The 130703-nt window shown below is 37.4% G+C and overlaps 1 protein-coding gene across 4 annotated transcripts; it reads right to left on the bottom strand.

Moving 5' to 3' along the window:
- Positions 1-19646: 19646 nt before the first annotated feature.
- Positions 19647-127099, bottom strand: CEP350 (centrosomal protein 350). Of its 4 annotated transcripts, XM_088801605.1 has the most exons (41): positions 126724-127072; positions 120269-120404; positions 111704-111789; positions 110718-110764; positions 108844-108955; positions 107839-107998; positions 104117-104739; positions 99604-99717; positions 96482-96595; positions 92981-93127; positions 91048-91706; positions 90142-90263; positions 85998-87067; positions 84434-84584; positions 82711-82883; positions 79361-79547; positions 76815-77035; positions 76119-76282; positions 75732-75842; positions 75136-75276; positions 73890-74026; positions 72926-73048; positions 69615-69784; positions 67452-67648; positions 66622-66806; positions 66064-66151; positions 62341-62487; positions 59642-59799; positions 53812-53934; positions 52537-52736; positions 48970-49068; positions 47770-47981; positions 45175-45319; positions 41130-41290; positions 38044-38180; positions 35885-35967; positions 32842-34838; positions 31597-32004; positions 31351-31497; positions 29668-29790; positions 20284-23517 (listed from the first exon to the last, which is right to left on the bottom strand). In XM_088801605.1, exons 3-41 carry the CDS (start codon positions 111774-111776, stop codon positions 23353-23355), a joined length of 9594 nt encoding a protein of 3197 aa, XP_088657731.1. In that variant the 5' UTR covers positions 111777-111789; positions 120269-120404; positions 126724-127072; the 3' UTR covers positions 20284-23352. The 4 variants fall into 4 exon arrangements, with proteins under 4 accessions (XP_019588490.3, XP_019588397.3, XP_019588584.3 ...); XM_019732931.3 differs by lacking the exon at positions 48970-49068 and having other exon boundaries at positions 19647-23517; positions 110718-110761; positions 126724-127099; XM_019732838.3 differs by lacking the exon at positions 48970-49068 and having other exon boundaries at positions 19647-23517.
- Positions 127100-130703: the final 3604 nt, after the last annotated feature.

The raw sequence follows: 130703 nt of genomic DNA, 5'->3' as shown, positions 1-130703 counted from the left end.
CCCGCACTCCCCAAATGAAAGGAGAGGGGCGTCTGGGGGTAGAGCCCGGGACCCCCGTTCTGGTCTCTGCTTGAGACTTGGGGAGGTCATTTGGCTTCTCACGGGCCCCGTAGCCAAAGGAAAGGAAGGCCGTTGGAATACATTGGACCAATTTATGCTCTTCAGGAAAATTTGGGGGATCCCACCAAGCAATAAAACGTTGTGAATTAGAAGCAGGTGGGAGAGAACAGGGACGGGGGGTAGGACGGTCTCTGAGTCTTTGACCACAATGAGCCCACAGGGATCAGATGTGCCCACACCCCCTCAGACCGTGACCATCTAAGGGAAACATTATTGGATGTCTTCCTTATCATGGACAACAAGCCCCCTCCCCACCTTAGGCTGCGTTGGATTGGCGTGGCCTTTGCGGTGGAACCGGGATTCCCCAGCACACAGGTCTGGCCACACTCATAAGGTTGTTAGGGCGAGTCCTCCAATTGGGGCTCCCAGCAGCCCAGGTCCCCCACATCTAAACCTCCAGCCTCCTCGCAGCGCCACGTACTCACTTAAAAGCCCCTCTCACAAGTAACCTGATAATTAATCTTGCATTCATGTCTACTAAGTTGTTAATGGTTAATTTTTCCTGGTCACCTTTCCATAGCTCCAATGCTAAGTGAGTTATTTTTAAGGGGAGAAGGCGCTCCTCAGAGGGTTGTCACAAATGATCTTTATCCTTTGTGTTTGCTGGGTTAGCCCACCTCACCAATATGCCATCTGAGACTCGATTTGTTCTTCATTCAACATTTACTGCATGGTTTCTTTGTGCCAGGCACTGTACTAGATACTGCGAATGAGGCAGTTCAAAAACCAAGACTCTGTAGTCATGGAACTTACCTGCTAGCGGTAATAGAGATAGAGAGATGATACATAAGTAAGTGCAAATCTGACGGTGGCAAATACTGTTTAGAAATATACAATCCGGTAAGAATAGAGTGACAGAAGAAGTGCTATTTTTTTTTTAAGACAGGGTGGTCAGGGATAGGCCCAGCCCTAATATTTGCAGGGCCCCAGTCAATAGTACAAATGGAGGCCCACAGATCCTATGTCTACATATTTAAAAATTATAAACCAAGTTAAGCTGTTATGTAAAATTCCTATCCTTTCATCTTGACAAGGCTACCTTTGTAATAATCTGCAAGGCCAAATATAAGTTTAGAATTCTTAGACTTCCGCAAGATGTGCACTGGAATGGATGATATAGGCGGTAACTGGTCCCTAGCCTGCGACCTCCCTACTACTCTTTGTACTCTGGCTTGTATACCCGCACCTCTAACATCCATATCTGCACATCTGAGACCCGTCCACACCTCCTGCAAACAGCCACTCTTTGGCTCCTCAAGAGGATGGAACTTGGGGAAAAAGCTGATGCAGTCTCTGGAGGCTGGCCTGGTACTACTGGGGCAGTGAGTCCTAGGGTCTTCATAGTATGATCTACGAAGGAGTGAGGAGCAGGAGCTTTGGGTGGGCACTACCCCTTGGCCCATGGGCTTCTTGCTCTGTGGAAAGGGGCGTTGCTGGAAGAGGGCCAGAGAGCTCAGAACCTAGGGTAGGGGCTCCTCTCGCCCCAGTCTTAAGGCAGTTCTAATGAGGTAACCTTTGAGCCAAAGACCCAAGTAAAGTATGGGAGGAAGCATTGCAGCATAGTAATCTGGGATAAGCATATTGCAGGGAGAGATCCACAGGTTGAGGCTTTTGCTGTCTTCTTGTGTTCTTATTCTCTGTGCCCAAAGTCTTGAACTGCATGAAGAAATTATATGTTGACCAGTCAGAGAGTTAGGACCTCCCCAACTTCCCCAGCTCACTCCAGATACTGGGTACTCCTCCCTGGGAATCAGACCTGTACAACTTCTGCTACTTCACTCCTAGCAGCCCCTGGGACCAGGCCTGACCCAGGGTCATCAGGATAGATGGCTCCCTGATAGCCTTGGATTCCAGGGGTTGGAAGTACTCCAGGGCTGGATCAGGTGCCAATAAAAGTCAAGTGCCTTCAAAGGTCTTCTTTGTTGTAGTTATCTTCCTCTTCCCCTGGGCCCTGGGAATTAAGGAGACAACGTGTGCTGAACATGCAGACGTGGGAAAGACACCCCAGACGGTACACAAAGATTTGTTTGTTCCTTTATCTGTTTCAGAGCGTCAGAAATGGAAAAGAATACAAACTCTTTGAATAGAGTAGAGAAAGTTCCTTGGCAATGGGACCAAAGAAAATAAGACTGAGAGGTATAAACTCTGGGGCTTCAATATCTCAGAACAGAGATTTTTTTCAACTTTTTTAAAGACTTGGAAGCCTTTGTTCCAAGGAAGCCTAAACAGATAAAAGAAAGCTGAAGGGTGTGACCCACTTTCTGTGAACTTTGGGGCTTCCTGGGAACCCCAGGGATCCCCAGGGCACCACTTGAATACTATTGGTCTACTGAGAGCAGAAAACATAAGAATCACAACTTGCCCTTCCAGAAGCTCCCTGGGATGAAAGATGGCAGAGAAGGAAATCTACTCAGGAATGGGGTATGGAGGGGGAAGTGGTGCTGAGGAAAGCATTGAAAGGGGGGGACTTAGGCATTCCTGCTTCCCCTCCCTACATACGAGCTGTAGTAAAGTGAGCCAAGATGGGTCAAAAAATAATAATACTATTAGCTAATACTTTGCACCAGCTGTTCTAAGCATGTACAGATATTACTCATTTAATCCTCATACCAACTCTATGAGGATGATGATGGTATTACTATCCCATTTTACAGATGAGGAGACTGAGGTAGAAGGAGCCCTGTTGACTTTCCCACTTGAGTGACTCACTCCTGTGTTATGCATGAATAACAGAGGGAATTCAGGAGCCTGTCCACCAAAAAATGAGATAGATGGTGAGAGGAGTGCAGCTTATACACAAATGCAGACGACTATGGTGAGCAACAGAATAGTGTTTGGTAAAACGTCATCCGGTAGCAGAGCATTAGACGACTTGCCACCTAGTTCTTTGCACTGAGGATCAGAGAGGTGTGCAGCTGGAAGGCAAGTGCCCAGCAACAGAGAAGGGGCCTGCGCCTTGTCCCTTCAAAAGTCTCCTCTAGGTCTTGAGCAGATGCATCTTTTCACAGCTGAGGTCAGTGAGACTACAAGTTCTGAAATTTGGAGGAGAGGTAGTCAGAGTCTGTATGGGGGCGACAGGAAAGGGAAGGCACGTTCAAAGGGTTTGCTGAAGAGGGTTTACTGGAACGACTATTTACAGAGTTGTGTGCTGGGTAAGGGGAATTGACAAGGGGTGGGAGGTCCCTAGCACCTGACAACAGTAAAAAGTCCTTCCCGCACTCCTCCACTGGAGGAGCTAAGGGGAGGGAACTTGGATGAAAACCAGTGGGAGCTGCTGTCTAGGAAGAGGGGCCACCCAGCTGGCGTGGTAACCGCAAAATGTCACCACTGCCAGGAACACAGGGAAGCAGGGAGGCACCAGGAAGTTCTCACTTTCACCTCTTTGTCCTCTGTCCTCTGATGTCTTGCCAGTGTCTCCCACTGGCCAAACCCTATCAAAGCCAGAGTGTGGCCTGATTTTAGTCCATAGAAGTTGGCTTCCAAGGCAAAGGGTGGCTTAGAGGAGGCTGGCGAGTGGAGACTACAGTATCTAGCACAGGGTCCCTACACGTGGGCCCTCCAAGGTCTTAGAAATGAGAATGGACAATATGAAAATCTCTAAACGTCTTTCTGTGAGTCTCCTGGGTAGGAGTGGGAGCTAGAAATCGACCCCACCAGCAGAGAGGAAAAGCCCGCGGAAGAGGCCGCTAAGCAATTCCTTCCCAGCTCCTCCGCCTTTCCTGTTCACGCTTGGTCCAATTGCCTTATCCTTGATCTAGAGGGGAGGCTGAGGCCCAGAAAATAAAGGGTCTTGCACACAGAGGTAATGGTAGGGTCCATTTTTGTCAGGCTTTCCAACATGACTGTTGGACATCTGTGAAAGAGACATTTGGGGCAGAACCCTATGTTCAGGTAGAGGTTCCCTGGTTCAGGATTGAGAGGGGGAGATACATGTGTGGGCACAGTGGGCATATGAGAACTCTCTGTATGCAAAGAGAATAGGTACCCCCTCCTTTCACCCCCTCTCCCCTGCCACACACACAAAAGACAAGCTAATTATTTAAAGTGGAATGACTTTGGCCCTTGCTCTCTCCTTTGGTGGAAGTAGGCGGGGCAAGCAGGATTAAGAGGGTGGGGCTGAAGAAACTGAGGTTCAGGCAGACTAAATTACTCTGGGTTATATGACTAGTAAGTAACATCCTTCAGAGTCCAATCTGGACCCAACAGACCACTCACAGTCCCAGCACCAGGGGAAGAAGAAGGAACGCAGGTGGCAAAGGCCACTTCCTTGTGGGAGCCATGCTCCTCCACTTCTGGAATCAGCTGGCTTCCGGCGCTCTATGATAAACCATTTTCTATCTTTTTCTCTCTCCCTGAATCTGCAGCACCCTCATAGCCTCACATGAGACCTCACTCCAATCATTCTGATGACAAAATAGAAGCCATCAGCCGGGAGCTCCTTTTTCTCCCACCGTCAAGCTACAAACGCCCTTGAACCTGTGCTCATCTTGTCTCCCTTCCAGCTCTGTCCTCCCATCAACAACACCAAACCCTCCCCCCGCCCACCAACTTGTGCTCTGGGTCAGGCTCAAGGACTTTGCTTCTGATCCCCTCTACCTGCTCTTGCAACGCTAACTCTTCCTGTCTACTAGGTCGATTCCTTCAGCAAACAAATGTGTTATCTGGCTCCCACTAAAACTGACAAAACAAAACTAGATGAGTGTTCACCCTTCTCCAAATACAGTGCAATTTCCTTCCTTCTCTTCACAACCAAGCTCCACTGCTTCCACTTCTTCACCTGCCCTTGACTCCTCAACCCCATCCAGTCTGGCTTCGGACCTCACCCTTCTGCTGAAACTAATCGTCAAGGTTAACAACACGCTCCCACCTGTCTCCCTCTTCCTCACCCTCGCATGCATGGCCTTTGAAACAGCTGATGGCTCCCTCTTTCTTCAGACACCTTTTTCTTTTAGCTTTTAGTTTAAACAAACCACGCGAATTCATTTTCTATTGCTGTAGCAACAATTTATCACAAATTTAGTGTCTTAAAACACTGCAAATTTATCTTACAGTTCTGCAGGTCAGAAGTCCAACACGGGTCCCACTGGCTAAAAATCAAGGTGTGGGCAGCGCCATGTTCCCTTCTGGAGGTTCTAGGGGAGAACGTTTCCTCAATCATTCAAGTTGTTGGCAGAATTCAGTCTGTGCCGCTGTAGGGCTAAGGTCCTGTGTTGTCGCCAACTGTCCGCCAAGGGCCATTCCCAGCTTCTGGAGGCCACCATGTTCCTTGGTTCCTCCACCTACAAAGCCTGCAATGGTTGAGTCCCTCTCGTGTTTCAAATCTCTTCTACTTCTTCCACCATCACATCTCTCTGACCCCTTCTTCTACCTTCCTTTTCCATTTTTAAACCCTCCGGTGGTAAAATTGGGCCCCCCCAATCCAGGATAATCACTCCATCTCAATGTCTTTAACCTTAATTTCACCTGCAACGCCCCCTTTACCCCTTTGCAACACCAGGTAATGTCTTTACAGGCCCCTTGACTTAGGGTGTGGATATTTGGGGCCACTGGTAGGCCTGCCGCACCATTCTTAATCTCCTCCACCCCCGGCACCTCCTCCTCAGTGTGCTTCTTCATCCCGCGACCTCTCAGTGTTAGAAACTCAAGGCCTCAGCCCTCAGGCACCTCCCCACCCACATTTCCTTCATGAGCAATCCCATCTGCAAACCGATGCTTCTAAATCTTTATTCTCTGCCCTAAATTCACTCTTGAGTTCAAGATTCCTCCCTCAGACACAATAGTTCCACTTGAATATGTGACTGCCAATCCCTGAGCCCATCACTGGCTTGGTCTCTACCCATATCTCTCCACCCTCACCCTCACCGCCACCCGCCCGATGCAGCCCTCCACCACCGTTCACCTGGGCCACTGAAGTTGCCTCCCCATTTATGTCCAGCTTTCACTCTCACCCCTAAGCCATTCTCCACCCGACAGCCAGAGCAAGCTTTAAAAAGATAGCCAGACTAAGTCACGTTCCTCCTTAAGATCGTCCAAAGTCTTCTCAGGAAAGTTACAATACAATGTTGCTGAGAGCCTGGCTACTCAAAGTGTGGTCCATGCACCAGCAGCAGTGGTCTCACCTGGGAGCGTGTCAGGAATGCAGACTCTCAGGCCCCACCTCGGACCTTCCGAATCTGAGTCTGTACTTCCCAGATGGTGTGTAGGCATTTAGATTTTGACACATGCATGATCTGGTCCCTACCTTTCTGACTTCTGTCTCCTGTCACTCTTCCCCTTGCTAATTACCTTTAAGCCACATAGGTCTTCTGTTTCTCACATTACGTCAAGGACACCACCACCTCAGGGCCTTGGCACTTGCCAATTTATTTTCTAGGAAGAGCCTTTTCCTGTTTTCTTTACACAGCCAGTTCCTCCTCATTATGCAGCTCTCCGTTTAGTGTCACCTTCTCGGAGAGGCCGTTTGTGACCCTCCTATTGCAAGTAGTTCTCCACTTGCCCTACCTGCCTTTGCTCATCGGTCATTCACTCACTATTTACCCTATTTCATTTCTTTCACTTCCCCCCCTTTCTATCTGTAATGATCACATTTATTTCTCTGCTTTCTTGTTAAACATCTTTCTCCGCTCCCCCTCCCCTGCCCCAAGAAGGTAAGATCAATGAGGGCAGAGATACTTGTCTGTCCTACAGGTAATTCCTGTTACCTGGGGCCTAGAAAACTGTCTGCCCAAGAAATGCTTTTTGAATGAATTAGTAGCAAATGTTTCACCCGTCCTCCTCTCCCACCATTTCCACCATTTCTGTTCTATTACAACCATGACCCGAGGACAGCTCAGGCTGCCAGAGCACCCGGCTTGGAACTCTCCAGGTCTCCAGGAATAGCTCTTACCTATCACCAGTCAAGAAATGAGTTGTTGTTGTTGTTTTTCAGCACGCAATCTGGTAACAACTTGAGGATGCCTGACTAAGTCTAAATAATAATTGCTCTGCATTAACAGCACTTATATAACACTTACTATTTGCCAAGCACTGTTCTAAACCCTTTACCCATCTGAATACGCTCACTTATTCCTCAGTTATTCCTTATTGTAATTGTCTGCATTTTACAAATGTGGGAAACAAGGCACAGAGAGATTAATTAATGAGTTCAAAGTTGCACAACAAAAGAGTAGAGGCAATAACCTCCTTAGACCCAGATTGGAGGGGCCTCTTGCTTCAGAAGGCTCTGCTCTGAAGGTGGCCCTGATCCCCAGGCACAAATCCCTGGGGCCAAGGGAAAAGCCACCCTGCCCACACTTGGGCACCTGGGACTGTGGGCTTCCCAGCCATGAATCTGCCTGCATGGCCTGTTCCCTGGGGTCATCTCCCCGAGAGCGGACAGCACCCTGAGTGGCTCCAAATGTTGGCCAACGGCAGCTTTTTGTGAAAGGCATGGGCAGAGCTTGGATATGCAGGCCCAGTGTGTGCACCCCAACAGAGCAGGGCCTGAGAAGAGGAGGGGCGGGCCCTGAGCTGGGGCCCGCTTTCCCCGCACCTCCTCATCATCCAAACACAGGACTCCACAGAGTCTGAGAATTCTACTCCAAACCCGGTCTCCCAAGTGTATATGTCAAGGTAGGAGGAGAAAACATGTTTTACTTAACAGTTTGTTAGCTTGTTTGATAAGTTTAAAATATTTTCAATATTTAGACACAGGATCTGTGGCCTCCATTTGTCTTCCTGCCCTGGCCCCAGAAATGTTGGGGGTGCTCTGAGTCACGGACCTTCCGGAGGGGACCCTCTGCTTCCAGGGGCCCCTGCATGGTGGCTGTCTAGCCCTGCTCTCCTCTGCAAATAGTATTCATGTCCCCTGCACCCAGCAAACCCTGTGAGGCTCTCACTGGTGCCCCACGAGGCTGAGGGCTTAGGGAGGCCTGCTCTAGCTGGTGTCCTGGCGCTGCATGTGCCTTGGGTTCAAATCCCAGCTCTACCACTTATTTGCTGTGTGACCTTGGGCAAGTGATGTCACTTCTTGGAGTCATCTGCGTTCTGCCTTCAAGGATTAAGTGGGAAAGTCTACACACTCTGTAAGGTGGCTCAGAGGCCCAGGGACAATGCCTGTGTCTCAGGTGCCTCTGGGAAACTGCCCACGGCCCAGCCCAAAGCACAAAGTTGCCAAGAGCCAAAATCAAGAGCAACAGAGACGCCCCATGGTGAGTTGTGGGGCCTGGGCACGGCCGAGAAGGAAGGGATGTGGGCAGATTTTCCGTGCAGTGTGAGAAGTGTGGGGCTCTGTGGGCTTTCAGGAACCAGTGCAGTCCTGGCAGGTGGCAGGCTAAGCTTGGACTTTGGAATTCTCTGCCTCCCATTAAAATTCTGCTGCCTGTGAGCTGTGCCAGGCTGCGGCCTTCCCCTTTGGTAACAAGGACAGCACCAAACACGCAAATCCACAAACATGTAAATTGCTTTAGGTTAGGGAATTTTCAGTGACTACACATAGACTATAGTTTCACAAGAGTTTAATGTTCTTACTGAGAAATGGAGGCTGCCTTTCAACTCATTATGACACACCTCTCGAGGAAGATGTAACCAGGGGCCAGGCCGAGGAGGAAAGCACCAGGGAATTCTAAAGAACAGGAAGAGAAGTTGACATTCCTCCCTTTGCCCCATCTGGGCAGGTGTGGAGTCCGAACTCACAGACACGAATGGAACCCATATGGTCCTAATGGGGGCCCAGTGACTCTCTCAGTGTTGGCTGCAGACCCAAGGGGTTGTCTGTCTCTCTGCACCAGTCACAGGACGTCAGGCTTCAGTGGCCTGTTCTCCGAAGAAAATAAGCCCAAAATTCAGGATCTGAGACCTAAGGTTGGTGTGTGTCTGTGGACAGATGCGATCTAGAGCTCTTGATGGATTATCTAGATTCAAATCCAGCTTGACCTCTTCCTAACGGAATGATCCTGGGCACGCTAATTACCCTCCCTGTGCCTCAGTCATCTTATCTATTAAATGGGTCCCCTAATAGTTCCTGTTTCATAGGGTAATGAAAATTAAGTGAAGTACAGTACATTAACACAGGTAAACACTTAGAAGCAAAACACTTAGAATGGTGACTAACAAGAGTAAATATTCAGTCATGTTGCTTATCATTAGAATTAACATCCAAGGGGACCAGGCCAGAGAGTTGGGAAATGGTGCCACCACGTTACATTTTTAAATGGTTCAACTTCCTCATCAGAAACCAGCATGTTCTCCTGTCTTCTAATCTGAGTCTTCCAAAATGATAAAAACAGTACAGATGCTTCTTAAGACACTGTGTTACGCATATTTGTGGCACATTAACTTGATAACGATCTCAAACAGCACCGGCAGGAATTATCAATATCGCGGCTCCCAAGAATTTTTGAGTAAATACTTTTTCTATCTCTTTTTCCTAAGGGAGGAAAAGCAACCTTGAGACCTGCAGTAGGAATTTGGAGTTTTAATTCCATTTTGTTCATATAATCATTGGAACTAATTGTCTCACAATAGTAGCAATAACACTGAAAGACCAGTTAGGGAAGTTAATTAGACGATTATTATTTTTAAAAATATTTGGATGGTACTTAAAGTGGATCATCACAGATGCCTCTTTGTGTTGTGAAAACTCAGAATCCTGGAATGTGTTTGGAACTAAAAGAGTGGTTTTGAGTTTCCTGGACACGCATTCTTAAGATGGGAAGATAACTTGCATAAAATGTATTTTTAAATGATATTCTTGTTCCAAAGAAAAGCACAAGAAAATGTGATACCTGCTTGTAAAACAGGCCAGTATCACAACACCAAAATACATTTGTAACAGAGTTGTAGAGCCAAGAGAAACTTTGGTGTCCAGAGCACAGGTCTCTGGAAGTTGACCCACTAAGGCCGCTAGTTAGTAATACATGACGATTCTTTTCCCACACTGTCCACCTACCATCAAATGCACGTCTTTAATCTTTTTTTTTTAAACATGCAACAGTGCTAAAATATTTCTCATTATGTTAAGTGCTCCACTTAAATTAGGCATGACAGCAACACTTTTTACTTACTTTGGGTCTGATTCTTACTTAAAACAAAAAATATTTAGGTTGAAAATCTGTGACCCAAATTTAGCTTTTGCAGACAACAGTACTGGACTGGGTTGAAGTTAGGAGAGGAAGGGGAGTATAATTCTATCTAAAGTGCAGTATTTTTTTTTTATTATCAAGGTAATTGATATTATTATTATTATTATTATTAAGGTAATACTTGTACATAGTGAAATAAGGCTTTTACTTAAATACACACACACACATGCACACACGTCTTCAGCCCCATTCATTGTTAATCATTTCATTTCAGCATTTTATCTCTGTCTTCAGAAAAAATATGCTGTCTCTTAAGTCATTGGTTTTACACTTTAGCTATTGACTTCCTGCATTCCTCCGGGTTCTCCAGAGAAGCAGAACTAATGGCATGTGTGTGCAGAGAGAGAGACCTTTTTAAGGAACAGGCTCATACGATCGGAGGGGCTGGTGTGCACAAAACTGCAGGGCAGGCTGGAGACCCAGGGAAGAGCTGAGGTTGCAGCTCGAGCCCAAAGGCAGGCTGGAGGCAGAATTCCATCTTCCCTGTGGGATCTCAGTCTTTATTCCTCTTAAGACCTTCACCTGATTGGGTAAGGCCCATCACATAATGAAGGGTAATCGGCTTTACTGAAAACCTACTGACTTAAATGTTAATCTCATCTAAAACATACCGGATTTCCCTGAAAATAAGACTTAACCGGAAAACAAGCCCTAGCATGATTTTTCAGGATGACCTCCCCTGAACATAAGCCCTAATGTGTCTTTTGGAACAAAAATAAATATAAGACCCGGTCTTATTTTTGGGGAAACATGGTACCTTCATAGAGACTGGTGTTTGATCAACTACCTGGGCAATGGGGCCTAGCCAAGGTGACACCTAAAATTAACCATCACACTTCCTAATAGGGTAGGTGCAGACCTAGCTCTCTGATACCACCCTTCTCTTTCCCCATCCTCATCTGTGTATGATATCACAGTATTTGCATAATTGTAACTATAAATATCGTTCATAGCTGAGCCAAGAAGTATGCTATGATTGTTCTTTACTCATACAACACTTTGTTTTCCCTCATTTTTTCATTACTCACTCTTCTTTGAACCTCTTTCAAAATCTTTCCTCACCCTCCAACAGCTTCTCAATTAACAATTTCATTTTCACAGTTGACTCAATGTAACAGTCGTTAAAAACATCAGGTTCTTCAGTCCTCTCTTTTATTCCTTCCCTCTTACATGGAGACCTTGCTTCTGGAGCTCTCTGTCCCCTGGCTCTAATCGGGACTGATGTCTCTCTAGGTGTTCAAGACAGCTGTCATCCTGGGAATTTCCTTCCAAGTCATCCTGGGAATTTCCTTCACAGTCTTCCTGGGTTAGATCCCGTTTCTGGATTTCAAGTCTTTATGCTTCATGGTTATGCTCTGTGAGAAGGGATGTTTGAGAAATAAGGACTTTGTGTTTCCAAAAATGTCAACATTCTACCTTCACACTTCATTCATTGTGTTGGCAGAGTATAGGCTTTTGGATGAAAATAATTTTTCATTCAGTTTTCAAAAATTCTGCTGTATTGTATGAAGTTCTCCAGTGTCTCTATACAGAAGAGTGGGGATGTTTTTATCCCTAATCTTTTATATACAATATTTTCTTTTTCTCTCCAGAAACGTTTCTTTACTCGTTGAGTCCTGGTATTTCATAATGATATGCTTAACTGGGGTTTATTTATTGTTCTGGGCAGTCATGGACCATTTCAGATTGGAAACTCTCATATATAAGTTCTGGAATTTTTTCTTGTATAATTTCCTCCCGTTTTCTCTGCTCTTGTTAGATGTACAATTAATGAGAGGTTGGATTTCCTGGGTTGGTTCTCGAATTTTATCTGTTTCTCTCCTATTTTTAGCTACATTTTTGTTTTACTTTCTTGAAGATTTCCTCAACATTACCTTTCAACTTTCTGTTGACTTTTGAATTATGGCTGCTCTACTTTGAATTTTCAAGAGCTTCATCTTTCTCTCTGACTCGTTACTCCTTTAGAGCTCTCTGTTCCTATTTTATGCAGTATTGCTTCGGCCATCTGAGAATTTTAATTTTAATTACAGTTTTTGTTTCTTGTGATGTTTTCTTCTATGCCACCCATGATTGTTTCACCAGAATTCCTTTTGTTTTTTCTTCTTGGTTTGGTCGATTTTGTATTTGTGGCTTCCCCAAAATGTATAGAGATGGCTGGCTACTTGTTCACACCTGGGTGATGTCCTAAAAATGTGATGAGTAATTCAGTATGCATGGGTGTGGCTTTCTAGTGAACTTCACTGGAGGGAGATTAGGTAGCAAGCCACCTTTTTCTCTGGAGGAATCTTCGAATGTAAGTAATACAGGCCTTTCCTCCAAGGCCACTCTGTCCAGAAGAGGGTCCTTCAATCTTCTTCCTGGAGGAGGGGGTTCTGGATAAGCCTGCCATAAACCCTCCATTCAGTTAACAGCCTTTAACTTAATCCTTATTTTCAGTCGGTTGCCTCATTTTTGTGCTTTGTTTTGCCTTGAGTTCTCAAGTTCAGGGCCTCTCTGGTTCAGTTTCTCCAGAGTATAAATGATTTCCTAAAGGAATTGGAGAGGGATCGGCAGTGACCCGGATCCACTAGGTAGGGGTGGGTACCAGGGGCTCTAACTGATCCTTTCTGACGTCAATCACTTTCTCTGTTTTCATCCCTGATGGGAAAGGCAGTCGTGCAGCTTCTCGCCTCCTGCGCCCTCACATCGGAATGGGCCTTGGGCCTGGAACACTTCCTTCTTTACAGAGAAATAGTCCTCGCAGACTGTGCTGGCTTATCCCCTTGTGCAGGAATGCCTTTGCCTGCTTCGGACTCAGTGTGTACACCTTGTTCTGTTTAAGCACAGCCATCAGCGGCCCCCAGCTTTCCGTATTTCAGACTCACTGGAAGGGGTCTGGGTCCTTCCACTGCAGCAGGAAGTGGGGTGCTGGCAGTCACATCGCCCTCATCTGCATAGTGGACCAGCTGGCCATGGGATCAATGCTTTACCAGGGGCTGGATCTTGTGCACTTTCCTCTCCTGCAGTAAGGAAATGCGGTACCGTTTGAGTGCAGGCTGGTGGTGTCTGCTCTCAGTGACCTCTTCCCTGGAAGACACTTACCTGACTTTTAAACTTGGCCTCATAGCCTGGCCATCCAGTGAATGGTGAAATCGATTTGGCACTATGAGAAGACATCCTGCCATGGCAGAGAAGCATAAGAACTTGTCCCTAGAGAGCTCATCTCAGTGTAATGTCGGCTGCCTGGGGGTGGTGGTAAGGCTTCCGGGAAGAACTGAAGTGTACGTTGGCCTGTCAACAGGGTCAGATGGGGAATCAAGAATCTCCCTATGAACCTTGATGGAGGAGAGGAGAGGTTTAAGAGGTGGGCCCTAGAAAGAGTAAAAAAACTACATCTGTGCTCTCGGCTGCCTTCACACTCCCACGCCACTTGTGACAAATGTCCTGGGGAAATCTGAGGCCCCGTGCAGGCAGCCCCACCAGTCTGGGTCGCTTGCAGTCCTCCAGTAAGATCTATTTTCATTCACTACAAGACCACCAGGGGCATTGTTGAAAACAAAATTGTTAAAATAAGGTTCTTCTCTGAAAATAACATACTAAAACCGAAAACAGATATGAACAAAAGCCAGTGGGATCTCATGCAGCCGCTTGGTATGTCTGTTTGATAAAGGAACACTGAAACCCAAGTGTCTCAGGCTGAATGGCACAGTCAGGGATGGGGCTAAGCTGAGTCCTCACCGAAGGACAAGTGGCCCTATACCCCTGTCAGGATTAAAAAAGGAGGGGTGAATTCAGACACTTATAGGGCTGTTAGATACTGGTGCCCAAATGACAATAATCACAGGTCCCCACAGAGGTAGGGGCAAACTGACGGCACCGAGGGGCTTTGGGGACAAACCTGGTGACTCACAGCAGACAGTTTCCTACGTGCTTATGGGTGAGGCCCTTTGGCCATTTCAGGTGCCATGATTGTGGCTCCCATAACTGAGTGTTATAAACATTGACACTTTGGCCACTCGTGACACAAAGCATCACTGCCACCTGAGGGGAGATACCCCTCACAACAAAGAACTCAAGCCACGACAGTGGGACATCCATCCCCGCCTACCACCCGAGTTACCCAAACCCCAACAGAATATTCAATAAAGCAGCACCACATACCAGGTGGGGAAAACACATGAATTCAGGACTTGCTCTAGGCAAGACTTTTATACATCACTTTGTTGCCATTTAATAGCACAGTTTGGCCCATAAAGGAAAGCCGCAGGGACCTGGAGGCTAACAGTGAATTTCCACAAATCGAATGCCAAGGCACCACCCTTGGCCCCTCAGAACCTGATATCATTGCCATCACCAACGTGGTGACAGTGCACATGGAGTCTGGTGTGCTGTTATGCTGGCCAGTGCCTTTTTCTCAGTCCCCCTCAAGATAAGGAGCGAGATCAATTTGCATTGACAAAGACCGGCCTGCAGGATACTTTCACTGTCTGTCTGCAGGAAAACCTCAGGCCCCCTACAATATGCCAACAGTGGGTAGGTTTGGATCTGTCATAAACCCCACGACCCCCAGTACTTGTCACCCACTGTATTAATGGCAACCTCACTGCCAGCCTAACTAAGGAACAAGCGGACCACGCCTTGTATAACGTCATGGAGACTATGACACAGGCTGGGCCGTTGACCCTGACGACGTCTAGGACTTGCTCGATAGCTGCAGTTCCTGGGACTCATGCGGGCCAGTAATCAAAAAAATCTTCCTGGCAAGATCAAACAGAAATTACTATCCCTGACAGTTCCCACCAAAAGAAAAGCCTGTGTGCCTCCTAAAGACTCCATCACCACATCTGGGTATCTTTTGGCCCCTTTTGGCAAGGTTACCCACATTGTGGCTACCTTTGAATGGGGCCTCCAACAACGGCAGGCCCAGAGGCCATGCACACAATGACACAGGCCCTGCCATTGGACCAATGGAGCCCTCCAGCCCTATGAAACCACACGTTTCCATAACTCCTATCCATGCAGATCGCAGCCTGTGATAACAAGAGCCTGATACCGGAGTGTTCTGCCCCTTGGGTTTGGGCACATAAATGATCTGAGGAAGCCATCCAACACCTTCCCTTCAAACCGCAGCTTCTAGCCTGCTTGGGGCCTTGCTGAAAATAGAGTGCCTGACCACTGAAGTGCTCTGTGTGTCCTTACGACCGAAGCTGCCCATCTTCACATGGGTCCCCACTAATCCTGCTAATAGGACAGGCTCAACAAAGCTCTATCATTAAGTAAAAATAGAGCATCCAAGATGGAACCCACCTGGGCCCCATGGGGCCACATGACTCCATAAACAAGTAGCTGCTTTGCCAGTGGGGGCTAAACAGCTGTAGGGCCGCTCTCACCCCTCAACTAAGTGAGACCACGTTTACAGATGTCCCAGCTGCAAAACTCAAAGCTGATAGAGTCTTCTGGGCCACTGTGGCCATCTTCTCCAAGAATGGCCACCTTTTCACTGAGGCCAGAAAAGAACACTGCTGAAGGGCCAGACTCTATGTGGCAATGACCACTCCAGCAGCTGTACAGGCCACTCCAGCAGCAAGTCCCTGCTACTTAAGCACAGACTTATGGGCAGTTACAAACTGGGGAGTGATACGGACCTGGTAAGTGACAAGTTAATAAGGAAGGGCTCCCCTGTGTGAGGACAGGGATTGTGACAATATCTGTGGATGGAATAAAACCCTATCCATCCCTCATATTAATTGCCTAGAACAAAGAACCATTAAAAAAAACCTGGAAACAGGAATGGAATTCACAAGGTCACCTAACACGTGCTCAGCAAATTGCCACGATTGCCTGTTGGGTCCACCACAGAACAGAATATAAAAGTCCACCTCAGATGCAAAAGGGGACTAAATCACACGGACTCAGCCCCGCAACAATGAAAGCCAAAGATACAACACAGACGTGTGACTCCTGCCAGTGAGTGCAGGCCGTGCAACGTGGCACCTGGGCCACATCAAGTGGGCTTAGGCCCCATACAAATGTGGCAAATTGACCACATTGGACCGCTAGTCCGCAGTCACGATTCCAGGTGCTCACCGTGTGGACACATATCCCAGTGTGCCACAGACACAGAGACCACTGTTGTGGCTTAGAAAAACACATCTTGGCCCTATGTTCAGGTATCCACCGAAATTCCCATCTGAACAAAGACTCGCAGCCCAAACAACACAGCGATGGACTTGTTCCTGTGACGTAAGGTGGAGCTTTCACGCTCCCTCTCACCCCCAGACAGATGGGGAGAAAAGCACACTGACATGAGCAGCTCAAACTATACAAAAGCCATGAAAAAACAACTTACCAGATGGTACCCCGCCCAAGAAAAATCATTTACACACGAAACACTGCACTCCAATACATGGTGGGCACTACTGGACTTGGCGTGGATGGAGGACCAGACAGTCCCCTGACTAGGCTGTGCTGGCAGAATCCCAGCCTCGGTACACCTGACCGTTCTTTCTTTTCTCTGGCTGGAGCACACTTCCTGGGGTGACTTGTGGTCGGGGCCACAGTGGCATCACCAGCAGGGCCTCCCAATTCAAATGGGAGGCAGTGCTACCTTCGAGCACCTCCCCCTGGGGTACCCCACGGGGATGGGGGAAGGGATGACAGAACGTCAGGGCACCAGGGTTTCCCTGATCATGCTGGGACCTCTGACTCTAGTGGGTGATATCATAGGATATGTCAAATTTATTCAGGGTGTGACTTCCCTCGCCAGGTGGGATGATTGGGCCGAAAGGTTTGGATCAAACAACAGGGCAGTGGATCCCAAGGAAGTAGAAGAGGAGAGCATCTCGGGCCTCTGGATGTTCGTGGAGCAGGAGTGAGGTGGGAATTTAAACCTGTCTTCTTCTCACTCCTACAGAAGCCTCTGCTGGGCCCGGCCCCATAACACTGATAAGTCAGCACAGCCAGGAAGAGGAGGCGACTCAAACAATGCTGGCTTTGTCATCTCAGAGGAAAGTCCCTCTTATCCCACACTCCCATTTTAATGGCTTGGCCAGGACACAATGCCCCATGTGGACTCCTCTAGCCCATTGAAAATCACTGAACTCAGAGCCAAGGTAGAGACAGATACCTAAGCCAGTGATCTGCTGGCAGAACAGGGTGGTGTTTGTGTTACCGCCAACACCTCTTGCTGTGGGTCGGTCAACAACGTGGGGAAGAGGGTTCGGCTGAGCACCCGCAGGTTACCGGACTGGTTCTATGACCACTTCAGTGGGCTCAGTCCAGGCACTGGGGGTTCCTGGTGGAGGACCATCCTCCGGGAGGACAATCACTGTCCTGGTCTGGGTCTCCTAGTGACCCTGGCAGAGTGCTGCCTCAACATGACAAGGGGGCTCTGTGAGCAAACGTCATCCATCCGGGCTGTTCAGAGGCCGACTGACCCAGCTCCACCTACACATTTAGCGGACGAACAATGGTCCACCCCGAGGAGCTGTGCTTTATCTGCTACCTCAGTGGTCCAGCAGGGTGGGTGGGGTGGACTGTCCAGAAAGGCAGTCGTGCAGCTTCTCGCCTCCTGCGCCCTCACGTCGGAATGGGCCTTGGGCCTGGAACGCTTCCTTCTTTACCGAGAAATAGTCCTCACAGCCTGTGCCGGCTTATCCCCTTGTGCAGGAATGCCTTTGCCTGCTTTGGAGTCAGTGTGTACGCCTTGTTCTGTTTAAGCACAGCCATCAGCGGCCCCCAACTTTCCGATTTCAGACCCACTGGAAGGGGTCTGGGTCCTTCCACTGCAGCAGGAAGTGGGGTGCTGGTAGTCACATCGCCCCCTCCAGCATCGGAGTGGACCCAACAGCGATGGAGCATCGATGCTTTGCAAGGGGCTGGATCTCGTGCATTTTCCTCTCTTGCACTGGTGGCACTTTACCTGCCTTTTAACCTTGGCTCCATAGCCTGGCCACCAGTAAATGATGAAACCGTCCCATGCTTCACACCTTTTTCTGTGGCAGCCACGGCCTCCCATGTCCAAGCTTTACCGGGATTTTGTAGGCCATTGGCATGTCTTGCCAGCACTCACTTCCGTGGGAACTCCCCATTCTTGACTCTGCTCAGTTGCCACCCTCCCACCTACCATTTTCATATATTTTGGGTCAAGGACACAGGTATGTGGTCTTTTCCAAGATGAGCCATCATTAGTATTGTGTCCTTAGCACCAAACACAGGATCTGGCACATGGTGAGCACTCAAATATGTTTTATGGTATAATTCTTAGAAACTGCTGCAATTTGGGGTCATTTTCTGAGACTTTATTTAATGTTCATGTGTGCAGGGGTTAAAGTTGTGGCAAGGATGGCTGTCAGGAGGCTACTAGAGGAATTCAGGTGAGGTGAAAGTGGGTACTTCTAGTCTGTAGGAGCAGAGATGATTCGTCATCCTGAGTACCATATCCTTCAAGGTGCTCCATCTTTGAAATTCTTTTATTCTCGTACGAGTATATCTCCAGCTCCATTCTTCTTCATGCTCCTATTTCTAGAACTAAATTATGGCCTCTACACCTACTCATCAGATCTTGCCCTTCTTTGTGGCCCACATAATTGTGCGTGGTCTTTCCATACGTTATTTTGCAAGGGCGATCAGAACTCAAGTCACGTGGAAGAAAAGGTATTTGCCATGAGTTACAGGGAAGAAGCCCATCACTACAGAATAGAAAGGTGTAGTTTACCGGAAGCTCTTCTCTGACCTGTGCCCATTGTTGGGTCCTTCTAGCACATACTCTCAAACCCTGTGTACGCTTCCTTTGCAGCACTTATTGCAATTTGTCGTGCATTGTTTTTGAAATTATTATTAGTTTTTTGGTTGGGGAACATTTGGGACAAGTGTGTGTTTCTCCAGGGCCCATCAGCTCCAAGTCATTGTCCTTCAATCTAGTTGTGTAGGGTGCAGCTCAGCTCCAAGTCCAGTCACTGTTTTCAATCTTTAGTTGCAGGGGGCACAGCCCACCATCCCATGCGGGAATTGAACTGGCAACCTTGTTGTTGAGAGCTCGCACTCTAACCAACTGAGCCATCCGGCCGCCCCTGAAATTATTTTATTTTCATGACTTGAAAATTATTTTATTTTGGACTTGAAGCTTCATGAGGTCAGGGAGCACGTCTCTCATCTTTGCTGTCCCCCCAGCACTCAGCAGTACTCAGAACAGGAAGGTGTCTCAACGACGGCTGAACGCACAAGTGATGAATGCCAAAGCACAGGATGCGCCGACGTGTGGTGACGACGTTTATGTACAGAGTAAAAAGCTCCCACACACAGCCACCTCATTCTATGCCCGCAAGCACTCTGCTACCCAATCAGAATCAGAAATCGGTGAATTCTACGGGGACTAGCTTTCTCAACATGGCTCAAAAGATGAAAAAATGAACATTTGACATGAAATGAATTTATAAATCAGTTTATTTACAGATTTTTTATCTTTTCTTAAAGTACATTTCAGTTAACAAATCTATTTACACAGGTATACATGGGAATTCATCCCAGTTATTTTACAGATCATACTTACAAATCACACCCTAAGTCTTCTGTGCAAAGTTGCACTGGATGTGATTATTGGCTGAAAATGGCCTGAAGACCAGGCTATTTACACACACACAGTAAACGGGTTTGTTTTTCATGTCTGCACGATACAGTACACACACGGAGGCCGGGCCTCCCAGAGGACACTTTGCAATGTGTTTCCCAAGAAGGCTTTGCAAAGTCTGGGAGGAAAAGCTATCCAACATGGGTTAATTAAAATGACAGTACCTCCTTTACATCAGTTTACATTTTTTTCTTCACATTTTTATAATACAAAGATATTTTATTGAATTGCTGCACAACCAGTTTAAGATGATTTGTAAACATGTAAATTTCTACAATTTGCATGAAACACCATTGTAGTTTCTATCATTTGCTCTTTGAATTACTGTTTTATTCACTAGTATTCTTAAGGTAGTAAAAGAAGATGTAAGTTTGAACTTCTTGCAGAAAAGTTATGAGTCTCTAATGCTGTGCGAGTACACACTTTATTCAAGTATTGCAAAAAGCTAAGGCCACTTTTTTTCAAGACAAGAAAGTGAACAAAACTGTTTTTATCAATAGGCCACAACACTCTTATGAGCAATGAAATCTCATCTGAAAGATAATTTCTTAGAGACCTGTAGTCACAGAAGGAATTTTCTTTTCTTTTAGGTAAAAGAAAAACAAATTACCTTCCTTATTAACTACTTTTGAGCTCTTCCCACTTTTCCCTAGAGTAAAAATTCCTGTTTAGACCTGAAGAGGGAATCTATACCCTGTATTTATTTAACCCAGAGTTAAGTACCCTGGATAGCACAAATTATTTTGGACTCAGAAATAAATCTGAAGCCGATATGTTGGTTTACTACTAAATTCTGAGTGCTATTCTAAAAGATATTACTGCTGATGCAAAGATCTTTTTCTTAGAGGAATTATGAAGAAAGAGGATGGGAGTGTGGGGAGAAGGAACAAAGATTACAAAGAGGAAATATTTAGATTCTTGGTTACGAGGCAGAGCTGGATTAAAAAGATCCCAATAAGGAACAACTGGCTGGGTGTCCATATTTATCATCCCAAATCCTAACAATAAACCTCTTTCAAATTTATCCAAATAGTTAAAATAGTAAGAAATCTCTTAGCTATAGATTCCTTTGTTTTCTGCTACCAAACTATGAATAATCATTTCTAGCAAGGAGTAAGACTGACCACTTCCTGCCTCATGTGGAACCTGGAAGAATTCTTAGGACAGTAAAGACAGATGGAGCATGTGAGGGCTGCCGCCACATTCTTAACAGAAGACAAGTCCAGACTGCTGGTTCCATGGACTTACAGCATTTCTTTCCTTATATCATGCTTCTTTCCTTTTCTGGAATCATAATGTCATAAAGAATAAAGATAAACTTTTCTATTAAAAATCGATTTAGGTCCAAATAATGAGGATGTAGAAAAACAACCTATATTCCTATTATATTATTTTCATATTCATTTATAAAAAATTTACAGCAGCTGTAAAGTTTCAGTATCATAAGGACAATGTAATCCTACAAACAGCCAAAGGATGTGGACAAGATGTTTTTCTGTCTGCCAAGTAACACAAACTGAAAAGAAAAGCCTTGGCTTTTCCTTGGCCACGTGAAAATACTATCTCCACTCTTCTGGTTAATCACCCCAAGAAACCCTAGCTGCTCTTAGTCAATTTGCTCATTATGGCTACGAGACCAGAGCTCAACATCAAACGCCCAGAAGAAATGCTGGCAGTACATTAACCCGAGCATTTCCTGAGACCCAATCACATTTCAGTGCTTTCCTTATTTGTCAAGAGCTATCATACCAGTCATTGTGCAAAATGCAAATATTCCAATGATCATTTCAGTAAGTTTCTCGTAATGACAAGATGAAACCAAAGAGGGATGGCAGTGTGCATAGTGAAACATCTGAGACGCAAAGGCAAGTTGGAGGAAAGATGCAGAAATGAACGAACGTGCACACTTAAAAATTATACCATCTTTGGGGTTTTTCTAACATATTTTTTGAAGCTATAACATTCCAGAATATTTGTAAATATGAATCCAGTGGATGTCTTATATCATGCTTCTAATCAGGACCTCCAATATTAAGGCATTTACATTCACGCCTAAGATTATCCATTCTTCTAGATTACGTGAAGGATAGAACTGAGTAAGAGAAACCAGTCAAGAAGGCAGGGATGAGGTCCCAGGAGAGCTTCACCTGTGCTCTCACGTAGCAGCTGGAGTCTATGTGTTTTTGCAGATACAGGTAATAGTTGTGAGAAGCAGTGCTGCTGAGAGGAGGAGCTGAATGTTACAGTGTCTTTACATTGTTTTATCCCATTGCTGCTCCTGCAGATGACCTTGGAAAAGCCCATCTTCTTTTCACTGAATTAAACTGCCTTCTTCGATGTGTCTGGGTTTGTTAAAACCGTAGGTTTCCTGTGCAAACACCATGACGATAGAAGCTTCAAGACGGAAGTATAACTATTACAAGAATCTCTCACTTCTGAATAGGGACACACATTTTCAACTTAATAATTTATCTTAAAATAAATTAAAAAATGTTCCATAGCACAAAACAAGCACACAAATAATAGACAATATCTTCTTGTCTTTGGTGCACACACTCATTTCCGAAATCATTCAAGTAACAGCGTCTCTGACATCCTGGGGAGAGATGGGAGCTGACAGTGCGAAGGCCAAAATGAATGAGCTCCACTTTTGCCGTGCCTGGATGGCTGAGGTGGTCCTGAGGATCTGAGAATCTGGGAGCAGCTGGCAGAGGTTCAGAGGAGTCGCCAACGTGCAGGGGTAGACAAAGGGAGAAGAAGCAGCCCTGCACCAGTCCTTTGTGCCCAGTCTTTAGTGGGGGCATTTCTTTGCTTTCATGTCCATGTAGAGAAAACTGAAAATAATGCAGAGGTTTAAAATTCTTCAGCCGGTGCTCAGAAAGCAAGGCGACCACTGATTTCTGTGAACTTGACAGTCCACTGGTGCTGCTCAGCTACCATAATGGAAGAAAATGGTCTTCCAAAAGAAAAGAAATGAACTCCAGAATGAGACACAGGTACGCATCATTAAACCTGCCTATTTTGAAGTGGTTAAAGGTTTAATACTGTTGAGAGACTATAATGTCCATTTATGACTTTCATGGAACAGACCAGGATTACATTTCAAAAATGGCATAATGCATTTATCTACATACCGCTCCTGCCTGACTTCAGACTCAAGGAAGTGCTACCCTAGTCTCAGCTACGAGGTAAATCTGGTGTTTTCAGCCCTCATCAGAGACCCAGCAGGGGTGCTAACAAGAGGTGTAGAATTACACTGTGTGTCAACATCAGGGGTGCAACCCTGCCCACTGACGATAACCAATACGGCCAGTGGACAGTCCCGACAGGCAAAGGCTGTGATACCAGATATACCGCTTGTCCCATGGACTCCAAACCCGTAGTCTTTAAGAACACATACGAGGTCCAGAAGCACTCTTGTTAGGATGGAGATGGGTGAGCAGCAGGAGGCAGAAAGGCCCAGGACGCATATTAGCACTCAGTGTTCGATTTATTTGCAAGATGTCACACAAGTAGCACTCTCCCCTGTTTTTCACTGATCTGATTCAGAACATCAATAGTATCTCTGATCAAGGTCTCAAAGATCCCGTCAGCTAGCTGCATCTTCACACACAACTCATCCTCATCGTAATTCACCCACTGTGCCTCCTCTTCGTGGAGCTCTTGCACCTAGAATTTAGAAAACACAACGATTACAGAATCCCTGTCACATGAAAGCTAGGAAATTTATTCTATTTGCTGACTTTGCAGTCCCATCCATGGGACTATATGCCAAGGAAATAAGCCAGAGAAAAAAGGTAAATTATGTAATGACATCAACACTCCTTTTAAAGTCGCAAAAAGTTCAAAAAAACTCAATGGCAAAATAAAAGAAGGCGCAAAACAGTCAAGATACCTTCAAATCAGTCAAAATAGAATCTGACAATATTCTAGTATTTTATAGATAGATAGTAAGGATTACAAGTATATTGTCTATGTCAGCATCAAATAATGTGTATAGGAACTTAAGGGGGAGAGAAGAATGCAAATTACTAGATATACTAGATATATGCTCTCACAAGTATAAAATGCATGTATCCAAAAACAATGCTGGGTCTGATTCTAGAGCATTATAAATAAATGAATATAGTTTAATATTCATTAGAGTATTTTTTAAATGTCCTACTGCTTACGCTTATTTTAAAAATCATCGTTATACAATACTTGTTCCTTTTGCCTTTCAGATTTTTGGGATTCCTAAGGTAAACCAAAATTAATCAAATTAGAACTAACTGACCAAGATTTTTGCTTGTTTCCAGTAAATCTTTAAAAACTACTTACAAAGGAAACATATCAGACTTATACATAACGATGCCAGTGGATGGAGGCTAGGTGGAGAGAGCAAAATCCTGATCAAGACAAACTCAGCCAAGGTATTGCAGTGATGGGGTTCTTTAACCTGAAGTCCAACTTGGCAAAAAAGCCACATGCCACAAAAAAGCTCCTGACTTGCCCTGATCACAATTGCATCTTGAAAAAGACAAAGGAATTGAAGAGGAGAACTTGTACTGGTTTCCATTACGAGGAAAGAAGACTCTTGGGAGAAAGAGTCACCCCGGAGTTTGAGAGAGTGAGGGAGGGAAGAACAGGCCTGGCAGCATATACCCTGGACCAGGGTTATCAAAAGAGACTACAAGGTAGCTGCTATGCTCTTCTCTCTGAGGGAGGTTATTTGAAGGATATGTAAACATTCATTCCTTTGTTCCCTAATGCATGCTCCATAAACAGATATATCACCGAAAAGGATTCTGCGGTCATATAAGTTAGAAAACACACTCTAGAAGTTTCACAATGCACATTAGCCTATTAAAGAGAAGTCCACCAGCAAAGAAATTTGTTTAACTCAGAGTTTCCTGAGTTATTTGATCAAAGAACCATTTTGTGTGGATGTATAAGAAATATCATTAACCTCTCAAGGAACGGATCTTCAGCTTACGAGGGATGCCTAAGGCAACACTTCTCAAACCAGTGCTGGGGGAGAACCAGGGAGGTGTGTTCCCACAAAAGATTTCATAACACCCATGAATTTATTTGTTCAGACAAAGTTGCTCAGCTTTTCTAAGTTATCTCAGCCCTTAGTGTTAAATCTGTTCTTTGAGCAATTTCCTCGCCAATAACAAATCATTTTTGCCCTTACAATAGAAATACAGGCTCAGGACATTATCCTATACATCTCTGTATTCTGATGGACCCCACGGTGCTCTCGTCAGTAGCAGCAAAAGCTCTGCTTCTCCTTAAGGACAGGAACTATTATCCCTCTCAGGCAGGGAGAACGAACATCATGTTTTCCTTTTTGCTTTGGCCGTCAGAAAGCACAAAGCCCAACATAGAACTTCAACTACAGCAACTGAGGGACCTTACTGCCTGCAAATCTGCCTCCATTTTCTTCTGCTGGTTTTGAGAGTCTATGCTGTTCTATTACACATGTCCCTTGCTTCTGAAGATGTATATGTATGTAAATTAAGGTGTGGTATATATAAATGAAGTTACATTAAAAAGTCAGTCTAACAATAACTTTTTTTTTTTTTTTTGACAGGGTATTACAGCTGATAGAATAGAGAAATGTGGTAAATGGAATGTGGCCCAATTTCAGAAAGCATATGTCAGGTCTTTCACCACATCCTTTTGAACAGGATGGGGAAATACATATCAGTTAGGTGGACGTGTACTTTTTTGATTAAAAAAACAACTATCAACAGACAACTAGACAACTATCAACCTCAAAGGAAAGTCCTGCCTGAAAGACTCAGGAGCTTTGCCCACTGTACCCCAGTCTGCCTTGTTCATATTTCACTGTAGCAATCAGCCTGTGGGATTGTGTTCTGTGAGCTCAAGATTTTTTTTAAAAAAATTATTATTTATAATTCCCCAGTGACCCAGGCAGTACAAACGGATGGTGTTAAATATCTGGCATTTGGATTTTTTAGTGAGTGCTAAGAGCCGTCTGTCTTTCGCTCTCTCCAGTTCATCATTTTTAGCAATGACCTAGGTGAAGGCAGGTGTATCAATTTTAGAGGTAACATGAAGCTGGGAAACGTAACAACTATGTTAGAATAAAGAGCCCAAAAATGTGCTGGTAGCTTGGAATGATGGGCCAAATTTAACAAGATGAAGTAATAAAATAAGGTCCTGTATTTGGGCCCCCAAAAATAACTACAAAAGCACAGGTTGAAATTTTAGTCTTGAGGTTTTCCTAAGCTTTTGGGAGTCCCTTGAGAATAATACAGGTAAAAATAAACAAAACAAATGTGACTGTGAACTGTGCTAACCAAAGACGTGCACCACTGAACTATGACGGGGACATGTTCTGAGAACTGCGTCACAGGTGACTTATCACCGAGCGGACACCGCGGAGAGCATCACGTCACACGACCTGTGGCTGCTGTGCAGAGCGTCCCGTGCCCCTCGCTCTGTGGTCCTGCCTATTGCTCCTGGGCGACAAGCCCGGATATCAGGTCACCGCACAAAACATCCCGAGATTCAATCAAGCACAGGAGAAAATGATGCTATCAGGAGACGCGGTCAACTCGACACATCTGAGGCAGCTACTGGCATAGCACGGACTACTGTGTATACAAACAAACTCTTTGTATACACAGAAAAGTACACTTTAAAATAATAATAAAAAGTACAGTGTCATAAATACATAAACCAGTAACAGTAATTTATCACCATCAAGTATTATATACTGTACATAATTGTATGTGCTGTACTTTTATATGACTGACAATGCAGGTTTGTTTACACAGACGTCACCACAAATACAAGGAACGCGCTACAACTTATGATGTTACTAGGTGACAGGAAATTTTCAGCTCCATTATCTTACGGGACTACCATCACGTATGTGGTCCATCAGTGGATGAAACGTCGTTATGTGGCTCATGACTGTATACTATATAGAAAAAGGGAGGAGGTCATATGACTGTACTAATTAAACAATACATAAAACATCACATGGTCAATTCTGAGCTGTATTTAAAGAGGGACACTGACAAAGAGCTAAAGCTGATGACATAGAAGGGACTCAAAAACCCTATTAGACAACAGGCGCGAATACCAACGTTTAATAGGAAGAAAAAGACTCAGGTGAAATAAGACAGCTGCTTCAAAGGCATGTTGGAAAAATTAAAATTGTTATGTAAATCCCCAAAGCAGTAGAAGCAAATTATAATTAATCACATGAAAATCAACTTAGGCTTAATATGAGAAAACTTATCAACAGTGAACAGAGCTATCTAATACCTTATCAGATCACAAATTGTAAAGGAGAGTTAATCATTAGCTGGGGGTTTCACTGCAGGACTTGAATAAGTGCAATTCTACCTACAGTAGGACTGTTTGTCTGGGCTACTGCATATAAAGGATATATAAAAGTTGGTCTAATTACAAAAGTACCCCCTTATTCACAGTTTTGCTTTCCACAGTTTCAGTTACTTGCAGTCAATTGTGGTCTGAAAATATAAATGGAAACTTCCAGAAATAAACAACTCATAACTTTTACATTCTGTGCTGCTCTGAGTAGCATGATGAAATTTCTTGCTGTCCTGCTCCATCCCGCCTGGGACATGAATCACCTCTTTGTTCAGCGTGTCCACACTGTATATGCTGCCTGCCCATTAGTCACTTAGCAGCCCTCTTGGTTATCAAATCAGTTATCAGAGAGAGAGCACATTCACATAACTCTTATTACAGTACATTGTTATAATTGTTCTATTTTTAGTTATTGTTGTTAATCTCTTACTGTGCCTAATTTATAAATTAACTTTATCACAGGTGTGTATTATAGGGAAAACCAGTATATATAGGATTTGGTCTATCTGTGGTTTCAGGCATCCATTGGGGGTCTTAGAACATTCACCCCTCGGATAAGGGGGGACTACTGTACTGGTTACTCATTCCGTAACATACATACTTTGACTATGCATTGCTATAAAGAGCTCATATTCTTAGCTAACCTAAGATGTAAATTAATCGGTGTCTTTGTGAAGTGGTAAAGGGACAGTGAATGAGGACTAGAGCCGAAAGAAAGATTTCTTTTCTATTTTGGCTAAGAGAGGCCTTTATTTCTATAAAACATTCTTTGTATTTTGCTTATCTCAACACCTAAAGACTGATTAGGGACCTTCCTAGTCGAAACAACAATAGCTAAATTATATATTTTCTTAATCTGGAAGAAGCAACTGTTTATTATGAACTGTTTAATGCAATAGTTTACCATGTTACAAGTGTTTTAAAAGGGCAATTAATATTCTGTTTGAGGCCAACACCTCCCCTTGTGTGGATTCCGTCCTTGCCTGATCAGGGATATCGCTCTACCAGTTCTCTCCAATGCACTTTTTCTCTACTGAATTCTTCCTATCAGCCCACTTCTTCTTTTTTTCCTTTTTCTTACCTTTAGTTTGTCATATGAAAGGTTTTTATATACAATCAATGTGCACTGTAACAGTTTATACTAAAAGTCAATCAAGTTTATCTAAAATGTTACCTGGCTGCATAGTACACTGACATTACTGCCCACACGAAAAGGGAAAACAAATGGATTTACAATAATTTTTGGCTATTCTGGAGTTGGAAAGTGTTCATACACCTACCCTACAGAGCATGTAGTTTAGATTTGACATATTACCTCACCATTTTGTTACTACGAACACAATATTGACTAAAAAAGAAAAAAAAAAAAAGGAAAGAAATAACATATATCTATTAAAATAGGCAATATAAAAAGAGGATTAATGGAATTAAGTGGCCCCTTCCCCATTAATTATTACATTCTAAACAATGATTCCATCAAGACACATCACTAAAAAGTCTTATTACATGGATTTTTTAAGAAAATGATAAGATGGCCTGAGTTGATAAGGAAAGGAACAGTCAAAAAAAGTCTGAGAAGGGGAAGGAAGTAAGGAAGGTCTATTTAATCCATTTACAATAATCTACAGTCATTTTTGTGTTTGTATATAAAAAGTCAGCTTATTTCTTTTAAGCTAAAAGAACCCTCTCTTGTCACCACTTCCCCCCTCCATTTTTCTCTTTACAAAAACCTCCACTAAGTTCATTACTGTGAAGATCAAATGAAATGTGAATGCAAGTGTTCAGAGATACACCTGAGTTCCCCACGGTTTGCTACGACTTAACATACTTTTAGGGAAAAATGGATGAAAAACCATTTTACTCCCTCTCCTTTTTTTTTTTTGATAAATATTTTTTCTAATACTAGAGAAATATATTGCAAAATGGAATATATCCTACCCAGCTATAATTCTGGATAATAATGACGAAATAATTATAGCTAATATTTATTGAGTTATGTGCAGGGAATTGTTCTATATATATTAGTCATTTAATCCTCTTAATTTCATCAAGTAGGTACTATTATCATCTTCACTTTGCAGACAGGAAAATGACGCACAGAGGGGTTAGTTAATTTGTCCAAGATTACACTCCATGTAAGTGGAAGAATAGAGATTTAAACTCGGGCAGTCTGGCCCCAGAGTCTACACTGGTCTCTTTTCAGTTCAGTTCCTTAAAGTTTGCTTCCATTCCACTTTCTATTTCTTAAGTTCTCCACACCCACCAAATACTGTTAAGTTATTCATCTATCAAGTTCAAAAGAAAGCAATTTCTAAAACTGAGGGGCAGAAATGCAGCAAATGAAGGCTTTAAGACTTTACTATCATAGACTTACAGTCAATTCTATTCCCTTTCCTTTTAGAATCAAACTACATCCCAATTTTAGGAGATGGTCAAAATAAAAATAGTTCAGTTCTATACACTGACCAGGATATGATCCACTCGGTCTCTTTTCTTTCTTCCAAATTTCATCATTTTCTGCCAATCTGTTTTGTGGTTTGGCTCCTTTTTAAGACTGAACAACTTGAGTACTTCGGTTGCTATGAAGTTCTGTAAAAATAAGAGGAATGAATAAAACACAACAAAGTTTGAGATTTCATGCTTATAATGCAGCAAACAGACTTATGCTAATACAATATTTCTAATAAAAGAGTTTCCAAATTTCTTCCACCCCCAGTTCCACTTAGCAATTTGAAGAGAAAAGCATTCTGTAAGCTCAGACTTTATTCACTTAAAGAATTTTTGTTTTTACACAACAAAAAAAGTAGAACCCATTGATGATGCTGCAAAGAAAAATCACTTTGGGGTCCCCTGTACCCAAGAACCACTATTAGCTAACTTCAAACTGGCAAAACTACTAAAGAAAGCATAAAATAAATAAAAAAAAAGAATCTCTGACCCTGAAAAATCCAACATAAATTTTGGGAGCAAAAATCCATGTGAGCAAAATACAGAGCTTTGGCTAGGATAGCTTATTTTGAAGCACCAAGATTCAAATATGTTAAATTTCAAAACTATTAATCAACACTTCAGTAGAAGAAGCATGATAATCTTACTGCTAACAATACTTGAACTATCATCCGTAAACCAACTTCACAAAATGTTACTTAATATTAAAGTTAGTGGGGAGCACTAAAGTTAGCGCTTAAACCTGAGGCATGCATTCTGACGATCGCTCGTATGGATCATGTATCTTATTTTCGACTTACTTGCTCTTTGTTATCAATACAATAATTTGGGTTTTTATTACTTTTTAAGCATATCTGAAGTATATCAACTATATATTTAAGTCTACATATTATTATTACTTGTTAAAAAACAGCTCATCAGCATCACTTGGGAGCTTGTTAGAAATGCAGAATTTCAGGTCCTACTACAGACCTACTGAGTAAGACTCTCCATTTTAACAAAATCCCCAGATGATCTATATGCAGTTAGTCTGAGAGGCACCGCACTCGAAATAAAACCTTTGCTGAATCAAAGAAATATGTGCATAGGCAGACAGATCTCCACCGATGTGACATTAAAGTAGGTTTGCTGGGAGTCCTGAAGCTTCAGGACACTTCATCTCTTCAGGGGCTTCTTAGATAAAAAACATTGTTTTTTATATATCATATTACTATCCCACATATTTCAAAATCACATTACCAAATTGAAAATCAAAGGTGGAAAGGTAACCCCTATGTGTCCAGGGCCGGCATGTTTGATATAGATGACGTATTTTCAGATGTACTTTTAGAATATTATACCTATCTTTAAATTACCAAAAACTCACCTAAAAAGCCTATGTGATGCCATAATGTATCTCCCTATTTCCTAATTTTTCTTAGATATTATAAATTGTGTGTCTATAGGAAATGACTATTAAAAGTTATATTTTGATGTGCAGAAATTGAGGATTCAGGAATCCCTCCCATGCCGACCCCTCCATCATTCACGGATTCAACGAATTAACAAGTATTTATTGAATACCGACTATGGGACAGGCCTTGAGGACAGAAAGGTGACTAACACAGAGGAGTGCCTGCTTTTAAAACATCACAGCATGTATAGATCTGTACAAATGAACAGCAAGTCAAAACAGGAGATACTATACAGTTTGCAGTTTACCTTGATTTCATCAAGGTTATTTGGATTTTTCACTCGTCGAAAGTAACTAGAGTTGATTCTGCATGGCTTCATCCAGACAGGCTGATTCAAGTTGGGATCCTCAGCAAATATTTCCTCAAAAATCTCTTTTGTTAAATCAAAAACCGCCTTGATAGAGAAAAATAAAACAAAACAAAATGGCTAAGCACCCAAATTTCAGACCAGAGAGAAGTTTCAAAGTTAGAATTCTCCTTCCATGTTACATACCTGTGTGTAGACCCGTTTACTAGCGCTCTCTATATCTAGACCCTTACTGGCACAGCCGAGCAATTTTGCAGGAATACTGATGCTGTGAAGATCATGACCTAATTCTTTCCATTTCCAAAGTTCTTCTGCTGCATTATGTACAAGAACTTCCACTTCCTCTGCAGTGTGTGGGGCTGCCAACAGTGTTTCACATGGCTTTGGGGGAGCTCTTTTAGGTTCTGCCATTAGAGGCACAATTGTTTCTTCTGCCTTATTTTTTTGGATCTTGTGAGAAGAGCTCAAACCAAAGTCTTCATCAAACCAGTCTTGATCGTCTCCTAACACGCTGAGGAACTCCCGGCTGATCTCAAGCTCAGCAAGTCTCTTAGCAAGCTCTTCCTGCCCGCTGGCTCCAAATACCGGACTCTCCTGCAGGGATGGAACCATTCACACAGAGCGCCACTTAATGACCTCACATCACTTAAGGTTCATTTTTTTAAGACAAAGCAAATGTATTATTTGTGTATTTACTATCTCTCTATAAATAAGCAAAACAAAACAATATGGTGGCTACTAATGAACAATTTAAGAAAAAACTACCTTGTTTCTCACAATCCTGCTTACAGAAGCCTTGTAATTTAATTTTTATAAAATGTCTGCAGATTAGTTTTTGTTTTCTTTTTGTGTCATCATTATTCTGTTTCTGAAGGACTGTTTTGTCTCTGGGATATGGAAATAGGATATGAAATTTCTCACCTTTGGTAGTTATCTGGCTCAAGGTACTCAAAATCATTACTTTTGTTCAATTGTCCAAGGACAACCTAAACAAGTTGGTGGTCTGAGTACTTGTTGTAGTGGATTTAGTTAAGTTTTACCAGAATCAACATCTCAACTGGTAATCTCTGCAGGGCAACTATGACTGAGTAGGTATTGGGACAAACAATTTCACAGGCAAAAAAGAAATGGGTTCAGAAACACTGGAAAGCTCCATGGGACAACTTTGTTCAGTGAATCTGAAGGGAATCTAATCTGTGGACAGTATTCAGGGGTTGTCACTCCAGCATAAACCTGGCAGTGTTTGTGACAATCCTATAGTGACCACTCATGACATAACAATTATACTTCAGACAGAAAATTAGCTACAAGGCCTTTAAAAACTAGTACAGTGATATTTATCTGAAAGCAACACATCACAAAAAAAACCTGAATTGAAATGCACTGCAAAGGTAAGGTTAACTGACATTTTTTTCCAGACAAAATACTTACAGGTCTGGGACACAGATCTGGTGAGGATATCTCTTCTTTTTCATCTTCCAACTCAGACGTTAAGAAGCAACCTGGAACACTTGGGGACTGCTTCTCAAGGTTTTGGGACAGGCCTTGGGGTGGCACTTTCTTTTGATCATCATCAAGAAGCTCTTGATTGCTAAGCTGGATTTTCTCATTCCGAGCCTTTTTGATCTGTTGTAGTTGACTGACGGTGTCCGTCACAAATACTTTTAGTAAACTGTCTGTTAGGAAGCTAACTGCTTCTAGTTGTTGCTGTGACTTGTTTTCCTCGCTTAGTGATGACCGCAGCTGGGCTTCCAACTGATTCTTTTCTCTTGTTAAAAGGTCCAAAAGTGGGGTAGAAAGCTTGTCTGAAACCTCGGGATGTAAGTTCTCTTCCTCTTCTGTAAACTGTTGTTGCTTTAATTCTTCAGAAAAGGTATTGTCTAAAGTATCATCTTCTACAGCAATGGAAGCCTTTTCTGAGGCACCAGAAACAAGGTCTTTGTTTTCTTTTGAAGAAATCAGTGAATCCACTGAAGATTGCTGGTGAACGTGGGCTCCAGGTGCCCCAGAAATGTCCTGTTTGTTGGCTGTTTCTATTTTAGGGCTTCTATCAGCAGAGGCTTCTACGTCGTGCACACCAGGTGGAGCTTCCTCATGAGAATATTCAGTTGCATCCTTTTCTCTATCAAACGTGGGACCCTCTGTATCTTTGTGTTCCTGAGTACAGTAATGATACTGTTCGTCTGGGTAAGAATCTTCGTCTTCATTTATGTCTACATAGTCCTCAAAGTTTTCTGGAATGTGAGATATTTTTTGAGGAGGAGCAAAAATGCCATGTTTCTCTTTGCACACAAAGTATACAATGCCATCATATGTCCCATTGTTATTTCCTTCAGGTTTATCCAACTCCACTCCAGCCCAAAATCCTTGAGCAAAACTAGTCATGCCTTTGAATCGAAGAGTTCCTGGCTGAACATTGCCAATCAACACCCTATCACCAACGTGAAAGTCAAGTAACTCATTTGCAGCCGAGACTGCGGCCAAGGAAGAGGGTTCAGCAACTTCCCTTCCATGCTCCACATCGCTGCGTTCCTCGCTTTTCATCAGCTCTGTAGGGGACTTGAGTTCTAACAGCCTTTCAGAGTGGATATTGCTATGAATAGAAAGACTCTTCTCACTGAGGCACTCACTGATTTCATCATCATTCCCCAAGTTAGTGGCTCTACTTCTAGAGCTCCTAGTTGGCGGTGACTTCTCTCTGCAAGACTGAGAATCTTTCCTGAGTGAAAGCAAAGATAATACCTCAAAGTCATCTTTGTATAATTTCGCTGAAATGTCCTTCTTGAAAGAAGACACTTCAAAATCTTCAGAGTATGTTTCTTTAGGAGCAAGAAGATGTTCTGACAAAGATGAGTCCCTTTGCTTTATGTTCCTTTGCGTGCGAGTATCTTTTTCTGATTGGATGTTTTGACTATGATCCATCTCTTGATCTGACTGTCCCTCTTTCAACTCTGTTTTATGAAGATTTTCAATGGCGAATCTAATTAAGTCTTTCTGAACATTTATAGACTCTAAAGGAAGATCTTTCTTTGAAAGAATTTCAGACGAATCTCCCTGTTCCAGCTCTAGTTTCAGTAAGACATCAGACTTCCTAGATTGTTTAAAATAAGCTTCTTCAACCGCACTCTCTTCCAATTTTGCATATTTTACTTCTTGTATTTCTGATTTCTGACTAGCTTCTTCTTCAGCCTTAACATCTGACACATCCAGAATTCTATTAGGGGCATTTAATTCTTTGAAAAGAGGTAATAAAGGTACATTGTCTACAGAATCTCCAGATTCTGCTCTGGTTTTCCTTGATGACCTGAGAATCGGAGCTGAAGTCTGAAAATGTTCTTCTGTTCGACTGTCCAATTCAATCACTCCCTTTGCACACGCAGATAAAGACCTTTCTGATAGTGATCTCTCAGAACCTGCCAATGCAGCATCTTAAAGGAAAAAAAATAAATCACATCAAAATTATTTAATTGCAATCTTTCAATTTCTGGAACCAAAGTTTAAATAAAAGCTGAATTTTAGTGAGGAAAACCTCTGGTTTATAAATCTGACTTGTTTTGGTTACAATATAAGGCAAGTTTTTCCTTTAAGAGAATATACTATATTAACAATAAACATTTAAAATGACTGAGAATTTCAAGTTGGAATGTTTTAAGTTGTCTTAACTTATAAAGCAAAGAAAAATGGATATAAGTTTATAGAGACCTTGATTTGCATGATCATTCTCAATCATGCAAAAACAGAATTATATGACGAATATTACATACATTCTTCAAATAGGAAAGCAATGAAGGAGGGACAAATGTAATTCTAAAAGCATGTATACTTCTAAAAGAATGAATTTTCCTGCGGACTTTTAATTAAGCTCTTGACTGTAAAAAATGAAAAGAAAAAAGGTTAACTATTTCTGCAAACATAGCACTTTAAGAACTAAAATTACAAAATAAGAAAATAAGTAGGCTCTGATAAGCTAACAAACCAAGAATTAAACATTTTGAATTCAAGTTGCTATTCTGTCATTGTTACTAGGTGGGCTTTTTCATGACTCAGTTTTGTTTTATTTCCTTGTTGAATTATGCATTATTTTTAATAATTCTTATCTTTCTTTGGATTAAATTGAAAAAAAATGTATATAACCACTCCCCTGAGAAACTGTATAGACTGAAAATATACATAATCAGACATAGTCTGATTAAAGGAGAATTGAGAGATAGGGGACTGAAATCAGCCATTTCAGATTAATGTCTTTATGCCTCAGTTTTTATCATAAATTTAGGACAATAAAAACTAATTCATGTAACTTATGCATAACCAATAAATCACTTTACAGTATAAAAGTAACTTAAAATATCAAATAATCTATTATCTTTAAGAAATTCATTTTTCAATCAAAAAGCTGTGGAGGCAGAATTGTGTAGGCATTTGCACACATCCTCAGTCTACAGATACAGCGTCATTATTTCTTCTAGTTACTTACCAACATGCTCAGCGATAGACTCCAGGGAGCCTCTGGAACGTTCGGAATCTGTGAGTGATTTCCAATTCTTTGTTGTTTCAGATCTGAAAGTAGAAATTAATGGACAGAAATAAATGCATTGCGGATACTATGACAACCAATGACAAAAGCAGTCAATTCTTAGACAACCACTTCTTTCTTCTTCTCCACAGGAGGTGTCCTAACCTTTGCCACTTGCATCCAGCCTCTCTGACCCTCATGCCTCTCAGTAGATGATTCTGCCTCTTTTAATGAGAAAGACAAAGGCCATCAGCATGAACTGTCTTGCCTTCAACCTTTCTATCTACAGATTTAGCCATTCCAACTGACTTTCCTCCTACATGCTGAGCATCCCCATAAATCTAACCCTGACATCTTTGCTGGATAATTCCACTTAGATTAACTACAGGCACCTCAAAATCAACATTTTAAAACCAAAATCATGAGCTTTTCATAAAAGGACACCTGAGGATTATAGCTTTTAGGTTAATGGAACCTTGACTCAACCAACTACTTAAAGAGAAATCTGAGACTCATCCTAGATTTCCTGTTTCTGTATCTAGCACTTTAAATAATCAAGTCTACTTCTTAAATATTCCTAAAATCTATCTCCTAGTCTCTATTTTTATTACTACTGATTATTTGAGGTCTGGCTTAGACTTTCTCCCTGCTTCTAAGCTTACTCCTTTTCAATTCCCTTCATATTGTAGTCAGAAAAGATCTCTCTACATGCAAATATGATTGTGTCATTTTCTGGTTAAAATCCTTCAGTAGCTTGGTTAATATAAGAACTCTAAAACTGTACAAATGGTACTTTGTGTAGAAATTAAAATAAAATTTACAGTTATAATATAATGGAAAAATGTATATGTAACAAAATATAAGCATAAAAAAATCCTAGAAGGAACTATACCTAATTGTTGACATTTGCTTTTTCGAGATAGTTGGGTATGACATGATTTAAACTTTTTTAATGCTTTTTTCAATATTCTAATAGCAATAGTAATAATAACTAATATTAATACATCATGCTAATTATGTGTTAGGCCCTGGTCTAAGTTAAGTCTTTTAACCCCCATAACAAGCTTATTACTTAGGTGTAATTATAGGGATATAAATCTCTATTAAAAAACGGAAGCACAGTTTTTTAAATAACTTGCTCGAAGTTAAATAGCTAGCAGGTACCAGAGCAAAAGTCACATTCAGGTAATACTAAGTTAATTGTAGTGTGCCTGTATTACTTCTGTAACAAACAACAAAATCCCAAAATGTTTTTTTAAAACCTTCAAAGGCTTCACATTTAAAAAAAAAAACCCCAGAAACTACTAAGAATGAGTACAAGGTTTTCACAATTTGGTTTTTATTGATCTTTCTAGTTTCCCCCCAATTCCAGCAATATCCTATTATGTTCTGCTTCTATGATATGCCATGTTCTTGATTGCTTTTGGTCATTCCTGAATGCCCCTCCTTGTCAAACGACTATTTCTCAGTCCCACTGACCTGCCTAACCCCCACTCATTGTTCAAAATTTAGTTTAAATATTACAACCTGACTTTTTATATACCACATTATATATCCTTACGTTGCTACTTCATATGTTCTGTATCTGCATTTACTGGCTGCATAATATTCTATACCTGGAAAGGACCATAATTACTGGGCTAGTCACCCATTTTTGGACAAAAAATTGCTACCAATGTTTTACTAATAATAGGATGTTTTTGTGATAAACATATTTTTGCAAACAGAGATTTCTGGTAGCCCATATTTTCTTAAGCTAGATTTCCAGAAGTGGATTTACTGAGTCCAAAGTTACACAATGTTTTTGAGTTCTGAAACATTGCCAAATTGCTTTTCAAAAGGTCTACACAAATTTACAATGCTACAATTAGCGATACTGGAGAATACTATTTTCATTGCATCCACCAAGTTTCAGGATTCAAAATATACTTTAAAATCTGTACAATATTATACATTTGATTTGTAATTATATCATACATACAATTTTACTTTATTGAAACTAAAAATGTAAACCAGTATTTTCAGTCCTACAATTTCAGTTAAGATAGTTTCTATTAAATCTTCCCTTATTTCTTTTCTCAAACAAGGCAGGATATAGATAAGTTAAAAAAAATTTCTACCTCTGGAGTTGAAGGGGTTTGATCTTGGGCTTTTCAGAAGCTGAGGGGAGCGTTTTAATCTGAGGTTTGGCTGTTGGCGATGTTTCCAAATCTCGGCTAAGCTCCGCTTCAGTTTTCTTAATGAATTCATCATATGACTAAGTTTAGAAAAATCAGAGGGGTCACTATACAGAAATTTTACAAACGATTTTAAATTATAAAATAGTATGTTTTATGATAAAATAGCAAACAGTAAAGAAGATACAATGTGAAATTCTTTCTCTCAGCATCATTCCCCAGAGCTCTACAAACAGACACTTATATATCCTTCTTGAAATAGTCTATCTCTAGGAAAGATGTAAAATTGTAATCCTGATATCAATTTGGAAACAATAAAGTCTCAATCTGAAGAATTTTAATACTTAAACGAAGTAATAATTCTGGCCCTGCCACACTAAAAACTTCTTTAGCTGATGATGCAATTATTCTTTAAAAGGTGGCCTAACGGTTTAGTGGTATTTTCAAGAAGTTAGTCATTATGCTGAGTTTCAATGGCAGTAAGCTTTTTAAGGGGTTAGCACTTAGGAATACAAATCCTGAAGGGAGGGAAGGGTGAGGTTGGGAGTATAATAGCTCAGAATTGCAAATAATGTTTCCTAATTATTAACCATTCCGTAAATAAAACTTCACTAATTGTTAATTCTAATTTGTGTGAAATCTAAGGGAAGCCCTCCATCTATTAAATCTCTCCTTAATTTTCTGGGATAAATCCCCACATTTACATCTCTCACTATTTGAAACTATAGCTGTTTTGTTCAACATTGTATGTCCAGTACCTACTCACAGTAGGTCATCAAGAAATATAACAGAATGAATGAATGAGCAGATAGATGCTACTGCTGCAGATCCCTAAAACTTGGGCTAACATCTCTACTTTCACAACGCTCACCGTCCATATTACCTTCCTCTGAATTCTCAATGTTTTAATAAAGCAATTTCTGGTATTAAACATACTACAGCTTGATGGTCTAGCTAGCTAAGTATGCATGAGGACTGTGACTTCTCAGATCTGAAGGCTATAACTATATGAGCATAGTTCACTTATTAATAAATCTATGATCCAATAAAACTCTAAAGGTTTTGTCGCATCAACTGCTATGATTGTATTTCTCCACATCATATACTATGCTTTTCAAATCCTAAACACAGAACTTTCTTTTGTGTTTATTTAAACCATTTAATGAAATGCTGACTAAAATGCATCCTTACAGCACTTCTCTACAGGTCATTCTGGCTGACATATCCATTAATGAACATTTTTGAGCAATGCTATTCAATCTAATAGCATTTCATTTAGTTCTCAACAGCTCATTACCTTATCGTGTTTCTCCGAAAATAGGACCTAGCCGGACAATCAACTCTAATGCGTCTTTTGGAGCAAAAATTAATATAAGACCTGGTATATTACATTGTTATATTTATTATATTATATTACATTATATTATATCCAGTCTTACATTAATTTTTGCTCCAAAAGACGCATTAGAGTTGATTGTCCGGCTAGGTCTTATTTTCAGGGAAACACGGTAGTAGAGTTTTTAAATCCTGGGCCAATTTAATGAAAATCTCTGGGAGTGAGCCTGGATATCTGTAGTTCTCAAAAACCTCTTCAGTTAATTCTAATGTGTAGCCAGGCTGAAGACCTATAGGATGAAGTCCAAACTCAGCAGTCTGATTTCTAAAGTCCTGAACATGATCTTTATATTTTAAAATTTTGTTTCCTACTTCTTTCCAACATGAACTTCCCAGTATGGCCCCTATATCTTAACCACTTCTTAATGCTAAACATCTGTGTAAGTTACAATCCCTGCTCCCATCTCTGACTGTAACTGTGTAAATGTCTATTTTCTCCAGCTCTGTTAGCAGGCCTACTTTCTGTGTGGAAGATAGCATAGTGTAATGGCAAGGGCGCAGAGTTTGGAATTAGAGACAGCTTGACACCCTAGCTTTACTGCATTTGAGCTAGTGTCTCTGGATAGCATTCATCTATCTCACTGAAACTGCTTCCTCATCTGTCAAATGGGGAAAATAATATCCATACCTGCTGTTTTGAGAATAAAATGAAAAATACATAGAAAGCTGCATTGATGGCACATAAATAGGAACTGGAATGTTTGCTGATTAAATTAATAAATGAGGAAGAACATATGTTTGGACAGAAATTTTGGTTAAACATAACACAGAGCTTTCTAATACTTAAGAGCACTTGGAGTCCCACAGTGAAACCAACTGCTTTGAAAATGTGAAACTTCCTGTTACGAGAAATGTTAGGGTAGAAGCTGAGTGGTCTTCTCAGGTGATACTATGAGAAGAGATTCTTGTGACAAGCAGAAAGTTCTGACCAATTCTATGATGAACATGAGGCTAGCAGAATGTATGCCAGCAACGGGGAAGAACCAGAGGCTATGCAGGCAGCAGAGGCAAGAGGTCAGAAGGGCCACAAATAGCTCGAAGGCAGGAGGAATGGAAAGGGACAAGAAGCTTTATAAAAATAAAATCAGTGGTATCTGAAAACTGAATGGAAAGGAGAAAACAGAATAAGAAAGCTATCAAAACCAGGCTTCTAGCCTGGGGTAGAGTCAGGAGAAAAGTCAACTTTAGAGTTATCATTTAGGCGTCATCCAAATAGTACAAAGACTTGTACTAATAAGTTGTGTGGCATGAAACATCATTCTGATAAAAATTAAAAAATTCTTTAAAAAAGGTAGTAATAATTCCAGTAGCTAAAATTATTTATCTAATGTTTAAAAGGGCATGGATATCAATTTTTCTTTCATAGGCTTAATATTTCTTATTTAGAAAGAAACCTTATTTTAATACTTTAATTCATTTTCATATTTATTTAATATTTTAAAATACAATATTTCCTAAGTATATGTTTAGACAGCCTCAGATACTACTTTTTTTAAGAGTTAGGATAAAATGTGGCACTAAACTAATACTGAAAAATCGTAATTCATTACTTTATTCACAACATTAAAAACGTAAGGTGAGGCCTCACCTCTACCTTAGCCTGGACATTAAACCCCTTCCCTCCCATGTCTAACCTCTAACTGTTTGATCAGACTGGCTTCTTGGGCTTTCAGCCTTTCCTTTTGTCGTTTTTTCTGTTCCTTCTTCAACTGGTCCACAACTGATTTTCTTTTGCGCAGCTCATCCTTCAGAGCTCTGATCCTACCTTCAATGTCACTCTGGTCAGATGTAGTTTCTGAAAGATGACAAAACCTTCTAGTTAATTTTAACTGAAGAATAAAGTTAACTCAATTAGTATTAATGAAACTCAGCAATGTAATACCGCATTTAAATAAAGTCAATCTAACATTTAAAATTAAGAAATTTGAGCTTCTGAGAAAAATGTATTAGTGATTTGCATCCCTCCTTTCCCCTAACCCTCTATTTTTTTGGTGGGGATGGTCCTGTTTATTTTCACTTTCTAAGAGTACTATTTGAAACTGCAAATAAATCTCAAGGTACCCTGTCTTGGTTAAGATACGCCGATGAAAGTGGAAAACCTTTTCGGTTAGTGAAATTTGGACGTTCTGTAAGAAATTGTTTCCTAGTGATAAGATAATCATATTTAACTGTCCTTTCCCTTAGTCACTAATAGATCATTTAATAGTTTTAAAGTCATATTAAAATAAAATTGAAATGCTTCCATTTTAAACTGATCGTGGGTCATCAGCTGATGTATTAATACCACATAAAAGGAGAGAGAATTTATAAAGAAAGATACTCTGCTGTAACCTTTCTTTGGAAGCTCTTAAAATATTTAAAATAACTGAAATGAAGCTAGTTAAATCTTTTCTTTCCAGGAGTTCATACACATATATGCACACATACACACAAAGTAGATGTCTAGTCACAGCAAAATCATGAAAAGGACATTTCATTATTAATAAGTGTCACATACATGCTGTGAAAATAGGTATTTAAAGACACTGCTTGTATCACCACACATGGAAATTACACAGAATAAAAATGTTCCTTACACCTCCTCCTTGAACCACACAATGATGTCATTTCCAAACAATAATGTTGAGTGAGACATTTAATAGCCTTACAATAGAAATATTATTGTGTACAAATCGGAAAACTCGTATATACACTACAACGTTACATCATAAATAACCAGGGCTTTTTTCAGGTACTTCAGATTAAATTGCATAAGAACTAGTTACCAATTTATTTAAATGCAAAACGATTATAGTTGTTTTTTTCTTGTGTGATCCAAATATATGGATTCGAAATAATGAAATCTAAGTTCCGGTCATTTCTATGTCACTGACATCAGGTATACTAGGGAAGTTACACCCATTTTATACCAGTAGTGGCATCATACTCAGCCCTTAGCATGGATAAACCTAGTACTTACTGATCAACACTCATTAAATGAAGTAATAAAGGCGATTTTCAGCTTTGGATCTACTGCTGGTAACCGTTATGGTGTTTGACCCTTACCGATTTCTAGCACTGGGTGGAAGATTAAATAAGGTATGTAAAGCATGCAGCACAGTACCTGGACTACTATAAAAGCTCAATAAATGATGGCAGTATTAATACTCACATAAAACAAACATTTTTATGCAGCAGTATTTTAGGTAACGTATTTTTTAGTTTAAAACTGAAAAAGGTGGTGGTGAGAGGAGAGCCACTGAATATCTCCCTTATGCTTTCTTTTAATTTCTGAAGAAGATAATTAGTTTCAGGATTCAAAGGTTCTGAACCCTTAATGATAGGTTTTAGTGATTCAACTGATAATTCTAGTACAATTATTGTGGGTACGACTGCAGACTGAGCTAAAAACTATAATCTTTCTAAAATGAACTATAAAACCATACCTTTGATCTTCTAAAACTATTCTTTTAGCTTGATAAGCTTTATGTGCTTTCGAAACTTGAGGTGTTACTTTGATAAAATTTTATAGAAGACCATTTTAATTTCCTATAAAATTTTACAGGAAACCCACAGACTTAGTCAACTTTCCTCAAAAAAGAGTTTAAATTAATACACTTTAAAAACTGCACATGCCAGCAGTGATTTTTATAATAAAAATATCTTTATCATCTATAGTTGTGAAGATTTAGTAGTAGTTGAGGAGAAACTTGGGAGTTTTTTAGATGAAAGACCTTGGGAAATGTTTATATTTTTAAATACTAAAGAAACCAAAAGCGTACAAATGAAAGGTAACTAGAGCCTGAATAAAAGTTTATGAGAGTGAACGGGAATATCTGCCCAAATCTAGTATTACCGTATAGTATTTATCTTCAGTAACATCTAATTGTTTTTTTACCCAAGCAACTCTCTAGATGAACATTTTGTCTTTATGGAATTCTCTCTTACAGGGTTATGGGAGGTAGGGGAGAGGGAAGGTGGCAGGTAAATGATACTTCAGTTTGTTTAAACACGTCAAGACAGAATAACCTGGTGGACAGAATAACAATAAAAAATTAAGTTTCTGATTATTGGTAATACTGACCATATCAATTTTATTGGTAACAAACTCTATAACTTAAGTGAGAAAGGTATTATATATTCCCATTAGATTAAAATTAGCCACTTCCATAAAAACTACATATAATGATGCAATCATGAATAGGTAGATGGCATTTATGGTCTAGAAATCTCAGAGCTATTTTTTTAAAACTATTCTTACTTAAATATGTCTTACTGATAAAACAGTATCTTATAAATATTATCATTAATCCTTGGTGTGTAACTCATGCAAGGATGCTTAAGGTATTATTTCATTGCTACCGATGGAAAAGATTATCCAATATGGGAGAAAGACTTGAAGAAAAGTAACCAGTGAGTAATAGAACCAATATAAGAATCCCTGTTTCCAAGTATCAATTGTATATCTACTGTCATGTCGCTTCACTGGATAACTTCTTGCTAGAGTACATGAAAGCAAATATATAATAATATTAATAATTTTCAAGAGATAAATATGACAGATAACATTCTTCAACTGGCTTGACCCAGTCATCCCATTTCTAAGAATTTATTCCTATTGAAATATTCAATAAGAATATATATGAAGATGTTTATTACAGCATTATTTGTAAAATTTTGAGAAAATCTAAATGACCACCACTAGGGAAATGGTTAAGTAAATTATGGTATTTCTACTCTTTGAGATATTGAGTTATTCAAAGACTAAGGGAGATCTATAAATATGGGTGTGGGAAAAATCCCATTATTTACTATTGTTTGAAACATTGAAAACAAAAGAGGTATAGGTCAGGATCAAACACCACTCCCCCACAAAACAAATTTTTTTTTTCTTTTTTTTTTACTAAATGCCTACTCTCAAAAGAAGAGTGAAACTGAACTCAAAAGTCATATACTCAATATGGTATTGATTTTCCTCAGAATCCTATGTAAACCACTGTGCTTCTCAAGGTCAACTCTTTGAACTCGTCTTTCATAATGTATTACATAGTGTATTACATTCATAAAGTATTACATAATGTGTTACAGAGATCTGTAGTAGGACAGAGGTCATGGGAGAAGAGACAGGGTTCCCACTGCTATCTGCAATCTATTCTCTACCTCTCCTCCACAGAGACTTATGCTATCCTGCTCTACCACCTCCTGTTTCTCCTCATGGTTATCATTAATTCATTCAAGAAATAGCTCATAAATACCTACCATATGCAAGGCAAGGTACCTGTTAGGTCCTGGTGCTACAACTGTTAACAAAACATAGACTCTCCTTTCCAGGAGTCTATATATTCTAGTAGGGGAGATCTGCTGGGGAAAGTTTGGTTATAATTTATACAATAAGTTGAAGCACAAAGTGCTATGGAAACACATCAGCAATGCCTGACACACAGAAAAAAATTCTACAAATGTCTGATGAATAAATGACTGCCCATTAACACCAGAGAATATAACAGTTTGTCATATTTCGTATAATTAGGGATATAATTAATTATCAATGAAAAGCAAAGAATTACGCAGTTTAATCTTGGCAAGAAAAAAAGCTTAACAAGTGCAACAAACGATAACATCATAGCAGCATACGGTTAGACAAACTTATTAAAGATAAATTCAAATCCAGTACAAAGTAAAACAACTCATTAGTCTTACCTGACTGTGTCATAGACAGTGACTCATCTGACCAACTGTAACAGTGTTGATGGGACTTGACAGGCAGGCGACACTGTCCTCCAGTCCTATGGCTTCCTTTGCTGGACTCCTGCTTTGACACAGATGTGCAGCTTTTGGGAGGTGACTGTTCAAACAGAAAACCACATGGGAACTGTTCTGTGATGTAGTTGTAAATTCTATTTAAAACTTGACATGTTAAAGATAATACATACAAAGAATTTAAATAACTCTGACATAAAATGTGAAAAAATAGTTTACAAATGATACAAGGGATAAGACCTCAAACTTTTAAAAGGCACAGAAAAGTTATAAAAAAGTATGCTTTAGAAGATATTTGTAATAAACTAGGAGTGACTATAAGTGGGTATAAGTGATATTTACCCTCTTATTCTTTTTAATTTTAAAAATACTAAATTGGGTGTGCAGATAGCTCTTCAACACAGTGATTGTGTTTCCTTTGGATATGTACCCAGAAGTGGAAATGCTGGATCGTATTCAACAGACGAATGAATAAAGAAAATGTGGTATATATCATAGACCTTAAGGGCATTATGCTAAGTGAAGTAAGCCAGAGAGAGAAAGACAAATATTGTACGATCAAACTTATATATGGAATAAAAAAAAAAAAATCATAGAACAAGAGATCAGATTTGTAGTTACCAGAGGCAGGGGATGGGGAAGGGGAAACTGGGTGTAGGTGGTTCAAGGCACAAACTTCCAGTTACAAGGTAAGTAAGTCCTGGGGATATAATAAATGTACAGCATGATGACTATAGTTAACATTGCTGGGTGGTATATTTAAAGGCACTAAGACAGAAGATCCTAAAAGTTCTCATCATAAGGAAATAAATTTTTTTGTAACTATAAGTGGTGATGGATGTTAACTAAGTGCAGTACTCATTTCAAAATATGTGTGTCATTTTATGCTATACATTTTAAACTTATAGTGCTATGTCAATTATATCTCAATAAAACTGAAAAACAGTTTTAAAATAAATACTAAGTATGTACTACTTTTATGGAAGGAAGGTAGGGAGAGAGGGAAGGAGAAAGGGAAGAAAACAGAGCACAAGAAGACTGCCCGTAAGAGATTATTACAAAGGATATAATTTCTACCCTGATATCAAGAAGTGAGAATGCCTGATCTGATTCCTAGTTATCGTTACTTCCTATCCCTGTGACTTGGGCAAGTTTCCGAGCCTTCAGAGTGGGGCTTAAAACAGTAACTACAGAATTGTTGTGAGGATAATCCACAAGGCATTTGGCACACTACCTGGCACTTGGTAAGTAAGCACTCAATAAACACCAGTGTTTATTATAAAAACCACTTTAAGATACACTCGTTTTGATTTCCTTGAAATATTTTCTTGTGAGAGAGAAACTAATTTTTAGTATTTGATAAGGTGATGCTATCCTGAACCTCAATAATGACGCTAGGTAGAATCTAATCAATTTATAGGAAGTAGTAAAATAATATGATTGTGTCAAAAGGCCATACTTTAGGTGTAAATTCTTGGAAGGGAGGAATCATGCTACAACTAAATTATCTGTATAACAAGGCTGTTATCACATAATAACAAGCAAATCACTAACATGATAATTTAATTAGCTTTTTATAATCTAAAACCTCAAGTACACGTACAGAGCATTGAAATGTTTTGTAACATAGCATGGAACAGTCTTTCTTCATTGAATAAAAAATGGCTTTCCTCCGAATCTTTCAGTGCTATAAACCACATGAATCTGACTGCTTTTCCAATAGGGAAATGCAATGCTTTCTTCACATCCACAATAAAAATAAAGACTTTAACAAGGATATTCCATTCTGAATTTAGGTAGATTACTTTTTAAAACATAGAGAGGCTTTAACAATGTTTGTGTTTACTTAATATTTGATATTGTTATGTTAATTCCTTTATTACTTTATAAAATCGAGTTATAAAAGAAAAACAGTTAAGGTTCTAGTTTAGATCTTCCTTATGAAGTACAGCATTAAGGACAATGTGGAAAACATTCTTATTCCAACAGTGACCATTATTCTAATTTAGAATCAATAACTATTTCAGATCTGCCTTAAAGAGATGAAACCCTACTTTTATTCTGATGATGAGTTATACCATGTTTTGCTCCAAAAGACGCATCAGAGCTGATGGTCCGGTTAGATCTTACTTTCAGGGAAACACGGTAGAGCAGTAATTGACTAAATTATAGAAAAGACACACTGGTATGGTTTAAGCTCTTGTTTCTATATATTATACGACAAAATAGAGACTTTAATAAAAACTTGTGATGTTCCCACTTATTATCTTTATCAGAGTTTAGACGTTCCTATCCTCTTGACAGACTATAAAGCATGTAATTTTATAAGTGCCACTAAAGCTAAAAATCATGTATTTATAAATCTTTAGGAGTCAATGAAAAGTGTTATTTCTATTCAAATGTCACATACGGTATGTTACAGGAATGGGTGATAATCAGTGCTGACACTAATAGCGAGAATACAAATGTAAATAGTATACCTTTTAGACAGGTTTTTTTCCTAAAGCTTTAAGATATAAACAGACATTAACTTACACGTTTACTAGGAGAAGTAGAAGATTCCAGTTCTTGTGAAAAAACCATGTCTTCAGTAAGTACACTATGGTCTGGACTTGCTGGCTGCTCCTGAACTACAGACTCAGACGGTATATATTCACCAGCAGGGCTGCCCAGTTCTTCTGGAATAGAGCTTTCACTGTGTGGATGAGAGTAAGAAGGGACTGGAGATTCCGCTTCACTCGCTATTTCTAGAAAGAGGACAAAAACAAGAAAAAGCACACAATCTTGGTCAAGGAAGTGTTCAATTGTTACACTTCACATTTGTTTTCAGCATAATTTCACTACTTGCACTTGGATACAGTTTTTTAATCCCACCACTGAATCACATTTACTATCTAGTGTGTTCGTTAGCCTAAGAATTTTAGCTGACACAAGTGAGATCAGATCTCCGTAACATATAATCAGCAACAGCAGTGCCTCACAACCTAAGTGTTTGCGTAGACAGAAATCAAATGCTATCTAACAACAAGTACGAATGAACTAGAGCTGCATGCATCAGTGGAGGTACACTATGAATTGTTAAATTAGCACCTTCAGAACTTCTAGCACTGTCTTGCCTCCGGAATTTCCTGTCCATTGTGGCCTCTGATCTTTCCAAGAGAACAGAAGTATGTTTGACACTAACCAGAAAATTCTTGACATTATACTTGTACAACCCACTGCTTTCCTTTGTACAAGCATAATGCCCCACAAAAATTAGGTTATATTACATTTTGGATCAGTACTGCTAACATTTGATATACTCAATTCTAAACATCACTTAAGATTTTGAGCCTGAAGTCTGTAAAATAAATTTATTTAACGTAAGAAATACCTGTATCTCAAAGAATATTTTACTTTAATAATAAACAAGGATGGCCTAACGTTTAAAAACACTTCAGTTAAAAACTTTAAACGGCATATTTTTATAATGTGTATGTTAAGTATAACCAGAATGGATGAATGAGTTCTAAAATTCCTCAAGAATATTCATCTATTCCAAGATAGAATATGGCTATAACTTAAAATGGTTTAGAAAAAGTTTTAATTTTTAGGTAGTAGGCAACAAACCACTCGTCTACCTTTCTGCTTTATACCCCTTAACATACATATTTTTGTTTGATAACAGTAACATATACATTCACTTAAAAAATTCAACAATATAAAAATTGTGTAAAGAAAAAAAATGAAAGTCACCTGTATCACTACCTTCTGAGATAACAACCACCAAAGCTTCTTCAATCTGCTGTCTGTAGAAGACTTCGTTTGGGAAGTCTTCATTTTTTTTCCTTTTCCCTTATTTTTAAATTATAAAAGTAGTACAAGAATGTAGTAAACAAACAACCAACCTTCAAACAGTGCAGAAAGATGTAAAGTGATTATTTCACATACTCATCCCCGACCACTTCCAGCTGCCCAATTTCCACACCTCCAAGGTGAGCCAGTGGCAGTCAAGTGTGGTTACTGCGTGTGTCTTCCTAGACCGTTTAGTATACTCCCTGACTTTTTAAAATTTCTTTTTTTAAGTTATGGCAAAATACATATAACATAAAATTTACCATCTTAACCACTTTTAAGTGTACAGGTCAGTGAAATTAAGCACATTCACACTGTGTGCAACTATCACCACCCACCATCCATCTCCAGAACTTTTTCACTTCCCAAACTGAAACTCTGTACTCTTAAATAGTAACACTCCATTCCCTCTCAAATCCCTAGTAACAACGATTCTACTTTTTCTGTTTCCATGAATTTGGAAAGGCACCTCATATAAGTGGAATCATACAATATTTGTCCTTTTGAGACTGGTTTATTTCACTTAGCATGATGTCTTCAAGATTCATCCAGGTTGTCACATGGGTCAGAATTGCCTTCCTTTTTAAGGCTGAATAATAGGCCATTGTATGTATATACCACATTTTATTTATCCCTTCATCTATTGATAGACACTTGGGTTGTTTTCATTTTTTGGCTATTGTGAATAATATGCTATAAACATGGGTGTACAAATATCTCTTAGAGAACTTGCTTCCATTCCTTTTCAGTACATAACCCTAAGTGGAACAGCAGTTCTTTGTTCTACCTACATACCAACAGGTTTGATGAGTATTGTAAATAACTTGAATGATGGATCCTCAAAAGATATGTCTTTGTCTTAACCCCCAGAACCTGTGGATGTTATCTTATTTGGAAAACAGGTCTTTGCACAGGTAATTAAGGATCTTGTGATGAGATCATCTTGGATTATGTAGCTAGGCCCCAAATCCAATGACAAGTTTCCTTGTGACACAAAAGAGAAGACAGATGTGAAGGAGACTGGAGTTACAAGGAATGCCTGCAGCATAGCCACCAGAAACTGGAAGAAGGAATGAAAGAATTGTCCCCTGGAACCAACAGTCCTGCTAACACCGTGATTTTGTACTTTTGACCTCCAGAAGTGATAGAGTACATTTTTTTTAAGCCACCAAATTTGTGGTAATGTATTATGGGCAGTCCTAGAAAATAAATACAGGTATGCAATGGTACATCTTTACGGTTTTTATGCCCTGATACTAAAGAAGCTGAACATCTTTACATATGTTTATTAACCATTTGGAGTTTTTCATTTGTGAAGTGTCTGCCCTTTTGCCTAATTGTAAAACATGGTTGTCATTTTATTTTTCACTCACAGGAGTAGCTTATATATTCTTGATACTATTCCTGTTAGTCAGATGTGTTGCAAATCTCTTATCTTGTTTTATTTTATGGTGTATTAATGAATAGAAATTCTTAATTTATTGAAGACAAATTTATCAATCTTCCCCTTAATGGTTTTTGCTTTGCATAACATGTTAAAGAAATCTGGCCTTTCTCTTGGTCATAATACTATTCCTATATTATCTTCTAGAAGTTTTAGTTTTAATTGTCATATTTAAGCCTTTCTTTGTCCCTAGAGATGGATCCTTTTTTACTGTCATGTAGAGATCCAACTTCATTTAATTTCCTCCCACAAAAATTTATTGGAGAGTCCCTCCTTTCTTCACTGGTCTGAGAAGTTACCTGTGTCGGAAGTCAACTTTTGAAATATACATGGGTCTTTTTCTTGGTCTATCTCTGTGCAAATATCATATTGTTTACATTATTATACTTTTAGAAGTCTTGCTATCTGGTTAAGTAAGTGCCTGCATTTTGTGGTTCTTCTTTAGAAGTGTCTTTGCTTTTTGGTCCTTTGCGCCTTCATATTAAGTTTGTGCTTTTTTAAAGTTTATTGGGGTGACAACTGTTAGTAAAGTTATATAGATTTCAGGTGTACATTCTGTAATACATCATCTATATATCACATTGTGTTTTCACCACCCAGAGTCAGTTCTCCTTCCATCACCATAAATTTGATCTCCTTTACCCTCATCTAGCACCCCCTTTCCCCCTTCCCCTCAGGTAACCACTAAACTATTGTCTGTGTCTATGAGTTTTTATTTCTTCATTTGTTTGTTTTGTTCTTTTGTTGTTCATATAAATTTTAAAATAGCTTATTACAGAAATTAAGAAGCACAATAAGGTAATTTCATCACAAATATGAACACAGTTTTTATTATCTATTGTCTGTGTCTATGAGTTTTTATTTCTTCATTTGTTTGTTTTGTTCTTTTGTTCTTTTATTTTGTTGTTCATAAAAATTTTAAAAAGGCTTCTTACAGAAATTAAGAAGCATAATAAGGTAATTTCATCACAAATATGAACAGTTTTTATATTATAGATCTAACTATGGCAAAGAGGTGGAACAAAACTAAGGTGCTCTACAGACCAGTCAGCTAGAGTTAATTAGAAACCCATGACACTGACTGATCTAACATAGTCTGTAACTATACTGTGGCCCTGATATTTCTTCTACATCACAGTCGGACATACAACTAACTGCATAGGGAGACAGAGGGGAAGAGATTCTGTAAGGCTGAGAGGCGTCTTCTAAGAAAATTGATGAAAACTTTATTGCTAGAAACAGAGCATAAGGATGGGGAAAACTATCTGCTCTAGGAAATGATGTCTTAGAGAGCATTTTGAGTCACACAAGACCTAGCTTAAATCTTAGCTTTGGCATTTCTTAGTTATATGATTATTCCTTACCTCCATGGTTTGTTTTTTATTTAAAAAAAAAAAGATCAGTGTTTCAGCTTCTTTATCTATAAAATAGGGCCAATACCATGTCCTTGGAGTTGTAAGCATTTGTGCTAATTTAAGTACCCAGTGCAGTGTACTTAATGCATATAGCAAGTACTCAATAAACATTATTGATCATTGTCAAAGAAAATGAGCTTATTAAACACTGTGAAGAAATCTTGTTGGGTTTCTAACTTGAATGTATAGGTAAGTTCAGGGAGAATTAGCATCTTTATGACACTGAATCTGGCTTTCTATTGCTACTTTGATCTAAGATGTTTTTTATTACAAATGCTTTTTAGATTTTATCAAGAGCCTCCTCTGAATCAATTGAGATGGCATGTAATTTTTCTCCTTTAAGTAATTCACTACATTATCAATTTTTAAATATGTGTTAAACTCCAGTTGGGCATGCAATAACCCATTTAGAAGAATTTTATCCATTTCTTCTAAGTTTTCAAGTACATTAACATAAATTTATTCACAATATTCTCTTAACTTTCCAACTTCTGTATCATTTGTAGATGTATCACCTTTTTCATCCTTAATCATTCACATTTTTAAAAATAATGAAGTAAATCTTTCATTACATTAGGCTACAGTTTGAATAGAGTTAGTATTTATTACCTTTCTGTTCTGTTCTCTGGTCCTCCAGTTCTTTCTTAGGAGTTTTAGGTTTTATTAATTCTTTGTCCCAGGCAGCCAAAGCTTGTTTTTCCATTTGACGAATTTCTGCTTCCTCTGCATCTAAACGTCGCTTCCACTCTAGTAGCTCTTCTGCATGTTGTCGCCGCTGCATTAGTTTTTGCTCCCGCTTTGTCAGAAACCTGTGGTCACACCAGGAAGCATAGTGAGAGAATGAATCCATAGGCAGGAATCACTGAGCACTCTGTCACTCATTACCTTATCAACAAGCTGCGTAAAAAGGGCATTCAGACTACTCTGAAAAGTTTGAGCTAATAGAAGCTTTTAGGAGTCAACTTATTCAGAAAATGAATTTATGTTTTACTTGTAGTTGTAAGAGTAGCAAAGGAAAAATAGTAAATTCAGGAAAAAAATCTTCAGAAAATCTGGAAACCATGATCGATAACACTTAATTTATATATTCATTTTTCATTTGTGATTCTTTTCCATAACAGAAGATATAAGTAATTTATTGTGAAAGCTCAGGCCAGAAAACACACAAACCCAAAACAACAAAGACCAAAACAACAACAAAAAACAAACCCCAAAACCCCCAAACAAGCAAGCAAACAAAAAACAAGTTCATGTCCCTTTCTGACTTATTTCCAAATCCAGTCTGGTTTTGCTTCAGATATAGTGAGTTTGGTACCCATTACCTAAGAGATGCAATGTCAGGTGATAATCTGTTTTCCATGGAGAGAACACTGAGCACCAGAGTCAGATACCTTATGCATATAAACATTATTTATTGGAGTAAAAGGATGTACTGAATGCCTCAAATTTCTCAATTGAAACCCACCTTTGAAATTAAATAGCCCAATATATCTTAGCTCCAAAGGGTTGGGAACAATTACTGATTTATGGAACGTTATTTGAGGAGTTAAAAAGCTACTATTAAACTCTCCTGTAACGTAGGTGCCACAGCTAAATAAAAGGTGGGATGCTCATATTAGATCTGTAGTGGTAGCTAATCAACAAAAATGCACCCACGCGTCCAACAGACCCTTAATAAAAAGCACAAGAACTATCACTCCATTTCTTGAACAATCAGCAAGTCAAATTAATGTAGAAACAAAAAGGTAAAATCTATGGGACATTTGACAAGAGGCCTCTAGGCTGTTAGGAAAAAAAAAAGCAAGGGAAAAAAAAAGCAAACAAAACAAACAGAAAGAACAGAGCATGCTCTATCAAAGAGTGCACTGAAAAAGGTGCGGTTACCTGACCAACTGGTTGTAGATATACAGCTGGAATTTGGGATGAAGGTTGGGAAAACAGACACTGAGAGAGGCCCAGTGATGAGACGTAAAGACAGAGAAGAAGTAGTGAACAGGAGAGCAGTGTCTACAAAATAAGGAGGAAGATTTTAAAACAAAGAGTTCAAGAGGCAGAAAGATGAAAAAGGGAAAGCATAAGAGCTGAGTGAAGAACTTCTCATGTTTCCTGAATAACATTATAAGCTACTCAATTAAATCAAGTGTTATAGTCTGGGTGACATACAAAACGTGTACTTTTTACCGCTCTTACCCATGGTTTCTGAATAAACGTGCCTTCCTTCTCGTTTGTTGCTTAATCATCATCTATACTTTCAGATAAATTTACTTGTTTGTGAGTAAAGCAATGAGAAATACAGTGTGGGGCTAAATAAGTTTCCCCATAAGCTTTAACATAGAGTACAACAATTACGGCTGTGAACCAAGTATGTCAGCAAGTCTGTTATGTACATATGTAATCCTGAGCACAAGTAATTTTTATATCTGTACCTTGTCATATATTTTAAGCTTGAAATTAAATTTAAAAAGCACCACATTTGCTTTACTTAACCTTACCATCATGATCTAGCTTGAAAATAACATAATTTAGAAAATCAATTTATAGTAAAAAAATACCTTGTTCATCTCTACAACGTAAAACTTACTGCTAACAGGACCTAGTTATTGGAGGTTATCTTGCTTTATATTTATCAAAGGCCCACTTAAATAATAATATTGAAATATAATACCCATTCTATATAACATCAGGACACATAATAAAGAATAAACTAAGCTAGCCCCAGTAAATACTGCCAGTAGTTAAAAAAAAAAAAAAAAAAGAAAGAAATCATGCTGTGGACAGCTCAATCATAAGGTTAAAGGTAAGAAAACTATGAATGTTCAAGTTATAAAAGTAGCAAAACCCCACCAGTTTCTCTTCTTTTTAAATAGTAGAGAGATCATTATATACATGAAAGGATAAGTCTAGTCTTAATTGGGAAAGGAGAATTCTCTTTGACAGAGCATGCTTCTGTTCACATGCACACAACAATAACTTGTAAGTCAAGGTAACATTTGTCACCTTGGAAGGGCAAGGAATAATATCGATATGTCACAGAAGTGAGAAAATCTAGGTATAAATCCAGCTACTCATTTGGGTTTTTAAAAATATGTAAAATCTTGCCTGCACGTGGATCTTTAGATAACAGACTATCTCAATGTCTGTTTCCCCACATACAACTTAATATTTTACCTCCCCTTCATTTATATATACACACAACACACACACACACACACACACACATGTACGCACACGTATCTGGATTGCCTTGATTTTCTGCACCAAAGTTTAAGGAAAAACAGTTCTGCCAAATTTCAGTAAGACACTGCAATCTTCCTTGCCATTCTTTAAAAATGTATAATACACGTATTTTGATGCCAATTATCAAAATATTACGCAAAAACAAATGTACTTGGCAAAAGGTCCAAAAAAATCTATTCATAACATTCAAATATCACCCACCCTCTTAAGAGTATAACTGCTAAATGCATGCATGACCTAGTATAAAAAGTAGAATCGTATTGGAACATGTGAAATAAACAGTAAAAAGATACAATTAAAAAATTTTTTTTATCGAGCCCAATAAAGAGGATAATAATTTTCTCTATTAGAACAAGTACTGATCTTTTACTTTTCATTTATAAAGATAAGGCATATCTGAAAGTTCTAGGTTAAAAATGAACAACAAAATAAATGGCTCATAGAAAAAGAAAAAAGCATTTAAGAAACTGTATAAGAAAAATTTAACTTAAAGTTAGAACTTCTTCCCAGAACCTATGTTCCTTATTTTATTTATTTATTTATATATATATATATATATATATATATATATATATATATATATATATATATATATTCTAGAAATACAGTGTCCTTTAAAAGCTGAGTAAAGTTGAGATAAAAGAAGCGGTATTTCACACTAGAGTTAACAATCCTTCAAGATGCTGCACAATAAAGAAATAAAATTTGTGCATGATGGAGATATACTCATAAATGCCTACTGATAGAAAATGCTACTAATATACTTTATGGTTGGTGTCAAGGCACCCCCACCCCCACAAGGCCTCTGATGGTAACAGAACACCGGACTAGGTAGGATTAGATATATAATAGACTGAATCTAGCATGAAAATCTCATTCCTATAATGTTTAATCTTAAGAAATTCATGGAAAAAGAATTCATTTTTAAAATTACACTTTCACACTCTAAACTTGAGCTGTGCAGCTATTCAACTCCAGCAATCAGCCAATGGGCACTTTCCAGTTTCAACAAATACTATTTAGAAGGATCAGTTTCTACTTAGATAACTTTAAGTCATTGGTGGTGTTTTTTGACAAATCTATGAGGTTGAAAGCAGATATGCCAACTTAACTCAACTTGAACTTCAGCTGGCTGAAGTCCAGGGAGTCGGGTTCTAGCTCTGCCGTTATGCTATGTGTGTGACCTGGGACAAGTTACGTAACCTCTGCGGGCCTCACGTTTCTTCCTGTACAAGTAAGAGACTGTGCGAGATGACTTTCCTAAGAGCCCACCGCAGTGCTCCTCACATTTTTAATATATCAACAGACTGCTAGACCACGTGACATAATTGAAAACCTTTTTTTCCCACTGAGCTAATATAATTGCAGATTGTTCCAACGGATTATAAAATCATGCTATAATTTGAAAGAGCAAAATTAGGATCTAAATTTTAAGTGAAATTTCCAGTTCTAAAACCATATGGTTCTGAAAGCTATTAAACAAAACAAAAATCGAATACTCTAAATCATTTAAAAATTATTTCTGGATTTATGATTCTTTAAGTCTATATTGTTATAAGTAAAAACGAAATGTGCTTTAAATTTTAAAATGGATTAATTCTTTCAAGTCCTTAAGCATTCTTAATGATATTCAAAAAGATAAATGAAGATATGAATAGTGCTGACCAAAAAGAAAATGCAGTCTAGTATTTTTCCTCTATAGCAAAATCTATTCTGTCACTTAAAATTATCTAATAATTTGCATATACTTAAATAAACAAAATAATACAGGCATATTATTCCTAACCTAGAAAGTAAATAAAAATACATTAACAGACTATCAGGATTTATTCAGCTACTACACATAGTTTAAAACCTTCTCTAAGAAAATTATATTTCTCATCTAAGGCAATATTTAATACATTCTTTAAAATTCTAATTGAAATGTTTTCTTTACTGAAATATCAAAAGCCTCCTCTTACAAACCCTTAATTCTTAAAACTCAGCAGGTGATGGTGAAGATTTCAATACTGATCAGTCAACACCATAAATATTTTTAAACAGAGCTATGTCATACAATATTTAGCATTTAACCTTTGGATTAAAATCAAGTAAGTTAATTTGCTCCTAACTGGGAATATTTATAAATATTTAAAATATCTTAAGGAACGCTTCAGAAGTTGTGTATCCATAGGCCTTTTCCACGCTACATTTATTCGCAATGATCAAACCAAAAAATAACTGTTTTTCCCTTCTTCCTATGCTATAAAGTACTTTCTAAAGTATGCTGAACACTCATCCATGAAAATTTTGTTGATATACTCTTTTCAGTAAAAAGTTCTGCCTCTTCTGCACTTCCTTAGCAATTGATTTCTATATACTTCTCGAAAAGAACTTATTCTTTTTTTCCACCTAGACGACAAATTCTTTGAGGGCAGGATTTATGTTTGATTCCTCTTCATAGCCTTCAGAACAAATAACAGTGCCTACTGTAGCAAATAACTACAAAATTAACTCACTATTGAGCTGACATTCCAACATTGTAAAAGGAGATCTCATTCTAAAGCTGTTGGTGATCTAAATGGTATTTAAAAACTAGTTTTCACATTACTTTGTTCTGGAGATCAAAAAATACTGCATAACAATAGTCTTCCTTTTTAATGTATTGGTAATTTTGGAAAATACTCCAGTTCCTCCTCACATTTCAGCACCATCATTCAAACCTATAAGCTAATTTCTTTGCCACTACTGTCCTTATCCCATCCCTATCCACAAACATACTCCATCGCTTCAAACAACAAATCAAGAGGTCACTGAATGCTTCAAGGCCTATTCTCTCTGACAAACTTCTCAAAAGTTTACTGTAGTGCTTGACAAAGGAAGAGAGAACAATGCTACAAAAATTCTAGGTGTTTGATACTTTAGAGTCTCAGAAAACAATGAACAAAACAAATAAATTCAACATTGAATTTGTCAAGCTTTAACCAAATCTGAAATAAGCACCACAGAAACTGACTAATCTCACAGACAGACAAGGATTAGCAGTTTCTTCTACAGATGTGATTTAAATGATTAGATTATTACTCATAGACACCAGCAATGGAGATCTTACCGATGTAGGCAAGCAAGGAATCGATGAAGACATTACCCTTGAAGTTGTCTTTCCTCCAACATTTACCATTCAAAGGTATTTGGAGGCAGATACAAATGTCAAATCAGCTAGGAAAATTTATGAGAGAGATTATTCTGAATACAAAGATCCCTGGAGCAACAGAGCTTGCCTCTACAAGCTATTGGAAAATTTTATCAGGAAAGGAAGAAAGCATCTTTCATCTAAATTTCAATAAATTCCTATCTGAAAAAGCCTTAATTAGTCTAATCCATGGAAATCACCCAAAAGGAATATTTACACATTGGTGAATATTTGCTTTAACCCTCTTATATATATTTTATTTTTATAATTTGTATTTCTTTTTAAAACTTATTTTCATAATCAATTTAGGTATTTTTAAGTTATGAAATTTCAATTAAGCAATGAAGTGCCAATGAACAACACTGCACCTATAGTAAGTAAGATTTGATTTACAACCGCTTGACTGTTCAGAAACTAATTAAGTCATAGGTTGACATCACATGTGAATATAGAACATTATGGTATACTGCCAAAGGATATCAAGCTACAACTTAAGTTCAATCTCTGGTTCAAACTGCTAACTTTAAAATGCAGCCAAATTTTGTAGTGGCACTCTCTTCCATATTTAAAGGAGGTAGAGACTATAAAGTCAAAAATAGGGTCCACACCAGTGTATTTAATTAAATGTACACCTCAAAGACTCTCATATAAATGTTATTTTTATATGATCAAAACTGATGTACAACTGAGCTGCATGGAAGTAGGAATAGCTTTCTTTAGCAGAGCCCTTAAAAAATACTTAGAAATATTTCAGAAGAATGGTAGAGTGCCAAAGCATTCCACACCCCAGGAGAATTCCAGTCTTCCTGGATTCAGTTGAGCAGTCCACACCTACTCACAGGCTCCACTTTCACTCGTCTATCTGAATGAGACTGAGAGCTGTCAGAGCCACAGGATGAGCTCGCACTCAGGATGTACCAGTAATTACTCCCCCAAGTCAGCACACATGTCCTCAGATTTCAGAGAAGGTACAAATTTCACACTTACTCATAACTTTCAATAAAAGAAAGAAGAAAACATTGTCATCGGTATATGTACAAATATTACTTAGGTTTTTAAAATAAGACACCTGGCTGTATTAAACACAAGAAAATTTGCTTTATAAATAAGAAAATAAGATCTATAGTTAATTGACTTCGACATTGATGTAATAGTTCTGCTAAGATGCTACCATAAAATAGTAAGAATCCATAAAATGAATCCATAAAATAGTATGTTGTAGCAATTTAATCTAATGAACTACATTAAAAGTATTTGTTGGTGCTCCTTTCAACGTAACAGGAGATATTTATGAAAATGAATTACTTTTCATCCATGCGGCTTCTCATTTTCTTCAGTTTCTGCATAATGCTGCTAGTTTCACTGCTGGAGATTGAAATGGGGGAGGGGCTGCGGGTCTCCAAGTCAGTTGGACCAGGACTGACGGCCTTATTATCCTTTGCATCATCATCACTACGAGAGTCCTGCAAACAAAAAGGGTAAAGTGTCACAATTTTACTGGAATTTAAGATCTCAAAGTGATCATAAACATTCTCACTTCAAAATTAAGTTTACCTTAAAAACAGTATTTGTAAAATAGCTGAAATTATTACTTAAAGGACAAAATTATGTCATACATTTAAAAATGGGTAAAATATAAAGTTTATGTTATGTATGTTTTACATATATTTATTTATAATTGAAAAGTGTAATAATTTTTTTAAAAGATGTAAAAAAAACCAAACTTTTGCTACTAGTAATTTAGTGTCTAAAGGTCCTCTCTAATTTTAAAAAATTGGACGACTCAAAAGAATATGAAATTACAGACACTATAACTATATAAAACACGTATGTACAGACACAAAGAATGAAGAGAACATGTAACTTATTTTAATCATATTGATAGATCTTTTTTCTTTAAATATTTCTTATAGAAAACAACCTTTTCACAAATTAAAAAGTTTATAATGAAGACATTTAGGAACCATTGGTTTAATCAATATGTTATTTCTGATGAACAAAAGTAAAACTTTAATTGTTCAGTAAGACTTTCCCACAAATAGTCATTTATTCTCTTAACTTTTTCCCACAAATAGTCATTTATTCTCTTAACTTTTCAGAAATACGGGTAGGCACAATCATGACTGTTTTTATTCTGTGAACTATACAAACAAAGCAGAGCCCTTCTCCTTCTCTTTCCCCTTCCTGAACAATTCAGTCCTAAAATCATTAGATGAAATAGAACAAGATGGAAAAAGACAAAGGGGCTAAGAGTGGGGTGTCCCAACCTGAGTGGGATGAGGAGGGCATCTAATACAGGACGGTGGCCTAAGTGGGGCGTCAGAACCCAGGTGGGGCAATGAGGCTGTCCACGCAGGAGTGGTCCTACCCGAAAGTCCTAGGCCCAAACAGAGTGAGGCGGGATTCCGGAGAACAGAGTCCAGAGAAGGCAGGGAAAGTTTAGAGAAGGGGCGAAGGGATGGGAAAGAGAGCCTGCCTCAGGGAGTCAGAGCCCAGGTGGGGTGGGGAGGAAGTTCCAAAAGGGAGAAAACTGGATTAAAACTGAAAGAATCAGTAAGAACCTCTGATTTATCCATATGAACGCATAAGACATATACAGAATGTGTATATAAGCATGTAGAAATAAATATACATGTACAGTGTATGTATGTATCCACAGCAACATATACTTATCTATTCCCTAGACTGCTGCTTAGGAGGAGCAAAACCTGAACAGCAATGAGCATGCCACACACCACATGTTGGTTTTCAAATAACTTTCCTCCTTGGAGAAACGGCTGATTCTAAGGCTGGGCAGGCAAAGTACAAGACGACCCTGAAACATCTTGTTCCAGAAAACACGGAAGTACTCAAGACTGATGAGGACATGTCAAAGGGACACAGAAGCCTGCTTGAAGCTGATGGTCCAATTTGGGACAAAGTGAGCATCAAAACAAACAATGGTAGTAACAGATAGTAATGCTGAGTAAAATATGACTCCGTGAGTCCATACTGACATAAATAAGAGAATACATTTATGTTTGATGAACAGGAATTTACGTAGTCGCAAAATACCTCCACGCAAAGTACTTAGCAATTACAAAGGGAAAGAGAACACATTTACAGTGAAGTCTGATAGATGCCACCTTAATCAAGAGATCAAGTCAACATCAGTAATTTGATCAATCAAAATCAGGCGCCATCACTTATGTGATATTCCTGCAAAGATGCACAACCTGAATCTAATTATGAGGAAAACTCAAACCTAAGTTGAAGAACATTCTACAAAATAACTGGCATGCAACCTTCCAACGTGTCAAGGTCATGAGAGTCAAGGAACTTTTCCAGCCTAAATGCAACTAAAGAGACAAGAAGACTAAATGCAATACATGATTCTGAGCTGACCTTTTGATATAAAGGACATTATTGTGACAATTGGAGAAACTTGAAACAAGGTCTGCAGATTAAATGGTAGTAATGTGTCAATGTTAATTGTTAGCAACATACTCACAACTCAAGAAAAGAGTTCTTCACATTGTGTTTGAAATTTTCTATAAATTTGAGATTGTTTCAAAATTTAAAGTAATTTTAAAAATCAAAGCAGAGAATATTAGAGATTTATTTTTCAACACTAGCTATATAGACACTTTACAGTATCTTAGAGTATCCAAATTTTGTTTTTGTCTGAGTATCTCCTTCACATTAGGTAACATTAACATTGGACAGCTGAAGTATCATAAAGCAAAAAAAGTCTCTCACTAATTCTGATGAATGTATTTGGGTTGATAAGAAAGAGCAAGGCTCTGTCCCAACTGAGTTTATAAATTGAAAACACCTTATAATTAATATATGAGCCACGAGTCTAAACTCTCACTATACATAAAGGCACATATACAAAAATATGTCCTAGCTCCCTACTGTACCACAATGCTAGAACGAACATACCCATCACATTAGAAGATGAGGCAGGTATTAGCAAGCAGCATGAAGCAGAAAACAAAGAAATAGTAATTTCAGATATTTACCAATTTATTCTCCCCTGCAGACTTTAACTTCTCCTGTAGCTTTATGGTGGTCTGTCGAATCCTTTCTATCTCCTCTTGCTGCTTAAGAATCAGTTGTCTTTCCTTCCGAGCTGCTTTATTGGCTTCTTGAAGACGTTTAATTTCTGCCTAAGGTTTAAAGAGTTAGGAGAGGGATTGAGATGTGGAGGACACAAGTCCAAAGTAACACTTTTTAAAAGAAATTCCAATCATCACATATATCAAAAACAAACATATATAGTATTTCAAGATAAAAGTAATTTTAACATGGAAAAATTTTAAAGTAGTGAAAAGGAAGAGTCACATAACTCCATCACTCCAAAATATTTTAACATGCTCCCCTAATATAATTTTAATTATAACAGACTGATGATTTCATAGCTCCTTTTTAAACTTAATATACTCTTCACATTTTTCCATAGTGCTGCTCAGTCTTTACACTTATTTCATAGTTGCATATCACGTAAGCTAATTAACGTAACCAGTATTTATTGCTAAGCCCTTAGGCTCTTTGTAATTTTTTACCATCACCAATAACGCTTTCATACCTATAATTGTTTCATACTATTGATTAGTTCTTTAGGAGAGATTCTAAAAAGTAGGACCAGTAAGCCAAAGAGAATGAATCATTTTATGGCCCTTAAAATAGTATAAAAAATTTCTTTAAAAACAAGAATTCTCTCACTTAAAATGCCACCAGAAATATCTAGGACTACACTGCACCAAACCCTCTGCACACAGGGTATCAGGAAGTTTTCTGTTGCTCATTAAGTGGGCAAAAGATGATTACACTTCACTGTTAATGTTAAAATTTAGCAGAGACTGTCCTTTTTTCCCCACAAATTTGTCTTAATCTGTTTTCTTGTTAATACAATAAGAATAAAGACAGTAATAATTTGTTACTCATAGTTTCTTTTAATCATGTTTGAGAGATTTCTTGAAACTATCTGAAAATGCAGAATAGTGCACAATAAACATCTAATTTCCAAAATCCCAAATTAACAATTGTTAATAGTCTGTCATATTTTCTCCTAGTCTTTAATTTAATAAAGAAATTAAACATTACAGATAAACAAGTCTGCAATCCCCTGCCCCAACTCCTTAGAAGTAATCACTATGATGGCACATATCCTTCCAGCACATTCTTTTTAAAGTACAAATATTTGTACTTACCTGCAAAAAAAACCCAAAAACAAACAAAAGAAAACATATACTGTTGGGTTCATATGTTTTTAAATATTTTATAAATGTATACATACATAGTTTCAATCTTGCTTTATTTACTAGACATTGCTTTTGCTATCTCTCCATGTTTACTTATATCTACATGCTGCATAAAATTACATTGGAGGTATATATATATTTCATTTATCCATTACCCCTATGGTTGGATAAGGTTGTTGTTTACTATTACAAACAATGCTACAATGAACATCCTTATATTTTTTGTCCCCTTGGGCACATATATGAGCTTCTCTGGAGTAGCAGTTTTCAAAGTAGGGTCCACAGACTCCCTTGATGGTCTCCAAGATCCTTTTAGGGTCTCTCAGGATCAAACTGTCTTTATAGTACTAAGACTTGACTTGCCCTTTTTCACTCTCATTCTCTCATGAGTATTCAATGGCATTATATATATTTTTAAGAAAATCATTATATTTTCCAAAACAAAATAAAATGTAGTGAAAAGAATAGTATTTATAGATTTGTGAATCTATTGTCTGGCTTGATTTTTTTTTTTAACATCATGCATTGGTCATTTAGAAAATGTGGGTTCAATGACTTATGAGATCTTCCAAATGTTGACACATTTTATTATACAGTATCAAAAAATTACATTCATTGTCACCACTGATCTCAAAAGAAAATTTCTCTAGTACTATACTGGATGGTGGATAGAAATTTCTGAAATTCTGACTTTTACTTGCAAGTTTGAATTTTATCACTGGCAACAAATACTGTCAGCTGCCTTCTCTGAAGTGATGGGCACGCTTTGTTCATTTTTAAGAAAATGACTGCCAAATACTCAACTCTTAATAAGCTTTGTCTCTGAATAATTCTTTCAAGCAAAAATGGTATTCCATGTACAAATGTGGCTCGTTCAGCCTGCAACTGAAACCACTGCACCAGTGCTTCTCCTTGTTCCTCATCACTGTTCTCTGCGTTCTAGCAAAGTGCTTAGCGGTGGGCTTCCCATTTCCATCTCCCGTTTCCAGAGAGGAAAAAAACCAGTACTCAAAGGTCAACACTCCATAAAATTAGTAACTTGTACTACGCAATCAAGACATTCTTCAGTGAAACTAGCTATTCTTAGCTGCAAACGTGTGGCAGTGACAAATACAACAACTACCAACACAAGCTGGTGCCACTGCCCGGACACTGGCGATAGTACCAGCAGTTTTACCCACTATTGTTTTATCAGCAGGCATGCAATAAAATATTAGATACATCAAAATCTAAACACTGTGCACTGCAAAGCACACTATTAAAAGTGAAAACAACCCCACAGAATGAGAGAAAGTATCTGTAAATCTGTTTTTTATTCTATTTTATAAATAGAAAGCTATTGTAACATTGTAAAAATTTACTTATTTTAACTAAGAAGGAATTTTGTTATTTTACAATGAATTTTTATAGATTAAAACGATGTAACTTTAAAAAAAAAATAAAGTTCAGAATTTTTTTCAGGTTCATATGATCAGTGATGTTTCCTATGGCGAATTAAAAAAAAAGCTACTTAAGTAATAATCCAACATATAACTCAGATGCTTCAGTTCATTGATCATCTAACTCAGTGGCTAGTACCTGGTGACAGGTCACTAAAAAAAAAAGAAAACTAGAATCTGTTGAATATTTACCGGGCAATATGAAACCCATTTACATATGTTACCTCATTTAATCCTCACAACCACCATATGAAGTATAATCTTACGTCTACAGATGAGGAAATTATGTCTCAGAGAGTTACTTAAATTTAACTATGATTACACAGTTTCAAGTGAAAAAGCTGGAATTCAAGTAACAACTAACATTTATTGAGCACTTACTATTGTGTCAAGGGCTGTTATAAGTTTATCATATGTACTAATTCATTTATTCCTCCCCAAAATCCTACCACGTATATCATTATTATCCTCAGTTTACAGATAAGGAAACTGAGGCACAGAGAACTTAAGTAACTTGTCCAAAGTTATGAACCTAATAATTACTAGATTTGGGATTTTTAACCCAGGTAATCGACTCTAGAGCCTGACTTCTTAACTTTTACACCATGTTGCCTCTTCAGGACTTAAATCCTAGGTCTTTCTGAGTCCACCAAGCCAAAATATTTGTCAATTTGTAATTAATATGTCTTGAAAAATCTATTTGGGAAAACAGTGACTAAAAAATTAGTCCAAATAGACTCTTTTACAAATATCTTAATTTTTAAATATGCATTTCAAAGGATTATTTTATATACTAAATGAAGGCAGAATTTCTGACTCTATTGTATTAAGTTAGCAGTGACACATAATTCTAATTTAGGAGAAATACGGTAGACTACCAAGCACTCCTGTAATTATAGTAGTACAGGCATAAACAGTAGTGAATTCAATTACATCTCATTTAAGGTGATAATAAGAAAAAGAGATTGGGCAAAACAACAGATGCCATAATCTAACTGGCTTTATGATAAATTCTCTTAAAGGAGTACTTTTCCTAACATACCTTTTCTTGCTGCAACCTCAAGAGCAAACCACGCTGTTTCTTCCGGAGTGGGGGCATTTTATCATCTTCTCCTTTGTCTCGTAGATGTCTGCAAATATTTCCCATTGAGGCAAAGATTAGATTAAATTTCTATTTTTATTGTCAAGAATTCTTGACCACTAAACTAATTAAACATTTTCAAATGCGGAGAGCAGTTGCTGCATGCAGCAATTCCTATCCCAACAATTATCTTACTGTGTATATAATATATGCAAACCCCGGACTGTGTCTTTTAAAGAGAAAATACCTTTGAGAAATTTACAACGTAATAAAGGAACTCAGTATAAAACAACAACATAAGAGTCAGTTAAGTGATAAAAGAGAAATGCAAAGAAAACGTTATATGAGTAAGAGGTCTTGAAAACAATATGATTCAAGGGTGGCTGCCATATTTCTTGTTAAATGGGATTGATCAAATCAAATTAAATGAGGGAAGAAAAACATTTAAAAAAAAAAGCATTTCCTTTTAATGAAAGGAGAAATCAAAGAGTGAAAACTATGTTCATTGAAAGAACGTACTTTTTCTGATGCTCTAGCCAGGCTAATTCAGCCTTAGTTTTCTCCTTCAAGGCCTTTTCACGGAGACGAAGGAGTGAGGACTGGTGAGCTGCCCTCATTTCTTCTTCTTTCATATACTGTCGAACCATCTCCATAGTAAATTTAGAAAAGCTATCTTGTCCTCCTGAGAACGGCATGCTCAGCTCCTAAAGTAGAGAGTTAGAGTTGATCACCATCTACACCTTTTGGAACTTAATTAACTTCATTAAAAGAGGTATGCACTTATAAAAATAAATAAAATAAAATAAATAAAATAAATGAATTAAAATGTTGCCGACCATGTAAGAGAACATTCTTCAAAAAAGGCACATGAGAGGAAGTAACATTTATCTGCTAATTTATTCAGCCAATAAAATTTTAGCAAACAATTTTTTTGCTAAAATATATTTGCTATAGTACCATAAGTTTGGTACTATGCCAGAGATATAAAGCGGGATAAAAGTTTGTCTCTGTTATCCAAAAGGCTTACAATTTAGTAAGAAGAATGATACAAATATAAATTTTTAAATGGAATCAAGTTCTCTGAGGGAAGCAGGTGAAAGAGCTAAAGAGCTAACTTTGGCTCAGATCCTCAAAGGCCTTATATGTTATTCTAAGGAAAAAGTTTGTATTCTCCTTTGTAAGGAAAGCAATACCAGACGCTAAAGCAAAAACATAACATAAAATTGGTACTTTAGGAGAATTATTCTGTAGCCGACAATTGAGTTCAAGTACAAAATGTATCCTCATACCTTTGAGAGAACACTTTCTCAACTGTTTATGAAGTACCGACACAGTTAACTGAAACACACCTTGGCAGAAGACAGCGTAGTCTTTTCTGGGGAAGTTTCTTCATCAGAGTCATCATGATGGCCTCTTTTCTTTTCCATGTTAAATCTGCGATGACTCTCAGAAGGTAGTAAAGATCTAAATGATTTTTCTTCTATTTCATCTTCTGTCATGGATTCATCAAATTTCAGGGAATACTCTGTTGCAATAGAAGTTGAATCTAAAAGAATATGGAGCCAGTAGATTTTATCATAACAGGTTTCAGTAGGTATTCAATTAGTGCTTGCTGCCTCTATGGGACGACATAAGTCATAGAACTGATCACTAGCAGTAAGCACGAAATAAAAAAAATTCACTTATCTTACAAACAAGGAAAAAAACCTCTAAAAGATCTAAAAATATTAGTATAAAAAATATGATAAAAGTGTAATGTACTTCATATATAAAGAGCCCTTACAAATCAATTAGAAAACTAACACCCCAATAGAAAAATGAGAAAATGGTCATGACCAGATGCTTCACAAAGCAAATATAAATGGCCCAAATAAAGTACAAAAAAAAAAAAGTTTAGCATTACTAGCAATCAAAGACATGCAAGTTAAAAACGTTTAGAACTCACATCCATGCTTAACTAAACAGGACAGTCTTAAATTGGCTCCTGTGTGCCTCTGACAGGCCACTCCAACAATCCTTTTGTTTACTGAATAGCCTTAGTTTCTGATACTACAAGATGCTCCAAGCTCATTTTGTATTTTCCCTGCCCCGTCCTAAAATCAGTCATTTCTCTAAAGAGCTCTGGGTTTCTTTTATTGGAGAATATTTAGGAACCACAATCTGGGCTCTAGTTATTGTTGTCACTACTGGGGTTTTGTTGCTTCTTCACTCTATCAATGAACAGAGCTTTACACGTAATATATACATGTATAATAACCCATGTACACACACACACACACACACACACACACACACACACACACTCTTTTCTGTATCCATCCAACCATCCAAACATGGATTCACACTGATGTTTCTGACTAGTCTTCCTTTCTTGTGCATCTGTAACTTCCCTCTCCAACACTGAGACACCTGGCTTCCAACATCCAACATCCATTTATGTACTTATTTCTTAAACCCAAATATATATATAAAGAACTGTTTGCCAGTACCTATGTGAAAAAAACCAAAACAGTATTTGTATACGGTTCCTTTTGTATTTAGGCTTAGAATTTCCACTCAAAAATACTATTTTCCAAAGTTACTTAGGTCAGCTCCTTTTCCCTCCATCCCCTTCGGTGTGGTTATGCCATTCATTTGTAATCCAATTAGAATCATTTATCACAGGCTGCACTGCATGCTGGGAAGCCCCCCACATCCTGGTTGATACCAAGATCTGTACTGATAAGATATGGCTGCCATAACTATAAATTGCTGTATCCACAAATTATATTCATTATAAAATTTACAAAAAATATTTTTAAAAGATGAGAAAAGTTAAATATTTTCTTTTAGGATTCCAAACACTATCTTGCCCATCCTGCTTTGAAGACTACAGCTCTAGACTATCAATCAAAAACACTGCTTAAGAGCCAGTTATTTAAAAAATAAATTCTAGAATGGAGGCTATTAATAGTCTGACTTATTGTCTTAAAGGTGCCATATATTGCCAGATCCTGTTTTCTTTGTTACGTTATTCACTGTCCATGATCTAACATGGACATATAGCTTTTGTTTATGATCTAGAAAGAGTTAAGCAATGAACTTTAATATAGTTATTGTATCTGACATTATCATTATTCGTAAGAAATTGTACCCTTGTTATATTGTTTAAAATGTAAAATTCTAATAATGGATTCTCTTACAATTAGGTTACATATCTATAATAGAATAAAAGTAATTTTTTTCAATGTTGAGTATATATTATTCATTCACATGCATGTTCTCCTAGATTTTTTGCCTCCCCTTAGGATCATGACACACAATCGTATAAAATATTGGCAAGCGTTACTGTCCTTGAAATAGTTTCTATCAGATATATATTACAGTTTCTATCAAAAATTGTTACTATCAGATATGTAACCTTGTTTTCATTATCACTATATTGTAATTATATTAACTAGCTCAGTCACAATGATCTCAAAGGTAAGTCTCCCCAAACAAATTATTACACATATAAGTGCAAGGAAAATTACCTTTCTCATCAGGAAGAGAAGGTACACTGTCGCTTCGTAGAGAATCATCCACAGCAGTCGGAGCCTGTTCATCAATAGAACTCTCCATCTTTTCACCATGAAGTTTCTTCTCATTTTCCTTAGAAGATGGAACTGAAGGACTTTCTTGACGGCTGCTACCACTACTACTTCTGTTTATGAATATTATGGAAACAAAACAAAACAAAAAGTGACAAAATAAGGAATGTGCCTTATGAGCAAGAGATAAAATGATGAAAGATAATATAAAACAAAAATGCTAAGTAGCCGTAAGTCTGAGAAGAAACTTTTAGAAAAGATGAGTAGAAAAGAGGAAGGTTTCACATTTAAATAGTCACAATGAGCAACCACTATCCTCAGGCTGTCACTCCAGTTTTTCCTTTCATTTGAAAAGCAAGCTACTGGGAGAAGGGGCTTCTTTCTACTTCCTATTTCCTTGCTTCCATTTCCTTATTTTTTATTAACATCATGTTTTATCACAATCTGCTTGAATCCCAGTTACTCTACTGGAACTGTTCCTGTAAACTCTATTTAAACTCTCATTGCCAAATCTAATAGAAAATTTCTTTTTCTGCAACATTAGATGGTGTTGACCTCTATCTCCTTTAAGAGCTTGCTAAAGCAAATGTAGAGAAATGTTAACATTAGGGTTATTTGGATGAAAGATATTTGGGAACTTTGAATTATGCCTGCAAGTTTTTTGTAAACTTGAAATTATATCAAAGTTAAATGTTAAATAAAAGAGCTTTCTTTTCTTGTATTTCCCGACTCTACTCTCCTGTTCTCTTCCTACCTTCATAACAAGTTTTCCTGTGCTTCTTTTACGTTCTTTTCCTGTGCTTCTTTCACTTTCTTGCCTTAAAATAATGGTGTTTCCTCAAGTTTTGTTTCTGGCTCTTTCTTTTTTATGCTATAGACTCTCCTTGGGCTCTGCCCTTCCCTTGACCTTAAGCCTCAAGTTTCCAAATGCTTAGTGAACTTGCTTTCAAGTTCAATGTTTTGCTTCCTCCCTCTCTGCTTTCCTTAGTTTAGTCACTTACTTATATGTATGTATGAAGGAAACCAAGGAGGATGCTATATACAGAAAGCAAACCATGAACCAGAGTTTGAGATCCTCTGCATAAACTATTTCCTCTTCTGAAACGCTCTTCCTTCCCTCTCTGCCTAATGAACTACTAATTCAAGACTTAGTTCAAGTTATCATTTCTGCTTGTGGACTGCTCCTCCAACTCCCAAGGAAGGTTTGGTCACTTCTGTCTCTGTGTTTATACTGTCTTTCGTGTATGTTTCTATGATAGTATCTATCAGAATATTATGCAATTATTTGTCTAGTTTAATGTTTTGAACAGATAAATCATAGAATAAAGCTGTAAGGTAAAAGACACAATGTAGGAACAGCAAGTGTTTTGGAGTCACAAACATATGGGATAAGTCTCAGTCCTTCCACTTAGTAACATGCCAATTATTCACCCAATAAACATGTAGCAGACGGCCTACAGTGTGCGAGGCATTTTGCTAAGTTCTGGGGGACACAAGAATGACATGGTCCTCATTAGAACAGCCAACATAAAATAGACAGCGTTGGTGAGGACATAGAAAAATTTTATCTTCCTGGTGGGAATGTAAATAGAATAGCTGCTCTGCAAAACAACTTGGCAAGTCTTCAAAAAAAAAAAAAAAAAAAAAGTTACTATATGATCCAGCAACACTCTTCTAAGTATAGACACCCAAGAGAAATTAAAACATATGTCCACACAAAAATGTGTACATGTATGTACACAGCAGCACTATTCATAATAGTCCAAAGTGTAAACAATCAAAATGTCCATCAACTGATAAATAAAATGGAGTACATCCATGCAACAGAATAGTACTTGGCTATACAAAGGAATAAAGTATTGATAGATGATAGATGACCCTTGAAAACAGTATGCCAAGTCAAAGAAGCCAGTCATAAAGGACTACACATTATATGATGCCATTTCCATGCAAGTCCAAATTAGACAAATCTACAGAGAATAGAAAGATTAGTGGTTGCCAAAGGCTGGGGGAAGATAGAGCGTAAGTGACTGCCAAAAGGTCCAGGGTTTCTTCTTAGGGGGATGAAAATGAAGCCCTCAAAGAACTTCTAGTCTAGTCTGTAAGTAAAGAAACAAGGATACAGAGGGTGTAAAGGCTGCAGTAGCGATATTCAGAGTGCTGTGGGAGAACACGGAAAAGATCTCTAAAGCAGACTAGGAGTAGCGCTGATTCTTGAAGGAGAAATAAAAGGAAACTAAATGAAATGAAGGGGTAGGGTCTAGAAGAAGGTACATCCTAGGCAATGGCATGGAAGACAAAGAGAACTGGAAGCAGTCAGCATTAGTGGAATATAAGAGGGGAAATGCCAAGAGACAGAGCTGGAGATGGATCAAAGGCCCATTCCGAGGGAATACTGAAGGTTTCAAACAGGTGAATAAACAATTGGCCACAAATTTTAGAAATATCATTCTGGTTACCAGGTGGTTAATGAACAGAGTGGGAAAACCTATTAGGATTCCATCACAACAACCCAGATGATGGCCTAAATGAAGAGTCAGTGAAGGTTAAATGAAAGTCACACAGTTCCAGACACACAGTCGGTACTCAATTAACTACTAGTACTCACATCACATTAACTTTCATGTCTTTTAGTGTCATGATTTAATTTTTTTAATTGAGGTTTTTACTACAATTTGACAGCATAGTATCCTACCTCTAAGAATGCTGGGAAGTAGCCTCTAAAATCTTCTAGTTCAAGGACAGAACCACAATTGAAAACTATAGATGTTAATACTGTGCCAAGTACCATGACAAAGTATTCACTCTTCTTTTACAATGATAAAAATTAGTACATAAATACCAAAAAATATGATGTCAGCTAATAAACACAGGCTTTAGAGCCAGATAAACCAAAACTCAGTTCCTTGGTGTGCCACACTACCTATGTGACCTTGGGTGAGTTTCTTAACATCTCCATAACTCTGTTCCCTAATCTATAAAATAAGGTAATATCTGTCTTGGAAGGTTGTTGTGAAGATTAAATGTAGGAAAAACAACTTATACAGTGCTTGTACAATACAGGCTCTCAAGGAATGGTGGCTATATTATTACATGGAACAGCTGTTTTGTAAATCAGCTAATTAAATGGAGGACGCCAGAACTTTGAAGGCAAGACACAATTATTTCATTTAAAGAAATTAAGAAGTCAAAAAAAAAAAAAAAAGCAATATTTCAGTCATTTATCGGACTTTACTACATCAAACTGTTTTCACCTTCTACTGTGATTCTTGTATCTTGAAGATTCAGAATAACTATCACATGAAGGAGAATACTTCTGATGCTTTGAGTCAAGGGTCCCTTCTTTACTGTGAGAGAGTGAAACAGATTGACTTTTCCTACAAAGAAAATAAAAACTGATTAAACATTTGAAGTCTATAATAAGAGAAAGATTTTAAATACTGCTCAATATTAACATGTGAGAAAATCTTGAATGAACAGAAATTGAGATAATTGTTACAAAGTATCTGAGGAAGAAAGGCATTCATTCCTAGAAAAGGGTGTATAACACATTAAAGAATATCTTCTGCTTTATTATGAGAAATAAACACAAATCAACCCAAGTATCAATGACTGTGAATAGAGACTTAAACTCTATGAATCAGAGACAGCCAAAATGTGATGTAAAAGAAAGACACACCCAAACATGATCACATCACCCCAGCCTGCCTAAAAAAACTCTCTGATTATTCAATGCTCTAGAATAAACTCCAAAACGCTTAAGGTCTGCCAAGGCCCTGCCATGATCTGATCCCTGCATCATCTCTTATCATCCTCCCCTTTGCTCTCCGCCTCCAGTCCCATTGGTCTTCCTTCATTTTCTCTTCCTACCTTTGCATGTATTGACCTGCCTATTCCTTACCGTCTTTACATCACCGATTCCTTTTCATCCACTAGATCTCACCATAAGCTCACCATTTCCTCAGGAAAGCCTTCTCTGACCTCCTTGCACCCACAGGCTATTCAAATTCCTTTGTTATATATTTCAGAGACATACATTCTTTTCGTTCATAAAACTTGCCTCAGTTTATATAGTATTCATTCATTGAAGTGACTACTTGATTAATGTCTATCTTCCCCACTACACTGTATGCTCATAACTGTATTCCAAGGTCCCACAATAGTGCCTGGAACATAGTAGATACTCATTATGTATTTGCTGAATGAATGAATATTAACCTATCTGCTGCAGCCCCGGGCCTTTGCTGTTTTACGAAGTCTGGTGCATGTTGCCGCTGGTGGTCGTATAGCGTTGCTAGGGGAGCTCCTGAAGCAGTGATGGCATCTGAGATACGAGTTCGAGTCAACTCTGCCATCTAAATATGAACACACACAAGGCAAAAGTAGATTTAAAAAGATAATGTCACAGAAGAACTGAGAGGGAGCACAGTGTCTTGGAAAGATTACGGGATGGAGAGTGAGACAATTTTGCCATAATCGGCGAAATATTGTGGGCAAGTCATTTAGGTTCTTTGTCTCAACACCTTCCTTATAAAAATAAAGAGCTGGACAGCATGATTTCTAAGGTTTCACCCAACTATAAGTATCTATGAAATAGACAGCAAGCCTATAAGTCATACAATAAGGCATAGTAAACCAAAAATTGGATCTTCCTTCAAAAATCAATTCAATTACTACTTCCCGAGTCTTTTCCGACCAACAATGTAAAGTACATTTTTCCTACTCTTGGCCATTGTGGCCATTGCTGCACATATTATTCATTTCGCATTTATTCAATCACTGACTTTGATGACTTGAAGTGTTTTTGAAATCTTTGTCAATATTGCCTAAAATTTTATTGAGAAAGGAGGCTCTACTTTACACTTATTTGCACAATCCTATAGTACCCAACATATAGTAGTCTCGTGGCTGTTTAATAACAATCACTTCACACAGTCCTAACTAGTAACTGTTAAAATAAACTGTATCTATGGATTACGGATATCCTATATAAAGACAGCAGTAAAACTACTTCTAGCTCTATCCTTGGTACAGTGAAAGACACTAAAACACTCTGGGTAAAAATGAAGAATCGTCATAAAAAGCAGACCAGTGGCTCCCTGGGACCAAGGTTAGGGGGTATGAGCAAACTTTTTAGAGTACTAGAAATATAGTGTTTCTTGATTATGGTGGTGTTGATAGGAATGAACAGATAAGATATAGAAATATATCGACATACGTATCTATATAATTGTCTAAACTCACCAAACTGAGTACTTAAAGTAGATACATTTAATAGTTTGTAAATTATTCATTTAAAAAATCAATATATTTTTTAAAAGCTTACTGAAGGGCAGAAATTTAGAGTTCTCCATCTTATGCTCTGCCTCTATACATTCAAATGTATAAGACACTGCAATAAAAGACCCAAGTTCTCAGACTGACTAAAAAGAACGAAAAGGAAAGGGTTCTCAGTGGTTCCTACCTCACAGATTTGGCGTGCTGCGTCTGTGGTGAGGCGAGCAGTCTCTGTTTGCTGGGCAGCGATTTTACAAGTTGCTTCCTGCAGGACGTCAGTGACATCCCGTTGTGATTTCACCACCTGCTGTAATGACTCCGCATGGGCCTGTAAATAAAAGAGGGTAAAGAGAACGTCTGTCGTGTCACAGTCTCTCCCTAACCCAAATTAGCTTTAATTTGTAAACTTGTTTCATTGATCAAATGTTCTTATTAGTAAAACACCTGATTACTATCTGGAGTTCATGTCCTAAAATCTAGAGTTTAAAATTTGGAGTCTTTAAGTCACTGCTGGAGGTAAGTCCTAACTCCATCGTTCATGAGTTCATGTGTCTGTGGACAGGTAACTACTATGTACCTCAGTTTCTACTTCTTTAAACTGGGACTAAATCTTCACTACTCAAATTCACAGGGTTGCTACAAGAATCAAATGACATAAAATTAACCCATCTGTCATAACTGACATCTTCTCTTTTTTATTCCTATATAATTTAAAAACACTAAAGTGATTTCAAAGATACAAATTTAGGTTTAAGAGCCAGTACTTGCTGCAAAGTAAGTTACCTGAGCAGCTTTGTTTCGAGTTTCTTCTAATTGTCTCTGACACTCCAGAGCCTCTTGTTCGGCCTTCACTTTCAACAGGGCCAAGTCTCTCTCATGGCGTTGTTGCTGTGCCTACAAGAGAAAGAAATGACCAACTAGTAACTCGAAAACACTCAACTGTTGTAACACAGTAACTATAGTAGATACCATGCTATTTTCTTAACACAAATCCTTTGAAGCCACCAATTAAAGCCTAAAGACAATAAATAGGATAGACCTCCACCATTTATCAAAATACCTAGTGACTACCTACTATGTTTTTTTAACTCATCATTAAGATTATTTTAAACAGCAAAAAAAAAAAAAGAGAAAAACACAGAAAGCTAAAGAAGAAAACTCCACAAATACCTTTATGAGCTGAGCCAGGGACACACTCTCTTGCTGAGCAAGGGAAATGCCCCTAACTCTTTCTACATCTGATAGTTGGCGCACAGACTCCTCAATGACACTCAAGTAACTGAGTTCAGCTATCATACGCTGCTGGAGGCCAGCGGGAGAAAAGCGTTTAGAACCTGGAGGGCATAACAATTGTCAAATGTAAAAGTTCACATGAAATTACATCGCAGATTTTTTAAATTCATTTCTCATTTTAAGAGCCAAAAACAAGTCTGCTTTCCTTTATAGGAGAGTGACTGATGAGTACAATGTATTTTAATAGTTACTTCGTGTGTGCGCGTGCTAAGCATGCGTATATACATATATATATTATATATATATATATATATATACACATACACACACACACACATATGTATATATGTGTATATGTGTATATATATATATACACACACACATATAAATACTTAAAGTACATACGTTTTTCAGGTATGGTTTGATTAATGTTGGCAAGATGGGAAAAAAACCCCACTACTGAATCTCCAATGCTTCTCAAATTTTATTCTCCTGCACGGTTTTTGTTTAATACTTCAAAAAGGAATCACATTCATTTGAAATAACATTTCCCTATGGTTCAATTGAAAAAAAATTTTTTTGAAAAAAAATTACTATCTTATTTCTAAATTACACCTGCATGGGTTTACTCGCCTGGTGTTGAAGTCATCTCTGTAGGGGTTCTGCTGGCAGCCGTGTTCGTATCAGTAAAAGCAGCATTCGGCTTCAATCCTGTTGTAGTTGGAGGCATTATTACCGATGACTTAGATCTTTCTAATGAAGTTCCTGGAAGGTCAAACTGCAACAATTTCTGAGAACTTGGAGACAGGGGAGAAGGTGGAGTTTTCTGAGATCTTCCCTTGTCTGATGAGATGCTAGAAGTTTTATTTCAAAACAATATTAGAGAAAAGAAAACTACTTCAGGAAACAGCTAACAGCTCATAAGAAGAGCATGCATTACTTTTTCTATTAACATTAGCTTTAAAAAACTGTGCTTTAGGTATTTATTCCTTCACCATAGTCGCTATGCTGAATGAACAGCTCTGAGTACTCCTCTTATTGCTCCATTTACAGTGGAAAAGGAGTCTCTGGATTAAATTGCCACTTAACTCTTTCCTCTACAATGTAAACACATAAATCATTATTGTAGCACAAGGCAAAATCCTCTAAAATATTACACAGCGATAAAATTACAGCCATATAGTAAAGGTAAGATCAAATTTGTCATAAAAAAATGTCTTAAAATACCTGTGAAAGAAAATGAAATATAATTTTGTATTAAAAATTAAGACATGACAAAAACTACTCTTTTGTTATTCCTCTTAACCCAAAGGTCACAGCAAAATACTACTTTCATACTAATCATCTCTAAGTATTTTATATTGCATATGTCCATTTGTTTCCACCCACCTTTTAGTACTATAGTTCTTTCCTGAACTTTTTACTAAGAAGTAACCTCTCATAGCAGTTTGACTGGACAATTCTTAAGGTATTTAATTCAACACAAGGCACACGTCTAGCCCCTCTCTGAGAAATTAAGTGATTAAAGGTATTGCTTCCCATAACAAGAAAAATGTTGCTTTCAATATTTATTGACTAAATTGCTCAAAGATACTCTACGAACCAAGTTAGCAGTTAACATTACTAAGTTTACTTTCAGCTTTAATAAAATTATGACACAGTTTTCAAAGACAAACATTTCTATTTATACCCAGCAGGTAAGTATTGGAGTGAAAGTAGTCTTGAGAGGCACCCTCTTATTTACAGTGACCTTTAATTTTCTACTGATGGCTTAGAGAAACACTGTTTTTAATAGTCTGGCAATTTCATTTATGAAACATAAAAAGGATTATCACTACTTCTGTCTCCTAACAGATTTCCAAACATCAAGACAAAGTACTCTGTCTGAATCTCACCTTAGAGTTTTACGAGATGAATTTAGATTTGTTCTGCAGAGAAGATTCGCCTAAGACTAACATTTCTTAAAGTATGTTTCCGATGATATGAAGTTTTCCAAAAAAGAAGAAGGAAAAAAAAGGGAAAGAGCTTGGAAACAGAGAGTGTCTACAGCCAAATAAGTTAAGAAAAAATACGGTAAACAATTTTTCAAAATCTGGACTCCTTCTTATCAAAGCCGCAAATTATTTTATCTACTGTGACTATCCACAGGCGGGGAAGAGAGGGTTCTAGACTACAGTACAGGGCATTGGCAAACTTACTTGGCTATGGATTCTACTTTAGAAATATTTAACTGTAGATTTTGCCAATTAAATCACCAGACTATCTCTTAAGAAAAGGTAAAGTTTTCTGAATTCCAAAATCACTGACAAAGAAATTAAAATTCAATTTTAAATATAGCAATGATGGTATTAATGTTCCAACACCATTGGCAACATGAAAGCAGTAAAAAGGATTACCTGTGACACTGTACCAAAAAATGCAGTTTTAAAAGGAAAACAATAAATCCATGTCTTCTCAGAGCTTCAATTTCCAGGAGAAAATCAGTGCAGCAGATAAAAAGTCATATGGACAAAGAAGTTGAAACTATACAGGAAGCAGTAACTGGAGGCTATTGGTAAGCAACAGGCTAAGTGCATAATATATGATATTAAAAAGAAGGGGAAAAACCCCAGAGTATGCAAGCTCCATAATCAATAAAAGTGAGATTTCAAAATCTGCTTAGTCACCTAATAAGTTGAGCAGGAGAGAAAAGTTCGGAGGAGGAAATAAAGAATGAACCAGAAGGCTGCTTGGTAGTTGTGTTGAAAGAGCAGAAGAACACAGCTGAGAAGCAAAAGGTATAGAGAAAGGCAATGAGATAGTTTGTGGTAGCCCAGGGAAAACACATCAAATAACGTTAAGTTCTTAGAGTTGATCTGTAGGGTAACTGTCAGTTCCCAGAGTACCCCAAGGAAAGGAGGTGCTTGGTCAAAGGACTGTGTCCAGAAAACAAGTGCGGTGGTGGCATTTAGAATGGAAAGGTGGGTTGTGCCAGAGACAGAGAATTCCTGAGAGAGAGGTTGTTAATAGTTTAGGTGAGAGAGATGCCCATATTCTAAAATATAAAGACTAGAGCTATGAACAAAACTACAATATCTATTCCTCAAATACAGAAATTTATTAAATGGATTCCCTGAACATCAGTGATATTGTAACTTCAATGAAATACGAATTACAGTATAAATTATACATTACTTTACCTCACAGAATGCCCAGAAAGATCTTCCAAAGTGCTATCAGTGTCAAACGTCTGCTCATAATCTTTGACAGAAAGTTTGCTACTGGCCCCTGATTTCTTCCCTTGCTGAGAGCCACGTTCTGAGCCAGAGTGCACTTTTTCCTCATCAAGAACTGAGTTCTGAACATTTCCAGTGAGTGAATCCAGCCCTGTAAAGTAAATTTCTTTATAAAGCTGATTCCCAATATTAGAAGCTACTGAAAGATACATGCAATGAAACATTATTCAGCCTTAAAAAGGATATATTCTGACACATGCTACAATATAGACTTTGAAGACATGCTAAGTAAAAAAGCCCGACTCACAAAAGGACAAACATTCTACAATTACACAGTTATATAAGGTACCTACAGTAGGCAAATTCAGAGCCACAAAGTAGAACAGTTGTTACCAGGGGCAGAGTTACAGTTTGGAATGATGAAACACTTGTGGAAATGGATTGGTGATAGTTGCACAATAAATAAATGTACTTATTACCACTGAACTGTACACTTACAATGGTTAAATTTCCTAGTCAAATTCATAGAGAAAGAAAGTAGAATGGTGACTGTGGGGGGTGGGGTGGGGAATGGGTAGTCATTAATAGGTAGAGTTTAGTGTGGCATGACAAAAAAGTTTTGAAGATGGATAATGGTGATGGTTGCAAACCATGTGAATAAATTTAATGCCACTGACGTATACACTTAAAAATGGTTAAAATGGCAAATTTTATGTTAAGCATATTTTATCACATAAATTAAAAATTATGCTATAGTGATAGTAATAAGGTAACACTTTTTCATTAAAATTTGTTGGTTTAAAAATGAAAAGTCATAGCATATGAAAAATATTAAACCCAAGTAGCAATCAAAGAAATGTAAACCATTTCAATGAGATGCCATTTTTCATTGTTAGATTAGCAAATATTCTTAAATAAATGAAACTTTGAGTGTCATTCAGCATACACAGGAAGGGATACTCATTAACTATTTTCATGAGAGTGTAATCTGATATATCTTTTCTGAAGGACAAGTTAAAATTTGTATAAAAATAATTTTCTATCCCCTTTGACAAAAAGTCCACCTCACTCATACTAATTCATCCTAGGAAGCTATGTAAATATGTGCACTATGAATTAGATATGCTGACTGCACTACCACAATGGTGGGGGCGGGCGGGAGACACGTACAAATAGTCTACGGGATTATTAATCAATTATAAAGAACTCTATCATCTAAAATCTATTTATAAAGAACTCTATCATCTAAAATCTATTTATGATCCCAAGGCTAGAAGCAAGCTGTTAATACTGGTTATCTCTATTTTTCCATAATAAAGATACATTCTTTTATAGTAAGAACACTTTATTCATTTAATATTGTTCTACAAAAATACATACACCATTTAAAAATTGTTCTTCATTTCAAACAACTAGACATTGTAGACAATCTGATGGTCTATGCAACAAAGATCCAAACTTTAACCAAGGGACCCATACGCAAAGAAAATATTTCCCCATGTTTTAAAAGATTGCCAAATGAAAGTATATTTATATGTTTTAAAGTTAAATTGGGACTATAAAAAGTTTTCCTTAATGATTGCCTGATTGCCGCTTTAATCTATTAACTACTTGCAACTTCACTGGGAGTTTTTGTACAGAGCATGCAGACACTCTTTTTCACCACCAGATGGAGTAAACACAACAAAAATTACAGTAATTTTAGAACTTAGGGATGAAGAAGTAAAATATACAGGGTTTTTTTTAAGGCATTGTGAAAGGGGATCAGGGAAACTAAAAACTACAAAACACTACCTCTACTACATACAATCATATTTTAGATTATAATTTTTAAAACTATATTGAATCATATTGCTTATACTCATACTCAATATATTTGATCCAGCAAGTCCGTATCTGGATATATACACAGCAGAATTGAAAGCAAGGACTCAAACAGATATTTGTATACCAATGTTCACAGCAACATTATTCACAATACCCAAAAGGTGGGAAAACTCCAAATGTCCATCAACTGATGAACACATAGTGTGCTATGTACATACAACGGAGTATTATTCAACCTTAAAAAAAAAGGACCGTCTGACGCGTGCTACAACATGGATGAAACTTGAGGACATTGGGCTAAATGAAATAAGCCAGTCACAAAAGATAAATATTGTCTGATGCCTCTTATATGAAGCACCTAGAGTAGTCAAATTCATAGAGACAGAAAGTAGAACAGTGGTTAGCAGGGGCTGGGAAAAGACAGGAACAGGGAGTTATTGTTTAATAGGTACAGAGGTTTAATACGGGATGATGAAAAAGTTCTGGAAATGGATGATAGTTGCATAGCAATGTGAATGTGCTTAATGGCACACTTGAAAATGGTTAAAATGGTAACGTTTATGTACATATATTTTACAACAGTAAAAAAATAAAATCTAAAAAATGTTAACATTGGTTATCTGTAGGTAGAGGGATACAGGTGATTTTTAATTTTTAAATAGTTTTCTGTATTTACTAATTTCTCCTCCTCCTCTTTATTTTTTTTAAACTCAATGAGCAATTTTTTACATTTAGAAAAAACAATTTTGGAAGCAAAATCATTCCCTAGGGACCATCCTGTGAGTTCAAGAGGCCTTTAACTAATTCTTGTTATCTTCTCACATCTATGTCTACAGATCCAATTATAGGCAAGAGGAGAATGGGGGAACTGAAAGGTATTCTCCTCAATCACTCAAAAATACTTAAGAGTGCCCAAAGAGTCAGCTACTGTGCTAAATACACATTCTATCTGTTAATTTCATGTAAGCTTCCAAATTACCAATGAAGCATCTGTTATTACCATCTTTATTTCACAGGTTAGAAAATTTGAGTATTTAATGATACTCAGACGTACATGATATACTATAAAGTTTTTTAAAAAGCAGCTACAAAACAATGATTTTGTTTTTTTAAAATAAAGATGTGTGTGTGTGTGTGTGTGTGTGCATGAGTGTGCATGTGCACAGTTTTATGTATATACTGGAAAAATAGGCACCAAAAATGTTAATAGTTATCTCTGAGTAGAGGAATCAATGGGGATTTATATTTCTTGTATGACTGTTTATCTACAATCCTCAGTTTTTTATCATTGCATATTCCATTTGTATTAAACAAAATATTTATGTTATATATCAAAAGGTACTGCTGTAACAATAAATAAATATGAAAGCTAATTACACTATCATAAAGAAGTTCATCTAACTTCTTACGGACTGGAATCCTAACTTTAGATCACTACCACAAAATCATTGGTAAGAGAAAAAGTCACCATGTAGAATTCCACTTACATTCTGTCTTTTCCTTTTTTCCTTTCTTTCCTTTAGAAGAAGTAGATGAACGAGAGGATGCAGCAGAGTGGGCCCCTGATGAATGCTGGGAGGTCACATCCACAGAGGAAAGATCATAGGCAGACCTTCTGCTAGAATGGTCCTCCTGAATGCCTAAGTTGCTACCACCAATACTGTCAAAGAGAAAGTAACAGTGCAAGAAAGAAATAAAGTCTTAAAATGCAGCTAAAACTATAGATTTTTAAAAAATTTATTGGGGTGACATTGTTTAATAAAATTAGATAGGTTTCAAGTGTACAATTCTATAATACATCACCCGTATACTGCATTGTGTATTCACCAAAGTCAAATCTCCTTCTGTAGGTATTTTAAGCTATAGATATTTTAAAATCTATTTAATCACAAAGAGAATATAACTATAACCAACGATGCCTTCCACTTTTCTTTTTTGTTTTCTTCCTACCACAAGCCTGGATTGTTTCCTATGGCTCAATTTATTACAGAGAAAAATCTCAGGGAGTTGTTTACTGAAGTGAAACCAATAAAAGTGGGTAATTCAGATACTTAAGAGAAAAAAATATAATATTGGACACTAGAAAATGTGGACTCAATTTTACATTCAGATTTATAATTTCATATGTGATAATTATTTTCCTTCTGATAATCTTATAGGGAACAACAATTAATATGGTCTAGTTCAACCTAGAAATAAAATGCAATAAATCATATTAATCAGTGATATTAAATGTCACAATTAAATCCTTACAAGTTTTGATTTTATATTTTAATCTTTCCTTTAGAGCTCAAAATTTAAAACTATACTTTTCCTGATATAATTTTAATAATACTTATTTTCATTAGTCCAACTATAGCTAAGACTAATTTTTAAAAGGCCATCGGATAATTTTATGGATTACAATTTGTAATTTTTGAAGAAAATTATACTGAATGTGAGTATCACAGATTATTTCACATGGTAACAAAATTTAGAGAGGAAATTCTCTCCAGCAGAGTCTGATTCACTTACTATATGACTCTGTACAAGTAACCTAACTTTGGTGCTTGTTTCCTGAAGTAGGTATGGTAACAATAATACTTACAACATCAGGCTGTCATAAGAATGAGTTAATACAGGTCAAGTCCCCTTAGTCTTCTTAATGCATTGCACATTAAGTGCTCGATAAGTATTAATATTATAACAGCTATTCTTCAAAGCTTTACAAAATTTTTAGATGTTATCCCAACTATAAAAAAAAACTACTGATTTCTTGGGATCATGGAGTCAAAGATCTACCTGGTCATACTCGGTTCTATCACAGAAAACCCTTCCTTAGTCCTCTTACGTCGGTATATACTATGGGATGGTTTCCCAATGCTACCCCATCCTCTATGAGGATTCACAGATGGATTTAACAACCTATATTCTGCTTTCCCTGTACCAGGCCCTGTTCTAAGTACTTTGTATTTAACTGAATATTCATGACTCTATGAGGCAGGTACTATTATTTTTCCCATTTCACAGAGAGGGAAACTGAAGCACGGGGAGGTTAAGTAATATGCCCAAAGACAAACAACTAATGGTCAGGAGAGCCAGGACTTGAACACAGGCAGTCTGAATCCAGAGCCTGTGCTCTTAATAACCACCGCGCTATGCTAATATTCAGACCACAGTTCTTGTTTCTACATTTTTCTCACTCTCCGATTGTATTCCGTATTCTCTTACCTAGGTTCAAGAGCTGATTTTTTTTCTGTCAAAGTCCCACTCCCTGAAGAGGAGACAAAGTCATCCTCATATGAAACACTGCTTAGGGGGGTTGGGATAGCATTCAAAGGCCGCGATGCTGATGTTCCTCTTTCCAACCTGTCTTCAAACCCTGTCAAAAGTAATAAATGAAATGTGTTGTAAAACAAAAATAAAAATACTATAAGCAAACCATTCACAACAGAGGGATTAACAACATGGACTTGGGACATTTTCATTTGCTTTTATTAGTGCTTCTTTTCAATTTATCTTTATATCTAACAATACATTTGCTACCTTTTTTGGTGAAAATTTTCAAACATGAAAGTAGAGAATAGCATAATGAAACCAATGTATCCGTCATCGAGCTTCAACAATTATCAATACATGTTCAATCTACTTTCAATTAAATCTTCTTATTCTCATCTTTCATTCCCCTTATAGATTATTTTGAAGCAAATCCCAGATAACATATCATTTCAACTCTAAATATTTCAGTGTAACTATAAAATCTTAATGAAAATCTAATAGAAGGATTTAAGAACAAACCCAATTTTCTTATGAAAAGAATGAGGTTGTTGATTTAAATGCACTTTGCTTTCATCAAAAGAGCTTTAAAATCCAAAGAACTTTAAAATCTATAGAAGAGAATTTTAAAATCAAAAGAGATCAACAGCTTATATAAATCTGCCTAAGATCATAAAAAGGAGCTAAAAGTAAATTCTGGGAAAGGCAATGTGATACCAATTAAGCATAAAATGAAGAGATTAAATCAACACCTTTGTCAAATAAGTTATTCACTATGTAGAATGGAAATTTTAAAAAAACACAGTAATGGAAATGGAAATTTAAAAAACAGGTGACTTAAGGCTCAGCCTCACTCTCCAACCTGGAAATTCTAAGGTTATTTTTGCGTGAGATGGGTAGCATCCACTTATGGCAGGAAGAACAGAGAAAGGGACTTGAAGGAATTGAGACCATCATAGAAAAGGAAAGTTGTGTGGCAGGATCTCAGGGATAAGAAAGAGATCTTTAGAAGTTATTGTTTCAGGAACCGAATATATAGCTACATTACTGTTCAAAGTCTGTACTGAAAATTAGTTTTGACAAACAGTAATAGAGTTGTTTCCATATTAGAAATGTTACTATAGTTGCCTCTCTCCATTCTTGACCACTGCATTCCCAATGATTCACAAGTCATGGTAGTAAGAAATATGCTTACTTCCTATCTAAATGCATTACTGTGGTCAGAGAAAACCTAGTATCCGCTTGACACATACCAATCCTGATCATCATATCTATGAATTTCTCTAAATTAGACCAAAATTTCTATAACTACCAATCAACTATAGTTTTATGACTAAAAAATAAAAATTTAAAGATTAAATGACAATACTCTAGTTGAAGCTTGCAGATAATTTAGATTTAGACAATGTTTCCATTATCCTCATAATAAACAATGACCATCTGTATTTAATAAAATCTTGTACAGAATTATGAAATAATTTTCTAAAGATAACATACAAATGTTACAAGGCTTACTTACTTTTCTCGCCTTTTCCATATAACTGATACGATTTTGTAAAAATATTAATGACACTATGTGGACTTCCTTTTGCCAATTCTTCCCATGGTCCTTTGCTCTGTGTACCACCTATGTGCCCAAAAAGTGGCAAGAATTTTTCAGCTTCCTTCTGAAATTCTTTGATGGGTTCATAAGCATTTCTTTCTCCGGCGCAAAATTCCTTTTCTTTTAAGATTTCTGCTACCTTCAAAGGGGACCGTCCATCTTGTTCTCCCTCTTCTTCAGAGAGACTCCCTTCACTAAGAAGAGGCCCCTCACTGACTGAATCTGTGCTGGAACCAAGGGACATTTTGGCTTTATCTTGAGAACAAGCTTGCAGATCAGAACTAGAAGAGTCAGTGTGCCTCTTACACAACTGTGCCAGCAGCCCTTCCGGTTTGGGACCAGGGGATCTCATTCTGAGGCTTGATATGGCACTATGAGGTCTTATCATCTCAGGAAGCTTTTTAAATTCACTAAGATTGCCTACCCCAGGAAGCTCCTCATCAAAAGTTGCATGAGATACACAGGTTCCCAGCATCTTTTGAATTCGGGCAGAGAAAACATCTTCAACATCCTCTTTCACAGGTGGACTTAGAGCCTTAGTCCAAGGTCCGTCTTGTGGGGGTGTTGGCTGCATATCATACTCAGTGTTCCACACTGACCCATAATTAATGTTAGCCCCAGCTAATTTCTTGGCTTCACTTTCAATCCGGCTGGATAAAGAAGCAGCTGTCGCTTTCAAGGCTTCAATACGATCCAGTTTACTCTTATATTGGCTGGCACTAGGTTTTAACAAGGCATCTGGATGAGCAGCTGGTGAGGTCACATATGGTTGAGGTGTAAAAGTTAATGGCCCTGATGCCACTTTATGATTCTTCCTGGTTGGTAAAATAGATTCAAAATCTTTATGCAAAATTCCTACATGCTCCAGATTCAAGAGATGGGAGAGTAAATTTCCAGCTGTTCCCACAAGAGGCTGTGGTTGAGAATGGTGGACTCGTGGGCTCAATCTGTCAGGCTGTATCCATGTAGGTTCCATCAAATCCCTCCTGCAAATGAAAGTGACAATATATTAGTTAACACAGCAACTCATAATTAAGCTACCATTTTTTTAAATTTTGCATTTTTTTTTCCTGATTATAAGAATAATGTATATTCACTGGAAAAAAAGAAGAAAAAAAAAGACAGGCCAAGAGGATAAAAAAGATAAATATCACACATAGCCAAACAATGAGAAAGAGGCACTATTCATATTTCATTTAGAATTATATCTTTCCAAACATTTTTCTACATGTATGTTGTGTTTTGGTATTGTTACTTTAACAAAAATGGAATCTTATCATACATATGGTTTGCAAAATGCTTTCTGCATCTAAGACATCATACATTTTAAGCTACCAATTGAAGAGAAGATATTATAACCTTTAAAACTGTGGACAAAATTCTTTACAACATTGGCTCTACCTTTCCCTTTAAAAATAATGTTATATAAAAGAGAAATGCTTAAGATTGCTAAATATTAATTAAGGCAAGATATACATTATTCTAATCAACAAATATTTAATAAATGTCAAACATTTATCTTTAACATCATACATACTAAAGAAATAAGGAGATTATTACAATCTAGTTCTTAAAAAACTTAATGAATATCAAACAATGAGTACCAATGCGAAACTGTACCAGTCATAGATATACAACACAGGGTAGGGTGTCAGTAAAGTCTAGAAACAGAGTAAAGATGTCCTAGACAACATTATATAAATCACCTGTTTCAGACTATGGAACCCTATATATTAAGGAATACTACAGAAACATTATAGGCTGATGTACTCATATACAATTAAGAAGATCCTTAGGAAAAAATAATGTGAGGTTTTGCCCTTGGTCTTGTCCATTATTTTTGGATGATGACATAAAGATACGTTTATCAAATTTGCAGATGATAGAAAGCTGGGAGGCTAACCCTACAAATTATCAAATTATGATTCAAAGTTATTTGGACAGGCTGCAACCTTAGACCAAACCAGTATGGATAAATGTGAAGTACTACCAATTAAGTTCAAAACAATCAGCTGGAGGGTAACCAGGGTGATAAGGGAATGGAAAAGCGTGTCATGCAAGGTTTGGTTGGAGGTTATGCTGTAGCAGTCTTCTTATTGAAGAGCTACCATAAAAATGGAATGCAGAAAGGAAGACTAGTGCATATATTTTATGCCATAGAATATAGACTTTTACAAATGCAAAGTGTGATTATTAGGGCCCAAACTAAGCTGGTAGTAATGGGAATGCAAAGGAAGGTATAAATATAAAAGATACTGCTGAGTAAAAATCCAAAATCTTTAAGTTCATCAACTATTTAGAATGCCAATTTAACGGCAGGTACAATGTTGATGGTAGAGGAACAGGGGAAACAAAAATGGAAAGGCTTAATTCAGTTAAGACTTAATCCTTACTCTTTAGTTTCTTAAATTCTAGCAGGGATGAGGGGCTAACAAGCAGTTAACAAACAATGTCATTAGCATTAATACAAAGATATATAAAGTTCAATAGGGTGTAGACAGGGAACAATGAACTCTGCTAGCCGAGGAAAGTGACGTTTGAGCTAGATCTTCAAGGTCTTCAAGGTCAGATTAAGTAATTCAGAGCTTTTCCAGGTAGCTAGTGAAGGATAATGGGACACGAAGGGCAAGGAAAAGAAATGCCACACCTTTTAAGCATAAAGGAACTGAAACATGGTAAAACTATTAACAGGAATGGAGAAGCTAAGGAACTGGTAGAACAAGAAAGTGGAGGCAACAGGTTAAATACAAGTCAAAGAATTTGATATTAAAAGAAAGGAGAGGAATTTGTGCAAGGTAATAAAGAAAATCTACTAATAGATTTGTTTATGTTTGGTTTGTTTTTAATATGAGGTAAATTGCTGTGAGCCAGAAGGAAACTCAGGAAAAGGTAGAAACTGAAGACATGAAGCCAGCAGGGAATGTCTGACAATAATAGCTTGAGACTGAGATGAACTGGAAAGTACACCTACCTAAACGAAGTAAATTTAAAAAAAATTTAAATTTATTTATGCTTAAAATTTGAAATGTACTGACAACTTATACAAAGCATTATGAAACATTTCATTTATTGGGTTGCAGTGGTTAAAAGCACTGGCTTCTAGAATCAGACTCTCAAGTTCAAATCCAACTCTACCACTAATGTTTTGATGTTTGAGAAAGTTAATTAAATTCTAGGCCTCAATTATCTCTTCAGTAAAATGGAAATAACAAGAATTAAATAAGGTAATACATGCAAAGTACTCAAATCAGTGCCTGGAACCTAACAAGTACTCAATAAATTTGAGTTATTTTTATCAGTGTTACTATTCTCCAGCGGGAGGTGGGGACTCATGGATATTAACCCAAAATTGGAAAGTGATTTGCTTTTCATTTGTGCATTCTCAAAGAAGAGTTTTAAAATATTTCTCTTCCCCAAATGATTATTTTAAAGTATAATTTATAATCATGTCATCTCAAAATCACCTTAACTTCCATGCACAAACAGGTTTTTAAAATTTATTGCAAACAATATATTCCAGAAAAAAAAAAAAAAAGAAAATTCAAGGTGAAAGAGCCTTCAATCATCAATCTGAAATCAAATTAAATCCCTTCCTCGTCCTTGTTCATGTGTTCACATGCTTATCTAAATATAGCTTTTGAAGGGAGATAAGATGGATAAATTGGTGTGAGGCATATGATGAAATTTTGAATAACGATACAAAAATGCCTTTTGAAAATTATTCACCACAAATACTTAATTTCACTGTGATTCATTCATCCGACAAACTTTTATTTTGTGTTTAGTTCAGAGCAAGAGTGCTTCCAACTGCAGGTGAGCCCCAGGAGGGACGGACATCTCCACTGGATATTAAAGGACAGATAATAGTTGAACGATAGAATAGGGGATGCAGTAAGTATAGATGTTTTAAATATCTATCCGAAGAAATGAACCACTTTCTAAATAAACCTCTTGCTCACACAGAAGAAGGTCAGTCAACAAAATTAATTGAACATAGACCACTATACTAAATTTCTTGGAAAGAAAGAACCTTCATCATCTTCCATTCTCCCCTTTTTACCTTGCAAGAGGCTGTGGAGGTTCTGACAGAGACATGTCACTGCTGGAAGAAGCACTTGGGGGACGTTCCTGCACTTTGTTTTCTTTATCAGATTCTCCAGATGGCTGATACCCTGGTCTGGTCTAGGAGAAAAGGACATCAAATTCATCTGATTCCCATCACAAAGATACACTCAGGGGGTGCATGAGACAAATATTAAATCATTTCAACTTTACAAAGACCATGAAATGTGGGGGCTTTTTCTCTCAAATAAAATCAATACAAATTGAGTTCATCTTAAAAACAGCCATTACAATTAACAACAAAATGATACCTGAAATCCAACAAGGGCGCCTAATACTAACTGCATAATTTGGAGGAATACTCTTTCTAATCCTGTTTTTCACCTGATAAATAGAAACACTAGCAGGACCTACACCTTCTCGGGGCTGTGAAAATTTACTGAAGCTTAAGCCTGTACAACCTTTAAAACAGTATGTGACACATGGTACATACTTAATGTTACTATTATTCTTAAAAACATTCCTTATACTGATAAAATTATCACACTAATCTAGGATATTCTCTAACTTCAGCACAGATCACAAAACTAGACTTTTCCTTATAAACTAACTTTATTTGCTCAATAACACAATGACAACCAGGTGAGGCTCTGTAACTAACAGCAGTGATGACATGCACAGAGATCAGTAACAATCACTCTAGGAAACGCCGAGCACTGATTTGCAATCATATTTATCAAATTACTCTTCATATACAATAAATTTCATGGAAGGCCATCATCATTTCAAATACTGTCTGAGTGTACATCTGAATATTAGGAATGGTTGGTAATTTTTCAATAGTATAGCAAATCAACTGTTCCTAACTATAAATGACTTCCCTTCGCATTTCTGCGACTATTACCTGTGCTTCCTGCATAACATGCTGCTGAGTTGGCTCCTCAAGCAAGGTCTTTTCTAGTAGCAATTTGGAGTAAGTTTCCTGCAGCCGCCTAGTTGCTGATGGTTCAGCAGGAGGCACATTTTTTACTTTAGTAAAGGCTTCTTTCTGTTTCCGGTAGAGCTCCTGTAACCGTTTGTTCTTCTGCTCAGTGGCCTCCTTTTGAGCCTTCTTCTCTTCATTTTGCTTCCTCTTCCTTTCCTCCTGCTGCCTAACAATGTACTGTCGTACCTCATCTGTGTCATAGTGGCGTTTTTTAGAAATGACAGGAGGCTCTTCGTTAGCTGTTATTTTGTCAGGTTTTCTTTTGATTGGGCTGTGACTCCGAGGAGCCTGGACTGGCGCTGATGACTTCTGATTCTGTAATTCTCCTGTCTCTTGCCTTGTAGCCTGAGCTGCAGAATCCAGCTGTAGGTCATCAAGAATTCCACGAATTTCAATAGGTAAAAAATCCTTATTTAAGGCAGTATTTTCCTCCTGTTTATTATCTGGAAGAGGTGGAACTAATTTCTTTATATTATTTTCAGACCGAGCTCTACTTCTGGAACGTTCTGAGTTTTGCAGAAGATGTCTATGTGAAACATCCAACCTGGGATCAGATTCTGCTCTTCCAATGTGACTGCCTGCAAAGGATGAACTGTTAGCGAGCTATTAAAATTCTACATTCATTCCTAAGATTTACTGCACTAAGAAGAAAATTAGGGCATTTCGCTTTACCTTAAACTCTAATTCAAATATCATATATGGTCTTCTGAAGAATATTATATAAGGAAAGAAAAACATCTTTTTTTTTTTTTTTTAGCAGTAAGAGCAGAATTTCAATATTTTGAAACACTATGCTTCCCTGGCTTTTGGAAAAAATGCATCTTTTAATATTTCTGAAATAAATATCTTATTGATCTTATTGTTGATGTGAATATTTAACTATTAATAGAGAATTACTATTTCTCTCTCATGTGTATATTTAATGTTACTATTTCTCTCCCTCCGTAAAACCCCCAAACAGTTGATTAAAAAACCAACAGTGTTAAGCGGCCACACTCTCCAATGAATGACAGAAAAAATTAAATATACAGAAAAACAATCACTTTATCACCTAGATAATTGTTGATATGGTTTAATTTAACACTGAGAACGCACATGAGTTTATACGCAAGCTAAATGAAAATGGAGAAAATACCAATTATGTACTGAATTCTGTATACCAGATTATAGTTGCAATTGCATTTCATACTGAATCCATTCCAGAAGTTCAAATTAATTAAGGCAAATTTTGCTGCTGAAAAGGAAAGCTGGCCTGTGGGTATTTATATTTCATTTCCCAAAGTTAGTGTTCATAAAAAAGTAACTAGTTATTTCAAATAGCATTCAAGATATTTCAAAAAGAGAAAGCAATGGAATTGAGGGTCAAACTTAAGAGTTGTGGATTCTCGATCAAATTGTGCCACCCACTGACTGTATACCCTTGAGAAAATCAATTCTCTCTCAGGGCCTGATTTCTAATCAGCCAAATAAAAAAAGTCAACCTTGTAGATGTGTGCCTGTGTTTGTGTATATAGGGATGAGACAGACTGGGCTTGATTCTCTTATGGTTCCTCAAAGTCCTAATAATATTTGATTAAGTGATGCTTTGCTATTCACAATGACAGCGAAACGTAATTAATATAACATAAACAGAATTCTTAATAAAGATCACCGTAACACCTTTGTATAGAAATTACCCATAGACAAACTCAATAGAACGTGTTTTCTTTTTTAAGCTACATTCAGTTATAAAGCAAAGTCATAAAGCATTCTCAAAGAGTATTTGCACCCTCTCTAAGTACTTACACAAGCAACTTTTCATTGTTTTTCTCAATTTTAATTATTGAGATAATTTAATAATTTGATTACTTACCAGATTTAGCAGTTCTTTCTCTTCCACTTCTGTCACTTGATGCTGTTCTTCTTTCTTTTTGATCCATTTTGGGTGCAGGTCCCAGAATCTTCTTTACTAATTTTTGTCCATCTCGCCAAGATGATGTACTTATCAGACGACTACCACCTAAAATACACATACATATATACATATATATATACACACAAACATACACACATACAAACACACTGGATTGAATTTAAAAGTTAAATTTTAGCTCTAAGAAGTATATATATTCAATCATACAGGTTTTCTAATAACCTGATGCTTATCTTATGCCAAAGTCAAAAGGTTTACAATCTACTTTTATTTTTAACCCTAAGTCCCCAAAATCAATGAATAATTTGTTTAAATCTTGATTTACTCAAATACCTCAAATAAGTGAAAACTGAAGGGTAAGTACCAAATGTTAACAATGATAACTGAAACCTCAACAACTAGGGCACGGAATCCAACAATTTTGGCACAAAACAAAAATATGTCTTAACTATAATAAATGTTTGGTTTACCAATACTATCACAATATTTGGCACATAGTAAATTATATGTCTGCTAAACAAACAAATAACAATCTAAGCACAGGAAAAAAACCTGAAGAAATATATAACATATAACAAACTGCTAACAGTGATTACTTTTGGAGGGGATGGTATTACAGGGAATTTCACATTATATTTTACAGATATATACCAAAACTACACAATACTTTTCTATGCATAAAACAATGACATTCAAAAAACAAACATCATCGAAATTTTCAATTGCCCTAATTATAAAAGTTCATAAAAAGAATATTCCAATAAATACAGCTGCTTACCAGGAGAAAATCTTTTCATTTACTATTTTCAGGTTGTAAAAAAATTAAAATTAGACCATCATCTCAAAAATAGACAGTAACTTAAAAAAAAAGGAATGACATAAGACTATTTAATAGAAACCATAAAAAATAAACATGAAATAAATAGGTAAGTATTTAAATACAAAGTTATATAAGAAATGGAATGAAAACGAAAATAATGAGTAGTACTTTAAACCTAATTAAATTAGAAAAATATGTTTTTACATTCACAGCCAAGGCTGGTAAAATTACTACAAAAGTATTCTACTTGCTTGTTGAAATATTAAGTGAGTATAGTTTCTTTTTCAAAAACAAAAGTGTCAGGAACCCCAAAAGTGCTCATTCACCTTGCTCAAATAATCCAAGTAACAGAATTGTATTTAATAGGAATAATTCCAAAGAAAGAAAAAAATAGTGAAAATGTTCACTGTATCTTTTTTTATAACATCAGAAGTAACCTAAATATTGAAGGATGGTGAATGGTTAATTAAACCATGTTTCTACTAGATGGAGTACTGTGCAGCTGTTTCAAATTACCATTTCTATAAGAAATAACAGAAAGAAATGTTCTTGTGGAACGATGCTAGGAGAAAAAGATAAAATTTCATGTATACAATGATTACAATCACATACTATTATGATTTTAAAACTGTTTTAAGGAAGTACACAAAATAGTACTAATACTTTTTTCTTCTATTTTTCAAGTCTTCTGTGATGCTATTTTATTGTATTTATCATAAAAGACATTCTACTCTATTTAGTTTCTTTAAAAGGGGCTTTTAAAGTTTAAATGTAAGTAGTTTTAATGAAAACATCTATTATACAGACACATGAATTATAAATGTGTGTTGTTTAATTTAGAAAAGAAATATTTTTGCACCTTGTCATTACCCTCAAACAGTCTAAAATATTTAAAAGGTTTTAAGTCTACTGCTCAATCTATTTATAAGAAACTTCATGTTCTTAAGCAAAATGAGAGAATGGGCTTTTCTTCAATTTCAGCTTAATTTTCTGAATCAAAGGCAAGCAACCATGAGCATACTAGGTAGTTATTTATAAATGTTGGCTTCTTAATATGCTCGGCGGTTATGTCTCAATTCTGGCTTTCTGGAATAGTCTCACGCAGTCATTGGTAGAAGAAGAGCACTTTCACTACAGACAAACTATTAATACAGCTTTTGCGCATCTAATGACTCTCTGTCTTGGTCACTGCCACAGTGTACACATGGAAATTAGCCTACCACGAAACTCGACAAAACACAATCCAAGATTAGTGTTCATAAGTTAAGAGAGGTCCCAGTGCTTCATTTGGAACTATACCCGACAATAGTATTATAGAGTACCACAAGAAAAGTAACACACTTTTTAAAGGTTAAGAATTAATTTAGTTTACATTCAGATAATCATACTCCTATAAAATTGCATTTATTTGTACATAGTCAAAGTCCTTCTCTTCTCTTATGACACTGAGAGTTAACAATGGGAGTTACAAAATATATTATTTGCCATTCTACTGATTAGTCTATGACCAGAAAAACAAGTGCCTGGTCAAAAAGCAGTGCTCCATCACTCCTGCTCTCTGTTCCCATAAGACTCTGGACATCCCCTATCATACATTCATCATCCTTTATTCTAAGTATGTATCTACTATTTTCCTGACAAGACTGTAAGCTCCAGGGAAGCAGGGGCTATATGCCACTGTATTCCTAAGCTTAGTATCACACAATGCCTCACATATGGCAAGTGCTCAAAAATATATGCATGATAAATGAATGTGTGAATGATTGAGTCAGAATGTCTCCAAACTGAAAGGGCCAAGTTCCCAACTTTCTCCGCTCTCTCTTGGCCCAAATTACTGACATGACTATGACATACTAAATAGCCATTTTCAGTACAGCCAGAAATAGTTATTATTAACGCAATCATTCCTAACAATTTGAGTGCTTACCAGATGCCAGGTACTATATTAGGTGCGTTTAGGTATTACCTATTTTAGTTCTCACAACAACCACGGGAGAAGTACTACTTCTTTCCCCTTTTACATATGGGGAAACCAAAGGACACTAAAATTAACTCATCTGCCAAAAGAACAAAGCTATGTTTTAAATCCGGGCAACCTGGATTGAGCCTGAAATGTGGATCACCACGGATTCCCAGTCTTGGTCTATTCAGGGTCCAGCCTGACCGCCACTGGCATAGGCTGCCATTCTTTCCTTGAGCAACCTTTATTCTCTTATTAAGAATAAGTAAAGAGACTTACTGACAATCATAAAGCAATCCTTTTGTATATAAAAGTTTACTACATAAAAATCCTTACCTTTAATCTGGTTAATTTCTACTTAAAATGATAGAAAAAACTTTGGTGGAGGTGACAGATGTGTACAGTATCGTGGTGGACATACGGTTGCATGGGTATACACACATATGAAAACCGATCAAACTATGCATTCTAAATATGAATAGCTTATGCTATGTCAATTATACCTCAATAAAACACATGTACACAAAATACTGATACACAAAATGTATGGAATTTTTTTATGTGCCAATGAGAACATCTGGTTAATAAACATTTATTTCCACGTAGATGCTAGTTCAGGAATACGTAACTTTAGGATGCACATGATATTAAGAAAACTGACCTGTTTTGCATTCTGGACTTGACAACTGTGCTACCTTTTGGACTTTTCGTACTGGCTTGACCACTTTCTTCTCTTTACTTTTCTCAGCAGGTTTCTCTTTCATAGAGATATCATCTGAAAAGCAGAAACATTTATAGTAAATATTACAAAGATATCTACTCACCCCTCACCCTACCCCCAGTATGAAAAATGAGTATAAAGTGTACGAGTCAAGTAGGGAGAAAGAACCCTTCACTGAGGCTATTTCTATGACCCATTAGCTACCAATGTCAAGTCTACTTTTTTTTTCTTCTTTTTCTCCCCCAGGAAACCCTTGAAAAATTGAGCTCATTTTCACAAACTGGAAGAAGCTGCAACAGTAATGTTTTCCAAGCCAGGCTCTGTGGCATCTACAGAATCGCAGAGGTGAGCATTTTCTCAGACTCCAATTCCATTTAAAAATTTCTACTTAACTGCGATATTCATGAACTTCTAAGATAAAGCTCCACAAAATACTTAATATTCCTAATTAGGCCCTTTTATGGTTATGCTAGTGAAAAATTTCAAGGTATTTCACATATAAATTACTACTCGCTAACTTTTTAAATTTCAATCTAGGGGAATATACTGACTATATATAGAAATTTGAAAATTAGCCTCAATTAGATACGAATAAATGTACTTTAATCTATACATATAGAGCTCCACATTCTGGGCAAAGTGGAAATAAGTATGAGTTGAAGGCCGCAAGGCAAGAGCAAACCTAGTGTTTAAGAAATGGCAGGAGGCCCGTGTGCATGAAATGGAGAAAGAGAAGAGTAAGAACCAGGGTCAAAGACATAACTGAAGACCAGATCACACAGCGCTTTATAGGTCATTGTAAGAACTTCAGGTTTTACTCAAGAATGAGATGGGAAGTTCCTGGAAGACTTTGAGCGAAGGAGTGATATAATCTCAATTAAATTTTAACAAGCTTGCTCTAGCAGCTGTAAGGAGAAGAGACTCATTCCAAGAAGGGCAGAAGCAGACACCAGTTAAAAGGCTACTGCCGTAATCCAGACAAGAGACTGATGGTGGTTTGGACGTAGGTGGTAGTGCCAGAGGTGGGCTAAGTGGTTATATTATACTAAAATATCACAGTATTACATACAAGGTATGAGAAAAATAGGAGGGCCAAGGAGCCTGAGATTGGGGCCTGAACAAGTAGGACAGGATTATCTGAGATGGAGAAGCTACCAAAGGAGTAGGTTTAAGGGGTGTACAGTGACCCCATTTAGTTAGTTGGCTTCATTTGGGATATATTAAGCTTGAGAAATCTATTATACATTCAAAGGGAGATGTGGAATTAGCAGCTGGGTTTAGAGAAGTTTGAGTTTAGAGAAGGTTGGAGCAGAGACATAAATTTGGGAATCACTGGCAATGAGTATTTAAAGCCCTGAGACTAGATGAGCTTGCGTAGTTTGTATGTAGATAAGTAAAAAGAGAAAGGAAGGAAGGAAAGGAAGGAAGGAGGGAGGGAGGGAGGGAGATCTAAGTACTGAGAACTGGGCATGTCAATGTTCAGCGATCAGGGAGTCGATTAGGGAAAAAACTGAAAAGGAGCAGCTAGACTTAGATGAAAACCAAACACTGATGGTATCTTAGATGTCAAGTGACGAGTTTAAAGGAACAAATGGTCAATCATGTCCAGTGTTGCTGAGAGATCAAGTTAGATGACAAATTAACACTGGATTTAGCAAAATGGAAGTCATCGATGATCTTGATAACAGCAGTCCACAGAGAAGTAGGAGCAAAAACCTAATAGAAAGGATTCAAGAGTAAAAGGGAGGAGAAAAATTGGAGACAATGACTATAAGGCAAGTTTCTGAAGTTCTGCTGTAAAGAGGAAATAAAACAGGCCAGTAGCTGAAGAGGCTGAAAGAGGGGTTCTTTTATGATGGCTGAGATAGCAGCACGGTATCACACAGTATATTGATAGGCATGACCTTGCAGAGAGGGAAAACTTGATGATGCAAAAGAAAGGAATGAGTGCTAAAGAAACATCCTAAGTACACAAGAGCAAATGGAAACTAAAACACAAGTAGATGGGTTGGTCTTAGCTAAGAGCAGAGTCCATCTACCGTAACAAGAGATAACGCAGCGTATAACAGGCAGACCTCTTCAAGAGTCCTTGGACATACAGCATTCCACTAATCTATAATGACTCTGCCCTATGAGTTATATTGTTATTATCCCTACTTAATAAATGAGAAAACCAAGGAGAGGTTAGTATACATAGCTAATACGTGGCAGAGCCTGAATTTGAACCCTTGTAAGCTGACTCCAAAATCTTTGCTCTTAACTATTACATATTTCCTGTTCACATGAGAAAAAAATTCTGAATAGTGTCCCAGTAATAATAGTACGAAAACTGGACTGAACACTTAATGCCACAGAACTTATTAGGAGAATCTCTATGGGGACTTACTAGAAAAATCTCAGGATTTATAGTTAGACAGAGGTGGCTTTGAATCTTGGCTTCAGTTCTGAACTCCTCTATGCAACCTTGGGAAAACTACTCCTTGAGCCTCCATTTCCTCAAGTGTACAAAATACAGAACACTAAGTACTCAGCATCTTGTCCAAAATCATAGTAGGTGTTCAATATGTAGTAACGTTATGAGTAGGACCTTTCTAATTCCCTCTTCCAATGTTCCTCACGTTCCTCATATTTCTAATTCTCTAATATTATTTCCTTCCTATAATGTTCATTTTGCTTTCTGCATTTTGCCCACGTTATTATCTTCTTGTCTGCTGCCTGCCAAATTACTGACCATTTTAAAGACCTCAGAGGTCAAGTAGCAGTGAACTTCAACTAGACTCTGCTGTATTTCCTTGAAATCAGCAGAGTATAAGGCCTTTCTCTGAAAGTCAGTCCCTCCGCTTAAAAATAGCCTCTTTTCTGCTGAATCAGCTATGTATGCTAATTTTAAGCCTGGAGCAGAGCCGAGAGGCTAAGACAGCCTTCTAACTGAAACCACCACTACTTTAGCATACCAAACAGAACAGGGAAACATCTTTAGTTTGGTGACAACTTTATGTTTAAATATTGTAAGTCAGCATGCATGATAAAACACTCAAAACCATAGAAAGCTCTACACTCACCTGCAAAGTGAAGTGCTAAGTCTCGATACAGTTCTCTACTCATGTTTTGAAACTCAGCCTCCTGCCACACTTTGCCATCAGGTGTTCGGATCTTGGTCTCTGAAGGATTGAAGCCTATGTATACCAACAAGATAGAACATTCTTATCAACGTTGCTTTATAAGTTTTGTCTGTTATACTGCTTTAAGTGAGATAAAATTAACATACTATAAAATTCACTCTCTTAAAGTATACAACTCAGTGGTATGTAGGATATTCACAAAGTTAAACAACTATCATCACTAATTCCAGAGCATTTCATCACCCTGAAAAGAAACCGTGTATACATTAGCAGTCACTTCCACACCACTGCCCCCATTCACTGGCAACTGCTAATCTACTTTCTATCTTTATGGATTTGCCTATTCTGGACATTTCATATAAATAGAGATATGTAACACGTGGCCTCTTGTGTCTGGATTCTTGTCTTAGCATAAAGTTCATCCACTGTATAACATGTATCAAAGCTTTACTCCTTTTTATTGTCAAATGATATTCCATTGTATGGATATACCAACTTTTGTTATCTATTCATCAGCGTATACACATTTGGGATATTTCTACTTTTCGGCTATTATTAATAATGCTGCTGTGAACATCTGTGTACAAGTTTTTGTGTGGACATATGTTTGCAATTCCCCTGGGTATTATACCTAGGAATAGAATTGCTGGGTCATATGGTAACTCTATATTTAACTTTTTGAGGCACTGCCAAACTGTTTTCTAAAGTAGCTGCACCGTTTTACATTTTCACCAGCAACGTAGAAGGGCTCCAATTTCTCCACATCCTCAATAACACTTGTTATTGTCTGTTGTTTTTACCATAGTGGCCCTAGTAGGTATGAACAGTATCTCACTGTGGTTTTCATTTGCATTTCTCTAATAACTAATGACTTTGAGCAGCTTAATAAACTTTTAAAGAGAGGAATGCATAATTAACTACTACATAATGTGTTGATAAACACTATTGGGAAAAAGTAAGCTTCTGTGAAATAAAGCAATGTACAATTGTTCAAAAAGACTAGAAATGGAGAAACTAAATGATAAAAAACGTTAATCGTACATTATAAATGTCAGAGATTCAAACTATCCTTCTCAAGACGAAGAGAGAGACTACACTGTTTATTCTTCTTTACTTTGAAGACAGGCATTAATTGCTACCATCTGCCTGATTTTGCCTATGGCTGAACAAATGGACAAGCTCCTGCTTACATAGGCAAAAATCGTGTGAAAAATACGTCTTTAAAACACACTTGCTCAATTACTCAACAAACATTACACATGTGCTATTTCCTAGGAATTGCCATTCTGATTTCTTCAAGTGTATCACTACTCTTTAAGAAATACAATGAATTTGGAATGTTGCTTTGCAAAATAATAAAATAATGAATATGGATGATATCCAGAGTAGTATAAAGAGTTGTATTTTCAGGTGGCTCAACTTCTCAAAAACTTGGTAGCCAATAAATGTGTAAAACTGAATCAATATAAAGAATAAGCCCGAGTCAAAAATTGGTACTAGCACTTCAGAGGTGTTAGATAAAGTGTACCGGTAAGTTAATTACATGTCTAATAGAAAATAATCTATTCAGCTCTTAGGCACAATAACAGAAACGTAATTTCACCTGATGTTTGTGGCACGGAGCATACAATTATGTCTATACCTATATAAGGAAAAAAATTTATAAACATAATGTTCTTGCAAACTACAGTTTGTCATAAGAAAGCGTGGCAATTCCATGCAAATCTCTCTCAACGTTTCTCTTCATCATCGCCCCCATCCCATCTCTATAATCAATCCTATTATTTTTTCTCCTCTCCTTTTTAGGAAACCTTTGTCTCTATGGGAGCCTGTCCTTATATTTGCATCTTTACTTTATAAGGTAACTTTAAGAAGCTTTCAGCATCTACATCGGTCTTTCTGTCCCCCAGTCTTTATTTATATTCTTTGTTTACCTTTTTCGTAGTAGTTAAATTCATTAAATAGAATAAAAAATTTACTGTGTGCTTCCTTAAGTCCAAGACACTGTACTAAGCCCTGAAATAAAATAAGGGTGACCAATATAGGCTCGTAACCTTTAGGGCATTTACACCAGGGAAAAAACACATGCAAATAACTAAGTATAAGACAAGAACAAATCACAGACACTATGTTCAGTACTTCAAATTTTAAAGCATAAGCATAGAACACTTCTTATGTCCCCTTAAAAAATAAAGCACACAAAAACATAAATGAAAAACCAAGGTCCAGAACGAGTTTAGTATGCTAACAACTGTATAACAAAAGAAAGAAAATAAACCCTCTCTCTCTTGTTTGCTGGTATATGCAAAAATTATCTCTGGAAGGCGACACGAATCGCTAACACAAGTAACCTCCAGAAAGAGGACCAGGTGGTTGGAGTACCTTTTCAGGCACCCCCTTTTCATCTTTTGACTTCTGAACCAAGTGAATTTATTATGTATTCAGACAAATGAAATTGTCACTTTAGAATACAGTAGATTAAGATGCTTTTAATTCTACACTGCCAAAAAGTTGGCAGAAAAACGGTTATTCACTATTGGGAAAAATAAATCCCACTGCTTAGGACACTGCAAACCACATTGTTATAATTTCTCTAATATATGCTACATTTCATAAATTAAGCCCCCCAAAAGTTATATTTATAAAATGTTAATATGAAAACTAACACATTAAAAATTAGTAAGTATAAGGAATATACAAATCCAGTCACCAACTGAGAGAAAGTTATATTTAAGATTTTTACTCTGGTTCTTTAGTTTTTTTTTTTAGATTCTGATAAATTATTAAATAAAATATGGATACATATTGACCATCTTAACTTTGCCTCACTGCAATAACTTTGGAATTTCAGAACTTTAACTTCTAGAATGAACAAAGTTTAAATGTACAATCTGCATTTAATGGGTCTAATATAAGTATAGCAAAAGTTTTGAATAATCACTCACTATCTCAGAACCAACAAGAACATTTTGACCCCCCCATTTGCTATTTGCTCTGTCAACAGTGTGGACAATTATTACATGGTACACAAATAACTAAAAAGATATCAAAGAATTTTATTAATAATAGTTAGATAACAGAGCAATTTTTTCCTATACTTAAAGGGGAACTGCTCTCAATTTTATCACAAATTAACTAGAATAAGATGCAAATTATCTATTTTCATCTCATTCACAATGAGTACCACTAGCAAAACATAATAAGCAACACAAAATAAAACTTATAATTGCTCAAACTGTACACGGTAAAATTTGTTCTGCAGACAAAAATGACTAAAGAAACTTTAGGACTATAAAAAAAACTATAAAAGTGGTCAGAGAAAAATCAGACTTGACATAAAAATACAAAACAAAATTGACTACAGCAAAAACTGTCCTAGTTTGTTAATAACTTCAAAGTAACAGAAGAAATCTTGACAATATTTCGATCTTCAAACATTTATCTAGAAAAACTGAACTTGAAACAATATGCACAAAAGAAAGACTACAATAGCAGAAGTTTTAATGACAAAAGTCTAACACAGACAAACATGACCGATGAATCAACTCTTTATTGAAAACGTTACATGGACGACCCTGTGAAAATAATTTCAGGAACATAAAAATACAAACTCCTTAAAACCATCATATATAAAAAATTGACTGGCTAAAAAAGCAAGAGAAATGAAATGCCTTTCTCTCTGAAAGGCATTTTCTCAATGGAAAACTACAAATGTTGGTATAAATCCAACTTAAATATTTGTTTTCTTAAACATGATGGTAGGGGCAGCTGGATAGCTCAGTTGGTTAGAGCGCAGTGCTCTTAACAAGATTGCCGGTTCGATCCCCACATGGGCCACTGTGAGCTGCACCCTCTACAACTAGATTGAAACAACTACTTGACTTGGAGCTGATGGGTCCTAGAAAAACACACTTAAATAAATAAAAGTTTAAAAGAAAACAAAAACATGAGAGTAAAAACCCTTAGTGTTAAAATAACAACAGGAACCAAATGTCAGTGCCAAAATATTCTGTAACCAAATATTAACTGGAATTGACTAGATTATCTTTTAAATATTACTTCTGAAAGAATTCCTAATAACAATCCAAATACAACGACAGTGTAAGAGCAATATTCTTTCAGTTCTCTGAAAATGTATTAATCTTTATTTCCTCTTTTGTTTAACATATTAAATGTTCCTACAGTGGTTCCCAAACTATAAGAGACTCCAAAAGGCCTTGTTAAAAATTCCAATTCTGGACTCTACTCCCAGAAACTCGAGTGCTTTAGGTCTAGTGTAGTATCTGGGGATCTGCATTTTGAACCTGCACCTGGACTGAATTTCTTATTCATGTGATCTGAGAATTACTCTCCATTCTAAAGACGATTCTCTCTCCTCAAATACATCCTGGGGAGAAAGAGGAACAGGGAGGCAGAAGGAAAGCGAGAGGCACAAAGACTGATGCTTACAAACCTTTATATGCTGGAGCAGGTGGTGCTGCCGCCACTTTCCTGACTTTTGCGGTCACTGAGTTATCAACATTAACAACCATTACTGGGTGGTCGACATGACCCAGGTTCTGGCCCCGGCCATTTGTTTCTTCTGAGTGTTCCCACTGTTTCCTAATCCGCTCCTTGAGTTTTTCCAGTTTGATGTCATGCTGTCGCCGTTTTAAGAGATCTAATCTTTGGGAATTACAAGGACTAGTGGAAGAGGGAGAAGAGTCAGTCAGCCGTAACACTTTTGGATCAGCATCATGGCCCACGTTACTGACAGAAGCCTTCAAATTGTTCTCATTTCCTTTTGTTCTATTAGGCTTTTCTTCCTCAGTTCTCATAGGAGCTACCATCTTCATCAAACATTCAGAATTTTGTAATGCATCAATTGCTGGTCGATCATTTAAAAACCTAACCACAGTATCATTGATGACAGATGATTGGGAACTCTCAAAATCACAGCAACACACATTCCGTTCTTCTCGATTGTTTATCATCCGGTTCCCATTCTCAGGCTTTTCTTCGTTAACATCCACACAATATACATGCTTTGACTCTAAAGGGCTGGGACTTATATTGGAAGGTGTGCCATGAATTTCCCTATGATCAAAAAATAGTTTTAAATAAAGAATACAAAAACCCGTCAAACTGAAACTAGTTATACAATCGGATAAATCTAAGCTAACATTAGAGACCAAAAAACCCCAGAAATTCCAGTAGGTTAAAAATAGTAAAATAACCACTACTAATATTAAGACTCAATGCTTAATGGCCCCCTCTATCAAGTTCTAAGTCATAATCTGCATATTATAAAATAAGGAAAATGCAAGAGATGTTTGGAGAGATTTCCTTAAGAATCCCAGAAAATAGGATTACAATCTGACTTTGGATATTCACTTGACACCTTTTACCAAAATGTATTATTTTACTCCTTTATGAAACTTAAGTATACTAGGGAAAAAAAGTTCTCAAATCCTGGCATTTCATATGTGTAACTTCTAAATGACACACAAAATTAACAAATAGATGGGAGGAGAAATAAAGTGGAGGTACAATGAATATTTTTCTCCAAATAAATATGGTTAGTAAAGTTAAACCTCTCTGAACCAAAGACCACTTTTTGGGCAGCTTCGAACTATGTAAAGCATATCTAGAAACTCCAGAGTAAGCAAAAAGACTAGACACAGCCAAAGTACATTATCACCAAGTCCATATTCTCTATTCACGAAAGCACTAGCAAAAGCCTCCCTTCAGAGACTATTTTTATTTTATACATCATTCTAATAAGTTATATTTTATGAAAAGAAGCAGTGTACGAAAAAGGAGGTTAACGAATACAAGACTCAGCAGTAAGAAGAGCACATGAATCATGAAAAAAATAACCAACAAAATTAAAAAGGAGACATCACAACAGCCTCGACCTGCAATGTCTGAAAGAGGAGACATTAGCCATGTGGCTACTGAGCACTTGGAATGGGGCTAGTCCAGACTGTGATGTGCTGTACTGTAAACCACATACCGAATTCTCCAGACTGAAAACAACAATAACAAGAAGAATGTAAGACACCTTTGGGTGTATGTACATGTGCCTACTAAAAGTGTTTGCATTACATGTGTGGCTCACATTAATGGGGTAACTGTACAGCACTGATCCAGATGGTTCATGTCAAGGCATAAAGCACCACCACGATTCTTACAGCCATGACTCTATTACCGCATCACATGGTAACTGTGTCTATTGGATCTAGTGTGAGTATACGAGTCCTTGCTTTTTTCTGAGGAGATAGTCTACAGCTTTCATCAGATTCTCACTGAGGTCCATGACCCAGAAAACATCAGACCCTGTTCTGAGTGGGCTGAGAACTGAGTCCTGAAGCTTCCACTAGATATCAAGACTAACTGCGATTATTTTCACTATCTTGACCAGACTGTAACAATTCAGTTTAAATGATTTAGGTTTAGAATTAGCACCTGTACAGAATAAAATAAAGCATAAAAAGGTAGGTTACATACCATGCTTCATCTTAAAAAGGGAAGGACAACTGAACAGGAAGGGAGGGAGGGAGGAGAAATTTCAGTCATTCATTCAGTCACTCATTAAGTATTTACTAAATACATATAAGTGTGTTCACTATACAAATCTTTCAACTTTTCTGTAAATATGAAAAATTTCATAATAAAATGTTGGGGAAAATATTTATGGAATACTTAGCAAATGACAGGCATTAAGATAATGCTTTGAGAATAAGATAGATTTATAGCCTTACATAAATAAATGTAATAGGTAGCTATGGAATCAAAATATAATGCAGTATGAAAATGCTCTAATAGAGGAAGTTATATAGTATTATAGGAGCACAGAGGAAGGATTAAATCAGCTGGGGGAATGAAGTGGCATAGAAACAGATCTCACAATGTTTCATACAGAAGGCAATAAAAGATGAGTTTGAAAGTATGAATAAAGTTGGCCAGGTGAAGGGCATTGTATTCATAGCTATCCTGTAGGTACTTTTTCATTTTCTTAAAAGAAAATTTACACAATTTTAAATATCAGATAGTAACCTTAGCAGGAAGAATATTAGAATATAAAAAGTCAGTAACTTACTTTCAATTCTGATGATAGTGTTTCTAGGCAAGTTGCGTAATATTTTTGTGGTTAAAGATTCTGAACTCTGATTATTTTTCAAATTTTTTCTTTCTCTTTTTTCTAAACTATAAACTTTCACCCACATTAAGTCCCTGGCCTTCTCTCAACATTTTCTTCACCATTTTTATCACTTCAACACTAGTGAAAACTCCCAAATTTATATTCCCAGCCCTAACCTTTGTGCACACATTCCTACTCAAATTTCCAAAAGCCTACTGAATATTTTCACCTAAATATTTCAAAACTGCAACAAATTAAACATAATGAAAACAGAACTCATAATCCACCTTCATCTCCCAAATGCTTTCTCTCAAATTTAAGAGTACAAACATATATACCCAGTACTATCAAGCACCAACATGAAACTCCTTGATTTACTGACACTTTAAAATACTAAAAATGCCTATAAATGAAACAAAGAAATCTAAGGTGCAGTGTCTATTACTTATTACTATTTACTAATACTAAGAACACACATTTATATCATTAGTAAAATGTTCCTCAAACAAATACAAAACTCTGTAATTTTATCGGTTGAATATCCTATATTACTAGCTAACACAAACACAAAACATTTCATATTATCCATACTATCAAAATTCATACATCATGCTTGAACATCTGATTCAATACGTCGCTGAAAGGAGTCACTGGCAAAAAGGTAAAACAATAAACTAACTCACATTCGCAAGAGGAAATTTTAGGTAACTGATTAATGCTACCAAAAGAAAACAAAAAGAAGAAAAAAAAACATTAAGAGAAAAAAAAAAAAGACACTTCCTAGTAATTTGTCTGTAGGAAATACATTACAATGGTGGCAGTGGCATGGAGCAAATATTACTACTTCTTCCCCCCAGACATTTAATCTGTGAGAGTAGAAAGTTAGTATTTCATAATATAAAAGATTTTTGCTTTATTTCTTAGAAAAATGAAAAAGGTAATAATACTAGAAGCCAGGGTACTATGAAAAACTCAGGAAATAAACTATAATTTTACTGTGAATATTACAGGGTGGCCTCATTTGATAACTTTTTTTTTTTTTAAACACTAACCGGTAAGAAGCCAAAGGTTCACGAAATTCCACACGATTATTTTTCTTTACATTACTCTCCAGGGTGGTGGCTCTGAGAGGACTACGAGATTTCTCTTTTCGTGATTTAGAAGATTTGGAGTTTGGAGCATTGAGCCAAGAATCATCCAGGTATCTACCATCTGAAGGAAAAGGAAATCTGTGAGAACACATGATATAAAATATGATTGTCTCTGAATGTGGCTAGTATCTAAGGAAATAACTTAGGTATCTATTATTTCTGGCATCTCCAGTTGGATATTATGTAAGTAGATGAAAAACATTTTTGGTTAAATTATTACAGTAACTCAATCTATAGAGAAAGATTGTATTCTAATCAAGCAATGCAAAATAAAATTAGACATAAAATTTCTTTTTGTCAAAGGCTGTCACTCACTCAAAAAACAAGTATCAGATAAACCTAACAGACTCACAGGTTGAAAAAAAAATCACTGTTTCAGTAGAAATACTAACCTGCAAGTTTTAGCCCACTAATTAGGAAACCACAGAATACATGAAAGGTAACCAAAGAAAATATTTGTATTGTGTACATTTATGATAGTATCTCTAAGACAGATATTCCATTTATGATTTTAAACCCCAACAAAAAACATAAATCTTAAGCCAGCTAAATTTCAAAGTGATAGTCTATACCTGCAAATTAAAAAAAAAAAAAAAGACATATATAATCCCCAAAGGCTCAAGATCCAACTGTCATCACTAAAAACAAATGAAAACTCATTGTCAAAGGTGACGCAGTGATGCTAAAGTCCCTGATCAAAAGATGAGAAGACATCACCTACAGTCACTGATGAGGATGCGTCACTAACTACTGAGTACCAAAGGCAAAAACCTAAATGCTATGGGGTACAGTCTCTGACAAGACAGCAAGTACATGGGACTCTTAAGAAGAAATTCAATTGAACAAAACTAACATCAAAATTTATATTTAGTGTATTTATATCTTTGGAAGTAACTTCATACATACCTTTCCTACTTATTTTTCGGGTAGCACTTGCAGATCTCTTGGTATCCATGACAGAATCAAACACAGCTGTACTTGTAGGGGCTACTTCTAATTTGTTTTCAATGTGTCTCAGCTAAAGTTAATAAACACCATCACAACAAATAGGTTAATTCTGTAAATAAACCAGCTATGATTGATTTACATAGTTATTTAAAACTATATTGTTCAGTAGCTTTCTCCAAAGTGGAAAAAACTCAGGAATGTTTTACTTTAATGAACAAAATAATAGTTTTCTCTTTATTTTCTACTTTATCTATACAAATAGCTGGCACAATGCTGCCCAAATTTAGACAAGAAAATAAAAAAGATTCTGAAGAATATCAAAGAGTTTCTATTTGTCTTGACTGATTTCTTTTAATTGTTGGGTTTTTTTTTTAAAGCAGTACATTTTCTGATATTATATTCGGTATTATCATTATGCATATATCTTGTGCATTTTACATGCAAAAATGAGGAAAGAACAATTCAGGTTGACTAAAACTAAGGACTATTCAAACAGCCACAACTTTTTATAGTCTTGTGTCTATAAAATAAGTTTCACAATAAGGACAAAATCACAAGACAGAATTCAGGTTGCCACACACTTTACAATATAAGTCAACTTTTGACATAACCACCAATGTTCTCAATGATTTTTAAAAGCAATTTCTCCTAAATAGTAGAGTATGATATGTTTACAGCAGAAAACAGAAAAGGTATAATAATAAAATGAAGTTAAAATCATCAAAATTTCACCACAGAAAGATAAAAACTTTGTATAAAATTCTGATTTATCTTCTTTCAAATTTTTGTAATAGAGTGTACTCACAAAATTGAAATAATCCTATAATGTTAATAGTTCTATATCAGGCTTTCCCCATTTATATTATGAGCCCTTATCATCCTTAAAAATGTTTTAAAAAACCAAATCATTTTGAAAAACTACTAACAGTTCAGCTCTAAATTAGTTTAGCTCTAAATTAAATTGGAGGATAGAAACTATTCCTAAATAATAGATGCATAATGCTTACGCAGGAGAGAAAGAATATAGATTGCTGTATTTATGGGGCCAAAATCTGACCCTGCAGTATGATCAAATCTAGATTATAGCACCTTTTCCAGATTGATTTTCAAACTAGTTCAAAAGCTAAGGGGACAGAAAATACCATATTCAAACCATAAAGAAACAGGTGATTCAAACTCAGGGAGAATATAAAAGAAAACAAATAAGGACATAATAGAAGAGTAATGTGCAGAGAAAGCAAATGAAAAAGAAAAGCAAAAGGAAGGGGTCTCCCTTTGAAGGGACTATGCATTACTTGTCCAATTTGGCTTCCTAAACTCCAGACAAGATTGGACAGAACACAAATGAGAACAGGTTGCCCACATCCATTCTTCTCCAGTAGCGCTAAGGAAACCGTCTATTATTGCCACAATACGAGGAGGCAACTCACAGTCCATTCAGGATCTAGTTGTTCCTTTCATTTCCTCTGACTGAGCCTTCTACACAGACACAGCCCCACCTTCCCAAATTCATCCTATGTTTTAAATCTTCATTTCAACATACCGCATGAACAGATTTATTAATGGAAAATAAAGAACACAAATTATTGTAATATTTCATGTCATACATTTTATGTTAATGTTCCTGATATCTAAAGTAGTGTCTTGACTACTCTTTTACTATTTAATAGTTGTCATTAATGTTCATTTTGTAATATATGGTATGTAACTTCTTACCAAAATGTTTATTTTTCTATCAGAAAAGCACTATAGGAAAAATTGTAACCTATTCACTCATAACAGGAAATCAATTTTAAACCAGAGAAAAATAAATGGAAGCTATAACTACTTACAGCAGCCTTGGTCTGAGAAAGTGCATCCCACGATGTGGTTATATCTGCTGAGGAACATCGAAACTCACTGAATCAGAACCTCTGAAGTGGACCTCAGAACATGCATTTTAATAAGCTCTCAAATACACTCAAAAGTTTGAGAACCACTTCATTAGACAGAACTATTTCTCAGCAAGTGCTGTATTATATTGAGTCAAAACACGGTTCTTCTCCCAGTATATGGTTTAGAGCTGTATTACAGCTGGAATATCCCACACCCACACACCCCCAGACATCTCCAACAATGTACCCCAATGACCTGAACAAATACAAAATTCTGTATTGCACTGCATTTTACATCATAATGTGTAAAGATTAGAAAACTATTCCAGACTTTGATCTACTAGTAGAAACAAAGGTAAAATCTATTTATTCTTTAGGATAACAGCCCTTCAAATAGTATGAAGCCTCATATTTCCCGAGTCATCTTTCTCGAGGATATTTTCATTTTCTCCAAATGCTCATATGACATGATTTCCAGATCCCTCACAAACCCAATACTCTTCCTCTAGATGTACTCTAGAGGAAGGGTTTGTCAATGTCACTCAAAAATATCATAGTCTAAAGTTACTCCCAATGCATCATTTAAAAAACGTTCAACGAGACTATTACTTTGCTATCTGTGCACTGTGTAAGTTTGTAACTGTATTAAGAGCTATAGTATATCATTTATTGACATTAAGTCAGAATTTCTAAGAAATTGTATAAAACTAATTTTACGTATACTGAGTCTTTATTAAAAAGGATTTTTTACTTTATAAAACAGTTCGCCATAGGATGACATTGATGGTGAGGTCCTTTGTATTTTTAAAACAAAATTAAAATTTAAAAAGTATCCATTTTTTATAAATCAAAGCATATGTAAAATTTTCATTTATTGATTAGGCCAGAATTTTATACATATGACCTAAACAAGGCACTAAGTTCAGTTAAAAAAAACCACATACCTTGAACAGTATCCTTGCTTTGAGAATTCCTTGGATTTGGTAAAGGCACCTCTTTTGATTTGCTGCTCCTCATCCTGCCAATTTACCTACAATCACATCACCAGCATTCATTGGTCATCAATATTATAATGTCAGTAAAGAAAATGCCCTGATTTATCGTGCCTTTCATTAAAGTCAGAAAAAGAATTTGTCATCTCTAAGTTATCTTTATACCCTTTTAAGAATTCCTGACATTCTAATATCTAAGTAGGTCTGTTCTTTATGTAAGAATATACACAACATATAAAACATCACCATTCTCTAAAAAATAGAAAAACGAATTATTGAGGAAAAGGTACAATGAGAAAAATCTCTTTATAGAAAGAAGAGAATCTAACCTGTCAAGCGTATTCTATCTTGAAAGTATAAATTTTAATATGCAAAATGCCTTTTCCAACCCCTTTAAAGTGTTTACCAAATCAAACATTAAACGTATTCAAGATCATTTCTTGGGCAACAATGAAACTGCCTTCCCAGTTAAATGTTTTATAGCAAACATGACAACAACTATATTCTATAGCCATATGGGAATTTTAGAATTACTTACTTATTGAACATTTGTGTATTCTTTTTTGCCTATTTAATCCGTCAAGAATTAAGAGAGGTGAACAACACTATCTTTAAAATGTTTGTCTGTTATGGTATATAAAAATATACCTCCATAAACATAAAGTTGTTAAAAAAATTTTATAAAGACACTTTTCTAATTTCTCATCTTCCCCTTGCCACTGCTCAGAGCATCATCTTTACCCTAAATTATGGTAAAAAGCTTCCTAAATTATTCTGTTCCTAATCTATTCTCCATACTGCAACCACAGTTATCTTTCCAAAACAGAACCTAACAACTTGCTTTTATAACTCTTCAATGCCTATCACCCTACAGGAAAAAGTTCCAAATGCCTTAGCAGGATGGAACTTGGAAGCCTTCAAACGTTGATGTACAGTCTTACCCGCTGCTATCTTCACTGTATACCAATTGTTCCTGTCAAATGACCACACCTAGAGTGCATTCTCTGCACATCTAGAAATAGTCATTATCTCCCTATCTTCTTTTCCTAAATTTTCTCTGACAGTAATATTCTTCAAGACCAAACTCTACTGTCATCACCTATAGATCTTTTCCAGACTGTGCTTTAATAGAATTACTACTTCATCTGTTTCCCACAGCATTCTGTTCACTTTTTATAGCCCTTATTAACTAACACACACACACACACACACACACACACACACACACACACACTCACCCATTCATTGAATGAGTATTAGGTGAACACTTAATGCTCACAATCTAATTGGAAGAGGAACATATGAACGGTATATAATGCGATGAGTTATATAATAAAGTTACAAAGCGCATATTTGTTGATACAAATATCAACAAATATCAACCCCACAAGGTTGTCCGTAAGGACTATATCTTCTAACTCATCTTCTTATCAACAGAACCCTTCAATGAATAAACAAATGGCAGTGCTGGAAGCTATTATGATCTCAATATAAACAGAAAAGAATAAAGAGGAATCAAAGGCAGAGCTGCCAGTGAAAGGATGAATAGGGTGGGGAGTGGGGTAAATCAACAAAAGTGACAAGAAACATGATCACAGCAGCAGACGAGGTGGTTTAAAAGCCAGGCTGGGAAACTATTCATAAAAAAGGAAGAGGAAACACAATTAACATACACTACTAGGCCAGTAAGCCAGGGGGGAAAAAAAAAACTGGGGAATGGAATTCACAACTAATTTGCAAGTAGCCTGTAAGAATAAACTACAAGGCACACACACAAAAAGCTTAATTGCCCTTGCTGATGATAACAGGGAAAAAAAGAGGGCTACAGGTGGCCATATAATAAACGAAATGTATGATACCATGGAAACAATGGGAGTCATTTGATAAAAGCCCATCATCATTAACGTGCAATGAATCAGAAAACTAGAGCAAAAGATAATGCTATTGCTCTGGCTATAATCAAGTAAGAGCCTTATTATGATTAGGCGAAAAGAAAAAAAAAAAAAGCACAAGAACTACTATGCATAAACTGTACTGGAGGTCCATTTATTCACTCTCTGGACATGAACAGATAATTAGCAGTTAAACTGGGGCAATAAAACACTGGCATCTAGATTCATTAAACAGCAGAAAAGGAAGACGACATTTCCCCCAGCTACACACCCAGAGCAAAAACTAAGCACTAGACCCATGGCTTCAACCTCACAAAAAAATCTTTGTGTTTCTTGGAGGGGAACGTGTGGCCCCCGCCTAACGATTCTTTGCAGGGATTACTAGAGGGGTCCTACTGCTACCTGCCAGACCACAACTTGCCACACACATCCACACTATTAAGAATTCTGCTGGCAACCAAAGTCCCTGATTCTGGAAGGACGGTGATGTCGCTGAGTACCTATCCTCAACAGACCCAAACTCCACCTGACCTACAGTGAAACGCAGTAGCAAAGTCTCCACAATACACGAGTATCTAATGGACAGTAAGCGGCCAGAATCCTAACATGGAAACTGAAGTAACTGTCCTAGATCATATGCAATTCATTCGGTCAGGAAAGTCAATGTTTTCCTTCTAAAACCCAACCAGCATCATTCCTTCTCCTCAAATCCTACAAGTCAAAGTGAGTTGAAAGAGGGAGGTGGAGCGCCTAACACTTTTTTCATCTATTATCATTTTTTTTCATTCTCTGGTATAGTCTCACTTAAGAAAATTTACTTAAAAGTAGGGAAACATTTATATCCATGCCCCAAAAAACAAATTTGGCATATTCTCTTCAAATATCAGTAGTATATTTTCCTCTTTTTCCCATTCACCTCCTGTTTTCTTTTCTGATATTTTTCCCTCTTGCTTTGCTGTTTTCCATATTAATCTCTTACCTGACTTCCTTTCCTCCCTTTCTTGCCTTTAATTTCTATATCTAATTTCTGATTTCTGTATCGAATATTCATATTTATACATGTTTAACTTTTCTAAATCTAAAAAAGGGATTACTCTATGAATAAAACTACAATGTAATAAAATTTCTCTCAAAACTCAAAAAGACCTTTACCACACTGAATGAGACATGCAATATAACATACACATACAGATATATATACTCGTACGTATATGTGAATACGAATTTATTGAAATATAATATGATAACAAGCTTGGCTTCTTTTTTAAAAATCTGAATACATGATGAGAACGGGCACTAAGGTTAATGTACAAAATATAAGTCTTAAGATGCCAGCATAGCATTTCAAAATGTACCTCTGGTCATAAAATCATCATATCGTATCTGCTAATTGTTTCTTCCATGGCAAGTAGGAACACACAGAAAACGTCCTTTGTATTTAAATACTTTTTACATACAGTTCTTGAAAGTCCTTATTCCCTCCACTCACACTCTATAGCTAGTTTTCAAGCCTGTAAAGACAACTCTCTCCCAAACCGCCCAGACGTGCATCCCGTCATCCCCACCGCAAGGACTTTCAGAGCAGCCACCGACGCCTTCCAGCAGGCAGCTGCGGGGCCGTCTCCTGAGCCTCCTTCTCAAGCAGCCCTAGGAGCGGAAGGACCCAGATCACGTTATAAACAGAGATGCAGAGGCTCCACCCCCAAGAGATTCTGAATCAGTGGGTCTGCGAAGACGCCAAATAGCAGTATTTTTAAAGGTCTACAGGGATCCCAACACAGAGCAGGCTCTGAGAACTACACGTCTAGAGATTATCTTCAATTCTACTCTTTGAAACCTGACGCCTCCAAAAACACTGTTGATTCCATAAAAACAAGCATTGGTGGAGAAAACCAATCCTGTTTCACAACCACCTGAGAACATCTCTCCTCCGAAGCTAGAACACCTGACAGCAAAAATCCCTTTAAACCAGAAGCCAAAATTGCAGCCCCTCTAACACTGTGGGGGAGACTATGAGGGCAGTTAATAACCACAGCTACCATTTTCTGTGTTCCTTCTAGGTGGCTGAGGACTGCAGTTTCCCAGATATGCTTCCTACTCCCTATCACAACCGGTGAGGCAACTACTCACGTATCGATTTTGATGAACAAACAGTATCAGACAGACTCCAGAACTAATCCAAGGTCATTCAACTAATGAGTGACAGAACCAGAAATTGAATCTTCATCTCCATCTCTCTCTCTCAAACCTCTGAAAGCCTCCAACAGTTATTTACATAATGCCTCTCATAATAGTCAAACTCAGCCACCACTATAACACAATCTCCTAGCCTCTCTTACAATTTCATCATGAGGCCCCTGGCTTTCCCACCTAGATTCTATCCTCCTTAGAACCTCTGTTCCATTAACTTCTATGCACTTGACCTTCTTTTAGAGAAACTCATTTAACCAGCGTTCCTCAACTGTTATCAAACTCACTCCAAAAGGCAGAGCTTCCTGACAAATATCTACAGATGAAGATATTTATTCTCCCCTCTCTCCTAAATAGGGCAGGTAAGATGCTCTTGTAAACTCCTTGATCCCCCCGCCACCACACTGTTGCAGCAGACTGTATTCCTGCACACTCATGAAGAACCTTTTCCTCAAGCTGACCCGTGCCACCCATTAATTTAACAAATAACTGCTGAGTGCTAAGCATGCAGTAGGAATGACTAGAGCTTAGCAGTGGGGCCATAGCTGTGACAAGAATAAACGTGGTCCCCACATTCAAGGAGTCCAAAAGCTGGCTTTGGAAGGTTGATATTCAACAAATATTAGAAATGGGATAAAAATAATTAAGGAAAAAATGCAAGTGCTATAAAAACACAAACAGAAGGAACTCATCTAAAATGTGAAGTAGAGAGGACAGTGTCATTTAATCCAAGATCTAAAGGATGAATAAAGAATTTAGCTAAGGATAGGCAAGGAAGAGCTTGCCAGGCAATAGAAAGAATGTGAGAATAGTCCTGAGACAAAAAATGCATGACAGTTGAAGTCCTAGGCATTAGACAGAGAAAATGGTGCGAGAGGAAGCTGGAGACGGAAAGGAACCCGGACATGATTTCACTGCTGTGTTCAAAGGACCGAGTGTGGCCACTCTTCTCGAGCACTGACCAGTTTTCAGAAACCAGTAACACAGAATCTGTATCACTCTGTTGCACTGTCTCCTTACTGTACTGCAAGCTTTTTAAGTTTCAGAAAACTTAAAAATACTTTTATTAATCAAGTAAGTGACTCAAGAGTTTCAGTCTACTGTCCATTTTACAGTGAGTTTAACTGGCATCTTGTAGAGAAACAAGTTGATTCATGCAAAAGCTAAAGCATAAATGAACAATACTGCTTTGTTCACATTAAAGTCAAGTATCGTAAGAACTAAAAAAGAAACTACATTTGACATGGTTCTATTTGCACCATGTAAAATATAAATGAAAGCTCATACTGTACTTCATTTATTACATATTGATCCATCCTTCTCTCCATCCACTCATCATTTCATCTTATTTTTGATGTACTACAAATTTAATTTCAGATGTCAGTAGTTTTCCACAAATAGCATGCATATCATCAAGAAATAAATAAATAAATAATAAATGAAAGCTCAAAACAATAATCAACTTCCAAAGTCAGCTAAGGATGACTCTAATTTGCCAAAAGAAAATGGATACACAATTTCACTAAGGCTATAACAAATTATATGAAAGGAATCTGGCTGAAATGACATGAACCAAAAGCGGAAGGGTCGGTAAGTCAAATAATGATGCAACCTTATAAAATGATTTGACTTCTAATAGCAAACAATATCACCAAAATATTCCCCTCATAAGTACAGAAAACTAACAGCCAAGAAACTGAAAAGAATTACATTTACGATTTAACTTTCCCTCTTACCATGCAGGCTAAGAGTTCATAACTAGGGAGAATGGGGAACGAACAGAAACAGTAACTTTTAGAGGAAAGGCGCCGTAAGAATATTCATCTATTTCCAGATCTCCCCACCTCCATGTTCTCGCAAGAAACCTCAACCATCAATTATATTTTCTCTCATGTGTATCTCTTTCCTTCTCCCCTCTCCAAGATTCTTCCTATGAGCATTTATACTTAATCAAGTCTTCTTACTTAAACAAAAAAGTCCCTCAACCCACCTCCACTATTGCTCTCGTTTTCCTTCACAAACTTCTCAAAAAACTGAATGCGTTCCGTCTCCATTTAGAGCTTACTTTTCAATCACTCTTCAAGCAATGCCCGTGTGGTTGCCACCACCGTTGGTTGTCACCGCTGTTTCTTTACAACACAACATCTCTCACTAAAATCACCAAAACCTCATCTCCAAAACTAATGGGCATTTTCTAACAAAAAGTTCTCAACCTGCCTGACTTCTTGGCAGCTTTCCTCCCAGCTGACCACTCTCCTGACACACTCTTTCCCTTGGCTTCCATCCACTCCACTCTGATTTTCCATCCCCTCTCCACTTCTTTCTCACTCTCCTTTGCTAGCTAGTCCTTCTCCTTTAAATCTTAGGGGTCAAGAGGGTTTGACCTTGAGCTCTTTTCTAACACTGCACTCTCCCCTGGGTGACCACAGCCACGCTCAAGGCTTCAAATAGCATCCACGTGCCAATGACTGCCAAGACTCCAGTCCAGATCTCTGCTATCCTAACCCATATATCAAATTGCTAATTTAGTCATCTCAAAGGCACATCAAACACGACATCTCCAAAAGCCAACTCATGATGATTCCCCAAAAGCAAACGAGGTATTCCCTATCTCAGTCCAGCTGCACAAGCCAGAAACAGCCGTAAGCGGTGATTATACTACGTGCCTCTAAGGTCCTTGTCTACTGTGAATTTAGAGTCTAAACCCCGAGTTCTCAGTGTGGTCCAGGGATCTCTCAGGGTCTATGAGATAGATCTTTGGGGGAGGAGGGGTGTTTTTGAAGTCAAAACTATTTCCCTAATAGTATTAAGGTATTATTTGTCTTTTTCACTCTCATTCTGAGTGTGTATAGTGGAGTTTCCCAAAGGCTACATGACATATGATATCACAACAGACTGAATGCAGAAGCAGATACGTATGAGAATCCAGATGTCTTCTATTAAGCCAGACATTAAACAGTTGAAAAATGTCAAACAATGTCACTCTTTTCACTAAATGGTTGTTTTTGTGTGTTTTTTTGGAAAATGTAGTTATTTTTCATTTAAAAAGGTTGCTTGTTAATATATGTGTTTACTGTTATTATAAGTAAATATGTTGAAAATTTCTAATACAGTAAATAATACATATAGCCCACATAAACAAAAGCTCTTCGAGTTTTCAGTAACTCAGGAGTATGAAGTGGTCTTGACACCAAAAAGTTTGAGAAATCCTGTTCTACACCGATTGTATATACACAAATAAGATGTAAGACGACATTTTGAAGTAGCCAGTTCTCAATTATGTTCTAGCAGCAAATGTTCCTTTCACATTTGACAGTGCTCGCTCTCATTCAGTCAGACTGATTCAGCTCAGTTATTTATTGGGGTCCTACTACGTGCCAGGCACTAGGAATAAAGGATGAAAGAAATGACTGCATTCTGGCTCTCAAGAGAGTTTTTTCCATAGCTCTGCTACATTTCAGTCTTCTCATCCCTACCAGACCCTATGAAACAACCATCCGCCTGAAAGGCTGAGAAAAGACAAGCCTATAACAGTAGTCCTAACTAGTCTCGATGGACAATGGACAAATGTGGGAGGGACCAGGCTAGGAAAAGCAGAAAGCTTTCCAGCTCTAAGTCAGACCTATGACACCGTTCCAAGTCAACTATCAATAACCAACGCTCCCATAGCATCACGTACAAATGACCTGAGAATTTAGCTTCACCTCCCTTTACATATAAAATACAAACCTCAACGACAACTTTGACAAATACTAGGTTGAACTACTGTAATCCAGGAAAAACGATGTACTATTTGGTGCCAGTGTGGTCTCTGGAGTATAGGCGACAAAATAAGGATCACAAATAACACCATGTCCCCCACTAATATGAAGAACTAAACTAGAGAAACCGAAGGCATTGAGTCTTTTACTCAAGGAGAACAGGAAAAAAAAAAATCCTTAAAAATAGGAGCCTATATTTTGCTCTCACACTTTCTAGTTATCCTGAATATTTCCTCTTCAAATTAATTTCAAGGAATACATCCCCAAAAAAGTATCTTATATTTGCAAGTCAGGATTATTTTTCACCCTAAAGGGTAAAGCTTCCACGACCACAGCTTCCCTGATACATAAGGAACTTAACACTGGTTAACTCCAAGGAGAGGCAGTGAGGGTCCATGATAGGAAGGCGATTTTTCAGTGGATGTGTTTCTGAATTCTTTAAAAACAGGTGCACTTATCACTTTTTTTGGGGGGGGGCGGGGGGGGACCAGGAAAATTTTTGAAAGGTTTCCTTCCATAGTCAATAACTTAGCTAATTTAGAGGCTGTTAAGGAAACACAGACAACTACTTTTTCTTCCACTGGAAGCTTCTACGGACTCCTTGCCCTAGGGCCGTGGCTCCCACTTCATCTTACCGCCTCCCCCACACTGTTATGTGCACATCTGTCTCTTACATGGGACTGCGCGGATGACGGTTTACTCCTTTTCCATCCCGCGTCCAGTCCATGCACAGCACACAGCGCACACTAGGCGCTCCACACCTGTTTGCCGAAAGATGCTGGTCTCATGGGGAAGTCTCAGAATCCAATTCTGAAATGCAAAAAGGGCAAATGAAAGACCAAAAGGAAAAAAACAACAACAGGTATTTCATGCAATATGAAGAGGTTAACCATTCTGAAGCAGAAAGTTTCTTTCACGGTAACATGTAAGAAAAGAAAATAACAGTTATGTGTACATACGCATTTTATATTTTAAAACAAGCTCAAAACTAAAAAGAAATTCTTTACTAAAATTCTTACTTTATAGATTTAGACATGCAAATCTATGAAAAATGAATGAAATGAAGCCTGTTAATTTGTAGCCAGTGCTATTACTCACAACTGATGTTTAAATCTATTTTTAAAAAGGGAGAGATGCCACAATTCCATAAGCAGTTTTTACAAGTCCACTACAACCACAAAAACTTTAAGTGCTTAACTTTTAAAAAAGCACCAAACCCCAAACTTATCATAGATAAACCAGATTCTTCTGTTTGCAAAAATATCCTTCTAAAACTCATCATACAAAAATGTAGCATCTACACAAATTTGCAGAGATGCATCTATTGTATAAGTGTAGTCCAACTTCATTTATAACTAATCACAGAATAAAGCATATTAAAGCTGGAAGTTAGGGATCATCTGGCCTCATGTTTTCAAATATTAGTAATGACCATTAGTAGGTACAAAAAAAAATCTGAACAGAATTAAACGGACAATATCAAGGTATCAAGGTGTATTGAAAGTAGTAAGGGCATTCTTATTTTATTTTTAAGTAAAACTTTCATTCCATTTTATATAGAGATATATATATATATATATATATATATATATATATATATATATATATATGAATATTATGGCCCCACGGAAAATATATTTCTTACTCTGAGTGTCCTAGTCAAGAGTTCTAGAGGTTCCCAAGCTTGTTCCCAGAACCCTTAGTGTCTCAATATTTTTTTCATGGTGCCAAAAAAATACCAGCTGTTTCATTTGTTAGGTAGTCCGGTCCATCACTTTCATTTACTGTTTCACATGGACTTTCACACAGGACATGCTTTTTATCACAGCAACCCCCTCAAACCTAGCTTTTTGAAGACATACTGTCATCACAGGGCCTGCAGCACAATCTCATGAGTACTACCTCAAATTAAATGTGTGAGCAGTGTCCCGCACGTCATATATCCCACAGAGATCCCACAGCTGGCAAATATTACTGTTTCCCTCAAAAATCTAAAAATACCCCAGAGTGCCTGCCTGAGTTCACTCCCGTACTCCAACTTAACTTGGGGCACAGCTTGGGAATCTTGGGTTTAAAAAATACCGATCTAGCCTATGTGCTCACTTTGTAAATCAAGAAATAAGATTTAAGGTCACCAACTAGTAGAAACAGAAATATACTTATTAGGGATTTTCATAGATGAAGTTTAACCTTCCATCAACAAAAGTTTTGAAATAGAATCTAATCATGTCATATGAGCCTATATGATCAATCACTATTACTCTGTACTTATGTAAATAATCAGGCCAAGTCTCATGAGACCAGACTTTGCAAACAAATTAGACTTCCTTTGATTATCTTTAATAGAAATGTGGGTGGGTGTAGAGAGAGGTTTTTTTGTTTTTAAATGGAAAATTAGAATGCTTCCTTGTGGGTTCTGTCTGGCACATTTGCCAACTGTTACCAAATCCTAAATTCTTCTGGCTACAACTCTCCATATTAATGTTTCCAATTTTTCTCCCTTCTATCATGGAATCATGAGAACCCGAGCTGCCCTTTTCCCCCCAAAAGTTTTACAAGCTGAAGCTGGATGACTTAACATAAACGTAAAAGAAAAACGACCATAAGAGATCATGTATTGGCAACCTTCATGCTGCCCAGTGTACAGACCACTCAGAAAGTTCAACAGCACAGGATGCCTTCGTGAGAGACATTCTAACTGCAAACCAGGAAATTTCTTCAGGTGGTCACTGCCATCCCCACTCCACCATCTAAAGATGCCTCAAGCTCAAGATTTCATTCTGTTGATGAAATCTGTAGGTCTCTGAAAAACTATATTTGAAAACAAATTTATATGACTGTATAATAGAAAAAAAATTCTGCTTCAATATTTTCTTTGTTTAGAAAAAAGTTTTCAAAAATTATAAAAGTGGGACTTAAGATAATAGAAAAGTATCTAATTTAAAAAAAGGAAAGTCATCCACTCCCCCAGGGATAACACAGCTAATAGAATAGTTTGATGTCTATTCTCACAGACCATTTTCCATATACATGCAAATCAAAAGAAAATCAAACTACATTTCTTTGCCTGTGTGTTTTTTTTTACAAAATTGAATTATATTCCAGTGTCGTGTACTTGATTTTTTTTTACTCAATATTATATAATGAACATTCTTCCATGTCAGTACGTAAGAGTAAATGCAAACACTTATGTGCTTATTATGCTTACTTAGGGTTTAAGTATTAACCCATTTAATTCTCACAAGAGCCGCGTAGGAAATAACTACAATTACATCCACTGTCTAGATGAATTTTAAAAACCTGCTAATGGTCACAGCTAATAGATGGTGCAGTTAGGATTTGGACCCTGAAAGTCGGCCCCATGGTACCTGTGCTCAACGATACACTCAGCTACTTCTCAACCTGTTAACAGGTGCAGAGTACCTCACAGCATAAACATACAAAAATGTTAACTACTGCCCTACCATTGGACATTTAGGACACTTTCTTGTTATTTATAAATGTTAATGACATTTATCTGTAATGATGCTAAAATGAACATAACAGATTTGTTCTTGCGCTCTTGTATCAAAATTTCTGTAAGACACAGTCCTAGAAATGAAATGACTATCAAAAAAGTGTACTTTAAATTTGATAGGCAATGCCAAATGTACTTCCAGAACGTTGTCCCAGTTGTACCAATTTATAGTCCCAATGACAGAGCAGAGAATTGAGATTCATTTTTAAGTTAGCAAATATTTTTGATTCATGAAGAGAGGGGCTGTTTTGAGGTTTTAGTTAACACTGACGTAAAACAGACTGTCTGGTTGTTCACAATTATCCTCTGATTTGATAATTATCTGACACAAAACAAAGGTAGACTTAGCAGCTATATAGTGGATTCTTCATCCTGTTATGAAGCCAACTATGGGTGAGATATTTCCCTTACACGATACTCTGTTTACTTATGTATAAAATGTGGGAATTGGACTAGCTGGCCTTTAAGATTTAAAACTCCCCATGCTGTAATTAAGCAGTGACTTAAAGTTATTACAAGCCTGTAATTATAGTACTAGTATAACAGGTCAAGGTCTTAAAGCATCTATTTTCTTTAAATTACAATAACTATTGCCAGAACACCTAGGCCAATCATTAAAATAGTCAATAAAGTTTTCAAGATCCACCTGTGGCTTATTCTCAGAGGCTTTTAAATCCCAGGCTGTTATTCCCCTCCTACAAAGCAAATTTTGAGTATACCTCTGGAGTATATTACTAAGAAGAGTTGAGGTGGGTCTAGGAACCACGAACTAATTGTGTTTTTGTTTTTTAAATATTACGCGTAGATCACTCTTTAGTCAACATATTCAACCAATGTTTATTGACTGTATTTATTTAGTCAACGTATTCAACCAGTATTTATTGCTAGGCACTGGGTGCATAGTAGATAATAGAGGACCTCTCCCATCATAGAACTTACAGACTAGATGAGAAAGGCAAATAATCACCCAAAATAACCACTAGTAAATATAAAGTTACCCTTGTGATAACCACGAACCTAAAAACTGTTAGTGCAGAAAAAAACTATGCAATCGTTCGATCAATCAGGTTTCTGGACTATTTGTGATACTAGAAATTGTTTGACATGGGAGGAGAAGTAAAGGAAATTATTTGGGGAGCGCCCTTCTAGTTGTTAGATGGGGTGTTGGCCGATTCATGAATCGCTGACTAAAGCCAATTAGATCTTCAAAAAAAGGAGAAAATTATTTCACAACTTGCCCCACACTGCAAAAACACAAATCATGTGTAGATGGCCGGTTAACTTTTTAAATTATCCTTCGTTTCTACAATAAAATCACCAAGATGTTACGACTTTTCAGTTATGCTACTGACCAAGGTGGCTTGAATATTCCTTTTACATAACAAGAGAGTATACGCGTATATGATCTGAAGTACCAAAGATGACAGAACTATGAGCATCCAAACAAAATGAGAGACAAATTAATTACAATTGTTAGGAACATATTTTCAAGCAAAAAGTACATATAGAAGTAAAGCAATCCATTATCATAATTCATAACTTGTTAAGAATTTCAAAATGCTATAAAAACACTAATGTTTTTAAAGAACTGAAAATCAGTATAGGATCAACTGACATGTCAAAAGGAACAAACATTTTTTTTTAGATTTTAAAAAACCAAATGCCAGAAGTATCTATAATATTCGATTTAAGATAAAATGAATTCTAGAATGTTAATCAGACTTACTGTGATCATTTCACATTATATGTAAATATTGAATCATTATGTTGTACGCCTGAAACTAATGTTATATGTCAAATATACCTCAATAAAAAATAAATAAAATAAAAACTACCCTCAATCATCTGCAGGAATAAGAGCAGTGTTCACATAAATAAATGAACTTTCTTGTGTGTCGATTTCCACAACTGCAAAATAAGGATATTTGCCAAACCGACTTCATAAAATTGCTATGAAGATTAAATAAAATAATGTATGTGAAAGCACACCAGAAAATGATGTCAGTTATTTTAGACAGCAGCTTCTTTTTTGCTCCCTCTATAACTCAGAGCAATTTAATAAATAATAAAGTTGGTTAGACAGGAACTTCATCTCCTGTCTCCTGTCCATGACATGGTAGGAGTGTTGGGCAAAAGAAAATGGGCAAAAGATTGGCAATCAGAAGCACCAGAAAAAAATTCAAAACTTCCTAATTCATAAGTTGATTACCCTGTTGTTCAAGTATGAACGCTCTTATATAACACTACACACTAAGTAATCTCCGAGAATCAGAGCTATTCTTTCACATACGTACGAAATTGTTTACATATTATAACTTACCATCATTCTTACAGTTCTGCTACTATGAAAAGATGATACACAAGTATTTATCAACACATACAATGTATTCTAGGTTAATGTTTACTTTCTGATTCAAGTATCTTCAATTCAACGCAATGAGGGTTCAATGGTTCATATTTAATTACATTGGAGTCTGTCAATTTAGCACACCAAAACAAACTACTACTCGCACGCCCATGGGTTTGAAGCAACTTCTACCACAGGTCTAACAATCAATTCTCCAATGTCACAATCCCATGTTATTAGCAGCACACTGCCTTATTTATTTAAAGACAATATTTTAAACTAAGACATTTCTGAAATGGGCAGCAGCTGTCAATGTTTTATCATTGCTTCTACTAACCTTTTTCAGGTTGTTACTACGTCTGCCTCAGATAGCCTTTCCTTTAAAACCCTTAAAATAACAGGGCAGGAGGAGGCATCGTTAACATGGCAACAGAACCGACCATTAACGACTTTTCCAAACTCAAGACAAGGATCACCATCAAAACAAAACAATCAGGTGGAGTACGTGGATACTGATGACTATTCCTGACAACCTGTTTTTTCCTATATGAAGGATTTGCTACTACACTAAAGCCACATGAAAATCTATACCTACGTGCAGTTTCCTATCTGAAAACTAAAAATCCAGCCGAATTCCAACCCATATTTGTAACATTAGCCAAATATTATGTAGCGTGTTGGGCTACATTTAAAGAGAGGGCGGGGTGGGGGGGGGAGGAAGGAGGGAATGACAACTTTCAAAGCGTAAAGCTTTTTAAATCTCCCCCTTAAATCATCTGTTAATAAATCGGTAGCCTGCATTCAGTAGCTGCTAGACTGGAGCAGAAGATCAAAGTTTTTCCTATACTTGAGAATGTTTATCCCTACCCAAAAGGAACAGAAACTAGTCATCCTTGCCACTGGAGCCAGTTCCCCGGAATTTCCCCAAATATGCCTGATCTCTAAAAGACACTTCGTAGACCAAAGGTGAGAGGCAGCTTACGTCTTTTGCAGAAGAGGGTGGGGGGCAGGCTCTGGCAGGTAAGGGAGGAAATCCCGTCTCCGGCAGGCACGGGTGGGACTTCAAACCCAGGTCTCAGGATGACCAGCCCCGCAAAGCCTCACGACCCACGGCGGTTCGCCGAGGGGGACGCCCGGCTGGGCCAGAGCCCCCCGCGCCCCGCCCCGCCTCCCTCGCTGCCACCGGGGGGACCCGGGACCAGGGACAGAAGCAGCAGAGGCTAAGCGAGCGTCCGCGGTCCCAGCCAGGTCCTCCCGCAGCTCACCTGAGAGTGTCGCCTCCGCCCTCGGCTCCCACGGTGCATCCCGCGGGGCCTGGCGGAGGGTGCAGTGACGCCGCCCCTACCGGCCCCAGGGCTGCCCGGCCTGGCCTCCCCGCTCCGGGGACGCCCCGGGTGCCCGCTTCGCACCGGCTCCCGGGAGCCGCGGGTCTGCGAAGAAGGAAGGAGAGGCGGAAAGGCTGCCTCTCCTCCCCCACAGCAAGCCAGCCCCTCAGCGGCCGCTCTCTGCAGTTCCCTCTGGCGCAGGTCTGGCCCCACTCCCCCGCCCGGGAGTCACTTCGGCAGCGGCGGCCCAGTCGCCATTACAGCCCAACAACTGACACGGAGGAGGAGCGGCGCCGGCAGCAGTGGCGGTGGCGGCGGCGCGAGGCAGGGCGGGAGCAGTAGGGGCCCGGGCAAACCTCGCGAGAACTGTCCCGAGACGTTCCACAGGAATGCAACCTTCGGTTAGGGCCATGTTGAGTGTGTCCAAAGGTGAGGCAACATAAAATGAGGAGAGGACCCTCGAGGGCGCCATGATTGGTGTGGCTAAGTTTGAGCCTTGCAGGGCTGGGGAGGAGCCAAAGCAGATCCGCAGCGGACACCTCCCCCCGCCCTCTTCCCCTGATTCTAATTGGGCCTTCTGGCTGCGCCTTTCACCCTCGGCCGAAAAAACAAGCTGGGGCGTTGGCGAAGATGAACTCGAAGTCTAGAAATTGCAGCTTCTCCGAGTTTACGATGTTTCACCAATTGTGCAAATAAATCTTCTTTACCCCAGTCAGTTTCAGAGTGATTGCAGCTTTGCGGCTGCTGCAGTTATCTACTGCTGTCACTGTGGCCGTTTTATTCGCAAGGGTTACAACAATTCTGTTCAGCAAGTAAAACGGAGTTTCCTCCCATTAGGAGCTGGCATTGATATAACTGTGCTTTGAGAATCTCTCTGTGATCAGCGTATCTCCTAATATGTTTATCCTCTTGCCCCAATCTCCGCGTGGTGAATTCTATCACCTGTCAAGACTTAACGTAGCATAAATGACAGCTCGTCTGCAAATCATGCCACCTTCCGCTAGGTGTTCACTGCGTACAAGCTCCCCACCCGTGACTTGCTTCCACCTTCTGAAGTCCAATAGCTATTTACCCTGAGACTGTTTCTCATTTTTAAGTCTTTTGAGGATTTTTAAGTGTTTTTTATCTCTCTATACCCCAATGGGGCCTAGCATAATAACTAGGACATTGTAGGTGCTCAATAAACGCTTGTTGAGTAGATCAAATCAATAAAAGCAGAAGGCACTAACTGCCCCCTCTTTGGTTAAGGCCTATGGCTTTGCCTAAATAGGAGATATATGGACATACAAAAATTCTGCACAAAAATATGTACTGTATCTCCAGGAAGGTATGCTGGAGGGAAGAACAGGCAATGTGGGTATCCCACTGGTGCAAGTGATAGCAAGAAAAACAACATAAAGAAAGATTTAGGTTTTCCCCAACCTTTCTATGCAAAGCAGTGGGGATAGATGTTTTTCATGCTATTTTACTGAATTTATACAACCACCTTATTAAGTATTATACTCACCTTTTTAAAAAGAGGAAATGGGTTCTGAAAAGTTAAGTAATTTGCCCAGTATTATACCATCAGTAAACGGCAGGTATGAGAGCTGAGGTCTCCCTTACTCCAAAGCCCGTTTATACTTTTCCACCTCCGTGCTACTTCCTGGGCAACAGAAAAAACTCCAAAAGTTCCTGTGACTACATGGGGAGCATTGCTACCCGCATATCAGCCTATGCACAATCTTATGCTTTGTGCTGATTCCTGCCCTCTTCCTCACATCCCAAATATCAACCTCTCTCCTTTTCAACATCCCATAACTCTTACTGTCTATACCCTACAGATTAGCTCTCGAGCATATTAAGTGTTATATTATTTGCTCACTGTTTCATGAGAGTAATTAATTCTGGAATAAGATTGGAAGCTTAATGAGAAAAGTTTTGTCACCATTCCCAGTAGTTTCCACAGTGCTAGGCACATAATAGATGTTAAATAGGGTCCCCTTTTTTTTTCCTACTTCTTAGTAGACACCAAGATTGGATTTTCCTGCACTTTATGGTTTTTGTTGATTACGATGGCTTGGACTCCTAGTTTTCTTTGTATAACTGGGACTTGGCCCGAAACTTCTAACTAAACTCTGCAATTGTCTGTTACCCACCTCCACATAGATACAGAAGTCACCAGCACCTCCACCTCCCAAATTATACCCCACCTATGAATGAAATCATATGGTTCTCAACTTTTTCCGTCTGAATTGTGTCACTTAGCATGATATTCTCAATATCCATCTATTGTGTTGCAAATGGCAGTATTTCATCTTTTTCTTATGGCTGAGTGATATTCCATTGTGTATATATATATATATACCACATCTTCTTTAATCATCTATTGAAGGACACTTCAGTTATTTCCATGTTTTGGCCACTGTGGATAATGCAGTGAATATAGGGGTACATATATCTTTACGTATGTTTTCAAATTTTTCAGTCAGATACTGAGAAGAGGGATTCCTGGGTCATATGGTAACTCTAGCCCTAATTTTTTGAAGAACCTCCATACTGTTTTCCATCATGGTCGTACCAATTTACATTCCCACCAGCAGGCACCACTATTCTTCTAATTCAGGCTCTCATTTCTACTGCCCAAATGAATTGCGGTTGTCTTCCCAGAGTTCAGAGTGAGTTTTGTCCCTGCTCTCCTCTGCCTGACAATGTAAGTAAAAATTCCTCACCTCAGTCATCAACACCTTTCTCAATGTGGCACCAGCCTATCTTTCTATCTCCCTGAAGTAACGCAGCATGGAAAACATAGAAAAGACAGGGATGTGGTGTCAGGAAGACTTCAATTCAAATCTTGGCTCTGTCACTTACTTGCCCTATGACTCCTCAAAAACCTCCATTTTATTGTCTATAAATCAAGGCTAATGGTATCTACCCTGTAGGGTTGTCTTAAAAATTAGAAATAACATCTGACAAAAACCTGGCACATAAAAGATAGAAATAAGCAGTGGCTATTAATACTCCCCTACCTGGATGCTAATTTGAATCAAACTAGATCTCAGACACGGCCTTCTCATTCCTACCTCTAGAACTTTATTCCCTAACCTGAACCACATATCCCCTGATTCACAATTTCTGCCACACTGTTTAAGTACAAGCTGACAAACTACCTACTGCAGGAAAAATGGGATGACTGCTCATACTTTGCAGGTACTCTTTCAGCCCTGGACTCCTGTGTATCTCCCTTAGGACTGTATGTACTATTGATACTTCTGCATTTATCTTCTACTTAATTATTCCTTAGACTGTAAAGCCCTTTATCTCCTTAAGCGTGGATTATGAACATGAACTCTGGAGTCAAAAGGGCCTGGATCGAATCAAATAATTTTAGTCAAGGTACTTAACTTCTTTGTGCCTCAGTTTCCACATCTGTACAGTAGAGATTACAATAGTACCTACTCCATAGGGTTTTGCGAGGATTAAAAGAAACAACACAGGTAAAGGACATAGCATGGTACTTGGCACATGGTAGGTGCTCAAAAATATTGGTTATTTTTACTATTTTTAAAATAAATTAAATAGGTGCCTTGCATATAGTAGGCACTCACTATTTATTTAATTGAATTTAATGTTTGTTGAATTTAATTAAATTTTGGGTGAATAGCTACATGTTTTCTCTCCTGAGAATGTAAAATTTGACATTGATCCCTAGACAAAACAAATTGAGAAATGGAGAGATATATGGTAATGTAATGAGACCACTCACCATTTGAGGTAAATTGAATAAAATTATGTATCAGGATTAGTTAAAGACATTTCTGTTGAAATGTCAAGCCTAAATGCCAAATCTGATCTATAATCCTGTCTACCGCCTTTTCAATAATAAATTCCACCATTCAGGTTGCAAATCTAACAAGCTATGCAATTCTAACAAACTATGG

The sequence above is a fragment of the Rhinolophus sinicus genome, chromosome 11 (assembly GCF_057876585.1).
Source record: "Rhinolophus sinicus isolate RSI-liver-muscle chromosome 11, RSI-T2T, whole genome shotgun sequence".
In the NCBI taxonomy this organism is placed as follows: Eukaryota; Metazoa; Chordata; class Mammalia; order Chiroptera; family Rhinolophidae; genus Rhinolophus; species Rhinolophus sinicus.
This window is presented reverse-complemented; position numbering and strand designations above follow the sequence as displayed.

Excerpts from the sequence above, each read along its gene's own strand:
- CEP350 (XM_088801605.1), bottom strand. The coding sequence starts at position 111,776 with ATGAGGAGCAGCAAATCAAAAGAGGTGCCTTTACCAAATCCAAGGAAT. Across the intron at positions 87,068-90,141 it reads CCTCCACAGCCTCTTGCAAG|GAGGGATTTGATGGAACCTA; the intron begins GTAAAAAGGGGA and ends TTTCATTTGCAG. Across the intron at positions 35,968-38,043 it reads AAACCCCTTCAACTCCAGAG|ATCTGAAACAACAAAGAATT; the intron begins GTAGAAATTTTT and ends TTCTACTTTCAG.